Genomic DNA, 107,554 nt, shown 5'->3' with positions numbered 1-107,554 from the left:
AGGACCTTGGGTTTAATGTCTCATCTAAAGGATATTATAATGTGTTGGCCTCATTATTCACAGCAGAAAAGGCCTTTGTCATGGTCAGATGGCTTTAATGTGTTTCGTATGCTACATAAATTCAAACTTGATGGCTCATTTATTTGTTGGATTGCAGCGTTATTCAACCTAAATGAAGCCTTGGTATTTACTAATAATTTGGGCTCTGGCTGTTGTTTACTTAAGCAAGGGGTGTCCACTGTCTCCTCTGTTGTCTGTATTAAGTTTAGACTCAACTAATTCAAGGAATATTATGGATGGGGCCAAAAAATTGCAGAGAAAATAGCTTTTCATTTGTGGACAATTATTTATCCAAGCCTTGAAATATTAGTATTCCCATATTGCAATTTCTGACATCAATTTTCTCAGGGTCAAAAACAACTTCTCAGACTTAATCTAAGCCTCAAAGTACCCCCATGAGGAAGTGAGTCATTGTTATCAACGTTTTGAAGAAGGGCAAACTGGAGGTAGGAGGAGGTTAGACGGCTTATTCCACGTCAAGAGAAAGACACTAACTGAAATGCATCTGGAATCCAAATCTGCCTTTAATCTAAGGACCATATTTCCTGTTGTGATGTGACAATATTCTTCGATGAAGCTACATGCAGCAATTATCCAACTATGTAGTCACACCACACCGGAAGTGTTCAGGACACAAAGATTGTCTTTTATTGTCTGAAAAATAAGACTAAATGGCTAGAATAAGGAACACATAACTATGTGATTACATGTAGGGTGCATTCTCTATTCTACCTTATAGAGAGACTTACCATCTGATGTGATGCTTTTAAAATCTGAATTTCATAGTGGATTTCTAGCTGAACTCCCCCAAAGCTGATTTTAAAATCCTCACCCCATTGGATATTGTGAGAGCAATCTTAAAATTCAAAATTATCTATTAAACCAAAAACAAAACTAAGAATCCTACTGTGCCATCTTGGATCTAGTCAGAAACATGAGTAAATATCCATAACAAAGGCAAAAGATACTCATCCTTCCTGCAGAAACATACAACTGGATTTTAATAAACTTTAATAATAAATAATAAATTTTAATAACCACAAGAACTCAAACTGATGAATAGATTCAGAGTGGAGCAGTATCTGTATGACTAATTCACAGCTAGGAAATACATAAATATAGTATAAATACCAAATGTTCATTTATGCCACTAATTACACTTTAAAATTATATACCTGGACCCCAGTTTTTCCTTTTCCTTATGGATACAAGTGGGGAATAGCTTCAGAACTTGGAAAAAACCATGGTTCTGGCACTGAACATGGGCGTTCTTGGGCCAGTTCTCCCATTCAGGTTTCTAGTATGGAACAGCTGCTGCTTGGTAGATCTCCAGCAAATTAATAATTTGCCACTCTACCAAATAACTTATAAAGTGATTTATTAAGTGATTAGGAATCTGCTCAGACAAATCAAGTGGACTTTATTATCACAACAGTGGTAATTCAGCCCTGCAGCAGAAGGAAAAGTCTGCCTGGAAGTACGAAACGAAGTCCTTATTCAATACCTTTCACTTTCGTCTTGGAATCGCAAACCACATCAGCCGGGACTTACAAATCTGTTTTCTCTTTTCCCTTCCAGTACAGGGCTATGCCAGCACCCAGCCTTGCAGGCGTACCGGTTCTGGCTGGGATGGAGCTAATTTTCTTTATAGTAGCTCGTATGGTGCTCTGGTTTGGATCTGTGACCAAAACAGTGTTGATAATACAGGGAGGTTTTAGCTATTGCTGAGCAGCGCTTACACAGCATCGAGGCCTTCTCTGCTTCCCACACCGCCCCACCAGCGAGTAGCCTGGGGGTGAGCAAGAGGCTGGGAGGGGACACAGCTGGAACAGCTGACCCCAGCTGACCAAAGGGGTATTCCACACCATATGATGTCATGCTCATCAACCCATATGACATCATGCTCAGCAATAAACGCAGGGGCCAAAGCTTTTCCGAAGTTGCCATTACTCAGGAACTGATGGGCACCAGTCTGCTGGTGGGAAGTGATTGCTGCTTCATCACATGTTGTCTTTGCTGCCCCTCCCACCTTAAACTGTCTTTATCTCAACCCACGAGTTTTCTCACTTTTGCCCTTCCAATTCTCTCTCCCATCCTGTTGCGGGGGAGCGAGCGGCTGGGTGGGTCTGAGCTGCCCAGCAGGGCTAACCCACCACAGCAGGGTACAAGTCATTATGAAACATGCTAGAAGCTTCTGAAAATTTCTTGATTTACTCTCCTCTTAAATGAAGAGCCTGTAGAAATTACCTCCTCAGTAGCTCTTGGGTGGCCTTAGTTAGACAAGTTCATCACTGTGAGGAAATGGTGGCACTATGGTCAGATTCTTTTTGTTTGTTTGTTTTAGTGTTGATGCTGTCATCTGATTTCTTGCTTTAGGCTCACTAGCTTGAGTTAGCCTCTCACTCACAAACACACCAATGTATTGACATTAAGAGAGTTAGTTATATGTTGTCATAATCTCATTCTCATGCCTTCGGAGCAACAAGTTTGCTTAAGGGCCTAGTGTCACATACTAGGGATATGCAAGTTATCAAAAGCTACAAAAGGTGTTAGATATTTTCACTATTTTTAAAACTAACACTGAAGCACATCCCTCATACGCTGATTTTATTTTGTTGCCTATAATGTGTGCCAGCAGTGGAAAAGGATTCTGGAATGAACAAGACATTGGGATATTTGGCATTTTATGGTAGGTGAGAGACTTTCTGCCATGACCACTACACTTTTTCCAGTGAAACCATTATACATTGGTTGCAATGATCCAGCTTTACACATTACAAACATGTCCTATCCTCGGTGTGGTTAGAGAACTGGACCTTGCTAAGGTGCAGCTCTGTAGCTGCTTTGGGATCAGATGTTTCATAACAAGCACAGCAGAGATTCCAGTGGAATTACTCAGGCACACTCCTGTTAACAAAATTTGGTAATCCTCTAATAAAAACATCCAATCTGTATCTGGCTTCTACCACGTACTACATAACCTTATAATCCTCAATTTTAATAACTTCTGCAGGTTTGGGGAATGAAGTCTTGCAAGTGACAAAACAGATGACAACTCATGGGAGGGAAACCTGGATGATGAAGATGGAAGGAAGGTTTGTAACAAAATAAAGGGACAAAGAAAATGGATTTTTCTCTTTGTTTTTTCCTGCGTCTATTAGAACAATTTCTGATGCATTCAAAGGATTGTTTTCCATTCAAGAAGGCCACAGTGAAATAGTTCTGCATTTTTATTCTTTTTTTTGCAGGCATCCTAATGCTGAGAGTAGGAACAACAACCAATCCAAGGATTTCTCCACGTGCCCTGGAAAACAGCTGGTTATCCTATTTAACTGGAACTGAAAGACTCCACATTCATAAAACACCCCAGCAGGAGCCTTATTTTGTACAAACGTGTACTAACTTCATGGGGGAAATCTGCACCAGCATACCTCATTATATCTAATGGAATACTATTAAGAACTCCATGCCCTGCGAGTTGAAAACCTTTCTGTAAGCAGGTGGCATTCTCAGTCTTGCTTATTAATGCATACATCAGAGCTGGTAAAAATGTAGTCTCTTCATGTGTTTTGCCTCCTATCTAGCCTCTGTTTTTCTAGAGCCAAACACCCGGCTTCAGAGATGCTCAAATCCTTTGTGCTGCTGGGCTGGAACTAATGGGATTCACCTGGTCTGAAATCAGAACCCACAGACCCACACTGCATCTCTGCAGAGATCCTAAAACCTGCACTGTTTGGGGAAACGTTGTTCTGCTGCACAGTTAAAAGAGGAGGGGGGAAGCAAGCAAACACAAATATAAACAATACTAAGAGCATCTTCAGATAGAAGCGACCATCCCTACTTGCACTCCCTCAGGATGGCCCCTGACTTTAGGTATTTACTTAGTTGGGAATTAATCTTCCCAGGGGAGGAATTCAGCTGAAAATATTTACCTCAGACAGAAACTTCAGAGTGTGCAAAATATTTATGTTAAAATTCCTGAAGGTGAGTCATTTAGAGATTGAAATGTTTTTATTTAATTTTCCTAAAAATGGTTCACCCATACTGTGGCCCATTTGACAATTCAAGAAAACAATCTTAATGACTTACACTGAAATGTCAAAATGATTTTAAATGAGGTAAAAAACTCTTGTGTTCCTAATCCCTGAACATCTGATCTCCAAAACCATTCTCCACAGGGGAACTTAAATATGTGCACAGGCTTACAAAAGCTGCATGAAACTAAGAGATGTTATGGTCAGATGAGGGGCTGGAACCTCTGAGATTTCAGATTGTAAATAGGATTTAGGATCCCATGTTTTCACAGAGACAACAAAAGTGGATATAATTAACACACATTGTTAAACTTCATTAGTCTCCCAGGGTTTCAGTTATACTTACAAAAATCAACCCACTAGAAAAAATATGGCTAAAAAGGTGGGGAGCCACTTTACCATGAAAACAATTTTTACTCTACAAAAAAAATGCTTTTTTTTTTTTTCCCTTTTCCTGCTGTTCTGAAAGATACAAATACAACATTTTTTACCACAAACCGCTTTGAAAAGTGCTCAGAGGTTCAGGCCCTGAAGTACCCCACACAGTTTTCAAAGGAGATGCGTACCCAACAGTAAGCCATACTTTTTTTTAATAGCACCATACCACAACACCTGTGGTGAAATACCTGCTTTGAGAAAGTCCCCAGGACCTCAACCTGCTCTCCTGCACCCTGCAGCGTTCCGGGATGAGGAACCTCCTGAGGAGCCTCCCAGATGCTGCTGAGCATTGACTTCAGCAAAAGCCCGGGGCTGTTGCCCTTCACAGCAGCTGGTCAGTGGTACCTGCCCCCACATGCAACGTGTGCAGCTGGGCTTTTAGCAGAGCAGGAACTGCTCTCCGCTATCAAAGCCAGGTGGGCTTTTGTCTTCATAAAACATGACTGCCCTCACCTTCCGCTGAGCTCTAGCTTGCTCTCGCGCAAAGCGGAGCCATGGGTGTCGGCAGGTATCAGCGAGAATTTATGCGCTAATGGGAGGCTTCTTGGCTGTGGCATGGGAGTACCAAGATCCTCCGGAGTTTGTAAATAAATCCTCATAATTTTTTCACTTTAGTAACTTGACACGCACATATGACTCTACATTCAAAGGCAAACTTAGGAATGGGCATAGCTTTCCTGGTTCTGGTAAGGTGTGCCTTACAGTGTTGGCAATTGTAATGAAGATGGTGGGGAGCATGGACAAGCTGGGAGACTTTTACAAACAGATGCTGCTTGCAAGAAGTAAGAGGGTCAGAAATGTGAACCTTTGCAAACTCATTTAGTCTAGTTAGCATGAATTAACCTCATCTTTTCTTCCATAGCTGACGTAACATTAAAATACAATGGGTCCCATCGACTCTTTTGGCAGAAGGGAGATATAGCAATGCAGGGATGTGCACATACAAGCTGGCTTTTCATTCATTTTTGGATGCCTAAGGTTTCAGACACCACTTAGTGTCAGGCAGCACTTCAAAAACACTTCGCCTCTCCCAGGGGGATAATGGTAATGCAGATACATTGAGCTAGTAGGGCCAGTAAATGATTTTGGTTCCTATGAAGTGTGAGGATTCAGGGAGGATAGGTGAGGCTCAGTCCAGGAGTCACAGCCACAGAAAAACCACTGAAAGCAGCAAACTTTTTGCATTCACCTGAAAGCCAGAAAGAGAAATAAATAAAAGACACCAGGAACTTTTTATTTTCTTTCTGTGACAGAATGTCTTGCACATAGAGAAGAAGTAGACGTTTATCTTAACTTTATTTACTTTACTACATATCCTAACTACTATTTCACATGACATTCTTACGCACAAGCTGGGGGAAAAAAGGGGTCCTGATCACACTCCTATAAAGCAGGTACAGAAACTGTGGGAAATCTGCACCCAGCCTGGAAACCAGTCAGTTCCCAATGGGGAGGACAGCCTGCCTCTGGTGCAGAAGTTCGTCTGTGATTTGGTTTTATTCAGCCCTTCTGTTAATGACTTGGATGACAGAACAAAAAGTAAACTGATTAAATTCACAGCTGACACCAAGCTGGAAGGGCTGTAAATACACTGTGGGGAAGGATTAGAATTCAAAATGTTTGTGACAAGCTGGAGAAACAATAAGGGGTGGGGGAAATATAAAAAAGGAGGTAACTCAATTAAGACAAAGGTAAAATCCCATACTTGGCAGGAATAGCCAGCTAAAGAAATAGAAAATGGAAACAATTGCATAGACAGCAGTTCTGCAGGAACAGATCAGGCAAAGATCACATTATGAGATAGAGAGTAATACAGCCTGCAAGCCAAGTGCACTAATAGTCCATGCTGGTCGGCTAACACGCTGAGATGTTTGTGCACTTCTCTTCCAGAAAGAGGTGCACAGTGCATAGGAAAAGGCGATCTACTCAACATAGGAGCCTACAGAATTTAGGAGGAAAGCTTAAAAGAATTGGGACCGTTGATCTGAAAGAGGCAAGGGCCATTGGTACAGAGTTAAATTCTCAAGTTTGCACGAGGCTGTTGCAAAGAAGAGAATAACCTGTCCCCCATGTCTGTAGTGGATACAACCAACAGAGTGGGTCTAATCTGCAGCCAGAACCAGGCTAGAGAGCAGAAAGACCTGTAAGAGAAAGGATAGTCGAGCCACAGGTGACAGTAGATCCTTCATCAATGATGAGTTTTAAGAACAGGATAGACAAGCTTAAGTCATGATTTGCATTGGTATGGTTGGGTACGGTGTCTCTAAATCCCTTTCAGACCTTAGCACAGACACAAAACAAGGGGTCATGAGTGGACACACCACCACTTCCCTGGCATTCTTTAAAACATCTTGTATTTCTTTGCACAGTTTCTTTTCCTCCTACTCTTTAATTGCACAGGGTATCCACGGTAGTCATAGAATCACAGAAACATAGAATCATTTAGGTTGGAAAAGACCTTTAAGATCATCCAGTCCAACCATTAACCTATACTACCAAGTCTACTCTAAGCCAATCAAGGATAGACTAGACTAAGTCCATAGGCTTTCAAATAAATTTTGGAGGTTATTTAAAGAGAACGCCGGGTTGTGTTTTGTTGAAATAAAGCAAAGTGTATCTGTATTGCAATATGTAAATCAAAAGAGTTTAAACTCTCTTATTTGAAATACTGTCTGCTGCTTAAGTGAAACTGGACCAATCCTTTACATACAAATGTAACAGAACTGAAATGTGTGAAGAATTATCAGGCCAGTTTTGGGACTCTCAAACTTTTTGCCTGTAGAAGTATCTGTAATTCCTCCTTTCTTGTTTGCTTCCATCCCTGCTTCTTGCAGTGGCTCCTACCTGCCCTCTCTCACCTTGCTGACATGCTCCTGAGGACAGGGATGAGCCTGGGCCAGGACCGGGCTTGTTCCTCTAGGAAGGGACCCAGCTTCCCCTTTTTGGTCCTGGAAAGTCCTGCTGCCTCCCACTCGAGCAGAAGGCCTCAAGTCTACGGCTCCCAAGAAGCACCTGGCAGCTCTTGGCACCCACAAATCCACCTCCCGCCCCAGCGCTGACGACAGAAGCATCGCAGCATACCCAAGCAGAAGGCAGGGATTAACCTGTTATCAATGGTTGTGTCTCCTTAGTATGCCAGAAGGATAGAGATAGCTGAAAATCATGCTCAGTTCACCCGTGATGATCATTAGACTTGTGAGACACCCGCTACTAAGTGTCATAAAAAGAGAGATCGTTTTGTATTTAGTTATTTGTATGTAACCGCTGCTCTATGCAGCAGAAAGGATAAACATTTAATAAAGGATCAGGGAATTAATGCAAACACAAATAATAACATAAATTATCTAATAGCTGGGTTCCATCCCTACTTTTTACATTACATATTTATATTTTATATCCACATGTGAAGATGAAATTCTGTTAAATTAGGTTGACAGGCCTAGAATGAGTTTCTGAATGCAGCTTTTTCAAAAAGCTTACTTACAGTTCATCTCTCCCTCACTCTCATAAAATGATTTCTTCTCAAGCTATTAAAGGGGAAGAATTTCAAGAATTTTTCAAATTGGCTGATGTAGAGTAGTTTGACAGTTGCATGATCTTCTATTTTCAAGAGAAATTATTCCCCAGAGGGAACAGTGTTGTTTCCCTTTTGTATATTTATTTAATTTGGTTTTTTTTACGGGTAATGCCCTGAAATGTTGGAAATGCATATAGCTCTTTTGCAAGAATATTATAAATGGATGCTTATCTCAGGCACTAAATATCTTTATTTCTTTAAATAGAAACACCAAGTCAAGGAACAGGAATAAATAGGAAGAGTAAGCCTAGACCAGTGACAGATTTTCCATTTGCTACAGCAAGATTTTTCATTTTCTTTCCTTTTTTTTCTCCTTATAGCAATTGCAGACGAGTTCCTCCACCGTGATTTCTGCGGGACGAGGTGCCGCTTGCAGTCCAGCACCAGCCCTGTGCTTACCAGGCAGGCTCAAACCGCTCAGTCCAGGATGAAGCCCCTCTCTCATCAGCACCAGAGCTCCACTAGACATTAACAGGCTGTGCTGGACAACACGACAGGCAGTAAATAGCCAAAGTCATTGCACCTCTGTGGACACCCTGACAACATTTCTGCTTTCTAAATCCTGCCTGACTCGGCAGCACTGCTCATAGCTCGAGAGATGAAAATCAACACTGCAGGGCTTTACCCACAGACCCCCAGGCAGGTACTGGGACACGCCAGACGTCACGCGAGGCTGGTGCTGCGCTCGCAGGCGACTGCTGCGTGGAGCAGGTACAACACCGTGCCAAACTCAACATGTGGAAGTTTTGGTGCCCTGCAGTCTCTGTGCAGCAAGCAGGTAACTCCCACACACCAGCAAATGCCAGATGCCCCTGCTGCTGCCTGCTGCCCCACCAGCATAACTGGCTCCCAGGCTGCGGCCGTGACTCAGAAACGGCAATAAAGTGCCCTCAACTGAAGGAACACATTAGGTTCCCAAAGATCTTGACTCTGCTTCTCTCAGGCTACAAACATCCCCCCTTCTTTTAGCGGCTCCAGCCTCAGCCATACGTGGAGAAAAGCAGTTAGCTCCACCACCCGCTGCAGAAGACGTAAAACCTGCCTTCTCTGGGTGTCATTTTTATGGAGAATCATTCTACCATAAAATCACCGAGAGCAGATCCAACTGCTGGAGACACAAAGCAAGGCTACTGCTTGCTACAAAACGATGCTGTCCTATGCAGCGTTTCTTCATCACGTTTAACTCTACGCTGGACAAATGAAATGATGTTAAATGGAACAGCAGGGTGATGCAATGGGACGTTACCGCCATAAAACAAACCCACCAACCAACCCACCCTGAAAGTCATAGCATGGATTGAGAACTTGTGAGCAGAGCCGCATGTAAAGTCCATTGTAGAGCCCACGAGTAAAGCTAAGTCTGGGTTTAATATGTGGTCTAGAGAGCCTTGCAGAAGTTGTTTTGACAACTCTGTGTTGTATAGCCTGGGAGGCTCTAGGACATTGCATGAAATTCAGGATACGATAGATCCTGTACAACTGGGACAAAAGCAGAGGTCTATTTTTTAAACAGGGATTGTAATGCAAGAACAAGTGCATGGTCAGGTCATTGTGGGCTTTCCTCCCATTAACTGCTGTCTGCTTTAAAGGCTGTTAGCCCATTATTCAGCACCTCTTTTTAAACAGAAAACTAAAACATAGGCAGTGGGTAACAATAGACTTTAATGATACACCTGGTTAGTACTTAGCGACTTCCATCTTTCAGACCCAGACTGAATGCCAAATCACCCTGGCAATTGCATTTCTTGTAGTTATCAGCCCTTCTCCTTTTTAAAATACATCTTTCTGACAGCAGCCCACAGCTAGTATTTCCTTTTCATTCTCTGAAGAGCAGAGCACTACAAATACATCATTTAGCTTTGCTGCAGTCCTTTCTGTCCCTTTGATCATCTCCTTTACACCCTTCTGCATTTCTGCTTCGTTCCCGCCTGTGCAGTACATCAAAAAAGAGCTTTGCAGCAAGTACCTTGGGCTTTTCAGGGTGGGTTTTTTTCAGGGACAGAATCCCAGCTGGTGTAAAACAGCACAAATGCCACTGAAGTCAGCAGCATTATTGTATCTAAACCAGCTAAAATTCTGACCCTAGTTCCTATTTCAAAATGCCTTATAATTCAACTAAAGCTTTAAAATTCCTTTCTTGGAACACTGACTGCTGGCTTGGAAATTTCCTTGCAGAAGTGTTAAATTCAATTGCAGTCCACTACTTTGTGACTCAAGGAGTAAATCATGAACGATGCTCCTTTCTTCCTTCCATTTATCATGTCCCTTTAAAAAAATGGTTTATGATGCTAAGAGAGAGTTTTTCTAATAGTACCTAGACTGGACAATTGCTTCTTGCATTTTACAAACTTAAACCCTCCCCCTTTGCATTTGGCTAGCTGTTAGCTGAACATTTTTTGCATATATTTATACAACCTGGTTATAAAACATTCTACTTCTTTCAAATGCTTTAAACCCGAGCCATTTCATAGTATTACCATGTCGCAAGTATGGATTTCCCCAGTTCAGAGACCCCCAGGGCATGAACTTGGGAAAAGGCTGCAAAGGAGGTAGCGTTAGGCTTGGGGTGACGGGCAATCCTGGCTCTCGGTCTTAAGAGTTTAGCTTCCACTGAACACGGCATGGTTCCTAGGAGCACAGTAATCTGAACAACTCATAAACACCCTGAAGAAAAGAAATACTAGTTGTCCTAATTCATAGATTAGGAACTGAAGCCCAGGGCTAAAGTAACATGTTCAATATCCCAAGCACAAGTTAACTCTGTATTTCCAGTCCCTGGCTAATGACCCGGGTAGTGGACACCCCTTTAGCTCTACTTTCCCTCATACAGAAAGAAAAAAATCAGCTCTCAGATAACTGAGTATCTCGGATCTGATGTAGAATATGATAGCAGTAAGATTAACACACGCACTTTTACCATTCCAGAAGCTGACAGTCACATTCCTTACCCAGCTGGCAGTAGACGTGAACTGGGAAAAAGGATTTTCTTTGCAATTTTCTTGCGTTGAGAATTGTTCCTGAGTAGTAAGAGCTACTCTTCTCTCTCTACAGAAATCTCAGCCTGTTAAATTGCTCTTGTGATGGCTGAATCCACATTTCAGCTACAACAGCGGGAAGCGCTGCAGGCAGGGCAATGCCCCCAAGAGGAGAGCATTTCACAGTTCATGGGATGATGAAACACATGTGAACTCTCTGTGCTCCAGTCGGCTTCTGGGAAACAATTTTGCTGCGCCTCAGTCTGATGTTGCACTGCCTCAGTACTGCTTACTTCTCTCTTTGGAAAGAAATCACTGCTGCCTCCAAAAAAGAAGAAAAAAACGGCTTCAGCGGAGCAGATAACTTGGTGAGTAAAGTGGCAGACAATAACTAGCCCTAAAACTTCACAGAGAAGCAGCACTGAAATGCACCTCAACATCTACAGTCTGAATTCAGGTTTTAAAACCACAGCAGCTTTGGCATATGTCCATGTGGAACAGTTTCTGTTGCTCAAGCACCACTTTCAATTTTGACTAATGAAGAAATAAAGATGCAAACCAGCTCCACGACAACCAGCACATAAGTGAGCGAACTGCCCAACTGTGCCTTAATAAAGCTCCTTCCTCTCCCCTCACTGCATGTTGAAGGTCACTTGTTTTAGATAAGCACATGAAGTCATCAAAAGGAAGATTAATTTAAAAGCTTGATAACTTTTTTCCTTTTTTTTTGGAACATCGGTGAGAACCGAGAGCCAGACTAACAAACTAACCAAGAAAGGACAAAGTGTTCACCCTGCCCAAAACAAAAATGCCTAAAACTTTTTCCCCCTCCCTCCTTCCCTCCCCTCCCACAGTTCTCCCGGTGACGCCTCCCCTGAGCCAGCATTACCTAACTTTTACACAAACGCGCAGTTCCCATAAGCATCAACTTCAAACAGCTCTGGCTTTCTGCCTGATCACATCTCGTTTCAGGGGAGCAGAGGCAAAGAGCTACTACTGAGGGGTTCTGCAGCAGCTCTGCAAGGTAATCAACTTGTTGGATTTTTACTTTTTGTTTGTAATGCCTAACTAGCGGTTAAGCAGATGGAACAAAAAAAAAAGCCTCCTGGCAAACTCTCTTGCTGGAATTTGTAGGAGAAAAGTCTTAATACAAACTCAAAAATAGATTTAACAGCACTTTGGCTTACTTGCTTCCTGCAAGGAAACAGAGACAGTTTTTAAGATCAAGATCTAGTGTAAAATAGAGGATCACTAGCATTTCTTTTTAGTCATGGGTGTCAGTTGTATGTGTTTAAACGTGTATGCATTCTGATTTAGTTTCTGTTCGTCCCATTAGACAGCTTTAGAAAGCAGCAGTCCACCGGGGCCATGCTCCTGCTGTTTTGGTCAGCCCCGCCACAGGCTGCGTGCCTTTCTGTCCAGCCATGCTGCTGCAAAACGTCCCTAATTCTTCGTAGTTTCTCGTACCTTTTGCAGGCTCTGAACTGCCAAGATGCTTCTGCTTCTTTCCCTGGTCACTGGGCTTGCCCTGTCTGCCTCTGGTGTCACGACAGACAAAGAAACTCATCCAAGCCAAGAGTTATTTCATGACATACAGAAAAAAGTGAACGACCTCTGGCAGAGTATGCTCTATCCGGTAATGCCTGGTAATGAGACTGATGGGGTGATTTACGCCACTTGTGAAATGAAGCCCAGCTCCAAAATAGACGCTGACAAGCCACAAGTGACTGGACAAGTCTTATTCAGACAGTATTACTCATATGGAAGATTAGAAGCCATTTTTTACTTGGATGGGTTTCCGTTGGATAATAATCAGTCTGGTAGAGCTATACACATCCACGAGCTTGGGGATCTCAGCAACGGCTGTGATTCTACAGGAGGACACTATAACCCTTTCAGTGTGAATCACCCCCGTCACCCCGGGGATTTCGGCAACTTTTCTCCTAAAGATGGCAAAATCAGAAAATACAAAACAAATCTCCTTGCCACTATGTTTGGTCCGTATTCCGTCATGGGCAGATCCGTTGTGATCCACGAGCAGGAAGACGACATGGGCAAGGGCAACAATAAGGCCAGTTTGGAAAATGGAAATGCTGGGAAACGTCTGGCTTGCTGCGTGATTGGGATATGCAACAAGAACTTGTGGGAAGAGAAACTGTCTGAGGTTACAGAGAAGAAGAAGAGAGGGCTCCACAAACGCACGTAGAACCAGGCTCAAGCGAAGACCAACGAGCCAGCTACGGCCTGGGCAGCACAAAGTACCTTAGGCTGCGCCACTGGCCACTGAGATACACGGCTAAAGGATTCCCATTGCCATTCGCTTGCTCCTCTGAGAAATGCGTGTCACTTTGTAGAGCCTCCTTTCTGTAAGCCCATCAATAAAACCAGCATCAACTCAACACTGTGATGTATTTTCTTGAAGAGATTCCCTTTTATGCAGTTTGGGAGTTGAATGCATTTAAGTATGAGTGCTAACAGATACTGTCAGTAGTCTGTAAAGAGTCTGTGCACTGTAAGGGGCTCCTAAGGGATCGTAAGTTAGATACCAAAGGGAAAAAAAGTTATTAAGAAATTGCCTCTCATTAGCCACTATCCTCTATTTAGCTTCAAATCTGAAAGGCAAAAAGACCTCTATGCTTTCAACAGTGTTGGGTGTTGTGTTGCAAGACCTGGATAATGGGCTTCCCCTAAAAATACAGGAAAGTACAGACATTTCTGTTTTAAACTTAGACCCATTACGTTATTCTACTTGCATTTTCAGGTTTTATTGTCAAACGTATATAGGCTTCTTAACTATTTTAAATTGTCCACATGGCTATAGCTAAGTCACACTATTTACATCTGAAAGCAGGCTTAAAAGAAATACTCCAGTTTACCATCACTCCCAGCAAAAATTCCCTGAAGCCTCTAGTTTGTGCCTGTTAGTAACTAAGTTGTATACAGAAGTTTTAATGCTGCTTAGACAATTATGATAAAGTTACCAGATCAGAGATAAATATTATTTTCAAAGCAAAAACCCCTGAGTGTGTGTCTTCATACAAAAATGTAGGAAGTAAATCAGTCAATTTAGACTGGGAGAAGTGACAGTGAAAAGATTTAAGTCAGATAATTTTCAGACTTAAAACTCTCACTCAGTAAAGCTTTACTTTTTAAATTTAACACAACTCACTGAAAATACTAAAACAGTACCTCATGACTATCATTCATCTGATACTGAGAAGAGAAAAGGAAACAGGCAGGTACAGCAAGCGTATCAGGAAGTGTTTTTATTAAAGATGACAAAATGTATTAATATAGTTGAACCATATTGTGCAGTTAATCCAGGCAGCAACAAAAGAGAGGTCTGCAAATAAATTAAACTGCATAATTTAGCAAGTCAAACTACAAAACAGAAGCTGGTAAACAAAATCCTATCTTTTAGAAATGTAGCAGACTTTCAACTTAATCTCAGTTAAGATTTTGAAATACATTCCTGAGCTCATATGGATTAAAGAAATTCCACTGTCTTTATTATACAAATTCCCATATGCTTAAAAATAGTCTCACTTAGAAAAAGAAGCAGCATTCTAAAAGATGCTTCTTAGCCTGTCATTTTCCACACTTATTTTACCAATTCAGTGAACATTGTTTTTCAAATAACCACATCGTACTTTCAAATGAAATCCTTCTCACAGATCATGCATGAATTCACTTTTAGGTGAGACAACCTCCTTAAAATCAGTTTGCGAAATGCATCTTCTCCATACCCCTACCACAACATTCCCTTCCCAGTTTGCTTCCCCAGAGCCCAATACCAAAAAGGCTTACATATCTGGATGCAATTTCTGCATTTCTGAAGTCCTAGAAAAAGGGAACACAAGTCTGGGGAAAAAAAAGCCATCAAACCCCCCACCCCCACCCCCTCACCCTGAAAAACCTAAAGTAGTGTTGATTCCACAACAAAACACTAATTAATTTACTGGGGAAAAAAATCATCATTCTAATAGCACAACAATATCAATTAAAGCAATATCCAAGGAAGATACTGACAAGAATATTCAATTAGTTATCACATAACGCAGCAAAGATGCCTTACTTTTACAAGTCTCCTGGTTTTGAAGTCTTGTGTTCCTGGGAGAACGCTAAAAATGTAGGTAGAATACACATTCACTAGGGCAGAAAGGAGAGGGACAGTATTGCAGCAGTGATATAGCACTAAAAATGAGGTTTCCAGATATCTAGATATCTCACTGGAATGTAATGATTTCAAAGATACAAAAATGGCATCTAAAAGGGAGAATGGTGTGAGGATAATTACCAAGATGCCCTAATTGTTGGGTTGTGCATCACTATGTTCTCACAGAAAAACCATACTAAAAAGAATCAACGAATGAGGCACTAAAAAGCTGTTGGTCCAGCACTGCTTCTACCTGCTCGAATTTTTGCACCAAGCTCTTCATTAATTAATAGCATTAACTGGCTGTTAAGGGACCAGGAGCAAAATGCTAACTCACACAACTGTGGGTCAGGAAAGGCACAGGACAGGGAAACAATATAACACCCTCAACATTTCTGAGCTCAGCTACCTGAAATCTTGACCTTATTCACTTGCTTCAGTTCTGACTGCACTGATATTTAGCTCTGCGCAGGATTAGTCTGTGAAAGATGGAAAAGAATACATCTTGAATAAAATGCTACTTCATGTGACATTCAAGCATTACAGGAAAAAATCCTGCCACAGTCTCCTGGAGATTTCAGTTTCTGCCGCTATTTCTCTTCTGACTTGTCAGTACTGTCATATAAACGAGTCAATAATGTAGTCAGTTACAATTAATGGGAACAGCATAACAATCTTTCAAATACTTAAACTCTTCTTGGTTTTTCAGGTGATAAGGAAGTTAAATGATGATCAAGATAATGAAAGAAAAACTTTTTACTGCTTCATGTCCCCAATACGCTTAAATATACAGGTGATTTTTGTTCCTAGGGGCTGCTGCTTAATATCAGTGAGATGCTGCAATGTCAAATTACCTTTAAAGAGAAAGGAAACATATTTGAGGAGCACTGTGAGTATGGGTTTATTGCCTGCAGACAGACACCGAAAGGGTTACATGAACACACCTGCTAGGGAAAACACATGAGAACAGATACAAGCCACAGTTTTCACCTTCCCACCATCGTTCCTTATATTTATATGTAATAATTTACATACAGCCTTTCTTCTGCTGAATACAAACTGTTCATGGACTCTGACACCTTGATTATGGCAGCACCTGCTAGCTCATCTTCCGTATACAGAAGAGTTTGTCAGTATTGCTAATATAAACTCTGTTTATTCAGTAGCTGACAAGTGGGCTGTAAAAATTTGCAGCTGGCAGTTATTTGTCAAAGGAGGACTCAATCTGGGAGGGATTTTCCTTTTTATTAGTAGTATTTTATTAAATTTGGTTTAATTCTCTCTGATTGGTTTCAAGTTCTAGGAGTGAGAAATGAACATTTACAGACAATTAGGTCCCAAGCCAGCAGAAAAATTGCCTTGACGGCTGCTGGCCCATAGAAGCTCCACAGCTGCAGAGACTATTCCTTATGCTACAAACAGGAGAGGAAGGACGTGCCTCCCCTTCTCCAACAGCTGCTAACTTCAACGTTAAGTATTCCCTTGTTGCTGCCTTCCTAGGAGCAGAGTGGCACAGCTCCAGCATCAGGAGCGAGCTAGGGAATGACACAGCAGCCTCCCTTTTCCCCAGTTATTATAGGAATGTTTTCCTATGACTAAACATCAATAAGGGAAGAAGTTTAAGAAAGCGGCAACAATGCAAATAAACCTTCTACCACACCACAGACTGGTGAAATGAGGAGGAAACGAAGAGTTATCCTTAATTCCAAAACATAAGAAAATAAAAAGACACAGATGCCTTTTTTTAAAGGAGGGCACAGATGGAGTAGGCTGAAATCTACCACCTGTTACTCAGCCTGAGGGCTGTTCCAGCTCCTGTAAGCTGAGGAATGCAATTCCAGTATCTGAGAGAGCCACGTAGGTGGACAGGGCATCACCGGTTCTCCTCTTGCTGTTCTCCTTGCTTTGGAACAGCATTGCCGTTTCTCACAGAAGGAATTCTGGCTTCTCTGATGATGTTTCCTTCAGAGCTTCATTAAACTGGGCTCTCCGTATCTGCTGAAATAACTCCCTGCATTTTCATGAGATGAGCTGAGAGAGGGAAGGAAAAATTTTGTACAGTTAAGAAGATATAAAGGTTTGTAATGAGAGAACTATATACACGCAGGGATGGTTTTCAGAAACTTCCTATAAGGGAGCAGTGATTTTATTCTAAGGATGTACTTGCAGTCACTGTATGTAAAGAGAAATAGAACATAGTCTGAGAAACAAGCAAAAGCTTGCAGCCTTAAGATGCTTCTCAATTTACCACTCCAAATTTTTCATCCTTGGAAGACACTTCTAACCATTAAAATACAGTCCGGCACTAGGACCATACACATTACAGAAGCCTTGTGATAACATGATAAATCGTTATCACTGGTCTCTTTGCTACACTAAAGTAAATGACATCAATCTATGTAGAAACTTCAAATCATTACAAAAACCCAGCATGATTAAACCTCATCACTAATTCTTTCCCTTAGGTAATTTACATTTTTGGTACACTGTAGCCAAAACTAACAGAAAAACACCTTTATTAGACAAGTAGTAACAGTTCAATGTAAAAATCAATCCTACAGCACACTGTTTCACTGATCATATTTGCAGCAGCACAGACACTGCAAAAGGATTACAGCGAGATGCTCGAGGGCCTGGATTTCGTACCTCAAGCCAAACTGTTATCCAAATATTCACAGTTTTCAGCAGGATCAGATGGTTTCTTGTTTTCAGATTCAGAGAACTCCTCAAAGCTGTTATTTGTGTGCGCAGTTGTAACGCTGAGCCCTCCATGCCTTCCAGGGTCCTCAGTACGCACCACATCCACGGTGCTGCTATTTTGATCCCCTCTTTCATTTGGGATTTCACAATCGCTCTCTGAGGTTTCGTCATTGTCCTTCAAGGCCTCAGTTTCAGCTGTTTGTTCGTTCTCTGAGTTTGAGGGATCTGTGGGGTCAGATGGGTCAGGGCTGGGAAGTGGGAACTCTCCCTCAGATGAACCATTAAGCTCTGCTCCAACCACCGTGTTCTGCTCTCCTGTGGAAGCACCTGCTCTTTTCCCTTCCAGTTCTGCAACTGCCTGCTCTGTCAGTTTAATTATCTGACTTCCGAGCTTGTTTATTTCTTCTTCCTCGGAAGGTAGCTGGGGTAATGAAGGATAAAAATGTTTATTTTGGTTTCTGTTATTTAAGTTTGTTCCCTCCGGAGCCAGGGACTCACTTGCAACAGCACAAGTTTCATCACGTTCTGCCTTCTGTTTTGCTGAAAGAGAAATGGAACAGCGAGATGCTCTAGTCAGTCACAGGTATTTATTATGTATCTGACCTGAAGACCGTCACCACCAGTGCCAGGCCCCAGAGATGTTTACCTCAGCACGGAATTTCAAGGAGTGGTTCCCTATCCCATCCCAGGCCCATTTCTTAGATGATAAGCAATCAACACTAAGTTTCTTGCTGGATGTGGCCCTGTTTCGGAGCCTGTCCTTCCCTAACACCAACAAGTCTAAAAGAGCCATAGTTGATACCGTACTGTAGAACAGCAGGGTCAGGCAAATTTTTCAAAGGAGTGTCAACTCTGAGCACGGCACTCAGCTACAGAAATTTGTGGCACAGCTTAACATTAATCCCCACATCACTACCACTTTCGGGGGTTAACACAAGCTCCATTTATTTGGAGCTTTTCACAGGCTTTCATCCAATAATGAAGTTTTATTATTGGTCCTGCAACATTTCTCCTAACATAAAAGATTATTCTAATTCAGGTAACAGCATAAAACAAAGCAGCAGTGGAAGAATTTTAAATATACCATTATACCAAAAGGCAAACACTGAACAAAGTGTCAGAATAAAGAAAACATCAATGTGTAAACAAACAGCTTTGAGAAAGAGAGAGAATTTGTCCTCATCTCAGTTAAGGACAAAAAGGCTCACTGAAAATAAGCTTGTGAAGTCAGGTAAGAAGAATTAGGAAATGCCAGAAGTATGGCTGCATTGACAGCTTAAAATGACTCTTGTCATGCATACGCATTACCTTTTCGTACATGAGCATTTACTCTATTTCTCCCGCAGGAATTCTGCCTCACGCACTGCACAGGGCAGCCTGGCTGCAGGGAGGGATCAGAGCCACACAATACAGGAGCCTACCGTCTCTATCAGACCCGCCTCATTTATAATTTGGGAGCTGCTGAGTGACTGAGACAGGGGTTGGCATGAAGGCAACAGACACTCTTACTACCATTAAGGAAGCTAGGAATGCTACTCTGAAGAGCTGGAATTTAAGTCTGTGGAAAAGGCAGGGATAAATTAGCTTTCAAAAGGTGATCACCCACTGGATCTAATCCTCATTATCTGAGCACTCAGCTGGAAACCTAGGAGTTTGATTTGCAGCACTGCACATCTGAACACACATACTCAAAAAAGAGCCAAAACTTATGTACCTCAAATTGGCACTCAAAATTACCAGGGACTCTACCTTATTCTTTGCATGCCTCAGTTTCTTCCCTCTCCAGTGGGATAACACGATCCCATCCCATCACCTTGCTGCAATTTTCTGAAGACAAATTATTTCAAAGCACTAGAACACCAGAGAAAAGTTCATAGAAAAACGGTACTTCCGTCTTCAGGGAATGCTTGAAATAGCACAGAGGCAATACAGCAGGAACAATGCACTCAACAATGAAGAGGAAAAGAACCTGAATAGCTGTTCCTTAGCAGCTGTGATGCTCAAGTACAATCTATCCCACGACACTATCCATCCTGGGCATTGGATTAAGTGAGATTTGGTGGCACACGAGAGTCTTTAATTCATGATTGTACTATGTCATTACGCATTTTCACACAGGAACTGCACAGTATATCCTACAGATTTCTACCATCCAGCTTAACTGAAACAATGATAACAAGTACAGACTAAAACAGGCCTTGATGAGATCAGGGTAAGCAGACAGATTAGATAAAAAAGCCCTCTGATTATCTGTAGATGTAGTTAGAGCACATTTGATGTATTATAGAAAGTTCTGATAAAGAATGCATGTTAGTGCAAAAGCTAAAAATATTTCCTGGGCAAAAGAGGCACCAAATATCAATGGTACTATTTAAAGGACCATAGCTGACCGACATGATATCAGGCCTAGGCTTTAAAGGTATTTAAAAGATATGTAAGAATTTCATTGCTATTCTGCGTATCAACTGTTTTCACTCAATTGAACATTCAACTAATAGGAAAACAAAAGTGGTTTTGGTTTTAGTTCTGGAACACTTTTAAACCAAGGGCATACTTGCTTGGTAAATGAAGGCAGATGAACACATTCCTATCTTTTTCCCAGCTGCCAAGCTCCCCCAGATTTTGGAGGTACACTGTATAGATGAAAAATTGCAATATGCACCAAGTTCCTAAAACTTAACAACAGACAGTCATTCTCTATGCAAAGTGGCACAAAAGGTGACTCGGTGTGTCACTCCCATATAGCTGCTGACTGCAGAGGAGCTGTGTGACTTCAAGCACAGGGACATGCTCTACAGCTGGAAACACACTGCTTCCTTTCCAGGGCTCAAAGGGAAGATGGCAGCCCCAAACATGCTCCAGAAAAAGGATCTGGAGCAACAGAAGAAGTTATTATTGCTCCACCTACTGCTAGAAGCTGTGGCATCCCCTGCACAGCTGGTAGTATGTGTGTGCTCATCTGTGTCACTGAAAAGTCGGCCCAGTTTATTTAAACTATCACAGAGGTGAGTTTTGTCTGAGTTCTCACTGCAGGTTATCAGGTATACTGAGCCACAAGCAAAAAACCCCAAGCTGTTTGTGCAGGCAGAACAGTAATTTCTTACCCTACTCCAGTTTAATGACAGGATTTCTGTGATTGATCTTGGCCCTCTTACAGTTATAGGATGGGGAGGGGGAAAGAGGGTGACGACCTACTGGGAGCAGATTCTCCTCATGACTACCACAGGCCTAATCCTTGTCTGCCTTTTCCTTTCCAAGGTTGTTTCATTCTACTCTTCTCTTACCCTGCCTAGCTCTCTGCTCCCACCCTGTATCCTTTTGTTTATCCAGTCCCTACACTCACTCTGCCCATTTTCCATCCACCTTTCAATCTTTTTTATCACACCTTGCTTTCACTGTCAGCATTTTGATCCCTCGCTCCTGTGCTCTGACCTCTGCTCAGCCAGATGCAAGTCCCCCCTCACTCAGACTTCCTTCGACTCTGTCAATCCCCATCTACTCTAGTCCTCCCACCACTTGAGAGTCCTGATCTCAGCCTTCCTGTCCTCTCTGCTCCAGGTTTTCTCCCCTCTAGGTTTACATTGTCTTGAAGGAATGGTACATGCAGAGTTTTACCAGCTTTGGTGGCATGAAGCAAGCTCAACAGAATCGTTGGTTTGGTTTTTGTTGGTTTTAGCAGATGAGATCTGAAAGTGAATGGTTTAGAATGGGGTGGAAACTCCAGCCTGTTTTCTCAGGGCAGAAACCTTTTCCCCAGATTTCAAACTCCTTTCAATTATACATATAGCAAATGCTTGGATTTTTTTTTTTTAAATAAACCAAAACAAACAAAAAACCCCAAAACCAAAAAACACATGCGGTCATCAGAATTTAACACAAAAAAGTGATTTGGCTGACATTAAAAAAAATCAGCTGAAGTAGAAAACACAACATGGAAAGCTTCAGCCCAGAGAGCTAAAGTTTGGCAGTATTACAAAGCAACAGAAACAGGGTCTGATGAGATTTGACAGGCAGCTTTAATCAAAACTGTAATACCAACCTCACCTAGGACAAATACGTAAAGGAAAGAGCGTAATGCCACCAAGTAAATACTTTCAGTAACTGCAGATTTAATTAAAAATCAATGATTAAGCACGCAAAAAATGAATATTTATGAGTTATTATTACTCACCAGAGAACTATTCACTATAGTTTCACTTCTTATTTTTAGCAAAAATATCAGCTGATCAAGATTATAAAAAACGATCAGTCTGGCTGTCAAGTTTTATCAGATGATGACATGGATAATAAAGTCAAAATTAAGCCACAATCTATTTAGTTTCAGGACTAACAAATAAATTGTTTATGATGCTTCATGGTTAGCTGAGTAAGATCTGGGCATACCAAAATGTTATGCCCATTAAAGAGCTTATCCAAATGCCGATAGGCAAGCATAATAATCCATCTCCCATCCATTATGAAAAACTAAGGGGAAAAAAAAAAATCAAGGTTATCGGCAAAACACTATCTTCCGCTACTGTCAAATAAAGTTAAGCTTGACTTTGGAGAGATGTTAAAGCTTGCTATTGGGGAAGGATTTTTAACAAAACACATGCAAGACTATAAAAAAAAAAGCAGTCAATTTCTCTGGGAAAACGAGTCGGGTATTTCAATTTACCGGGCGCAATCAGGAAGCCTTTCATCTAGATATCAGCTATAATGCAGGAAAGTGCTAAGCGAGTTCCACAGACTGCTTTCCTACTGTGCATTTTAACTGAGCAAAAAAGAGCAGGAGGCAGTTAACTGTAACATAGATGGCATGAATAACTTCTCACAGTATCAAGTTATCTGGCAGGAAAATTCTTTGAGGTATAAGACCTGATCCCTAGCCCTGTACAATCTATTCAACAGTCATTTCTCAGTTGTTTCTTTGCTATTTGTACTGGGACCATCTATCCGTTTTACTTGTGGATGATTTATTCAATCTCTGTGACCACTGAAACTTTGCCTCCTGCTATCCCATCATGAAAATTTATTACTTTTTATTTGGAAAGAAATGAGTGCTCAGCTCTCATCACGTTCCTTACGTTCCAGAAGCTCACCTTGTACTTCAGTTTTCTGTGGCTTGTCAGTAAACGCTAACAACGGTGACCTGGACCGCTGTATAACAGGCAAGGTTGGGTCACTGAACGTTATGGTATCCTTTCCACCTGAAACAATCAAAGTGGTAGAACTATTAATTCACCAATTACATCCATTGTGCACTAATGATATTCAAACATATCCTACAATTTTTTCTGCAATGTTACTGAAAAGTACAGAACAGCAAAAGCATCTCAAATGATCCTTCTACAGCATGGAAAAAAATACTCTGTACTGGAGCTGGAATATGCAAGTCAAATACAGAAAAGGCCTATGTTTTTACCTGCAGTACTGAGTAAAGGACAGATTTTGAAAGAAGACCAGGCACCGTATGCAGCAAATTATATTAGCAATTAGCATTCAATTCAGAATATTAATAATCAGATCATACCAAAAGTTTTACAAAGAGTAATGGATCATTTGCATGCTATTACCAGTAAGTGTTCAGCACTGACTCTTTACTCTCTATTACTCTGCCTCGATGATGAACCTGGTCATATCGCATATGTAGTTTTACACTACAGACTCACACACATATTATCCTAAAAAAAATATTAAAAGCTTAGCATAACGAAGAACTGAAGGAGCAAACAAGCATACACTGCTGGGGAGCAGGAGGGATTTTAATCTGAAAATTCCAAAAACATTTCTGAGCATTTTTGTCTTAAGCCAAATGGAAAAGGGCAATTTTCCAGCTCTTTTGCCGACAAAATAGTGCAAGAAACTCTTCAGCTGAGGACTCTGCTGTAGATGCCTAGTCTTTACATATTTCAGCAATACAGAAAGCAACACCTGCAGATCCTTTAGGAAGTCCTCCACTATTCAGGATGCTCATGTTTTTAGTGACTGACACTACCTTAAACTTAGAGGGGAAATGGCAGGAAATGTGCAAGATCAGCTAAGCGTGGTGTTTGTGTGGCCTCCAGAACAACTGCCAACCGAAAAGTAATGGCTGGGGAGGCGGCAAGCTACTGCTCTATTTATCTCCATAAGAACGGACATTTATGTAACAACCACTTCTCCCCTCTAAATCTGTTTGTACGTTTCACCTTAAGGCAACATCCTAAATCTAATCGCCCATCCAAGACAAAGACTTTCAAAAGAGCACCAGGTCAGGAGATACCCAGAATAAATCCAGCTCTGAGAAAGTTCTGGTACCTACTAAGAAATAATGAAAGTCAAGCTGTTCCCATGGAGTCTAACTGGACTACCCCAATCCCTGACTACTTTTGAAAGCACTGGCTGTAAACAGCTTGATCCTGAAGGTATTAATGGCGTTTTTATATCCTTAACATGCTGGGGTATATGCTGCAGCAATACAAATGCAATTAAGGCTTTTGAAACATGGATCTTGTCAAGCTTTGATGCCCCTATCAACTATGTATCAGAATTCTGCCTTCCCAAAACAAGTAATAAAAAATAATATTAACTAGCGGCAAAATGGAGAATGCCCCCAGTGTAAGACAAAATTAAGTAAAATGAAAAAAAAAAAAAAGCAAAACAAATCCAATGGCTATTTCAAGAAGCAAAAGCCCCTAGACAAATGCACTTTCCTGTAACAGTGAAGAAATTCTGTGTTGGAAGAAGAACTAAACCATACAAGGAACTAGTGGTATGAAAACATCCAATAGATATTCATACACAGTCAAAAGTAGCCATATATCCAAAAAGATACAAAAGAATTCAACAGAGGAAGTAAAATTCAAGAAGGTGATGAATAAAAAAATTGGGGGGGGGCTTTAACAGGAAAGTAGAAAGCAGAGTCTTTTTCCTTTTTTTTTTAAGAAAGACTGAGCTAAAGTCCCTGAAGATTGCAAGACCAGCTTCAGAAAAGAAACTTCTTGACTTCCAGCCAACATTTACACAGTAAACACATTTACTTTCACATTTTTCTCTGAAAACCAACTTGGTTACAGAAAATAAAGCTAAGCTCTGTATCCACACATCTAAGCAACAGATGTAGCCCAAAGAGTCCGATGCATATTTATTTATTAACAGCGACTCATATCCACTCATGAAGGAGGGACATAGGGGTACTGCTGCACTATATTCTGTGAATCATGAGCTGAAGTTGGATTACACACAGGGAATTTCAATTAGCTGCTGTGTATGCTCAATTTCATAACTTGCATAGCTTTGTGTTCCTCTATTTAATGAATTTTTCAAGGACTTTAATGAAAAGTATACACATCTCAAAATAAGCAGACAAATAAGTTTTCAGGAGTAGTAAATTCTTCATTTTCTTCTCCAGGGTTGGGTATCTTCTTATAACCTCTGCTGCACCCTACACCGCTGTAACTAGCTATACCCACAGCAGCTGCTGAGCCCATTAATTCTACCTTGCCTCTGCTCCATGCTGATTACTGCAGAGCAAAGGGCAGTGCCAAAACTTTCTTACCATCCCAGACAGAAAAAGGCTGAGTCATGGTCGGCTCTTTTCTTGGGCTTTTTTTCAGTGGAAATCAGGAATTTTCAGGAAATGATAGATTTAAAAAAAATACATAATTACTTATCTGAGCATCTAGTGACATCAAATTGTGAGAGGAGTAAGGTGGTGTTCACTATGTGCTATTACTGAATACACTTAACTTCTTATGCATGCATATTTGAACCACAATGTACCTAAGACAGAGCAAAGAATTAAATGCTTCTGCAAACATCACATTCTCAGCTTCCTTCTCAAGGCAAGTAGGCTCATAAAAAGAAAATCAGAGCCAAATCTCTGCCCAAGCTTGCTTTCTATTCAGCAATGAACCTCACAAGAGATTTGTTTAATTAAAGCCCATTTTCCAAACAGAGGAAGCTAAAGTTTGTGGTAGGCAGAATTTCTACAGAAAATGAACTACACTACCAGTTTCACCATTTCAAAAATTAAATATGCACTTCCTCTTGATTCGGCTTCCCTATAGTTCATTCATGCATTGCTCAAAAAGCAGATGACAAATATGTCACCTAACAAAAAATTAGAAGCGGTCAAGCTCTTTCTTCAATAGGATAAAGTTTACTAACATCATTTATTAACACCATTTGGAAGATATCAATACCATGGTAACAGCGGATGTTATAAATGTTATATGGACAATGATGCCTAAGTAGGAACATTAACTTCAGATTAAAAACCTGCAATTTATAATGTGTGTTTCTTTCAGTGCTAGACTGAACATCAGCTTTCATCTGCATATTTTTTCCAATGACAAAAAGTTCAACTCGCAACCAAAGAATAATTTTTTCTCTCTGGATTTAAGACTGACTAGATGAGATACTCTCCATGTTCTGCCCCTCACCCAAGCCGACAATCAGCTGCAGAGTCCACTGTGGTAGTTCCCACACTATTTGTCACATGCTGCTGTTTTATGGAGCGGAAGCTTTCCACGCTCTGAAAAGAAAATTGGTGACCCACCAGGTGTTGCAAGGCTCTTTCTGATCACCTTGGGACTAGAGCGCACTTTGGAAAAAAAAGGGCACTCTTGATTTAAAAGGCAAGCAGCAAATCAACAAACCTTGGGACTCAACAGAACTTGCAACCCAGTGTAAAATTCCTTTACAACAATTTAAGATCATCCTTTCTTTCTATTTTCCTCAGTTTAAAGGAATTGTGTTGTAGAGCAGTCTCTGTTTCTCTTGTGGTCATCTAACTCACTTGACTGAACATCTTAATCTGCTGGATATAAAAATGTTCAGATAACATTTCCATTTATTTACATGCAGTGACAATATTACTGCTAAAATCAGTTACTAAAAATATTCGTCAAGCAGAACCTACTCCCAAATCCCACTGAGACATTGTAGCTCAGGCCTTCAGGCAGCAAGAGAAAGGAAGGAAAGAGACAGTTGTTATTGCATAAACATTAATTTGATGTCTTACCTACATAGACCAACAATGGTGCAAGAAGTTCCCACTCTTCTATGTTTTAAAATACATTTTGTGAAGATTAGAAACGCTGCATTTGTTAGTGTATGAATTCCACAGAACACTTCTTGAAAAAAACCTACAGTACCTTAAACTGGTGAGTTTACGATACACATTTGTACTAATGTAAAAAAAAACCACATTAGGAGGGTCTTAGATGAATATTTCACCTGCATCTTTTGGAAAATGTGGGGAGGGACAAATGCATTAAGTATACTATGTATGTTAGGTGACTAACTGAAGAGTAATCCATGAAAACAAATTTAGGACCTTCAGTTCTGGAAAGCATCAATAAGAGAGCCAGTTCCAGAAAGGTGATTGAGAATGCCTACAACGGGCAAGCTAAAGTGGAAATACACCACATCAGGCCAAACGGTTCAACAGCATAGGTTTCTCAAAAGGTCTCTTCAGCTTTGTCAAATGTTTTCTTCTAGATGGAAGGTTAGGTGGAAAAAAAACAGAGCCAAAAAAATAGAAGCCTAAACCCACAGTACCTCCCACCCCCTCATAGCACTGATAGGAAGCTGTAAACAACAAAGCCTAATGATGCAAACACCAACAATGGAGTAGCATAATTTACAGTGGTTAAAGAAGACACAATTAGGTGTAATGGGAAGAAAAGAAGCAAAAAGTAAATTAAATATTGCACATTTTCCTAACAGCGAGGTGTATTAGGAAGCAGATTAATCTCACATTACTTGAGTAATTCAAAACCAAATACAATACTTAGGATGCTACAGGGAATAAGCCTGTTCTGGAGAGATGGACTAGAAAATTTAAGATCATTTACATTTCCAATTTCTCCAAGTTTATGGTTCTACAGAAAAACATTAAAAATACAGCAATAAAATCCATGGAAGTTACAAGAAGTACAAAATTAATAAATAAAAGCTGTTGAAAAACATAATGGCCAATATCCTGTGTATCATTTTATACAACTGTTTAAAAAAAATAGTACAATTTTTTTTTGACTGCAGACTATGGAGACAATTTTATTATTTCCTGTATTTAAGACCTTTTTTTTGTCGGTATATGTATTTGACTTAGAGTTTAAAGAGTAGTGATTTTTGGTTTGAACTTAACATTTACTAGAGGTTTCTAATTTTGCAAATGTGCTGAACAGCACATTCGCAAAATAACTGTCATTAAAAAAAAAATTATAGCCAACCTTTTCTTAAATGCAAATATACCCTCGAAAACTAAATAATGCAAGCTGTTCTCCTGAATTTTTACTAACCTGGAAGACTCCACAAGCCAGCAATTTCCAAAGTTCTTAATTTCTTTTCTAGTTCTGCCACTCGATTACCTAGAATTCTTCGGAAAAAGAAAACAAAAACAAAAGCCAGGGACAGTCAGCTGAGATGAGATTCCTTGTTATACTAAGGTAACCAAAGCCTGATTGCTTACATGACTACAGTTGAACTTGTAACTTGCTGCTTAACTAGCACAGTAAACCTGTATACAGTCATCTCTCTTCACTAATGGCAACCAACAAGCTCCCCCAGAGTTAGAAGAAAATGAAATATAGTTGTCTAATCTAGCCCATGGTTTTTAAAAAAAAAAAACCCAACAACCCAGAAACAAAAAAAACCAACTAGGATGTACTGGACATTCAACCTTTGCCCTTCAGTAAAGACAAAGAATAGCAACTCACAATATTTCTATTTCCTTGCCTGCAAATATCTCTTCCCGGTTACTTTTCTTTCTCTACAGCTAAAACCAGAAGGTAAAACCTATGCAGACAAAATATGGAAAACTCAAGACAACATCTAGATTGATTTTGAAGTTCTAAGACACAATTTTGGCCTAGTCCTTTATTCACAGAGGTTTCTCTATCACTGAGATTACTCAAAATGGCAAGGAGTATCTTTTCCACTACATCTTTTCTTTTAGTGCTGAACTCTGTTTTCTACTTTACTAAAAAGCTTCAAGCTCTTTAGTGCCTTTATCACCCACTCTTAGTTTTCACTGCATTTCTTGGGTCACCTCTTCTTTTGTATCTGATTCCTACACAAATACTATTTGCAGTTAGCTCTCCTGCAGGATTTAACTTTCAGTCTTAATTCTCTCCCAAGATCAAATGAGAGATTTCTATCTTGCAGAGAGCTCTTTTTTCCAATGAATTTTTGAAAGTGTTTCTCTCACAGGCACAGCAAGTCTCCTGGAGTTAGAAGGCTTTAAATAAATCCCAAACAATAATCAATAGAGTGAGAAACCTAGACAAGGCAGCAATTCTAAACATGACAGCACAGATAATGGACAGCAAGTTTTACTCATCAAATTACAGCAAGAGGATAAGTCAGTTAAATTTGAACTGAATGCTGAGAAGCAGCGTATCACAACACGCTAAGGCAACAGTATCTTCCCATGCTCACCAGAACTGTGTAATACTGCACTGCATGCTCTCCACAGAGGGTTTTATGCTGCAGACATTTGAGCATACTGGGAATGTCATTACTGACAAGATGGCAGAATCTGGGAAGGACATGAAGAATAGCAAACCCAGCAAATATCAAAGGGGCTAGAAAAATTGATTAACAAGGACTAGGCATTTTTGGAATCTCTACTGTAAGAGCTCTGCAACGACATAATAAAAGCCTGTAAGTATTTTAACGATTACAAAAATATCAAGATGAGAGAGAGAATGTAAAAGAGAAAGAGAAAGCCTATAATAAATACCAAAGAAAGCACTGAGAGTACAGGGATGTATATCAACTAAAAAGCAAACAGTCCATCATGTTTACAAGGAGAGGAGAGAAGACATTTGGGAGCAGTTATGTTTATTTCCCCATTGAAACTGAGTAATCAAATAGGTTACCAAGGTTATGATGGATCTATTACTGTCTTCTCCAATTACAATCAAAATTGTTCAAGTCTAGATCTTGCTTTCAGAATGCTTCCGTGTGGTATGAGAGACTCAGCCTTAATAACTCTGTTTTCATGTCCCAGTGTACGGCCCAACATCCAGCAACTGCGCTCTGCGGTACAAAGCAACAGGTGACGGAGAAAGGCACAGAGCAACTTACAAGCAGCTCTACCTTGTGCACAGGGAGCCCACTCCCATCTCCCTGTCCAAGGCCCCACCAAAAGTCAGCCAAAGGATGTGGAGTTCCTCTTGCTTAGAGGGGCAGGGAACAGACAGAGATGATGCAAGACTTCTTCCACGTCATGTTAGCTCAGCCCCCTGAGCCGACAAAACAAAGTTGATGTCGCTAACGATTGTCACCACAAATGGGTCACAAGTTTAGCGCACTTCTGCCAGGAAAAGAAAATAATCCTTATTATTTTCATAAGTAGTTCACTAGTAGTCCCAGGGCAGAAGAGGGGGGAAATGCCCTCCCTGTCAGCTAGCGGTATCACAGAAGGAAAACTCAACCCTCTGCATCAAGTTCAGTTATTGCTACTGCTCTTTTTATTCAGACAATAGCAAAGTCACTTTTCTCTTGCTTCTCTTAAATTTTATAATTCATTTATCAGCTGTACCACATAATGTCTAAAGGTTTTCGAGCAAATATATCCTGATAATTCCTACTGGATCCTCAGAAGAGGCACTGAGGTATTTTTTAATGTTTGTTGCAGTTTCCCACATAGGATCATTCTGCAGCTCTGAACAATGGTTGGCAAAAAGAGAGGACAATACTTAACCCTGCTCCTTTCATTCAGGAAGAGAGCAAAATACATTCAGTGACGAGTACGATTCTAGTTTGCTCAAAACCACATTATCTGAAGACAGGTATGGGAGAAATGAACCCTACAAAAAGCTGCGAGTTCTTATAAAAACATTTTTTGAAAAATAAATGTGTAAGCAATCCTGAACGCAGCATGGTTTATCCCGTTCCTTCCTTTCCCCTATGACCTCCAGGTAATTTGCCCCCTCTATATGTGCTGTGAGAAGACTGAGCTGTGGTAGCCTGGAACAGCAGGTATTTTTAAAGGGGCTGCATGGGTTGGTAGCATCGAATTCCCTAATCTATATTCCTATCTCTAGCCATAGTGGACCACATCCTTCGACTAAAAGAGAAAGATCATGTCATGGACAAAGGTGCCGATAGCTCTTCCTGTTGTCCTCTGGTCATGTGTCTAATGCAACAACAGAATTAGTCTAAACCTCCCTCCAGGATAAGGTTTTACAGAACTCTGTTCACAGCAGCAATGCTCCCACCTTAATTTAGAAGCTCCCTTCCAGCTCTCCCATGCTTCCCAACATACATGGCCATAATCTGAAGGGAGCTGTGCTGATTTACAGCACCTGAGCTCCATTCACCTCACTTTCAATTTAGATCTTGCTACAGAAGGCATATACCCTCATACAGATACAATCACCCAAACGTCAGTTAATAGGGTCTGTCACGGTCACATATCTAGTTCTATACATCACATGGAAACATTTACTCAGTTACAGACTGACACAATCCTTTTTGTAATTTTGGTCATGACCGAGCTTGCCCAAGTTAGAAATGTTAAGATTAGTGCAACACATCTACGCAGCAGAGCAGCTTCTACACTGATCTGGCTTGCACGGGTGCTGGCAATTTCAGGAACAAATTGCACTAAAAAGAACATCTAATAAACAGTTTATTGCTCGTAGAAAAGATTTTTATCCACTTGCTAGGCAGGGTTAGGACTGTTTATTTTTGTGTTTATGTAACTATTTAATCTTGCAACACATTACTGCATACAGAATTCATTTACAACTAGCTTTTCAAATTAAGCTAATGTGCTTGTGAGGAAAAACACAAGACGTTACTTAAACTTAGCAGTAGTAGCTACCAATCACCTGGGGAAAGTGACCTGTTTTCTTCCCAAACAACTTCTTTTTTTCTTAAAAGTGGGACTAAAAAAATTAAAGGCTGGATTTAGTCCATTTGTTCCTAGGCGCACACTCCCACAGCTCATTTTATCATGCCACATATTTTGAAAAGCGGCAATAATAACAGTGTGTCTGTTCCAAGACGAAGTGGCAACGGATGTTTTTAACAACAGTATAACTGCAGAAAGTCAACTTCAACAGCACATCCAAATTCTGATCTACGTAAAAAAATCCACTGTCTCGTTTTTGCTTCAGTTAATCAGAAAGCAAATCTACCATTCTGCTATTGTAAACTTATATAGCTATATATCAATCTGCAAGCAACAAAAGAGGTTTTGACTTTAGAGTAAGTTAACTGTTTGGAGGAAAGTAAGTTCATCCGGTCTGAAAAGTCTAATTTATAGATAGCAGAATCACTAATAAGTCAATCATCTATCAAATATCAAAAGCAGAACTTCTTCCCTGAATGAAACAACCACCCCAAAATCTCAGGTTCTTTACCCAACAGAATCTCACCTTCTTCACACAACAATCTGAAAGAGTAACTGTGTCCTCCAAACATGCTCTTTGCTCAGGGAAAGCCAGGCAAACAGGACAGAGGGGTGAGAGAGAAGACTTCTACCTTCTGCTTTATGTAAAACCTTTTGTCATTACAAGTCTCTCTAGCCCCACATCCTTCTCAACTTCCTACTTTGAATGGAGAAGTGTTTTCAACAAAAGAATGCATCTAGTCTACCCTTGATTGGCTTAGAGTAGACTTGGTAGTGTGGGTTAATGGTTGGACTGGATGATCTTAAAGGTCTTTTCCAACCTAAACGATTCTATGGTTCTATGATTTTACCAGTACCAGTTTGTGGACCTGCCCGTTTTACTTGTGCACTGACCTCACTCTCACTCTAACCTTCTCTGACAGGTGGGCAGTTTGTTCCCCATTTTCAGAAGTCGGCAGTCTTTACTTGTAACTTTTTACATGGCAAACAAGTGCCCCCAACAACCAGCTAATGCACCTCAAATAAAGGATGTTTTTCCCTGATGTCCTACCTGCATTTCCCTTTTACACTTTAACCCTTTCATGTCTTCGGTGTTTCTACTTGAAGTAGTTCCCATTCCTCCTAGCTCCTTAAAAAGCTTCTTTAATCCAACTAAAGCCAAAGGTGACAAAAAGAATGAGCATACCACACAGGAGTGTTGCTGAGGCTCTTCACTCAACTTGCCCAGGATTTGTCTTTCTTTTTTTTCCCCTGAAGCATCCTGAACTGAACACAACATTACAGCTCTCAGCAGACTTCTGACCTGGGAGAGATGTAGACTGACACCTCCCTCTAAGATCTAATCTTCTCTTGGGCATAGAACATTAGTTTGTGCACACATCCAATCTCTACTCCTGTCGCTACGTAAGACCAGTTGGGCATGCAGATAAAAGAATCGATCTCCTTGTGAAGGCTTATCTCAAGAAAACCCATACTCAATAGTTGAAAGCAGAGACTGGTATCAGAAAGTAAAGCCGTCACACCACAATGATACATTTGAGAGATGCAAGAGACTGCATGTGATCAAAGAGAGATACAAAATTAAGAAAGAAGTTTGCTATGGTTATAGGCAAGAGTATGCAAACTAGAACATCAGGTAATGATACAGTATCAGGTTGTAAAAGGCAAAGATTGGTTATACTTGGAGTAACAGAAGTTATTCTCTGGATGTTTTCCTTCTGACGTTACATTAGCAGTAAGAAGGGAGTAAACAGGTGTTAGCCCTTCATTAGTGCTGCTCAGTGCCGGAACTCCTCTTGCATTACATGACACACTTACAGACACGAATTGACTGAGCTGCCATCAGTTAGATCTGGACTACATTTTCACCTCTTTAGTCTCCCTTTAGCTGATTAGGCATTTGCTCTCTCAAGAGTATTAAGAGTGGCTCTGAACTGCTCTTCCACTTCTGTTGCCACATCACTAAGAATTATGCAATGGAGTCTGCCTAGTATCAGAGTTATCAATTTTCAAAATGAATCATCTATTCTAGTGCAATACAGTTTACTTCAGTACTACTACTTCCTTTCATGAAAGATGTCTGCCTGTTTCTGGCATCTGGTCCTGATGTGCTTTTGAGAAGCCTGAATAAACCTCTGATTACCAGTAGTGACTCAGTGTTAAAAAAAAAAGAAAAAAAACCTGAGCACAGAATCAAGGAACACTTCCTAGCTCTGATTTTCATACACTGTATAAGGACAATAATATCAGAATGTCAGAAAATGTGTCAGAAATTATTATATTCTGCCATGATAGGAGCTGTGCGAGACACAAAGAATTCTACTGATGAGTAGAACAGCTAAGAGTAAACAAACTCTCCTTGAAAGTTCAGTTCAGAATTTTAAAAAAATCGTATAGTAGCAATCCAACTATGTTTATCTCCTACAACTTTTGGCACAGTAACTATAGGAGCAACAGCTATCATCTGTATGACAAATAGGCTGCTAGCCTGTGACAAATGCTACACTGTATCTTTTCAGACCCTTTCCTAGGTGCACCATTTACTATTCCCACCAATGTTCATTAGCAAATTCCTACATTAACAACCAATTATCACATATATTCTCCTCCAGTTCAAGGGTGTCCTTCCTCCCCACAGCTTTTCTTTAGCCCTCCCTACAGACTACCTGCTAGAAGTCCCCCGTGTCATTCTGCTTTGTCTTAAACGTGAGCAGCAAACCAATCCTTGCCTAGCAGAGGCGGACACGTCTCTGTCAACCCCAGACTTTACTGTGAAAATGTAATTTTTCTCTAAACACGTACCTGATCTTAAAAACTAAAGAACATACCAGTTAACAATGACAATTAATTTTCTGTGAAAATGGACCTTCCTTCCCTTTTCCCTGAAACTCCCCCAAAACTATGACTTTTCCATAGCTTGGCAAGTTCTATTTTACTTAGAAGTCATGTTACCTACTTGTTGGTTTGCCTTTGGTGTTGTATGACCATGTTTTTTTCATGGATAGTTTCCAGCAATGCAGTGGCCAGTGATTTGAGATCTGAAATGGACTGTGGTGTGGCTGGTAGGCTACATCCATGATCCTCCGACAACAACTCTTGGACTATAATGTTAAAAACACAAATGAGTTTTGGCTTCTCATGCACAGAGATGTGATACAAACATTTACTTAGCATTAAAGAACTCTCATTACTTAAATGAATATGTATTTTTTTCCTTCAATTAACAAACAAAGCCAAAAGACCAGAAATATAATCTCTAGCTGGTATAAAGATGGTGGCTTTCTAAGCTGATCATTATTCTATAGCAATTGCCAGAACAAGTATAGGCAGACACATCTTATGTTAACTTAATTCTGCTTTTGGAAAATTATTTTTTTCAGAAGGAAACAAACTCATTCTTCTACAGGCCTACAGATTGGTAAAAATGGGTCATTTCTCTCCCATTTACACTAAAACATAAGCCCACAAGGAAGCTTTTATATTACTTTTTAGAATTATTATATCCTTCAGGTTATTTAAGACTGATGTGAAAATACAGTCACCCATGAACTCCTCGTCTGCAGCTTAGAGCTGTACCTCTCAACCACATCAGGAAGTTCACTAGTATCATTAGCTTCTGGAACTAGAATCTGGCTCTGCCTCTTTATACATATATATATATGTATATATTTGTGTGTGTGTGTATATGTATATGGATATATATACACACATGCAAGTACATGGAGAAGAGGACAGAAAAGAAGTCAAAAACAGAAAGGCAAGTTTCGACCTACCACGACAAATACTACTGATCTTGTGTGTGTGTATGCATATACAAGCACCTGAACAGTAGGGTGCCAGGTATACTGCTTGGCTCAAAGAATTTTCTCTTCTCCTTTCTTTCCTAATCTTGATATTTTCTTTGAAGGGGGGAAAAAGAGATTACTCCATTTTGCAATCCCACGAAGAAACATGGGACAAAAGGATTTCTTGCAAAACATCTGAATGTAAAAGCTTCCAAGAACATGAGCAGAAAACCTGACTTAGGGCCCCTCCTCTACCACCCACTCTGTTTTTCATTGGAATATGAATTGTGATTGCCATTGTTAGCAGAGCAAAGAGATGAATAAAGAAGTGATTTGTCAGGGTCAAAGTTGCAGAGGGGTTTAGAGATTAAAAAAAAAAAAGATAAAACTGATGGGGGAGAGCATGGCAAAAAAGTAACAAAAGGAGAAGCAGTACTCAAGAGGCAAATTTTATGCTGTCAACTGGGAAAAGGAGAAAAATTAGCACATGGTAATAAACAGGAAAGAGAAGAAAGATTTTGGTTTGGTTGGTGAGGAAAGGGTTACTGAAATTAAGAGGTAAGATGGAAGGAATTCAATGAGTTATGCAACACCATGCTGCATTTATGTAATACCTTGCTTTGCAGACAGGACTCCAGTCAGAGCACTGCTACTGGATCTACTATGAGTCTTTGAATTTTTTCGTCTCTCTAGTGCATTCTAAGGAAACAACAAGTATCTTATTTAGAAAAACAGCAGCCAAGAAATCTTTTCATTAGGAGTAAAGAATCTGGAACTTTGGATTTTGGTCTCAGAACAACTCTGCAGGGCCTGGAGCTTACACCCATTGTAACCTATGGGAGTGTGACTCTCCTGGAGTATTATTCTCCAGTGAAAACAGTCTTTGCAATGTTACAAAGACTCATTCTGTCTCGTTGCAATCACTTTACTTTAGTGTCTCCCACTCCCAATGCATTTTTAAGACTTGCCTTTTTTTTAATAATCTGCTGAGTGCCAGTGAAGATACTGCAGTGTCCTGTAGAGAGTATCAGTTGGGAAAAAAATCTGACTTTCCCCAGCATTTCTTTGGATAGGCTTCAAAGGGAAAGCTCAAACTCCTCTATCAGAGTCTCTACAAGCCCTTTTAGTAGCAAATACTGACTTTCAGGAATTAGCAGGAGAATGATCCTGCTACAGAAGTCCAGCTCTTCCAAAACAATTACAGTTCTGTGAAACCCACCAGACCGCCAAGATGCTCAGTTCTCACCAATAAACTAACTCACACTACAAGAGACCCACGTCGTAAGTGTGAACAGACACTGAAACGAACTCGGTACTTTGTGGAGCTTTGCTCATGCACAAAAAGCAACTAGTGCTGTGACTGCTTCATAGTGACCTAGATGGTTAAGAAGTCCTATTGACAGTGCTAAGACAACCCTTCTCAAGCCCTGACAAGCAGCCCCCACCTTCCACACCCCAAAATCGCTTGCAGAAGAAAACAGAGTGCTTGACTTCAGGGAAGAGCAAGAATATTTTGCCCTCGGGATTCAGTCCTGAAGGTTTCATGCAAAACAGCATATATCTTAAGCCAGGAATGGAAGAACAATGAAGACTTAGCAATCATTAAGACACATGAAGAAATAGTGCAGCTGTTAGGGAACAGGGAGACAAAACCTGCTTGTGACGGCAACGCGGGTGCAGTCATTCACCATACACTGTGTAACCTGTTACTTTTCACCTACCAGCAGGCTGTACAGCTGATCACCCTCCCCAGCAGGAGGAGGGTTCCCCCCCCCAAACTTAAAAAAAGGTATTTAATTCATTTTCCAAAATACTCTTAACGGGTATCTCTTTGTAGTACATCAGCTAAGAAGCCTACAAGGAAGACTGAACGTGTAATATGTATACATACTAATACTGTCAGAATGTTAATGGTGGAATTTTCTTTGAAGACACAATTTTGTTCTTTAAATGCATGAGAACATGAGAATGAACAATAACCTCCATGAACAACAAAGCACAGTTTAGGTGATACACTGAGAGGATCTTACCTTGTATTTATTAATATTAGACTTAAGGAGGTTGACTTCTTCTTGAAGTTGTTTTAATCTCTCTTGAAGATACCTGAAAAAGAAATGTAATCCTTTACTTCATGTTACCTTCAATACTGCCTCAAGCATCCTCTTTACTATTTGGCATGTCCTCTCTTTGACCTACTGAGAGTTCTTTTCCCTCTGCAGTTTTGTGAGGGCTAAAATAACAAAGTCTTACTGCTCTTGACCCCATAAAACTTTAAGTAGGGAAAACAAATTGCATCAGAAAAGGAGGCTGCCCTTCTGTTAGATTTGTCAAGCATGCTGCACAACCATTTTACATCGGTCCTCAGGTTTTTGGGAAGGGAAGCAAAAAGGATATATTTATGTCTAGAGGAAATAGTCAGGAAGCATTTACTCGTGTGCTCTGTACTTGAAGGTTTGTGAGATGGACACATGAAGATTTGTATATATGTCAACACAAGACTCAACTATGCAGAACTTTTGCATTGCAATATCCATCACTTACATGGCACTTCTCATTAGCAATCACAAAGTAGAAAATTTAACAGTATAGTTGAAAAATGGTATACAGTTAACTGAAACAGTACAGTTCTTTCCTAATAGAGTTTATGCACTTGGATTAGATGACTATTTCCACATTGAAAAATATCTTTCTCATGTATAAAGGGTTTATAAAATATCCTCTTTCATGTAGTGCAACTGCAGCTGTATTAGGGTTTGTGACAATTTAACTACTTTAGAGAAGAAAATCGTATCACTGTCAGGGGAGCAGGGGGCTTGAATTGATACAGAACTGCATAGGCCACACAAAACTGAAAAAAACCCTGGAGTTGCTGGGAGGAAGTAATGCCTTTGGTATTACACTTTCCTACCTGAAACGTAAGTCTCTGTAAACAGAAAGTGTCTTACAAGATCTATTTCACTTTAAGGTAATTGTTGACACTAAGGGAGGTACCCGCTATGGCTCTGTCAGTGACTCCTCTCTGTCAGCAGAGACCATAAAACACATTCTCTTCCCAAGAAGTGGCAAGAATATCTACATGGGTGATTTCAACAGCAACTTTTGTTGGCAAATCACTCCATGTTGACAACCTCTCCCTGTGGTGAGAATTATGTCCGAAACTGTTAACTCAGGGTACTCAAAGTCCCTGTTTCCAATCCAAGATTAGCCCATTACAGCTCACTATGAGTTTCTAAAGACACTGATTTTTAATGTTCTTGCTTTTGGTGCCATATAGGAATGGGAGTAAAAAGGTCTGCACTTCTCTTCCTTTCCCCTGTTTAGCTCTATTTGGGAATATCACTGACATCTCTATAGCCAACTAAAACATTGGTAATTTCCTGCAGCCTAACTATCTCAGTGTTATTTGATGGTTAGCTACAGTACAAACAAACCAGACAAAACAAATTACCAAAATCTCTTAGCTTTTATTCTTGGATATATTTTCTTTAAAGTTTTGTTGTGACTGACTTCCTAATGCTCCTGTTAAAGCAATACATTGCTTGTTCTAGGGAAACACTAAGGTTTGCAATGCACTCACCTATTCTCCATACACAGAGCATCTACATCGATGATACGATTTTCATGCCCTCCTAAGACATGATTAAGTTCTTGGTTTAGTCTGTCAGACTTATCTTGGTAAAAAGAGCGTTCCTCTTTCACATCCTGTAACTCATCCAGTGCAGCTTGAAGATCGTATCTCAGAGTCTCGATCTGAGAAGAAAGGAGAGCTGTATGACTATTTTGAAGTTTAAACAAAAGATTACATAGCGCCCAAACTGAAAACAGCAACAAGCACTGCGTGTCTGAACAGGATTTATTTTGGACAGTCAAAAGTCTTTCCAAAGCTCATAACCCCGGGTCCTTTTACTCTAGTTTGGTATTATTTCATTAATTTGAAGTTAAGCAACTTTAGCAGTTAGACTTGTTTTACAAAATTTCTAGAGAACAACTAAAATGTAACAGCAAAAGAAACCTTAATCCATACTATAATTCTGTTACAAACATACTAAGCTGGTTTTAGCATATAATTTCTAGGACTCCAGGAATGTACTCAACTGAATAAGAAATTGGCAAATTTGGAGGGTGAAGAAAAAGTCTGTACAGGGGCATTTACACTTATTACAGGACTTTCAGCAATGAAGTTTCACAGAATAGGAAGAAGAACTGAGAAAAGTACAAAATAAGCCAGCATGGAGTTGACAGGGTGAGCTTTGCTATTAAGCAAAAGGGTGAAGGAGCCCAGTATGAAACATACTCAAGGACAAAGAGCTTCAAACTTCCAAGGAGAGGAAACAGAGAGTGTGAGAAAAGTCTGCAATGAATCAAGAAGTCTCCACTGGCACCTCAGAAAACACTGATAAGCCAGGAAGGACAACAGAAGAAAGACCATGCAAAAAGAGGCCAGGTGATGAACAGAGAGAACGCGAGCTTGGGAACAGAGATAACAGAGACAATCACATTGGAAGAAGACCAAGTGCAGTCAACAGTCCTCTGGTAAGCTAAAGTAGCGCTGCACTTGAGTGAAGACTGAAAAACAAGAAATATGCACCTCTTACTGGATCACAGGGTGGAATTGACATTGTTAGGAATTACTGTGGGAACAACAGAGAACACAAACCCCCAAAATTGTCCAGAAAGCTACGTATTGGTAGTAGGGAAAGAGTCTGATGAATTGGATGCTGCATGGTACATAGTATTAAAACAGGCTTGAGGTAGGGAAAAGAGGCCTGATGCAAGAATTTTTCAAAAGCAGGGAAGAAATAGCTAGGATGCAAGAGGAAGAGGAGACTAACAACATTTCTACAGAAAATTTTATTCAGAGAATATCTTTAGGAGATGCATCAGCCACCACATATTGTGTTAAATACTTCTAACAGCTTTCACTAAGGAGTCCCTTTCATTGACACTCATTGACAATATTCAATTGTCACAAGTTGTTGCTGCACATTATAAAAAGAGGAGAATCGATAATCTAGAGAAGGAATTCCTGAGATTAGGAAACTCACTCTAACTGTGCATGCATGTTTAAGTTAGTGCTCAGTAAGAACTATTACAGTAAAAATCCCAACGCCTTCACCACTATTTGCCATGCTAATTCGCTACCAGCCCTCCAAACACAACAGATGCAGTCATTTACTTGCTATTGCACTATCTCTGTAAAACGTGACGGTATATGCCCATTTGGGTATTACTTGTTCTCGAGCCTTCTCCAACTGTTGAACAAGGTCCTCCCGTTCATGTGCTGCAAAGTGGCGAGCCCCAACTTCATCATCTCCAAGTCTTTGCTTTGCTATTGTCATTCGAAGGAGCTGCGATTACAAAAGCAGATTTGGTAAGCAAGAGAACACGGGCTGTAGCATCAGAGTACATCTGCATTAGAAAGAGCAAAGCTGTCACAGATTTCATCTCTTCCAGGCCAAACAGCTGGTATTATTTAAACCAGAGGGAATTTTATGAGCTGAGGGCTCAATCCTGTTCTCAGTGAAAAATTCCAGTCAAACACTCAAAGCATCAACAGGAGCTGAATTAGACTCTGCAACAATAGTCACCAGAGTGTACAAATAATGAAAGACCAAGTAAACACAGACACACGGTCAATGTTTTTCAGGAGTGACAGGAACTAATTCCAGTCAGACTAAAACTAGAGAACTCTCAGAAAGTGATTTTTGTATGTAAATCTTAAAACTCTCTGAAGCAGAGAACTCCTCCCAGTTAAGACTAAAAAGGCAAGAGGTAGCTTGCCCAGCTTCATTTTACTGATACCACTTAAAATCCTAGAATTTGCACTAACAACTGCTAATACATTTGCTTGTGCATTATTTTTTTCACCTACTCACAAAAGTTAATTCATGTTAAAAACAAAAAACCAGGCCAACAACAAAAAGACTTGGCCAAAATGCTCAAACAGCTAATAAACTTGTGAGCTTTGTGACTGCTGAAAACAGTCTGACTTGCATTAATACAGTTATATTCAATATCCAAAGCAAAAAGCAACTACCTTTCAAGAATCATGGAGTATTAAAGTAATAGTCTATAAGGCATTCAGCTTTTACAGTTGTTTATAATGAGTACAACTAGACAAAAGTGTTGCCTCCCCATGGCCTCATTTGTAGGAGCTCCACAGAGACTAGAGAAACCCACCACAATAACCAGCCTGACTTTCCCCGTATCTTTGACTGCACCAAGGAATTAATGTACATCATTATATTGCAGAGTTAGGAAAAAAATCAATCTTCTGAAGTAGAAGATTGTACATTAAAATCTATCTTTGGTATTTATGGGATGCCAGTCACCATAGCTGCAATGTGCCAATTAAAATCCTGCTGATGCAAGAGAGACTATCGAAATCATCCTCCCCACTTATTTCAGCTCCAGTTCAGTGCAAGTCACTGAAGCTAGTACAACTTGTTCTGATAAGCAGTTCACTTGTTCAGGGGAAGCTGCGCCCCCAGAAGTAACTGGTTTTGGCAAACCACATTTCCCTAGCCCCACAGGGAAAGTACAAACCACTGCACAGTTAGTAAGGCTGAATGGATCCTAGGAGATATAATTCCTATTAATTTCTTTATCAAAACAAGTAAGTCAAAAAGGCAACTAGCAAATCCTGGACTGGCTTCATAGCTATGGGACTATTTTTTTTTAAATGCTAAAAGGCTGATGAACAAAAGGTATGGTAACGTGATTTAATTCGGTTAGATTAATTTAATTTCTAGAATCTCTTGCTAGTGAGAAAGGCAGTAAGAAACAAAATGTAATAACATTTTGATGACTCAATCTTATTCAGAAAAACTGGAAATGGGAAGGGAAATCACACTTTACCGATGCCTCCAATGCCTGCAGCAGAGCAAAATTTCTGCCTAACACTCAGCACCAGGCTGGGAACTGGATCAGAGCTGTGACTCATGCACTATGACCAACTCTCCTCCAGGCCAGGAGGGGGTGAGGCATAAGATGTAATTATAACGGCAAGCAATTATTACTTGCAAGGTCAGAGAGTATGCCAGTAAAAGAAGAACTCTTTATTTACTAGTAATTTTGAGGCAAAAAAAAAAATGTATGAAGTCTTACAAAAAGAATGCTTCAGAAATCCAACTTCAGTCAGTAAAAGCAGCATTATAAACACATAAAATCAAGTAAAATACCAATCCATAAAACGACAGAGTGCTTCTTCCAGACAGTTGGCCAATCAGAGAGTTGACAGGGCAGAACAGGCCAAGTCCTTTAATTCTGCATTGCAAATGTCTCATGAGGCAGCACCACCTGCTATAAAATTCTTCCCTGAAAATGCTGTGACCCAAAGAGACACTAAGTGTTATGCCAGAGGGTTAAGGGTTTATTTCGTATATTAGTGCTTTGTTATAAACTTTATACACCTGCCCTCTGGCTGCTGTATTTTTATTTCTGTCATTCAGAAATCACTGAGTAAAGGACTGCTCAACTTCATTTTGCAGGTAGAGAATAGGTTAACACTACCCCTCAGGATTCTGTGAACAGCATCCACAGCAGAGTAGATTTAAATTAATGGCACCTTAACAGAGATAGCTCCTGTCAAGAACTCACAGATTGTTAACCAAAACAATCCAGTGCTGCAAGCCACTAGCCTTTATTATTTTAATATCACAGCTTTTTCTTAATCGGTGTCAGCTAAAATAATTATTTATCAAGTAGCAACTCTGTAGCAGCCCCACAATGCCCCAAACAGGCTTCACTGCAATAGATGCTGTGCAGGCTAGGAGTCCACAGACAATGCCTGCGCCAAAGTTGTACGTTATCGATAAAACATGCAGAAGGAAAAGGGAAACATGCACAACGAGTAAATTCTTCATGGAAGGCAGAAACCATCATGCTTAGCCGCAGTCACTGACAGCAATTGTCTTCATCACGTTGCCTACAAAAATCTCAAAAAGTGGTCTAGAACTATGCAAATTTGCTACCTTAAGTCCCAGTTCTGCCAAAACATATGCACCAAATTTCACATTTCACATTGTTGCTGCATGAATGATTGTCTGCTTTATAATAATGAACTGTCAGTAATACCGCAGCAATTGTTTTCCATGCATCTTCCTCTCACTCAGCACTGTCCTCGACAGCTTACAAAACCATTTCTTTGCGTGGGTAGGAATTCAAGTGAAGGCAACTGAGTCATCTAGTCTTCCAGAAGCCTCCAGCTTCTCTTACGCTTTCCATTTTCACCCTTTTACAAGAGAGAATTGCATTTCCTAACTATCCTCCTCTGAGTTTTAATAATTGTTCTCCAAGCATTGCTGCCAGAACTTTAGGAAGGAAAAAGACTTACAAATAAATATCATAAACACAGAATAGTTTTCATGTGTCAGAGCTGATAAGAGATTGTGATCAATCATAAAAATAAATAGTCTTAGATATCTATTGCTGGAGCGCTGCAGTCTAACTGTTGCTGTATTTCTGAAACTGCAGCAACAAATCCTTCCAGAGACTGCCTGAAGATGTTTTATTATTTGTGCCAACAGAATTCTAGCTGAAATTAAAGGAAAAAATTAGTCCAGTTAAACCAAATGCAAGTAATTTGTTATTGCCTAACTGATGACGTACTTAACATGATTTCGACAACAAGTAAAATGTCACCAGTTTAAGGTCTTGCTAATCCAAGTGACTGTGTCCTGCTAGTAGCAGACATTAAAGCGGTGAAAAACAAGTCAAGCTATCATAACAATTCTTTATCAATAGAGCTAATGTGTGATATTTAAAGAGTTTTTTCTTTTTTAGTCCTACAAAGCTCTTGCCACTCAGTGACAAAGCCTGTGTGAGTCACCCCTGCTCAGACACAGGCAGAATTGTTCATCCATAAGCAGCTTCACTTGCTGCAAAAGCAGCTGTTTGTTCATCTCTTGCCAGAAGTAAAGCTGACGTAGACCAGCTGGGCAGGATGCCCTCCCTCACTTTGGAAAAGCAGAGAGAAGAATGCAGGGGAAAAATGTAAGAACAAGCAAATTATTATAGTTCTTTGTTTTTGTATATACCATGCATTATCTGGACTCCAGTGCCTGAAGTAACCCAGCTGCCAGTACAGGAGAACTGATGAGCAGAACAGAATGGCTTCGGGAACAAGCCTAGAATTTTATCACCAAAGCTAGAAGGGAGCACAATCTGACACAGGAGGACAGTGTTAAATCCCTCAGAGAGATGGCAATGCTTTTTTAGGCACTTCAAAAAACAGCAACCTGACTCTATAATAAGCTCTATTTCTCATTTACTAGGAAAGTGAAGAATGTGTTCCAAAACCAAAAATCCTAGTCTAAATTAATCCCTGTCTGATGCAGTTCTTTCCTCCCCCTCTTTATTTAGTGATGCACTGTTTTGCACCTTTTGGAGAGGGGCACACTGGGCAGAATAACTCTTTTTGTGTTTTTCTATTCCTTATGAGGGTCATGAATTCAAATTCATGCCGAGAATACAGATGTCACAAAGATGACCAGCTAATACCAAGTTAACCCGCAAAGGCAAATCTAAACAAAGACAGTTCAAGCACAAAGTAGGCAGCTCTGTATTACCAAGATCATATTGTTATAAGGAATTAGAATAGGTACATAACCTTGATATTTGAGTATGTTGTATTTGTACTACCTTTGTGCTCTGTTTGTACTAACAAACCCTTGTTATCTGTTCAGAACTGGCTTGGGAAAGGTTGTATGGCATAATATTGATACTGGAGAACTGCAGAGCACTGTCTTCCACACTGTAGTATAGTTCAAACAATAACATGCAAATGACAAGAAACACTGGGAAAGCTGGTCTTTGAAGACTTGAGCAAGTCATACTGAATGCTATGCATACTACAAATTCAGGTCTCACTTGACCCCTTCCCAGCTCCCTGCAAACCTTCAAGGAAGTCCTTTGTGATAAACAATGACTAGAACTGCGTTATCACAATATACTTATGTTTAAAATAAAATAAAATGAACTTAAATGGAAAGAAAAAAGACACCTGAATGATCAAAAGCCGCATCATTTTTGCACACATTTTTAAATCATGTAACTTTAAAACTGTAGTTGAGGTAGGGAAGTTATCATTCATTATTTGTTTCATTTTTTACTTCGTTAACCACCTCGACTCTCAAATTCAACCTCTCACTAGCTTGATCTCTGAATGTACTTTTGCATACAGCTCCAGCTGTGAATGTTACACACATTTGGCTTGAGTTTAAATATTTCAATTAACAGAGACAACAGGAGTTTGATTAATACCAAATGGCAGATTTTGAGCAATGTTCCATATAACTTGCTAAATTTAGCAATAAAATGAAGTAGTTCTGTAAGGGTAATAGGATAAGGGTTTAATACAAAGCTTGCTATATATATTTGTGATCACCCACTCCGTATTTTTGAAGGGAAAAATTATGCCTCTCCCGGTTTTATCATCTACTAAAATTGTGCATTTTCATTGCAAAAAAATTGAAAATTATCACATGATGAAGAAGAAATGGAAGGGAGGAAGGGAGGAAGGGAGGAAGAAGATCTGAGATCATTACAGCAAGGCTAGGTGCAAAATACATAGTTAATGACAACAGAGCAAAAGCAGCATAAAAAAAATATAATAAGCTGCACTTACTGGTATCCTATACAAGCTTCTTTCATTCTACTGTTTTAAGCATTTATAGTAATCCAAGTATTCGAGAAGTTCTGCAACCCATTGTTTATTTGTTTTCCTAAGAAGTAAATGCAAAACTCCAGCCCAGTTCACACATTCCATGCCATTTACTAATAACAAAAGTTGACAATACCTTATTGTCCCCTTGTACTTCTCCCAGTCTCTGTTGAAGCTCTCTAATCTCTTCTCCAAGATGTTTATTTCGATCCTGAGCCTCACTCAGTAGTTGAGCAAGATTTGCCTAGAAAAGGAGCAAACAGCAGTCAAAAGTTAGTGTCTATGGAGAGAAGTATTAAGTGGTGATTGAAAAGAAACCCTAGACTTACTCCTTATCTGCCAACAATATTTACTTTTATTGTTGTTGGTACCCAGACTTCATGCTTCATTAGAGAGATAACAACAAAAGTCACCAGGGTTCCTTTATCTTTAATAGTAGGAAATACATACAGCATGTGTGCATACACGCTCCCAGAACAGCACACAAACCCCAGACAAAACAAAGTGAAAACATCTATGCTGGTTCTGATATCTTGGCTGCTGGGAAGAGCAAAACGCAGAGTACTTTGACAGTATTCATACAAAGTTGCCAAAATAATAGTTTTAAACTTGTATATAATTAGACAAAAGGCACAGCTGAGAAATAATTATGATATAATTATATTCCCTAATAGCGTTTAGAGCAGATTCCTAGCCAGTAAAGAGGATGCCAGCCAGAGTCACTGTCCCTATACAGAGCTGTACCATGGATATCTAGTAGCACAAAACTTCAAACATGACCTGACTTGTGTTGTTAGCTAGTACGTAGACTTCTAGAAAAATAGAGGTAGAAGCTGGAGATAATCCAGATAATCCAGGTCAAAAGTTACCATTTACATTAACCTACTAAGTTAGCAGGGCGAGCAGTCTGGTCTATAATTTTATAATTAAATTCCATCAGCTTGATCACTAATCAAAAAATGACCCTCCTTTCCTACTTACGATATCTCAAAATGAGCAAAATACTGCAAATAAATGTATTGTATTTTTTCCCCTAACAATATCTCACAAATACACAAACATTGACCCAGCACAGGAGAAGCCTACCAATGACATCTCTTCTAGAAGAGTTATAATCACAGTGGCTAATGCGCAGCCTTTCAAGACATTGCCTATGGACAGCTAGGTGTGTCATCCATTGCCATAAATCTGAAGGGTATAAAAAGATACAGAAAAAGAAATTTCAGATCTTCTAAGCATGACTTGGTAAAGCCCCATGAGTCAATATTTCTAAGCTACCCTTACACGTACTCCCTGGGTTTGAGGCCAACACATCAACTGACTGTTCCTAGTTCTCTCTTGGTATTTTGGGTTTCGTCTTAGTTTCCCTACTTGCTGTGCTTCTCTTTCAACTCCCCCATTTCTCTATTTTGATCTCTCTCTTTTTCAGTCCTGATCTCTTACCCAGTCATTCTCAATACCAGTTGACATCTCATAGGATGTTTTTGTGAGTTTTATCTCTAAAACTCATATGCTATCAAACCAACAAAGCGCCTGATAGCCATTCCTGTGATCTTTCCCCTTGTTTACTAACAACTGCTATTTCCACACATCCTGTTTTATATTTAAGAGAACTATTAACATGAATATAGGTATGCATGCACCTGACCATTTGCAGGATTAACCTATTAAACTATAATCAATTGGAACTTTTGTACGCTGCTATATGAAGAAGCTGTCTCCAAACTCCAATTGGTCTAAAATAGCAATAGCTTCAAAATTTTAAACAGGAAAAGTAACTCAAGAAACTGATATATCCTACTTGATGAACAACAAGCCTGATTCACTGCTACAGCTTCTGCACTTCTGGTGCTCTGAGACCAAAGGTTCAGAAGAAAGTAATGTAAGTTTCCTACAGTTTTGGAAGAAAATAAAACATTTTTTAAACTACTGATATAACTGAAGACTGAAAATATATAATTTGGGAAAAAAGTGTAATAGCAAAAAACCCATAAATAGCCAATTGTAGGGCCAGAATTAAGCTATCTCTAATTTTATTTTGAAGACAGCAACCATTCAAGCAATGCAAAAGGTTCCTCACGTATGCTTTGGTAGAATGATTTTTTTTTTTCTACACATCAAACAAATGTATAATAGTAATTCATATATTGAATGAATCAAGGAGCTTCAGAACACATTTAGTCAATGGTTCTGAGGTTGTTTAGAAGAAAGAAAACATGCAGGAAATTGTATTTAAAGTGAAGTATCTATGGCTACTGCTCAGATGTAGTTTTTTTTTTTTAAAAAGAAAGCTGACTTTCAATAAAGGCCATCCAACCACCAGACTGAGTTAGTTAAAAGGAACATGATTTGCACAAACCTCTCTGAAACACTTATATTTATAAAGTCCTTTTTTATGATGGATTTGAACAACTCCTAACACTGCAATAGCACATGTAATTTCAACACCGGGGAAGAACTCTGTCTCACTAATCAGTGTTTACAGCCACAACACCAGGATTCTAGCAGTCTGTAGTCAAAACCCGGCTCCCAGTAACTGCAGGAAAGGCATTACGATGCCTATACTAAATCTTCCTGCTCAGATTTATTTCCTTCAAAACCATTTCTCTGGGATTGCAATTCTATGCTGAATTTTATTTGTCAATCATACAAATGACTTAACGTGACAAAAGCCTTTATACTCGAGACAGTGATTTTGGAAGAAATTTTAAACAAAGAATTTTAGACACCAAAATAAAACAGACTCATTTAAGCATGCTAAGAGCATTACAATGAGCTAAGCATAGACTTGCTTCTTAGTGCAAAGCTTCTATTATACTTCTGTTAAACTAGAACAACCAAGCTATGTCACAGAAGTAGTCTCTAGCAATTATTCATTTCCCTGGCTTAGAGGTTGCATACAACTATAATTTAAATTCTTCCCAGTTTTAAAGGTTTTGGCAAGACCTCATTAAAGCTCTCGGTTAAATGTGGATAGAAGGAGAAATATTTGATTTTCAAAAGTGCTCTACTGGTCTTAAAGAGAGCCAGCCAAGAGGATACGTTGAATGACACCTGGACTTGGTACCACTTCTTTGGCATACATAAGACAACATACCATATGGTTGAAGTATGATAAAACTAACAATGGAGGACTGGCTTCGTGAACCTGTAAGCATGTATTTTTTGAAGAAAGGGGAGAAATCTATGCAAGGAGAAAGGCAATTCATTTTTCCACCTGACTTCTTTTCAATATTCATAGAACAAACACAGAATTCACTTAAAAATTTAAGACAAGTTACTTCAGCAGACAATAAAGCTCGTATCATTTACCTGTGCAACAGAGAACAACTCTGAAAATTAGGCAAATTCAGCTTCTCTAGACTCAATTTCTCTCAATTTCTTTGACAATTTCTTTTGATTCTAGGTGAAGCCTTAAAAAGGCTTCTGTAACTGCCAGAGACTTTACTTCCTTCACTCACACTATTCAAAACTGACTCCAAAGTACTGATGAAGAGAGATTTCTGAGCCGTGGGTAACAGGAGGGAAAGACACAGAGGTCTTTACCTTTCTGCTGCCTCATCTTGTCTTGCCTCTGCAACAACCTGCAACAGTGGAAACTGTTTTTCCCACCCTCTCCTCAATGCAACTATTTGTAATACTAAATAACAGACAGTGCTTCATTCAAGTCTCTAATTGACTGCCCAATATCAGACAATCTTTCTGGAGCTCTGTCCACCTCTGGTGACGTTCAGTTTCCAGCAGGCATTCTTGAGCTTCTGCAGCACTACAGCCTATTTGTTTTATGTCCATCTGTCACAGGGAAGCATGCACGTACGATTTGAGTGCAGTCCAAACCCCCATACACATTAATAAATGTCCCCACATTCCATTTTCCTCTGACCAAAAGGAAGTGTGACTATTGACAATGATCCCACCAGAAGGTAGGATGAAAGGTGAGAAAGATTGATGTGAGAGTGCCGAGTGGGAAGTGCCTACCTTTATTACATAGGGGCGAAAAAAGCACCATAAATCAGAACAGACCAGAGAGTGAAAGATTCAACGGGATGGAATCACAGGCCTCACCCTTTTCCACTTAGACTTTGTTAAAATTTGTAAGAATGTTTTTGGGATAGAAGGTGGAAGAGAGCCTTACTTTTAGCTACAGACGAGCATCTGAAACTACTGGCGAAAATACCTATAAATATTTATTAACATAAGCTAGTGAATACCTGTCAGACAGCAACAGATCTTTGCTCACTACTGACCGATGACCCAAGAAGAAGAAGGGGGCGGAGGGGGGAAGTAACTCCAAATAGTCATCCCTGGCATCATGCACTACATTTGAATTTGGCTCCTTTAACAATTTTACAAATCTAGACACACATACACCCAGTGTTATTTTTCTTCACACCACTTTAAAAATGATGGATAGTAACACAGCCTTTAATATAGCTCTCAATTCTCTTGCACATAAATCTTATCCGACACTTAAAAAAAAAGAATTTAAAAAAAAGGACTTTGCCTTTAGATACTGCCTGAAAAAGTAATTTGGCAAGGGGGAAGAGGGATAAACTTCCAACATACCTTTACAGTTTAAAAATATTTTTAAATACAAATAAGCATTTCTATACTGCAGTTTACAGTCTTTTATGTTTCTTTCAGCCACACCTTCAAACAAAGAAGAACACTGAATTATAGGGCTGACAGAAAAAAAGTTTGATGAAACATTAAGCACACTTGATGGATGTGACTGATAGCAAATTTAATTGCAGTTTCTCCTTCAATGCATTCATATGATTGCAATGGCTGAATTAATACAGAAAAACCTGCTTTGCTTACCAACTACCGCTGTTCACTCCAAGGCAGAAGAACTGATGACCTCCCCTAGCACTATCTTCCTTATGATAAAAAGCAAAAATTATTTTATTTTTCTCTTTAAGTTGAAAAAACATGTAGAGAAGACTTCTGAAATTACAGGTCCTGGGCATACTAAACAAAATACGCTTAATATGGGTCGTATTTCCCTACAGAAAAACAACAGCAAAAATCAAAGCCTTGCCAAGCAGTCAATTGACATAAAACAAGAGAAGAAGAAAATCCTCTCCTCCTCTGAGTATATGCCACTCTGAGAACCAGGCAGGAATCACACCACAGAAGCACACCGATCAAAACTTGACATGGCTCTGCAAAACAAGAAAGGCTCACGCTCACATACCTTCAAGACACTCAGCAATCGGAATTTTTATAGAGCTGATTAATAGAACCAAAAAGCCATTTTAGCAGTAGACATATAACATTAATGCTTTTTTCACTCCTTTTCAACCAGTCTTCTGTGTATTAACTTAGCATAGTATTGTATAGGACCAAACCCCACCCAGCCAGACCTAGAGCATTTGCCAAAAGCTGACAAACAAAATAAGGTTAGCATCAACTACAGACTCCTTTAGGCAGCCAGTTTTTGCAAAGCAACTTGTTATTATGTATCATAAGCAGCAACTGAGGGTGTCAGTATGAACTACCAGTATCATGAGAAGTTATTTGGCTGAAATTCCTTCACTGTGAAGGTTCAATAAGGTACTTCAGTCCCCCCATACTTCATACAGGCATCAAGTTTTTGTTGACAGCAGATGAACGTAGTCAAAGAGAAATGGTTAATTTGTACTTATACAAAGACTACTATACTAGAATAGAAGAAAAGATTGTTTCATTGGCTTGCTTTATCAGAAATATTTTAGCTGCTTTGAGATCTTAAGGACAACTTAAAATTTGAGATAATGCACAAAAAGAATCAACACCCCTTAAACATTTTGAGTGTTGTGACTAATTAACAGAATATTTATCGAGAGTATTCAGGTGCAGGGGTGTGGAAAAGAGTCTCTCTATTCCATCAAGGTAACACACAGGAACCAGAGGAGAGGATGTTGTATGCACGGAACAGTGCTCCAAATTTTAAAGAGGGACTATCACATCTATTAGAATCAGCATTTCATCTCTCCTAGCGCCATGTTTACTGCAGAACCCATGTGCTGAAATAACAGTGTCACTTCACAAAGCATGACTCCTGGTGTGCCTAAGAAGTTCCAGCTTTTGCATACTGTCACCTGCTCCTATCAATGGAACAGCAAATTTCAGTGTGCAGAAACCAAAATCTCTCCACTGGCTATGTTCTCACACAGGCACATTTTGAAATCCATGGGAATATTGCTCTCTGATGTGTTGCCAGGGCAAACGATCGCACTGTTTTCCATCTGTTACCTTACACTATGAGAGTCAAACACATGCACCTACAAAACAGAGCAAAGCGCACAGGTCTCAGTTTGGCACATGCGTAATGTTTTTAATCTTCGCACCCTCTGAAGAGAGGAGGAAATCACATTAATCTTCACAGCACCCTTGTGAGATAAATACAAAATGATTGCTTACCCTGTAGTGTACTTTATCTGAAGATTTTATCTCACAGGACTGAATGCAGCTTTTGCGCCTTAGCACAAGAATTCAGGAAGTTTTGCTAGTCATTAATTAACACGAAATAGTCACGCTATAGTCACACTTGTCATTCTTTCTGATGATGTCAAAAACAGTCATAAGGTAATCCCTGAAGTTTGTTTCGAAAGTGAATTGTGATAGCTGAGTACACTAAGCTAGAAGCTGGAAGATGAAGTGAAAGAGATCAAAATGGGTCCATTTGTGGTATCTTGCAACATACTCCTGTCCGTTCCTTCTGATGCTCTGCTTGCCCCAAAATGACACGTTCATGAACTTATTCATTAGCAGAAGTCAAGCTGACTGACCAGTGTCTTGGTGAGTGGGTAGCATGCTGCTGTCAATGATTGCTGAAGCAGTCAGAGTCTTGGCTTGACTGAATCACCTTGGGACACCTACAGATTAACTATAACAGAGTTAAGGACCACAACCATCAGGAAAGATGCACACAGGTTCTGTTTTTGCCTGGCAAAAAGAGTAACTGTCAAGGTGGGCTCTATTCTAGGACTATGTCATCATTATGTTACGAGGATCGTTATTAGGAGCCTCAAAGAGGGTTCTATGACCATGGGACTCCAAGGCTCAACAGCTGCTTGGAAGACACAGGATGCACTTGACCACATGAAGAAAAAGTATCTTTGCCAACAGGCTGGCCAACTGCATAAGAAGAGCTTTAAACTAGAAATGATGGAGGAGGGAACAAGGAGATTTGGGATAGGATAGGATAGGCAAGCCAAGAGCCAGGGTTGACTGGAAGAGAAGGAACATAGCAACTCACAAAACAACTGAGCTGAAGTGCCATCCCTTTGAGCATAGGCATGTAAAGAAGGAGGTGCCTGCAGAACAGCCTTGTGGGGAAAGCTCTGAAGCCTGTACTGCAGAACTGGCACACCTGGATGCCCCTGAGAGGCCTCAATTCTAATGCATGCAGCATGGGGAAGAGTTCGAAATCTGCGTGCAGTTACAGGGCTACAATCTCATTGGGATCATGCAGAAACGGTGGGATAGCTCACATGACTGGAATGCTTCAATGGAGGGATACAGGCTCTTTAGGAAAGACAGCTAGGAAGGTGAGGAGGGGGTGTTGCCCTTTACATGAATGCATGGAGCCCTGCCTTGGCACAGGTCAGGAGTCATTTGAGAGCTTTTGGGTCAAGATTAGCGGGCAGACCAACATGGATGCTCTTGTATTGGCTATCTCTATAGATCTCCTGATCAGGAAGAAGTAGTAGATGAGGCCTTCTTCACACAACTGGAAGAAGCTTCATATTCACAGGCCACCATCTTCATGAGGGACTTTAGTCACCCCAATACCTGCAAGTCTCTGAACACAAAAAAACCCCTCAACACCTTTTTACTGTGAGTGGTCAAACACTGCCACAGGTTGCCCAGAGAGACTGTGGAGTCTTCATCCTCGCAGGTTTTCAAAATCTGACTGGACGCGGTCCTGGGTAACCTGCTCTAGGTGGCCCTGCTTGAGCAGGGGAATTGGACTAGTTGATCTCAAGACATGCCTTCCCACCTCAACCATTCTGTGATCCTGTGATGTTTAGCTCCACTTAATTTGATTCCTCATACATTTAAAATACAAACACAAGCCCTTGCCAGTGAACATATGCATTGCGGCTTTATTCTTGACACACAGCCCCACTGCAAACCCATTATCTTCAACTGAGTGGTCTCACTGAGATCAAATTAAGCAAAGCATATTTAGGACTGTGGCCCGGCACAGTCATTTTCCTAACCATGCATTTTACTTCACCTTAGTTTATTCAAAGGATCTAATTTGTATTAAAAGAACTTCTATTTCATACAGAAAGTCAAAGGATGCACTGATCTGTTATTTCAATGACAAACCTTCCCCCAAACTGAAGATATACTGAAAATTTAAGGAATGTAGATGAAAGTAATAGTCTGTATGAATCAAGCTAGAAATCCCATCAACGTTTTTTTCTTTATGTTTCCCAGCATGGCAACACTGTCCAACAGATACCCAGTATTTGTTTGCCAGTGTCATAAAAATGTTCTGTATCAGAGCAAATGCATATAAATGTATACCACTGCAGAATGGTAAAATTTCTGTTTATATAGGATGCACAACAGAGGCTCTGTAGAAGGAGCAACATTTTAACATGCCTTTCAAAATGGGGAGTGTCTATTGTTTACCATCTGTGGTGAATTTTAACATCAAAATCAACTTTTCATTGTTCCTATCCTCCTGAAACATCTCACCCCTCCATTACTTATCCAAATATTACCCTACACCTGACACCACATGACATTATAAAACTACTTTCAACCGCAGCATTTAATTGTGAATGTTTGATAAGAGGGACCAGGAAAGCACTGACAGCTCACAGGCTGTGATAACACTACTAATGTTAAAACACCTACTGCGGGAAAAGAGAGCACAGTTTCTCATTTCCTGCTTTTGTTGGCTGTCAGAAGGCAACAAACATGTGTCCTGGTTTCAGCTGGGATAGAGTTAATTTTCTTCCTAGTAGCAGGCATAGTGCTGTGTTTTGGATTTTGTATGAGAAGAATGCTGATAACACACTGATGTTTTAGTTGTTGCTAAGTACTGCTTATGCTAGTCAAGCACTTTTCAGTTTCCCATGCTCTTCCAGGTGCACAAAAAAACTGGGAGAGGGCACAGCCAGAATAGTTGATCCAAACTGACCAGAGGGCTATTCCATACCATATGACGTCATGCTCAGTATAGAAACTGGGGGGGAAGTTAGCCAGGTGGCAGCGATCGCTGCTCGGGAGCTGGCTGGGTGTCAGTCAGTGGGTGGTGAGCAATTGCATTGTGCATCACTTGCTTTGTCTATTATTATTACTATTATTATTATATTGTTATTATTACTACTACTACTACTACTATTTTACTTTATTTCAATTATTAAACTGTTCTTATCTCAACCCAGGAGTTTTTCTCACTCCTAATCTTCCGATTCTCTCCCTCATCCCACCGGGGCAGGGGGAGTGAGCAAGCAGCTGCATGGTGCTTAGTTGCTGGCTGGGGTTAAACCACAACAACATAGAACAATCTTTGGATTATGTCAGAGATGTGTACCACTGCACACACATCTTTAGGAGAGGAAACACTGCAGAGCACCGCACATTACGGTACCTTTAAGTAACACCAATTTTACAAAAACACATTCTGAGTTAACTGCTTGCTGATAGAAATTGCCTGGTTACATGATATTTCCACAAAAAACATGAAAATTCTGTGTTGCAAAACAGGGAGAGAAGACATGGTGTGGAAAACAAGATATTTGAAGAAGTCACAAAGCATAATTGATGATAAAGGTGAAAAATGAAGAGATGAAGGAGAAGTAGGAATTCCAACCCACCTATTACATTTAAGGTTCTAGATTGCAATTTCAACAATAATTTCTCAGTTGCAGTAAAGAAACATAACAGATAGCAAATGGTTCAGCATATCCTGTTTTCATCTCATTTCTGACCATGAGAACAGCATGCACTTTTGCATAATACAAAATTCATTATAGGATCAGGGTCTCTGTTTTTATGAAGTGACTGAGGTCACAAACTTCTCCCAGCAGGCAACTAGGCTTCTGGGCAAAAAGGGGATGTAAAAAGTCCAAAAGAGTAGAGAACGTCTTTCTTTCTTAGATGAGAAAATGCTAAGAAATGTATGTACAGTAATAATGGAAAAATATTCATAACTTTATTATTGTTTGATGTGTTTCTCAAAGCAAAACCATACTCTTCTTCAGCAAGGTTGCCCTAACTACTCCAGATTATCCACCTTGTATGCTACAGACACACTTCTCAGGAGAATGAAAACTGAAGAAGTGCACTGACAGCCTATTACTGTACAACCTAAGGAATATATTGCCTTTGGGGGAGACCTATAAATGACCCCATCTGAGAACAAGATTTTCTTTCTCTCGCTGTTACCTAGCATGAATACATAACTTCCTCAGCAAAAAAAAAAAACCAAACAAAGGCTCCTAGCTAGATTATCAAATGGCTTTCCAGGCACTTATCATGGTAAGATTTGCGAAAACTTAATATATTAATTGCAGCTTCTGAATTTAGACTAAATTTTGCTAGTATTTTAGAAACAAGTGTCAGATTTATTTGTTTTGAAAGATGGAAGAGGAATTAGAACAACATCCATGGGATGACAAATCTCCCTTTCTACTTATCTCTGTAATGACCCATATACTGCATTGGTTTTTTTCCTTTTAATTGTATATTCTTCAGCTCCAATTTTAGTAGTCAGAATGCGCAAGCCTGTATCTGGTCATAAACTTTTATTAGAACTCTGCTGAAATAACAGAATTTCAAATAAATTATGCTAAATAATGAGGAAGTTAAATGATTCTACACTGAGCCACTGACTTCTTGGCAGCTATTTGTTTAAGTGCCTGAAGGAGTAATTATATTGCCTCTGAAAGTTTAGTTTAAAACAGCCAAAACCCTAAGCCCCTAAAATTTTAAGAGAATAGCAAGAACTACATGCAAACTCCCAGGGAAAGGATGATGAATAAAACTTCTGACCCATTAAGAGAATACAATAACCATGTTTTAAACATGGTTAAAAGACTTTCAGGTCTAGCAATTACCGTTACAATTTTTGTTATTTTGGGTTCTCGTCTCCCTGCTCACACCGTGTTTTGGGTGCCATTTTTCTCTAAAAATTAAGATAATTTCAAGATGTGACAACCAACACTCTGTAACAGGGACATACTACCTGGATCTCTGGGGGAAAAAAAAGAAAGTGAGCAGGCAAAAAGTTTTTCAGGGGAACCATAAAATGCAATTACCATTGTTCTTACCATTTATAACTCATAGAGCCCAAGTGACCTGGGAGAGTACCTAACGGGAAAAACTACTCACAACAATAAATTAACAACTATGGGATGCAGACAATGTATTCCCAAATTGCTTTTAAGTATGAGCAGTCCTGTCACAAACCCATTTTAGGACTCAATACAAGAAGGATAAACAACAAGGAGAACAATCTCAAGTCTCTGTACACTGACCAATTTCAGTGTCAGGTGAATATAAAAGCAATAGCCATATATTCTAATTAATGATAGTTCAGGTATTTCAGAGCAAAACATGTTTAGACAAAAGGACAAGAAGCCACAGTTTAAAGACTGAGCTCTTCAATGGACAGAAATGTTTGCTTTTTACCAGATTTCTTAGTTTATATTTTCATACTTTTGCGAAGTACTTTTGTAGCAGATAAATAACGTCAACTGAAAAATAAATCCTACCTGTTTCCTCTTTTCAGGCGGAAGGGATGGATCTCCATCCTACAAATAAATGTACGTATTTTATTGGCAACTTATTTCTGAAGCCAGCAACTATATTAACTTTGTGGATCAAATTTTAAAACACGTATTTTAACTAAAATGTTATCAACATTGTTTCTAAAATACTGCATCTTGATTAATATCAGTAATATTAATTTCATCTCAAAAAACTGTCAAAGGCTGAAGATTTGTTTACATTTCTAGAACAGCAGGTCATTACAAATTTATGTTGCATTATTTTTCATAACGGTACATTAAGTTGCTGTGGAATAATAATACTGCAGTCAGTTTTTAAATGGAATTATGACTGAAACTAATTTCCGCAGAGCACGCACTGTCTTTCTGTGTCTTATATAACAGGCACTACCTCGTCAATGCGGAACAAATGAGTAATAATATGATCAGGGCTGTACTACTGCAGGACTACTGTAAACAAGTACCTAAACATTTTTACAGCACTCATGCACTCCTTTTGATTTTTTTTTTTTGAGGTTTGTGTCCCCCAGTTATATAGTATTCATAAAGAACAACCTACAATGAGCTCCCGATATTTCTTTTTCAGAGACTGGTGTCGTTCCCGCAACTGGTTAGCCATAAGCTTGTACTGGTCTCTTTCTTGTTGACAGGTGTCCAGCTCTTTGGAAAGGATTAGCAATGCCTCCTTTTTACTTTCAAGCTTCCTTTTACACACCAGATACTGCAGAAGAGAAAAAAAAATGTAATTGTAACAAGCCATTTCTACCCCAGCCCCTATTGGATTAAAGCGGCTCAAGTTTTTCTCTGAAAAGATGGAGGAAGACTCTGCATGAGATCAAAGTCTGCCACAAGTCATCTTAGCTTATTAATAACAATCACGGGAAATAAAGCTGTTGTATCAGAAGCCTGAAATGCATTTGTAAGGCCACATGCTCACCTGACCATTGTGAATTAGAAAATTCAGCAATTCAAGTTTCTCCTCTTTTTCCTCATATACCATAGTTGCAAGGATTTGACCCGCAGCCCTGGGAAGGCTGCTGGAAGGAAGAAGCCTTTGCAAACTCCCTTTTCTACTTGTGTCCACAATACCCAGCTCTCAGCAACCAGCATCTCCCAACTTATTTCCCCTCCCCTCCTCCCTGCTACCAGCAATGTCCCCTGGGCTCAGCCTCCCACCTGCACAGGGAAAGACAGCCATGTTACAGCAGAAAGGGTAGCATAAGTGGCATCCAAAATTTACCTTGAGTCTGAAACAATTACAGTGTAATACCCTATCGGCACAGGTAAAAGAAACTAATTTAGCTGCAATACTATATGCACTTGCTTGTTGAGTCAAAAGAATTGGAAATAATAAAGGAATATTGCAAGCACCTGAATGGGGAGGGAAGACAGAGGTGAGCCTTCCCCTCCAGCCACTGCCTCTTACGCATAGGGCTCATGCACAAAGCAAAACAGAACTTGCAAATCTTAGCTGTTCTGCATTAGTCTGATCTGCTTCATTGCCTTTCCCCACAGAGAGGGAGAGAGAGTAACGCGTATGTCATCCTTTCCTGCAGTGGCTAAATGTCACCTATCAGAAGTTTCAAGCAACTTTTTTCACTTAATGTGATGTTCAATCAGCAGATTCTTCTTACCCATCACTTGACACTGCTCATACTAAAGCATATATTTCTCTTTCTGATGTTACTCACATAAGACATGGCACTAAATACTTTCTGAATGTGCTCTGCAAGAGACCAAATATCACAGCAGTCATGAAAACAATTTATAGTTTCATTATATACTCTGACAAGAATATTTTGTCATTATGGGCTCTTGCACAAAGCAAGAGCATCAGCACTTCCATACTGTTCAAGTCAGTGCTGTTCTTTGGGACAAAAATCATTCCTTGTATGTACTACTTGCTTGGAATTGACTTTGTTAACCTCAATTTCAAGTCAATGAGAAGGGGAAAAGCGAGTTTGGTATATTAGTACAGCCAACATTTTCCAAAAGTGGTAAATGTTTAGTTGCAAAAAAGTGGGACAGGAATGAGAAAAGCAATTCCAAGAAGGATTTGAACTCACAAAAAGGACACTTCCACCTTGGATTAATTTTATTTCTGGCAACACTGAAGTTGAAATCCTGCCATAAATTTTCTGGATTATGATGCCTTGGCATCAACTTACAAAGGCAACTGTACCTATGTACTTATGTCCTTACTGATACCTTACACAAATGTCAAGTCCCCTGATAAAGCACTGAAAGGTATCAGAAGCTAAACTTTAATATTGTCAGCAAGTGATTACAGTGACATGGTAAACCTGCTTCAAACTTGATAAAATAATTCCTTCCCTTACACTGAAATACTTACCTCTGACATTCTCTCTTTTTTCCAGTTTCATCTCACGTCTTAGTCAATTCTAAAATATGCCGTCACTAAATTGTTTTTGAATACTAACAATCTGATACTGTAATTGCAAATAAAAACGAGTAAAGGCAAACCTCACAATCACTTTAAAAACCTAACAGCCTAAACCCCTGAACCAAGTAGCCTGTCATTGTCCTTTAACCACCAGGAAGAACGAAGCTGGCCCCTCCAGCCAACACCTAGGTGGAGCAGAGCAGCCTATAGAATGTACACAGTGGGAGCGGAGCAGAGCTAAACATCTCACCTTAGGACACCCACACCACCACCTCTGAGCCTTGCCACAAGTCGGAAGCTAACTGGAGTACGTGGATAAGACTATAAAAAAATAATACTTATCAGGCAGGAAAGGCAGACCTAGTGCTAAACAAATCTTGCTTCTGCCGTGAGTCACAGCTCTCCACGAAGGACACACTCAAAGCATAAAAGAAGGCTTCACCTTTCACAGCAACACTGGTGGGGGCAAGGGAATTTGCCATTAGGTTGAGGATAATGAACCATAAACAGATTGTGGGGACAGTTGTGTTCAGGGTCTAAATGAAAAGGAATAATGATCTCCTCCTTGTTTAAACTATATTTTAACTTGATAATTACATACTGATGATGTGCGATACGGATGGAAGGGGCTTGGCATCTCTCATCAATGTACTGTTTGGATTTTACTATAAAAATGACCACCTAGAAGACTTTTTGAAGCCATTTTTGCCTTTTGCATATATTGACTTTCTCAAATAAATGGGATAAAAATAGTAATAATGTATAGTAATTTGTTTCCATGGGCTTATGGTACAAGAAACAATAAAGCCACAGCATTTCTGTGGAATTTGATTATTCGACATGGCTATATTTCCAATTCCCATTACCATTTTTAAAGGAAAAACAAATTATACAAAGACAGACCTCAGAGAGTTTACTCAATATATATGCTTCTGGATGTTAAAAAAAAAGTACTAATAATGGCCATAAACTGACCTAACAACTATACACCAGAAATGGATTCTACTCAGGGAAACAACAGACTCCCACCAACAATTTCCCCCATATGGACAAGTAAGTGCAGGAAAAGTGGTATGCTGCCAAAAGGAACATGGAGTTTAACAGTCTTTTCGGAGCGATGCAAGCAATAAGCAGCATTTTCTGATATAGTCTGAGAAAAAGCATTCAACAGATGCTTCTGGCATTCATATAGAGATTTCTTCCTCTGCAACTGAAGGAAAGCCTACATCTCACATACGGTCTATCAGCGAGACAAACAAGTGAATTCTGTTATGCACTACAGTTACTACAAAATATTCTTATTGTCTTTTGTTTCTTTTTAATTGATGTTCCAAAATAATCTTTGAGTTTAAAAAACAAAGTTAACAAGAACCAGCTGCTATACTTTCAATCTAAAAGCTACAACGTACAACTTTTCATATCTGTCTAGTGACTTTTATCTACCAATTCGCTGTTATCAGCAATAAAGCAAATTATAATTGCTACAAGGAAGATCATAATAATTAAAGGAATATATATGACACCCTACATTACTGCCTGAACTGCTTTACAGCCAGATAACTACTTTAGTGAAATTGAGTAAAAAGAGACTGACATTATGGGAGAGTGTAACTGCTCCAAGGTGACCCTCTACATCGAACACTTACTATTTGTCCATTGCTATTTTTAGTGACAAATCTGGATAGATCTCATTAACGACGCCATAGACATGGTCTAATAATCTGATGAAGCTGGGACACTGTCAAGGTTTTAGACTTTCTTTTTTTAAACCAACAAACACACCGAATTCCTAACACAAAATAATTTCTTTTACATTTGTACAAATTACTGGCCTATACTTGGGCATTTAATGGCAATTAGTCCCAAGAAGGAAAATATCTAATTTTCTGAGGGTAAATGTAGAGATACTGTCTCCAAACTGTGCTTTGGAATCACTGTGGATCATATTCTGTGTTCTCTCAACACTCCAGGACCTAGCATCCTCCCAGTGCCGATGGGCCACCACGTTGTATGTGGGCCTGGAAACCTATTGTCCACTATGCTCTCGGAGAAACCATGAACTCTGTTCATCATCTTTTGGACAACAGCACATTTCAACTGCTATTGAAATGCCTGAAGTTTTATCAAATTTCTCCTCACTTCGAGGCAATTTTGTTGTGGAAATGACAAACTGAAGAGTCCCCAAAATGCACTGCAACATCACTATTTGGGGTGTTTGTTGACTGTGTTTCAGCAATGTTCCTCCCCTTGACTTCAGATTAAACTGTTCAACTTATCTGAAAGAGTCAAGCACTCAAACCCAGAGAAATACACAATTACTGGCTGTTTGCCTGCCATCTCATCTCATGCCCTCATCTCTGATAAAACCTGAGACAATGCAGTGTCCTTGGTTTTATCCCACAATATCAACTCTGCTTTTCCTGCTGCCCAGCGCTTGCTTCACTAGCTGCCTGACTGCTGAAACACAAAGCAGGCTGGTATCATTCACTGATGATATAAGTGATACAAGCAGCTCCCCAGAACACCACGTCTTGTCTTGATGACAATATTACACCACATCATCTTCACTGGTCATTTAGGAATTACCATAATTTGATTAGTCAAAATAACACTATTTTGCAATGTGGCCCAGCCCTTAAAAGTTTTGTACGCTGTGCATTGGTTTACATTATTAATTTCTCCATGTTTGTTCCTCAACATCCCTGTGGGTACCTTAGTCCAACCTGGAACATGGGAACATGAAGAGCAAACACTTGTTTTGTTGCCTGAAAGCCCAGCATGCTGGTCTCTGTAGCACCTCTCCCATAGCTCCCAAGAACTTTAGAGAGCAGTAAGTCACAGTGCTAGCTCTTTTAGCATTTCCACTTCCTTTTCCAAATGACAAAGCCATTACGATGCCAACCCAATCACTTAGGGACCTCAGAGCATGCGCTCCACTTTGTTCTTCCCTACAGCCACTGGCATTTGCCTGCATTTAGAAAAGCTCTGAAATCTGTGTCCTGTCGGGTCCCCTCATACAGGTTTGGTGAATTACATTTCACGCTCTGTTTGAAAAGGCAACGTGACAGAAAGTTGGAGAGATATTATAAACAGGAAAATCTCACTAATTTTCCTTCCTCTTCTCTCTTGTCCACATAAAAATAAATTGTGCAACCAATGGGAAAGGTACACTCTGCCAATTACAAGAAGGTTAGGTTTCTCACTCTTATTCAAAATTCATGTCTGAACATTTAGCTATTTCAACTAGAACTACTGCTCAATAGTTGTGCATTTGATAAATAATTCCCCAAGACTCTTTCTCATTTTAAGTTGGCAATTACTAGGCAAGGGAGCTCAAGAGCACAAGCGTATCGCTTCCCTCTGTGGTGCTGAAGACCATACACAGTTAATAATCAAGACATAGCCTCTTGAGAATGACAAATTAAATGGGGACTAAATTTCTTCAAACTAATTTTAGGAGGCACAGTCACATATGAGTAGCTGTAAATAGCATACAGTAAATGCTCTAATGTGTGGGAGGTGACAAGGAAAAGAGGAGCATTTTGACATTGGGTTTAATTCTAGAAGTTGGCAAATCCGAGGGAGAAGCTAGCAGAAAGGACAGAGGACAACCACTCTAGTCTTATGGGTTTCCTAGGAAACCTTTCTTGCTTCCAGTGGAAAACACCGCCAAAAGTTCTCCAAGCAGTATTAAATTAGGACTAGTGCCAACTCTCAATGAAGTGAATGGAAGCACACTCACTGACTTCAGCAGAAAGGAGGCCAAAGAAGTCAGCTCTCTAAAGCAAGGACAGAGGTGGTCTTGCAGATTATGTAAAAGTGCTTCTTCCCTACCACACATCTCCCAGTACTGTTCAACTCATCCCACCACCCCAAGATCATGCTACCACCTACTCCTTTCTCCATCACTGATTCTGTCATCATCCTTAGATTAAATGATTCTAAGACAGATTACATGGAATTCAGGCAAAAACTGGAATCACACCCTTCTCCACAACAGAACATACAGAGTTGGAAGCTTCTACAACCTTTCAAGAATCAGCCCCTAACTACTCTCGAACAAAGTTCATATATTGTGGGTTTTATTCATATTCATGTGATTTAGCTATGTTTCATCTCCCTTATAGAGACAGAGAAACTGAGCCACTAAGGAGTTGACTCACATGAGTTTGTGTAAGTCAACAGCTTAGCATATCTATAAACATGGCTGTCGACTGAGAAGTAAGTATGGACATTTAAAAACACTTAAAAGCAAACAAACAAAACTCTGCAACCAAGATTTTGGTGACCAAAATTATCTTCCAAGAATTCTATTCTCTTCAGTGACGAGTACAGTATAACCACCTTTGTGTGACTGCTTTCTAGCAGTGCACTCAGCAAAGCAACTAATAACTGTCACACTTTCCTCTTTTCATCCTCTTCCAGGTAGGAGATGTATTTTGTTTGCACCAAGGATTTTTCTTATTTCAAAATAAGAGACATTCAAAGGCATGTTCAAAGGAATGGGCCGTACTCTTGGGATAGTATGTTGAGATTTATGAAGACCACTTGTTTCTGGAGGTCTTAGGCCACCATCTCAGTCCAGCCAACAAGAAAGTTCTTGCTACTGCTCAGTTTCATTTGTGTCAAACAAGCAGTTATTGACCAGGTCTTTATCCTACAGCTTTACACAGGCTTTTAAATATCCTAAATATCAGTCATTCAGTGAGGTAAACGTTAAGACAAAAACTCAGACTCCAAGCAAAAATTATGTGGTAACCCAACAGAGTATTTTACCTTTTATATATATTCATCCAGCATCAACACTTGAACCCAGCTAAAGAACAAGCAAAATTTATGTGGATTCTTACTCCTGAAGCTTGTTCTTTTGCATTCAGTTTGTGAGATTATCAATGGAAATAATGACCCTTTCTGCTCCTTCAGTGTTTGCTAAGTTGGCTTTGTCCCAGTATTCTTTCCTACGTCATCCTATTCAGAGTTAGTTTAAAGAATGTTCAAGGTACACGTAGTGCAAAGATTGTTCAGAGTACCAGGTGCACACTAGGCCTGAAATGCATGTGGCTGAGAATAAGTGGAAAAATACACAAACATGGAGGCAAAAGAACAAGAAGCTAGTGATGAGCACAATAAAAGCAGAGGAAGATATATGAAAGGGTACATAGCAAAAGGCACTGAAATGGAACAAAAGTCAAAAGGGAAAAAAAGAGTAAATCCAGAAAAAGACTGGAACACACCAAAAAAAACAAGCATTCTTTTTATCTCATGAAGAATGAAAAGCCAAACTACAAAAATATACAGCTGGGTTTGTGTATGTATATATAAGGACCAAAACCACATCCTACCACTTTTCTTAACAGCGGCAATACCAGACTTTTAAAAATATTACAATTGCTTCGACGAGTATCTCAACTACTACTAGCTTTCAAATTTGGGAGGACTGAGCTTGTGGAAATGAAAAAGAATGTGACCGTGGATCTGAACCCACCAGCTGCTGGTCTTTTACACCAAGATTTTGAACCCCATTCTACGTTTTAACTGTCCAGCATCAGCAATGTGAGAGTGTTCGTTTAGAGCTACCATATCTTTTTCTGCTGTGTTATATTTGGAAAGCACTTCAAAATGTTCATGAAATGCTTAGGGAAGAAAACTTAAACTATCTAGCACTGAAGCTAAGAGGCCTGTAGAAGTTCTGTACCACTGAGGGATACAGTAAACTGGAAAAACTTATTACAAGTTACTTGAGAAGTTAGAGCCACTTTCTCACAGACCCATCAGATGTTGGAGTTAATGGGTAAATTGCACAAAGTTAATCACAACAGCCAAAGGAAGAGGAAGGCAAAAGAGGGAAGCCTATACCCTGACAGCATGTGCTATAGACTTCATGCAGAAAAACAGGCTGTAAGCCTGCTGTGGGAACAGAAAGAAAGGAAGGAAAAATGGAGTATAAATCACTAGGCCTCTAATTGTTCCTGAAAAAAAGAAATTATATGTATGCTTCAGTATATGCAAGAATGTAGCTTAGCACAGTCATTAAACTTCACTACAATCAAGAAGCCTGTAAACCAGAAGTAAGTATTCCATTTCAGGATTGAGTTTTTAGGTTAAATCATATCAAAAGTAAAAGAGTTCCAAAGTAATTCTAAATGACTTTTTACAGCCAAGAATAAGGACATTTCATTTGAACATACCTTGTGAATTGTCTCTCTTACCCTTCCCTGCCATGTGACAAGACCCCTGCCCCCAAATAAAACTGCGTGTGGGAAACGAGATGTCAGACGCAACACTGCACGATTAGGATACTACTAAAAGTACACTTTTCACTTTCTTCTGGATTATTTTGTGTGTTTCCAACCACTGTGCGCATGGATAGACTCCAATTTGGGATGTACTGCAGTAGCACAGATCTGGGCCCGCACAAACTCCCGCTGAAATCACTGGGAGAAGTGACAGGTTCAGGACCCTGAACTCATGCATCTTTTTGACAGGTCAGGGCCTTAAGCCATGCTCACATAATGTAACAGAGGCATAGCCCTCCTGAAATCAGAGGAATTCACCTGTGTGCATCGTACTCTAGGACAGCAGACACGGTCAGGTTGATCTAGGCCCATGCCATTTGTGCAGAAGTTTTGTTTGCTAGCCACAAAGATATACTTTTTTTATAGTTATGCAAAATTAATGCAATGCAAAATGCAATGCAAAAAATCAGAATGCCAACCTACTTCAAACTTCATGGTTCTGCCTATTAAACAGACTTGACTTTGATGATATTACTTTAAATTATACTGACCTGAAGTTGTTTTGAGTTTGGGAACTTATCCTACATGAAAATGCGTACCTGTAAACACTGTGGATCTTTTAATGTGGACATAGTAGATAATAACGTTTTCTACTCTTGTATTCTGAAAATCCTCCACCTGTTGAAGCTCATGGCCACTGTGGTATTACAGATTTTTTCTCCCGTTCTATAAATGACAGCACGGGTCTCAAAACCCGTTCCTTTGTGATTCCAGCGAAGAACACAAAGCACATGCCAGAGGAGCGAACTCCCAGCAGCAGGCCCCTCACGCAGGCTGGCTGCTGCCGGACCTCCGGCCGCGCTGGCGGCAGTGCCAGGCCCGAGGCCGCAGCCCCACGGGCGATCCCTGCCGGGTGCAAGCCAAGCGCAGGCTCAGCGCCTGAGCCCCGGGGTACCCGCCAGAGCTTGGCAGGCACTCGTCCCCGGTGTTCAGCAGCCGTGCGGGGCGGTTCGTGGCAGGTCAGCGCCCCACGGCCGGCGCGGCCGTACAGCCCCGCCTTGCCAGGCTACACTCCAGGGCCCCCCGCCCCCGGCGCCTCCACCTGCTGCCGCCCCAGCCGCGGGGTCAGGGTCCCTCTCGGCCCCGGGCCGGGGTCCCCGCCCGCCGGCTGTGCCCCGAGCCCCGAGGAGCGGGGCCGCAGCCGGGCGCGGCGGCGGCGGGGCCGGCCTGCCCGCCCCTCTCCCGCGGCGGGCGCAGAAGGGCCGGTGCCGGCGCCCAGGCCGCGCCGCGGGGGGCAGGGCGCCCCGGCCCGCGGCTGCCCCCGCCCCGCCGCCTCACCTCGCTCACCAGCCCCTGCCAGTCGCTCTCGCTGCGGTGGGAGCTCATGGCTCCGGCGGGCCGGCGGCGAGCGGCTCCGCCCGCCCCAGCCTTCCGCCGAGGAGCCTGCGGGGAGAGGCGGGGCCTGCGGCCGCCTTCTCCCGGCCGGCCGGGGCCGCCCAGCGGCGTCCCGGGCAGGGGCCTGCCGGGGCCGGGCCCGCGGCGGAGCCTCAGCGCCCGCGGCCTAGCGCCGCCGGGCCCAGGCCGCCAAGTAGCCCGACAGAGCCGGGCAGGGCCGCGGGGCCCGGGCGGGAGGGCCGGGCCGCAGGGGAGAGCCTGGGTCACGCCACAGGCACCCGCCTAGGGCCGTGCGGGCCTGCCTGAGGGGCGCTGCCCGGGGAAGGGCCCTCCTCTCCTTAGGTCCTTCTCCTAAATCACAGTAGGGCTCTGCTGCCATCCCAGGCACCAAACAGCCAGACATAACCCACAGAGCGGTCGATGAAGGGACGGGCGTCAGAATACAGTACTGCAGCGGAGGCTTTAATAGACAATCCCAGCATGGTTTAGGTTAGAAGGGACCTTTAAAGGTCATCTGGTTCCAACCCCCCAGCGCTGGGCAGGGACGCCTTCCACTAGGCCGGGTTGCTCAAAGCCCTGTCCAACCTGGCCTTGAACAATTCCGATGATGGGGTATTCACAACTTCTCTAGGCAACCTGTTCGAGTGTCTCACCACTCTCATCTTAAAAAATGTCTTCTAAGTCCAATCTAAACCTACCCCCTTGCAGTTTAAAACTGTTACCCCTTGTCCTGTCACTGCAGGCCTCAGTAAAAAGCCTCTCTCAATCTTTATAAAGCCCCCTTTATATATTGAAAGGCCACAGTAAGGTCTCCCTGGAGCCTTCTCTTCTGAACAACCCCAACTCTCTCAGCCTTTCTTCATAGGAGACACGCTCCAGCCTCCCCATCATTTTCATGGCCCTCCTCTTGAGCAAGTCCATGTCTTTCTTATGGCGGGGCCCAGAGCTAAATGCAGTGCTCCTGGTGGGGTCTCATGAGAGCAGAGCAGAGGGGCAGAATCACCTCCCTCGACCTGCTGGCCACGCTGCTTTTGATGCAGCCCAGGATATGGTTGGCTTTCTGGGCTGCAAGTGCACATTGTCGGCTCATGCCCAATTTTTCGTCCACCACAGGTATTATTTGTACCTAACAAAACCCCCGCAAATTAGGTACACACTTGCATTGTAGGTGTAAAGTAAGACACAGCAGGAGGACAAAGAGGTAGAAACCGTCTTCTCAAAACATGATACTGGAACACTGCCCACGTTGGGCACAGATCTCTCGTGTCACTCAGTTCAGTTCACGGAGGTGTAAATAATGTAATGACCCAGGACTTGGTCTGGCTTCTTTTCTCCCTGCTAGTGCAGACTCTTCTCCATCAGCACTGAAACCCAAGCACGCTACCTACACAGCGCTCCATGCCCTTCCAGATGCCTCTGCTTCCATAGCCCTGCGGCCAGAGCCACTGCATGGTATGTCCCCACGGAGCAGGTCTACCTTGAGGCACATCATGTGCAATGTTTGTTATTATACCCCTAACAGCGAATGCTCCCAGGACTTACGTTTTCCAGGCAGAGTCCCAGTGTAATTGCATGGAGTATTTGAGCAGTTTAACACACAATTACTCTTTGTTTTAAATAACACAACAAACAGTGCAAGATAACACAATAAAATATCCGTGCCTCATTCCTTACCACAATTTCCCCACTGTTAAGATTTGTTTGTGGTTTGGCATCTAGGCACAGTGTCCTTCTGTTCCCTAAAATGGCTGAGAGATCCTCCTTTGACAAATTCACATCCCTTCAAGCAGGTGATGCCTCGGCCTTGCCACTGTTCCAGGTGCTTAATTAGCGGCTTATACAGGAAGAAACATAGGCCACATCTAAACCCAGCAGGAGCTCTCTTTGAATGTAAGATTATCAAGTTTAATAAATACCTGTGGTTATCACCATACAAACAAAAGTCCAGGAGAGCAGCTAGCTTTAGCATGGAACTTTAGTTTGATAAATACAGAGTTCATACATTTTACCTGCAAATTATAAATCAAACTTAGACATTTTCTCCAAATTATAGCACATTTTCTCCTAAGTTCCTCATCTCTAGGCGTTCTGTAACTTTAGTGCTCTAGAGGGTACATTTCTCTTTCCTCTTTGTTCTTATTTTTCTGTGGTTTACGTTGTCATTTGTGTGATCTGTCACAACCCTGCATGTCCTCACAGGCTTCTCGTCAAACCATTGCTGTAAACAGCAACTTGTTTGTACAGGCAAATAGCAAATAATGAAAATAAAATTAACAAGAACTATAATTTAAACCCACTGATTAAATGAATCGTTAATGATATTAGAAACTCCATCATTTTCATAGTATTGTTAATAAAGCTATACAACTGCTAGTGTAGATGAACCAAACAGAATCTTTTTCCCAGTTCTGCTTCTCATTTGCAGAATTTCTCTCCTCCATTTTGTTGGTCTTGTAGTACTCCAGGCTCAGAATGCTCTTGCAGAAAGAGCTCCACTTGTAAGAAAGATAACCCTCTAATAGCCCTCATTTTTGAGGGATGTCACTCATTTTAATCCCAAAGCTGCTCGCAGCCCCCACAAACATAAGGTTTTAATTTTTATTGGTGATAATTATTCAAATGAGAAGTAAATATTCATGAAAGAGAGTTTATTAAAACAAAAGGAACTCTCAATGTTTCCAGCTCTTATGATTTTATCAGAAGTCTGATGAGAGCTGGTGTTTTTCAGAAAGCCCAAGCTCTTGGATGAGAATAACCACTTTCTTTTGAAGTAAAAGAAAGATTCAAGGGAATAAATAAAAAATAAGCTGAAATGTGCCTTGACTACGCTTGATAGGATCGGAAAGGAAATGAAAGAACCCAAATATCTATTTTTAAGTAATCACTTTTAGTGCCTATATCAAGCCTTTTGGCAGCTGCTTCAGCTTTCCTGGTCCTCTCTGTTTTGCTTACCGGTGGTTACTGTGACACTCCTGTGTAATGGTCCCCATTGGGACCAGGTTACTCCACTCGCCTCTAAGCAGACATGTATTGAGATATGGCTCCTGCCTCAACTCAGAGAAACAGGTCAAGAAGAAGATGATAGAAAAGAAGAACTATCACCCTCAGTTTATAAATAGGAAACTGAAGAGAGAAGTAATTGCCTTGCCCAAGAAAACCGAAGTTTCAAACATAACCAGGAAGCGAAATTGCAGGTTTCAGGAGTACCAATCTGCTGTTCTAATTGCAAAACTAACAAGGTGTCTTGATTCTTCTCCTACCTGCTGCAGTAACTGCTTTTGCACTATCACCTTGCCAACATCAGAAGAATACAGTATGTCATTGAATGTCTGAGAAAAAAAAATCATCTCTCAACCTTCCTCTTCAGCTACCTTGCCATTGTCTTTGTCTCTAGATCCGTTATCTTCTTTGCTTTCTTCCTCTATACATTCACTAGATAAACTTATCTGCTTCTAGTGTTTCATCTCCCTTCTCTGCAATTCTGCTTTGTGATCAATCTTTCCCTCAGTATCTTGAGTTCATCTGTCTTTTCACCAGATTACCCTCCACTTCTCTAAGCATTTTCTACATTCCATTAAGAAGGCTCCAGACTTTCAAAAAAACCCTCTTTTTGCCTGGACAACTTACACATTCAGAATCAGATCTGAGCTACTGTGGCTCTTTGATGCAACTACTTAGGTAAACATATGTAGGATATTTAACCAACAGTTTTCACTTGTAGGAGATTTAACCAACAGTACTAAAACACAGGTTTCAGAAATCAGTGTCTTTGTCAGACATTAAGAAAGAAAACAAGACATTTTTTTATCCATAGGTAAGCCAATGAATGGATCGCTTCAAATTTTGCTGCTTATTTTTGTCAACATTTGTCTACTGCACTAACATCATCATTACATCCATGTCCAACTCTAAAGAAATATATGATTAAAAAAACAGTGTAAATCCTTAAGATCTGGACAGGCTACATAATTGAAATGTAATGAAAACATGTAGTGCTTGTCCCCTGAAGGATGATTCAATTTGACTTTCCACAGATGTTTCAGGGTTCCATTTAATCAGGGTTTAAATACCTCTGAATGAGGATATAACCTATCATAGATAAAACATCCATTTTAGTACTTTTGGTAATTTATATTGGCGTTATTCTATTTCATGTTCTTGCTAATCTCATGATCGATAAATGCATGCTCAAACCTTCATGCACACATTCTGGAGGAAGCATCCTATGTTTGTGGGGGGTACTATTACTTTTAGCGTTTATCTGTTCCCCTATTTGTTTTCTTTCCTTTGCTTTTGCTTTTCCTTTTTAGAGACTGCTTTTTGTCCATTTATATTCCAGCTGCACCTTCTCAATTTTCTCAGGTTCATTGCTGGTTTCACTATCCTGTATCAGCTCTTCTGCTTCACATGCATGATCTGTCAGCAGGACAATATGATCTGCAGATCAGAAGCAGTTTAGCAGTTATTCATTTATGTTGAATCCTTTTGTGCCCAGTCAAGTCTGTGAAGGACACATCTTAGGCAAACAACAAAGATCTTTAAAGTGATGGTGTTTCTTTTTTCCTCTTCAACAGTTTTGGACCTTCAATGTATTGTATTCCTTTGTGTATTAGATGCTGCATGTAACATTAAAATTGGAGACAGTCTTTATTTTCTTTTTATTTTTAAGCTATTGCATGACTGTTAGCTGGTGCGACTGGGTCCATGGAGTTCAGAGTAGAGTAGCTCTCTTCTCTTGAGAGAGAGTGGAAAAAAGAGAATTCGGGGGAATAGACAGGAACAGACTGTGATCTGCACAAACCAGCTTTGGGAAGGAGCTAGGGGTGAGGTCTGGCTGAAGGAGGGAAGGGAAAAATGATGCAAAGCAGCAGCCAAGAGGGAGGAGTGCAGGTAGTGGATGGGATGCTCATGGAAAGAATTGAGGGGAAAGCTGTAAGGTGGTGGGCCAGAGGAGAGAAAACAAACTGATTTTGAAAATGAACAAAGACATATAAGCAAGAGAACTATCCTAACTGAGGTTTTCTGAGTGATTGAAAATCCAAAGTGAAGAGTGTTCTGCTGTATAGATTTTCCAGGAGTAAATATATTATGTACAACTTAATATGCAAGTGTTTTGAACAATTTTGTTTTAAAGGCTGGTTTCTCCAAGGCCCTGTGGTGTTGCAGCATCTAACTCTTAGGTACACTTCTGTCTAGGGAAATCTTCAGCCTCAGTCAATACCGAAGGTTTCATTGGAAAACAGCTGGTTGGTGCTTCCTAGCTTGCTATGGCTGGAATGCTCAAAAAATGGGTAGGATGGTGGGCACAGGTGTTTGAGCAGGTCGCCAGCCCTTAGATATTGCTAGTAAACACCCATTATGCAGAACTGTTCAGTTCAAACACTCGCTTTTGTGGACATGCTTAGCCTGCCGCCAAGCATGGACTTCAGTGAAGTCACCCAGCAACACCAGGCTGTGGATGAGGTTCTGGAAGACGCTGGGGGCAGTGCAAATCCAACTTGGACAAGAAGGCTCTAAGTTCTTTAAAAGCATCTGTAAAATTAATTGGTTTGATCTAGGATGTATTGGACAAGTTTGGCACTGTTGCCTCTGCTAGCAAGAGTAGATAACCGTGTAGGGGTGATGAGTAAGTTATTTTATGTTTACTAGCAGAATTCATGGCTCTTCTTCCCCCACCCTAAGAATAAGGACAACTCAGTAGGAACTAGAAGATAGCAGTAAAGAAAAAAAGTACAACATCTCAGAGCCTGTTTAAGGCGTTGTCATTACAATTGAATATAGAGTTAGTGTAAATGAATTCTGTTTTCCCAGAGGCATCAAACTCCTCCTGTCAAGACAGTCTCTCAAGAGAGACTGGAAAGTCTCTCACTGCCCTCCTTCTGCATTATTATTATTTCCCTTAAAATTTCTTGCTTTTGATGTAACTAAAAATGTGATATAAGATCAGAGAAAATATTTTGTCAAGTGACTCAGACAGGCACAACTGATGGGTACTAAGGAAACGTGTACTGCATTTTATGTTCCTCTGAGTGTGCTAGAAAAATATAAGAAATAGTTCATTTTACTGAGAAATCCAGGTGGGGAATTCAGACTACTTTCTGCTATTATGAAGTTGAAGAGTGACCTCATACTGTCATCAGATCTGACATATGAGTGGCTTTTCAGACGTGTAAGTTCATTTTTCAACTGGCGGGGTATATCAAATCCCTGAAAGCTGTCTGACCATTGCGGAGACATTTATTGCTGTGACCATGCCAGACTCCAGCATGAAGACCATCACTTTACATATGTGGTCAATACTTGGCAGACTGTAAGCAAAAAACGAGGTGGGGAACATAAGGGACAGCCAGTCTGATCCTGTGCTTTCTAGTTAATTTAGAGGGAATAATGAAAGAAAGCCCACTGATGAAGAGCACAAAAATTTAATTGAAACAGAACTTGTTGAGACTATCACAGCAAAATAATTTTCCATTTGAAAATGTCCGTCTGGAAAAAACAAAAGATATCATCTTTGGTGTGCAATTTTTCTGGGTTCATGAGGAAATTTCTCATCAGACCCCATCTGCATGCCTTAGAATGGGCAATGGCACCATACAGAGACACTGAGATGAAGTTTGCCTGCTTTATGTTCAAATTATGCAGACTTTTGGGGCTTCAACCACAGTCTTTTCTAAGTGAAATTTGGTGAGCATTCTTTTATCTCCCTAGAAGCTTCTCCAGTTAGTAAAAGCAGTTGGATCAAGGAGCTGAAGCTTGGGTTTCTACATCCCAGGTAAGACCATAACTGGAAGGATATAACCTCCCTCTCTTCAGATAAATACTTAGTTATAAAAGTGCAACAGGTTTAACAGAAGAAATTAAGAGATCTGTTTCTATGCTCCAGGTTTGAATCAGCTGGAAAGAAATTGAACCCTGTAATTATCTCAGGAGCTGTTGGAGTAGATGCTGCTCTAGAGTGACTGTGTCTTTTCTTTGCCCCTGCCGCTTTCTTGTATTGGTGACAGTGCCTGCTTCGTTTCCTGTGTGACTTCTAATTGCTCAATGTTATATAACTTGATCTCATAGCTAGTACAACCAGGGGCCTTAGGAGCTCTATTCAAGTATATGCCTCCCCTTAAACTACTCTGGACAAGATGTAGATATTATGGAAAAGTTGAAAAGTTATTCTAGAATTTCACCTAGCTTATACATTTAACTGATGAGATTATGATCCTATTAAATTATTATTCCAGTGAAAGTAGATCTATACCTTTAATTTATTTATTGCTGCTTGTTTTACCTTTGACTTTCATACCTTGTTCTTTTTATTCTTGGTTCCTAACTGTTTATTTTTAACATAAACTCTTTCTTTTCACCAAGAAAGGTTTTTTTTTTTTTTCTTTATGCTTGTTGGTCACTGAATCAATTTAAAATATAATCTCTTGGTCCTAGTGAGAGGCCATATGTCAGTGGTATGTTTATTTATTCACTCTGACAAATGGTGGAGGCACCAAACAGTCAGTACCAAGCAGAACCCCATAAAACTAGATAAGATAAGGGCTGAGGGCTCTGACTTGTATTCAGCAGTGGGCAGAAATCACAGGCTGAAGTGGGTACTCTCCCTGGCGCTTGCCTTGTCCTCCAGAGGCAGCTTCTAGGGACAAATAAAAATTATGAAACAGCTTCTGAATCACAATTTTAAGCCAAGCATACTGAAATGAATGAAAATGGATTTCAATTAATTTGTAGATGCCGTGCGTATCTATGGTACTTTCTTTAGCCATCTGTTTTACATCTGCCTTCTCTTGCAAGTGAGATTCCTGAAACCTGCCAACAGAGTACAAGGGGTAGTTTTGAGGGTGTGTGCTAGCAATTTGGTGTGGTTAGCTGTATCCAGAGATAAGGAACCAAAGACGCTCAGATGAATAGGTCAGACTCTACATGTTTTTGCCAGAAATATTTCCTCCATGAAGGGTTTTCTCCATCATGGACTTAAAAGTTTTATACCAAGAGTCTTGTGAAGTAGAAGCATCTTTGCTTTACAGAAATATGTACATTTAAAGGCTGGAATAAATAAAATTAACTGGTGCTTTCACTAATGGAAGTGGGGGGGTCCAAGAGGATCATGCTGTTTAAGCAACTTTAGGGCTAGAAGATGTGGAGAGACCCATGGTGGAACTTTAAATGCTATCAGGAGCCTAATCCCCATCCAAACTTTTAAGATGTCTGCCCTTTCTGCTTTAAAAATAGCAATAACACTATTGTCTAACAGAGTGTACTGAATAATGTGGCCCCTTGTTGTTTCCATGTTTGAGTAGGATGGCGGCCAATCTGTGTACATGAAGAATGAGACTCTGGTGGAACATTGCTAGTTTTTAGGACCTTCCTATTAGCTTGCTGTGCTTGGTCATAGTTGTGCTCAGTTCTAGACTGTTTCTTAGTCTATTCCTAAAATAAAGAGAAAAAATCCACACAGTAAGAACAAAGAAGTCAAAGCCTGGCTAAGGCACTTCCTTGGATGTTTTGCTGATGGAGAGTGCACTCTGTGCTCTCCAGCCCTCCAATTCTGCACTGTTCATGGGTTTCACTAACAGCACAATGTCATTTTTCTCAACTTTAGTGGTTGGGCAGATTCTGACACACCAGGAAAATGTATCTGTTTCAATTTGATATTTAACAAGGTGCACAGATGGTGTTAAAAAGCAGGTAGAAGTGGTTAATCACCTGTGAATTTTAGGCGTTTTTCTGCTGTCCATAGAGGACTTTAGAAGTGCATTTACTGCATGGGTTTCTCCACAATGATTTGCATTTTCATGGTTGTTTCCAATCAATCACCCCAGAGAGGTTTGCAAATCTTTTCATTCCAAAGCTGTGAAGACCTCCCCATGTCCACATTGCTAGCGCAACAAATGATATGGGACCTGAATCATGTGGAATTCAGTATTCGCATTCAGGCATATCCATACCTCATCGCACCCTGAATTGTTTCATTTTACTGACACCATCTGTTTCTTGTGCCTAAACCAATTTGTATTCCATTTCAAGAGTTGTCCCCTATGCTCAGGTTTCTGACCTTGTAAATCGATCTCCTGTACAGTCTGTAACAAATACTTTCCTGAAATCTGGATGAATTATGTCAACGATTTCATCTTTATCAATTCAGCAATGCATTGAAATGACCCTAATACATTTGTCATACATGATCTTCTTTTAACAGAACCATGCAGCTTTCCCTTTACTAAATCATATCTCTAACTGATTGTAGTCTTCTCCCTTATAAATGTTTCCATTATGTTGCTCACTACTACAGTCAGTCTTACAAGCCTGTATTTCGTTGGGCCTTCCCAGTGTCTCTTTTTGACAGCTACTGAAGCCACTCAATGGTGAAGTGCATTTCAGGTAAATATCATTGATGTGCTCCTTAAAAGAAGAAGAAGAAAAATTAAAACCTAGTAAAATATACTCCTGGTGTTCAATAGTAGTTTTAGAAATTCACTGAAATGAATGGAGAATAAAGGAGGATTTCTTTATTGCTGGCAGTTAGTGGCACTGATGGATCATGGCATAGCCATTCTCAGTATGGCCAAACAATTTCACTGTGTAGAATTTTATATAGCTACAGCTAAAATTCAATGAACTGATTCAGAAGGTTCAGGATAAACTATAACAATAAGTTAAGCCCTTAAATCGATTTGGTATTTTAAAAGGATAGGGAGCAGCAAGATGTCATCTTCCTTCACAGATGTAACTTTAACTGGAACTGTAAATCCAAAGCAGAGTATTGGGGGATAAGGGTATATAATGTGTGATTTAAGACCCATCCTGGAAATCAGTGAGGATTTGAGTACACCAACTCTAAAACATAATCGGAGCGTTATAAGAGTCCATCCAGAAAGTTAGGAGGATTTTTTTTTAGAAGAATAAAGATAAATTTCATATCTTAAAGAGGCTATTTTTGAAGAGTGCCGGGCAAGATGAGAAAAGAAAATGACTGCGAAAGAAGCAGCAGAGCAGCAGAGGCATAGATAACCACTCATCCTACTATCCTCTCAAGATACGAGCTGGGGATGATTTCTATCAACGACTTCCAAATATAACATTATTCAGCTTTCATTATGTTGTCAATCTAATTTGAATGTAAGTTATTCAGAGCACATGGCTGTTTTGCCTTTGTGTTTGCCTGTAAAGCACTGTGCACACCAAGACAGGAAAAAAGAGAGAATTCTCGGATTAAAGGAGATAACGTCCTCATTGAAAGTCCTGTGTGCAAATGCTTGTTTTCTAATCACCTTTGTGAAGCCTGCCCCTGCTACACCACACAAAGCAATTCTTCTTCCAAGTAAGAAGAATTGCAGCTTATTTTATACTAACCCTGGGACAGCCTCTCCACTTATGAGGAATGCAAGAAACTCCTGCCAACTTACATTAGTTTCTATGGAAAAAGCAGCTGAGCTCCCAAGATTTGGCTTTGGTGATGACCTGAAGTTCACAGAGCTCTCAGTATTGAACAAAATCCATGTTTGAGATGAAATCCTGAATTCACACTGAAGTGAAATAGGGTTTTTTCATTGACGTTAGAAAGGCCAAGGTTTCAATCCTTCCTTTTGAGACAGGAGTTATAAAAGTTTTTGCATGCTGTGGCATGGTTATATCAGAATTGAGTGATGTAGAGATAGTCCACAAGTAATACAGAAAATATTATCCCTAGGGCTGCAAGATCTAAGATAGTCACTGTGACCTAAAATAGTAGCTCATTATGTGCCGACAAGTCCCTCTTCCTTCTCTTAACTCTAAATAAAAGCATAAAAGTTTAACTGAAGGACAATTAGAACGTGAGAATATGCATCTACCTGCCCTTTATTAGCCTACTGGGTAATTTTCTAGCTTTCAGCTTCTCTTTCCCTTTCCCCCCCTCTTTACAATAAATTACTCTGTATTTCCCTATTTTTGTTGCATTGGCTCTTTTTCCTCCTCTTTGTATTTTATTTTTTATCTCTTTCTGCCCTTTGGCTCTAGATGGCCCCTTTTTCTCTCTGACTTTATTTTGTGCATCTGTCTTCGAGCAGCGTTCCGTGCTCTCCACCCCAGGGCCTGACTGAAGGACTAGTTCACAATTATGAAAGTCCAGATCAGAGAGGCTTTCCTCTCCTGAATCCCCAGATCTGTCACTGGCCCTTCCATGGCTCCCATCTCATTCTCAAACGAGGCCAGAGTGAAGACTGCTGTCTCTGCTGTGACTCTGGCAGTTACTTTTGGGCATGATGTGCATTTGCATTTTGATCAGAAGCCATTGCAGAGCATCATGAAGAAAGCATTTGCGAGGCACTTCAGCACATCCTACCTGAGCCTCCAGAAATGTGAGGCAAGGCTAAAGTCAGTCCATGAGAGTAACGACCAGCAGGTGTAAGCAGAAGCTGTGTGTGACAAGCACGGGTCCGTCAGTGTGCTGTTGGACCATCACCTTTCCCAGGTGGACTCCCAGCAACACACGAGCTGGGTCCAGTAGATCAGTCTGCGGCTCTCACAGAGACTTGACTACACTCCCTGTGAAGGTGGGCTGGGTGTGTGAGGCAGGACTTTGAAAAATGCCAGCTAATGATGGAAAGCACAAGAATTGACCAAACAAGATGAATACCTATCATATAAAGCTAGGGATGTAAAAGGTATAGGCTTGAGCTAAGCCAAGTGCATTGAATATCCAGCTGAGAGTGTAATGGGAACAGTTTAACATATGAAGACAATACTGTTTCTATCTCAACAGCCAAAAAAAAAGAAAATTAAAAATAAAAAAAAAAAAAAAGGAGGCTATTACTTGGGAAAAAGCCAGATTCTTGCCTTCATACAACAGGATGTACATACTGGTGTGTTATATTCCGTCTCTAGGAGCTGGGCTACCCTCTGTTCACAGAAGCAAGAGGTGTGTCTGGGGACATGATGCAAAGCATGGCATGTCCAAGTGCATGGAGGAGGTTGGTTAGTGGTGATGGTGTGCAGCTGCAGAATGCAGAACGGCTCAGTGGGGAACGCCTCCTCACCAACCAGCACAAGGGATGAAGGACAGGCACAGAACAGAAGAAGAGGGCTAGTGATGGTGGATTGTCACTGTCGTCCTTTCAAAGACTAAAAGGCAGCCAAGTGGAGGCTGACAGGTAGAAGGACCAGCACCTGAACAACTTACAAAGGGTGCAGGAGCAACTTGGACAACACCAAGCTGGGCTGAAGGTGTGTTCCCACAGCAGAGTCAAAGCACTAGGCCGTTGCCTGCCAGCACGCAAGTCTGGGTGCAGGCACTAAATACCACCCCAAGCAACAGGAGAAAGCGGTGCAGGAGAGCTGAGGAGGGGCAGATTCTCAGAAGAGTGATGGAGACCAAGCTGTTCAGCTCCCAGCCCAAGCAGAGGGGTCCTGGCATGGAAGAGCAAGCTGCACACTGTGCAAACTACCCAGAAAATCACTGATGTTATGTGATCCTATGAGCAAGTAAAAAATGGCAGGATTTTGTGACTTTTCAGGGGTCTGACTCACAATTTTTGGGCTTCAGGTGAGCAGCAGTAATATAGGCAGTTCTGTAAAATGTTCTCCACTCAAGGATCCATTCCACATATACCATACTTTTACTGAATCTTACAATAACTAAGCATATTAGCAAATTATACTGGAAAAATTGATTTATGGTAAAAAGAGGGAAAAACTTCATGAATTTGAGCAGTCCACAGGACAGCATTTACCCTATGGTTTATCTACATAAGAGGCAAAGAGCTGTCCCATACAGGCTGCACCAGAGATGTTTCCCCACACCCATTGTGTTGCCTATAGGGCTGTGTGGCTGCTTCTGTGACCTGGACCATGTGTAGTGTGCTGGGAAGAGGCGATGTGGGAGTGAACCCCCCCCGTTGCATTGCCTGTTGGGTTCATGCCTGCCACTACAGCTGCCATTTTTCTTTTTTGTTAAGGGAAGGATTTAAATTAGCTCCCAAGTTTTACACTGGTATAATGTTAGGATGAAAGCAGTTAGTAACCAGTGGGGAAAAAAACACTGCCACAAAAAATAAATAGAAATGAGGTATTCTGTTACAGTATTGGGGCATTTCAATCCTCAGGGGTTATTCATGTAAATGAATCTTGTGCTTATTCTGTCAGGGAACACAAATTAATAGCACATGAAGAAATAAGAACCAACAGTCTTAAAACCCCAGATGAAATCAAACCACACAAATCAGATCCCATTATAGATTTCAGGACCATGGTCTCAATCAGAGACAATTTTGCTTCTGTAAATAAAGTTGTTAAAGGTGACCCCATATTAGGGTGAGAGTTTCAAACTTAGCTCCCAAAACGTCTGAGGTGTTTGGAACACAGTTTTTCTTTTGGATTGTGCCCATCACCGCATAAAAATGAAAGGTCTGCGAATACAGTCTATTTGGAGAACATGTAAGGTTTGATTGATCCCAGAGCTCTGTTGGCATAGAGACTTACCAAAGCGTGCTTTCAGAAAACATAGCTGACTGTTCAATGCTACCACCATGAGAGCTAGCATCATTCCCCACAAAAACTAATAACACTTCTTCCACTTATCTATGACCCTAAGCAACATGTAAAGTTGAACTATGAGACTGAATACTCCCCATAATTCCATTCCTGAATATGTGTGAATCTCCAAATACTGAAAAAGTACAAAAATTTAGACTAGTGCAGAAGTAAAAAAAAAAAAAAACAAAGTTTCAATTATATAAAAAGTGATCACAATAAAGAGAAATCACTCTTGATATCAACACCATTGGCAGTACAAATATCTGGAATTTACCTGCTGCCTTGTCATCTGCTCATCAGAGTCACAACATTGGGTGTTTTTTTGTCTCCTTGTCTCTGAACACTGAGTTTCCACTAGCTCACACTTTCAAACTGTTTAGAAGTGATATGAAAGCAAGGTCATGAAAAGAAGGAAGATTTTTGCTTGGTCACTTGAACCTTGGGTTTGGAGATCTAAATTACCTGGGACTAATCTAAATTACCTAACTCACTTCTAATGAGAGTGAGTTACAATGTTTAGTCTGAATCAGAATGGCTTTCAGTCTATGAAAGGCGTGCTTTGCATCTCACAGGGGATGCACAGTTCCGTAGCAGAGGAATTCAAATTCAGCATGTATCTGCACTAGCCATATTGGTACCTGGGTACCTTACCTTGCTTATCTGTCTTTAGAGGTCTTTGCTCAGCAAAGGAGCGTCACTTCAGTCTTTCTGCAGCTTGTTATGTTGTTTATGATCCTACTCAGGCTGCTGTCAAAAATGCTTTTTTCCTCTTCCCAGTGTGAAGGTACAACACGCTGTTACTGTTAACAGCAAATAGGCTAGCATGACTGCGCAAGCTAAGGAGGAACATACATGCACTGGTATATTTGCTGTTGTATTTTCACAGAAACTTGTATATATACAATTTTTAAATAGTTTTGGTGTCAAAATGGGTCATTTTGTAAAGGAAAAGAAAAAAAGCTCAAAATGAATTTGTGGAAAATATCGTGAAAGAAATAACTTGAAAATATGACCTGCTGTTAATAACTTCTTAAGAACTGGCCTAATTTTAGTGATCCCTAAAGGAACATAATACTACCTAGTCTGTTCAAAGGTAGCATATTCTCTCTAGGAAAAAAAAAAGCTCCAGATTAGTGCAAGTAGAAAGCCTGAAAATGGCATTCTGGACAAATTATTTCCCCTTTCACTTGTGCGTGTACAACTCCATCTGTGAGCCACTTTACAAATATGCGGTTTGACCTTTAAGGAGCAACCAGACTTGCAGACTTCAAAATTCATCACTGAGACTCGGAGCAGGAGGCTGCTCTCTGCAGTTGTGAAATTACATGTAGATATGTATGTTCCAGCATATGTGTGTATATATGTGCGTGAATTAAAACATGTTGCCCCCTCTTGGTAATATAAAAAAAAATTGTCAATTAATGTGTCAAAAGGACTTTGGTATCTATCATAAAATCATAGAATAATTGAGGCTAAAGGGACCTCTGGAGGTCATTTGGTCCAACACCTTGCTCAAAGCAGGGCAAACATCAAAGTTAAGCCAGGTTACTGAGGCTCTGTGCAGTCAAGTTCTGAGTGTCTCCAGGGATGGAGATCTCACAGCTTCCCTGGGCAACATGGTGCAATGTTTTGACCATAGTCATTGAGAAGAATTTATTTTCTTATATCTAACCAGAATGTCCCTTACAGGAACTTGTATCTGTTGCCTCTTGTCCTTTTGCTGCACAATACTTAAACTTAGAAGAAAAATTATTCTCTGTTCCATCTAACTCTACACAGACCTACCCAAATTACAAGGCAGAGAGAATGAAGGTATTTTCTGGCTATTACAGTTTCTTTTTGCAGGCTGTCCTAAATTAAATTATACAGTCAATTCTCCATTATTAGAAGGTAATGGCTGAATTAAATGTTTTTTTTATTGATGCATCACATTGGTGTTCAGATATGGGATGTCCAATGCCTCAAGGCTGCCTTTATGAGGATTAACAAGTCTTCATTTCTATGGTAGAAGTAGATTTTTCATGATTATGAGAAATATGAGGAACTAGTGTTAGTCACTCACTCTTCTACATTGTCCTTAAAACATATGTGGCAAACCTGTAACCACTGAAGTTGCTAGTTAATAGTTAGAATTGTATCTATATTAGTGAACATATAGGTAGACTATGTGGGAGGGATATTACTGTACATCCTTACTCTAGACTGGTTTGCTTAATTTTTGTTTAATTGAGTTAAAAAGAGAGTCCTACTTATAATCTTTGATTTAAAAATTAAGAATTCTATTAATTGTAATGATTTTTATACCCATAGGTAAATAATAAATTGGGTGGCTACCTCTGTAATACATCTGGAAGATTAGGAAATACGATTATCAAAGGTTAAAGTTAGGAACTGAGGTAGAGTGAGACTAATGCCAAAATCCACACTTAGTGTGTGCGTTGGACCTTGGGCTTGGACACCTGTGTTCTGCCTAAGGCTGCAATCCCCCATGCCCTAGCTGACACTGTAAGTTTTGCAGGCAAAGTTTGCAGGGCACCTGCATTTATGCTTGTGCATGTGGTCAGAACCACCTTTCCATTTGGACTGAACAACTCCATATCTGTCTCATGATTAAGTCTGTTTGAAAACTTCCAGATGGCTTTCCTCTATTGAAGCCCCTAGACTTGATCCACTGTGTCTCAGAGCACAACTGACATGTCTACAGTGATCACAACCACTTTACTTTAAAAGTAGTACTGGAGGAGAAGCTACTAAGAAGAAGGATGACCTCTGCTCCACCTAGAAGCCCCCAAATGCTGATGAGCAACCACACACATTTCTCATGGGCTGATGCAGGGTGCAGCTCTACAGCAAGTCATTTTACCTTTGATAGGTCCCCAGATGCATACAGTTCCTCTCTTTCATGGCGGTGCAAGCTACGCTGCGTAATTCTGCATTCATTGCAGGGTATGAGCAAGCACCCATAGGGTTCATCACCAATCCAGCTCCAGGAGAGGCTCGGGCTGCGAAACCCTACCTCCTGATAATAGGAATCTGCATATTGCAGGGAGGCCAGGGTTAAACACTTAAATCCTGAGAGGGGAAAACCTCACAGAGTGGTTTATGGATGGCCACCACAATTCCTAATCTCTTCTGAGGTGCCTGCCTCTACCTACGAGCTGTGCAAGAGCTCGGGGGCAGCCCCCAGGCTGTTTGGCTGGATGCCCAAGGGACACATTGGCATCCGTCCTGACATTACCATCAGTCTAGCCCTAAGTGACTTGATTGTGGATGTATGGACTGGGGACAGAGTCGAAAATGCAACTTAGCATCTTCAGCATCCTGTGCTGAGGCCTAATCTAATAGATACGATGTCCTAACTACCTTATCACCTACAGTTTCATATGCTAAAATTGGTGAGCTCCAGGTAACCTTCAGAGCTTCAGGGAAGAAGAATTTGTCCTGTACTCGCTAGAGGGAGCCCAGGTGGTCCTAGCAGTGCTAAAGAAGAAAGAAACTGATTTAAAGGCAGAGACCAGCAGCATTGCTCTTTTCCGAACTTGGTTTAAGTCACTAGTAATCTTAGTCCCTTTTTCTCTTTTCTAGATCTGGGATTTTTACACAAACTGCAGTTGGGGAAGGGAGACTTTCGGAGCACTGTCTGAAGATGATCTTGCATTTTATAAAGACAAGACTATATATGAAATACTAACATGGCCAGTTGAGCTCTGGTCCAAACATTGTTGACTGAGGTCAAATAGCATAAAAATGCCAGCTGTCTAGACGTTCCCTTAAACATCACCCTGTTTGGGAGCACACTGCCATGCTAACATGTTCAGACACACTTCTGCACCTTGAGACTGAGGGCCCAAATCCTCTTTACAGAGTGGTGCAATGAGGAGATGACCTCTTCCCCAGGCTCCTATGTCACAGTGGCTAGAGGGGAAGAGTTCAGCCCACTGGTGGAGATATGGATTCACCATGCAAAGCAATTAGGATAGACTTCAATCCGTGGTACCACTGGTACACTGCATATTTTACAAGATTACACAAGATTACAAGATTACAAGATTACACAAGATGGACGTGGCCTAGTTTTTCTTCTCTTCTTTGTTCCACTGTGCGCTGCTGCTGTAACTTCTTCTGGTGGCTAGCGAAGCAAACCCAGAGCTGCTGCAATGTAGGGAGATGGGCAAGAGTTGACCCATGGAGTGAGGCATCCTGTCAACTAGAAGGAGGGGCAGGGTATAGGTACCCTACCATGGAGCACAGCAGAGGTGGCTTGAGCATCATGGATGGGATCCTGGAGGGCAGGGTGTACCCCTACCACATGGGTCAAACATGCAAGATCATGACAAATCGGAGGTTCCTTGAGGGCTCAGGCTTGCCAACACCGCGTAAGTCTACCATTAGTCCCATTAGCCCTACATTTCATTCATTTGCTCTGGCTCTTGCTGTGCATCCCTTTCCTGTTTGAAGAGGCTTGTTTAATTTTGCTAACGACTCTGAATGAAGATAAGGCCCGTGTGTGTAATAACAGACTAAAATTAAACTTCAAACAAATTATCTGTTAGGATTTAGGAAAATCATATCTGGGGAGGAATTAATCCTTGCTGCTTGTTTTGGGGCTTTAGGAGGCCACTGGGGACTTGAAAGAGAACACTTTTTCAGTCTGGCGCATACACAGCAACTGGAGCAATGTGCATAATTCTGTGGATATGCTAAAAAATAAACCAAGACAAAACAAAAAACCAAAAAGACACCTAAACATCTGAAGTGTAGCCTGAACTGATTGCAAACCAAATGCAGGTGCTGTACATCATCAGCTGTCACTGTCAAAGCCCTGGTTTCCTTATGACTAATGTCCCTGCTTCCTTTGTCACTGCTTATCAGGACAATTCTTAAGCCATCTCTTAAGCCCTAGTGCTCCACGCTGTGTGGTTTGGAAACTAGCCATTGCACCCTCCTGGTGACGTGAGGTTGCTCTGAGAAGAAGATGCTGCTCAATCCAGCCTATTAATCAAATTAACAGAGAGGGGGTGAGAAATGCCTGTGGGGGTTACTTTGCTGAAAAATGTTCATGTGGCTCAGAGTGGTGTTGAGAATGGGACTAGAGGTGGGGCTGGCAGAGGCTGGACAAGGTCAGCCCCATTTGAAATGCTACCACCCCATGATGGTTTGAGGGATTTAGCAATTTCAGACTCACACTTTAGTTCTGCTTCACTCACCTGCAAGTAATTCCCATGACAGACAACAAAGACAGGAAGACCTCTGGAAACACCTTCTTACCCTCTTACCACAGAGATACCTCAAATTTCCATCAGCGAGAATTTCCTGGTGGAGGTCTTTCATCTTTTCTCTTCTGTCCATTCTTTCTTTCTTTCAGCTTGGCTGCCCACACCAGCTGTAGGGTGAAAGAGCAGTAGGAGGAGGAAATAAAGGAGAAAAGGAGCTCTAACAGCCAGGAGGAGATAAATGGGTGCTCTTTGGAAGCATAAACTAGACCAATAGTCAGGAAAATCACATGGGAAAATCTCCAATGTTTACTAAGGTCTGTGTTTTTTGTTAAACATATTTTGCTTGCAATTCTGGGGGCATAGATCATGCAGGGTTCAGAGTAAAAAGCCCTCTCAGGACTGCACAACAGTACAAGAAGAGAAACTGCCTGAAGATATTGTCTCAAATTTCCATTATTCTCAACCACACAATGGGGTAAGATGCAAGTCTTAGGTGGAAATATTAGGTGTCTGAACTCTGCAGAGGTTTCCTGTGAATCCATTGTGTGTTCCACTACTGTCTTGGGAATATTTGACTACATTGCCATGCTATCAGATGGTTACGGTTCAGGGTACTTAGAACAACATAATGAGTAATAGAATGGGCTAAACCTGCATCCTGAAACCCCAGAAGACTGAATGCACCCACTGTGGGTGTCCAGAACATCTGACTGCATTCCCTGAAGCTGTGTACAAAGAGGGATGTCTTGCCTGAGGGAAGTGAACGCAGTCAGAAGCTCAGAACCCAGCAAGAAACATGTACAAATAAAGAGCAAAACATCCTTTCCCCCTCTTTGACAGTTGGTTTAGGTTCCTTCCCAGCCAAGTAGGTAATAGCTCTTTGGCCACTCTGCCTCCCCATCCACTCTTCCCTCCTTGCAATTTGCAGCAGTAGTCCTTTAGTATTTGCAGGTCTGTTTCCCATTTCAAGGGCTCCAAGTCACTGCTTGGCCTAGCATAATGATGCAATTTATTGGGAATCTAAACAGATGAGCACTCACTGAAGTCCAGCTCTGCTCCCCTCCCCAGCCAGCGCCATCTCTTACTGCAGAGGTACAGGTCTGCGTCATTGCTCCATCCTGTCTCTGACCATGGATTGCATCAAGGAGAGGAGCTGAGAGGGCTCAGTTCAATGTGTGGTCTTCCTTGTCGGAAATCACCTCTCTCTCGAGAACGGGGCTCTTTCCATGCCCTGAGCTGCTCATGACTCCATGTTGCTTATCATAAATCTCAGGTGTCAACAGAGGAATTGAGGATAGGTGGACTATGCAAGGAAAGATCATTGAAATAGCCTTTTCCGTTTCATCACAAAGGGAGTCAGAAGGAAAAAGGAGGACCCCTTCTTTACCTCTGAAGCTTCTGGCAAGGACACCAAATTTACAGCCACGGAAGCACAGTGGCACACCTCCAGCAGTGCACAGTGAAATGATGCCCAGCCCAATAAACCCATGCACAGTGCGGGACTTGAGGATCTACCAGCCCAGAAGTGCTGTGTTGGTGCAGTACTTTGCCTCAGCCATCCACCCCTGCTGGATGGACAAACCTCCCTGCCTGCCTGTTCCTCCTGGTCCCCAGTGGTGCCACAATCACACAGATCAAACACAGTGCTCTTGGTGTTTCTCTTATCTAGCTAGCCATCTGCTGAGAAGTAAACCAAACACAACTTGCACCACCTGAAGTTGTTCTTTCATGCTGTTTCTTGAAAGGCATCTAACAACCTGCTGGTAATCACTACCTGCACGATCTTTCTCAGTATGCAGCCAAGCAGGACAAGGCCGAAATCCTTAGAGACACGTGGTCTTTTTTCAGTCCAGCCTTTAAGTGGGCAGAGGTCACTACTCAGCAATCTCTAGTCCATGCAAAAGGAGTATGTTATCTTGGCAACACTTCAAATGTCTGCTGACCTGAAGAGCGTTAAGTAGTTTGGTGTGCTGAGCACGTGGTATAATAGCTCTTTTTGACCTTTCTTGAATTTCCATCTGTATCTCCTGTACAGCTCTTGACAATAAATGTCATATGTTTTATTGTAATAGATATTACTAGCAAAAGGCAAATACATTTCCAAAGGAATGAATTTGTTGCCATGGGAGGCAATGCAAATAATTTGGGGTTAAATACAAAAAGGCAAAAGAAAGCTTTCTTGTTAAAGTAAACACAATCCCATTGCTTTGCATTCAGTTTTAGAAGGTTCATGAATATCCTTGTTTTCCATAACCTTGCACGTCATTGAAAAAGATCTTTCATTTGCTCCTACTCTTTGCCATTTCCTTAGATATTCTATTTCCTTGCATCTGCAGAAACTGAGCTGGTTTTGTGTGCTTGACAAACCATCAACATCTGTCTGTGAAAGATTTCAGAGAGAGAAGAAATAGTAAAAAAAAAAAAAGAAGATAGAAACCTTTCCTAATAATTTTTACTTTGATTTTCATACACTTGTGTAATAGGATCTACCCAACAGTGGATTTTTCTGAAAATATATTTAAACTGAGCAAATTCAGATGTTATTTGTTGAAACTAGAGAACAAACTCAGCGAAAGAGGTGGTCTGTCTTGCTCAGAAGCTGCCTTAGACTGAACCTGTGTGCTCTCACAGGAGTATATTTGTATCTTCGTAGAGGAACCAGTTGGAAGACAGGTCTTGATTTGAGAACATGAAACAAAAATACAGAATTATGCAGGTGTTATACCTACTGGAGGTGGCGCCCGTAACTGGAGGGTCAGCAGCCAGCACACTGAGGTGGCACATTCAGGTAGCTACTCAAAGTACAAAAAGTACCTACTCATGCTGCAAGAAGAAGGGAGTGCTGAAAGCTGGTGTGACCATCCAGGCATCCTTTCTGCTCTCCCACACAAACCAGTTTGTAACTCTGTGCTGTGCCTTGGTTTCTTTGTGACAACAATTATCAGTTTTTACCAAATAAAGGAAGGGAAGGCCCAACCGCATGCTTATGAATTGGAGCAAACTTCCTCCCAGTTTCTCTTGCTGAATTGTTCATGTAAATCAGGTGCTTCTGACTGAAACTCGCTTTGTACAAAATAAGCTTCAGGAGCAGTTGCCACACACTGTGCCCTCTCCAGGTGGGAGGAGCTGCTCCCCGAGGAGCTCCCATCCCCATTTTCTGTTTCTCAGAGGACTTCAAAGCCACTGCTTATAACACTGTCTTGTGCCCAAAGACCCGCACACCCTCAGATACTGCCTGTGCCCAACAACCACACATCATTTCCAGGGAACAAAGCAGGTTGCTTATCTATTCTTATTTCCAAGTGTAGGCTGTGGGGAGCCCCAGGACTGGGCTACCAGACCCTGTCTCCCCTCAGGATAGGGGAGGGTTGAGCTTTCCTACCACCCAAGCTCTTACAAATAAGAGAGGACTCAATAAGCATTCTCCTTAGCCCACCCACGGGAAGAGCCTGGGAGCAACTCATGACCTATTTCAGATCAGAGGGTTTGCAGTAGACCATTTTGTCATCGTTGTTATGACTCTAGATAATTTTTACAGTGTTTACCTCAATGTCACAGTATTCATGGATAGTTGGACTTCTTGGGTGGAAAGAGAAGATCCTGTCAGTGTAGACAAGTGAAGGTGAAGTACAGCAGGGAAGAAATCCGTGGACGAGCCTGAGGTGTTTTTAGTGAAGACAAACTTAATGCCTTGGGCTGCAGTTGGGAGCAGTAGGAGTGACTCACTCTCTTCCCTAAATTATACCACTGCGTGGGGCATGCATCAGACATTAGCAAACTCCCAGTTATTCCAGAAGTTTGTATGCTGTGCCAACTCATTACTTTCTAAATAGCTTCAGTGTCAGTGCTAAGTGGTGACTTAACTGACTGCTGACATTCACTACAAGGTCACTAAGCTAAGTCTATACTTAGGAACACTTTGGTGCTGCAAATGACATGGAAGTGATTTCATCTATACACATTTTGATGAGGATAAGAGGAACAGAGAATTAAATATTCTTAGAATGGCTGGATTTTCTATGCAAATGATTATAAGCAGTATATTTCTTCTTTGCTCTCCTTCCATAGGGAGGACTTGAACATAAGGAAAAAAGTGAACAAAAAGAAAAACTTTTTCGCTATGAGGGTGACTGAGCACTGGCACAGGTTGCCCAGAGAGGTTGCGGAGCCTCCATCCTCGGAGATACTCAAAAGTGGTCTGGACATGGTCCTGAGCAACTGGCTCTAGGTTACCCTCCTTGAGCAGGGGGTTGGACCAGATGACCTCCAGAGGCCCCTTCCCACCTCAGCCATTCTGTGATTCTGTGACTTTTTCTGTTTTGGCTCACGTCATGATCTGACAGCCTTTCCGATACCTGAATGCCTTGTCTCTGCTGATCCTTCCTATCAGAGGCCTGATCAACATTAACAGAATAGAAAAGAAGGTAGAAATCACAATTAATATTCAGCTCACTAAATAAAACCTGGAGAAGGAGTCTCAGAAAAGCAAACACTAAAGACAACACCAATAAGGAACTGAATAACAGCTCAGAAAGTGAACATTCCTGCATTTTTTCCTAAGGAATCTAGCATGCCTCAACTGATGACTGCAGCATACGTGCAGCATTTCTCACTGCAGAGAGCTCTTCTTTGCTTGCACACCCCTCTTTAGGGTCCACATATTGCAAGCGGATTCTTCCCTCCTAGTGCTTACTGAACAGGACCTTCCCAAAAGGCCCAGTGCCTACTGTCAGATGACAAAGACATGTACAGCTCCACCTGGCAGCCTGGAGCTTTCAGCATCTTCGTGAGCTCCCAAATTCAAAGGGTAATTCTCATCCCCTACCCCTACAGGTGTTAGCACATCAGCAAGTAACCTATTCCCAGCTGCGTTCCGCTCCTGCCCCTTGCTACTAAATCTCTCCCTATCTTAAAGTTCCAGTCCTTTTAGAAATTATTTCCTCAACCCCTGTACAAAGCAACATCATAGAGGCTACCAGTAACATGTTGAAAGTCCTGGTCACATTTGCCAAAATATTCCAGAGTAGAACAGGACACTGAAGCCACTAGCTTTTTAAAAGAGGTTTTTTAAGTCATTACTTTCATGGATAGATAGTTTAGCATTTCCCTCTGCATCTTCCATGGGGAAGAACAAAGGGGCCCAGAGCTGCCTGATGCCAAGTTACAAGAACCTCTTTGTTCTCCTCTGCCCACCACACCAAAGGGCCACAATTTTCACCAGTTGGTCCTCACTGATAGTCCATCAAAAATATCAAAAGGCAAATTATCCTCATCTGACCTGCAGATGTTGATATGAGTCTTCCTACAACAATAAAGATAAATATCTCAGCTGTCATTTAAGGAGAAATGGCATACGGTTCTTCACATCTGATGATTCAGACATCATAATCTCCCAGCGATTAGGAAGACAGAGGCAAATAAATTGGGGGCAAAGGGGAAAGAAAGAAAATTGAAAGGAGATAAACTCTCTATTACCTTCTATTTTACCCCCAAATCTGTCTTGATCCATACCTGAGAAAAGTAAAGGAACAAATCACTATTTGTTACTAGCGGGCCAGCACAGGACTGGGAAGTGCGTCTGCACACGTGTGCTCCATTTCAAGCCAAGGGTGGCAAGAGGGCATTAAAGTGCCAGTGAGTTTCGTATTTCACTTTATTCTCTTGGCTTAGGTCAGGTGCATCCTTAATGCACATTGGGGTAAACGATGTGGGGGCCGTGGAGCTCCCGCAGAGCTGGAACGGGCTGGCTCAGGCACATCGGCTGCCTGCACATCTGTACCTGCACTGCTGCATGGAGTGGGACTGGGGTTCAGCATGGATGTGAGTGCAGTCCTCTCCACACAGTTGTCACCCAGGATTTCCTTATCATTTTCCAGCCCAAAAAGCAGAGAATGTTTTTTTTTTCTCCTACCTGCACCCATTTTCAGCCAGCAGTGTGCTCCTAGCTCATCCAGCCTGCGTTGTGACAGGGAAGGAGAGTTACCCAGGCTCTCAGTGTCCCCATCGTGTGGGATTTTATAGGACAAACTCCAAATATGAAGTTTCACTTTTTAAAAATTGTAAAAATCAGGTGGTAGCTATTCCTATGATAGAGGCAGATGCAATAAGTTGGTGGGGAGTAACTGCAGGACTCTGTAGTTACTCACTTCATTAAGTCTTACCTGGAATGATTTCAAGGTGCAACCCTAGCACTGTAATCAGATCCCGAGGTGACAGAAGCCTTCCTCCGAAATGAAAGGCCTGCAGTTTTCTCCCCAGACGCTAATGGTACAATGCAGAGTCAGAAAATGCTGTCAGCAGGAACCAGGAGAAGCGCTGGGGATCCAAGGAGACACCTGGGCTACCAAGTTTACAGACAAATAGTAGGCAGATGCCATTAACCAGAGTTGCTGATTTAACTTCTATTTCCCCTTTCTATTTCTAGCTTGCTCTCAGAAGCATCCCAAGTGAATCCGCACCATCCTGGCCTCATTGGTAGGTTGCTTTCTGTAAAACTCTGGCAAAACCATTTACCATACTGGCAAGACCAGAAGAGAAAGAAATGGAAGAGAAAAGTAATCAACATGCAGAGAGCAGTGCTGCTCCCTCCTTCCGTGTGCCAGCCCAGGCTCCATCCACACTGACCCCACCAGCGGTGGGTGGTGAGTACTTTCTTGACCCACTGGCCTTCCATTCATGGGACTAAAATGGAGAATCGTCAGGGCACACCTGCAGCTGGAGGATGAGTCAGCCCCAAGGGGCTGCTGAGTCAGAAGAACTGAAAGAGCCATTGAAGTTGGAAAATGAGCATTCTTGTACAAGCCAGTGCTAATGTCCAAGCAGGAAATAGAAATGAACTTTGGAATAAAAGTCAACAATTGCAAATGAATAAAAATGGGAGCAACACTACCAGAAGCCCTTCATTCTGATGATGTCATGGTTCCCAAATGCCCTTCAGAAATGCAAATTGCCTACAATGTAATAAAAAGGGCATTTTCTAGAGTGTGCAGAGCTTGCATAGTTTAATTAAGCATAAACTAGGGTGACTCTGGAAAGGAAAATGATGTGGATTGCATTCTCTGAGTGACCTTGGAAAGGCACTTAGATACTTTCTCTACACAGCAATTAAGTAAACTCACACTTCATATGCTGTCACTCCTATTCCTTCCCTTTATTTAGAAACATATTTTTTGTTCTCGCTGATTCCTTGATCTCGCATTGATTTATCTCTGTGCTTAGAAAATGTGATTTGTTTCCCTCAAGGTAACTAAACATTTGTCTACAGCTTCACCATCCCTAGTTTTCTAATCTCTACTTCAATATTACTTACATTAAACTTCTGCCACCTGCCTTCCTTGCTTTCCACCAAACTCCATTTAGGCTACTTTACTGACATGGCAAAACTGGAGTAAAGAGATGCCTATAGAAATTGCTCATCCAGTCTTCCCAAGACCCATATCATCTCTCTCAACCCATCCCAGAGATTGTAAAAAATAAATCTCCCTTGCCTGCTTGTCAAAGTGCACCACACCCCTCTGTGAATCATTCCAGGGTGGCACTGTGCAACTTCAGCTGCTTTCCTTCAACATTTTCTTCACCCGGAACCATGACGTTAGGTTCAGATTGCCTTTGATTTTGCTGTGCGTGGCTTTGTAAGGAATCGCATCCAACTTGCAACGTATGCAGCTACCCACCATGTGTATGGATGGCTCCAAACCACCCACTCAGACCTAAAGGTAACAGAATTACCCTAGTGCTTCATGACATGGACCTCATCTTACAGTAACTTTCCTCCCATTCCAGATTTTGCAAAACACCTCTGCAAATCGTCACGCAACTCTGTGTCAGAAACGGCAATGGCTTATGGGCAAAGTGGTACTGGGGGATGGATTAAGTTTATGTAGCTACCATTTGAAATGCTTTACAGTCTGTCTTTTATTTTGTGGAGGCTCTAACACCAAGTGGCCAGCTGTTTTTTTCAGATTTTGGAGGTCAGTTTTGAAGCCCATTAAATCGCCTAGCCTGCAGCTTCTCAAAAAGGGGGCTGGACTGTATGGGGAATGCAAGAGGGGTTAAGGGGCTGGTTTCCAGATACTAGGAAAAAAACCCAACAAACCAGCGTTAACAGCTCAGCTCCATTTCTTCTGGGTTAGGGTGTGAAAAAAAAGCCTGGCTGTGAGCATTGCTGGCAAGAGGGAGCGGTGGTAGCAGCTCAGGTCTGTAGGATGGGAGGGAGTGGGACTTAGAGGGGGTGACTGGGACTCTTGCAGCTGTTTCTTACACATCTGCCTTCAGCTTGAACTTTCAAAAAGAGCCTACTCTGTCTTCCCCTTGAAATCTGCAGAGGAGTGGCCATCCCCACATTGCTCTTTGGGAATGCTTTTCTCCTGGTACCTTGCTGTGACTTTCAAGATGGAAGAATAGAAGGTTTCCGAGGAAGATTTGAAAAAGGTGGTAAAGGGTGGAAAAAAAATGTTCACCTGCCAAAGGCAAAGAAATCAGGGGAGGGCAGGTGGGGAAATGGTGCTGATTTGAAGCTGATGTTTGAGCTATGATGGAGTTTCAGTGAACCACACCACAAGGGCTGCTGACTCATAAAAAAGTGGAATACCCAAAAGGAAAGCAATGATCCCGGAGCAATTGCATCCATTATGGTATGTCAGACATGTCTTTGATTGCACAAGCCTATAATTAGTTACAGAGAATTGCGCTGTCTCTGAAGAAAGAAGAGAAAACAAAAAGAATTATTCCCTGTGTTAGTGACTAGCTGGATCAGTGGATAATGCTTAAGGCTTGCTTTAAATCAAATGTATTCAGTGTTGCTAGATTTATATTTATTTTTGCAATTTCAGAGTAAATGCTAATGATTCAGTAAAATTTAACAAATCTTAAAGAGGCCCCGCAGTGAAGATCTGAAAATCTAGGGATTAATTTTTAGGGCTTGGTTTCTATCCACTCTGCATGTAAGAAACCTGCTTAAGTATCTTACATTTTGAAAATTATTTTGAAAATTAAGATCTCTTGGGTTTGCGGTAGGAAAGAAAGAAAGGAAACAACTGAGTTTAGTTATGAATCGAAAATCGTAGTAATAGCTGCATTACATACTTGCTAACACTAGATGGGGTGTAAGGAAAGAGTGAAGGGGAAAGCCAGGGAACAGCAAAACCTTGGAGGTCCGAGCTACTCAGGCACAGAAACTGAATTTAACTAAGCTGAGCATGGCTTCCTCCACATTTTCAAAAGCCAAAACCACTCATGAATGGACAAGGACCCGTTTGCCCACCCTGTCCATCCCTCTGGCAGTGTGGATCTTCACAGCGTGGATATTTTAACACGCACGACGCACCACTATTAGTCTCATTAACTACATTTTATTCGTATATTGAAAGAGTACATACATGTGTCAGTACCATAGACTGCATGAGCTCCTCTCTACTAAAAAAAGCTCAATGTATATACAGCCTTAAAATGCTCCCACTGTAGCTAGCACATTGTATTAAATCTATGCTTATATAAACTACTGTTCTTTACATAGTTGTACGTATTTTAGAATACATTAAAAATTACCAGGTGGCATGTTCTGTTATCCTTTCTCACTGGCCTGATGGTCTAACAGTTGCAATAAATCACGACTATGCATAGTTTATTTACTATTCAAAACAATTTCTATTACAGAATATAGGCCATAGAGACAAAACTGTTGTTGCACTTGGAAAGGCAGAAAGTATTTTCAATGCTTAGCAATTTCTGTTGTTATGGCTGCATCCTGCAGCTTTTCCTTGGGAGCAGGAAGAGCAGAACAGGGCTGTTTTTGAGACCCTGCCTTTGTTTAGTACTGCGAAATGTACCGTAACCCCTTTTCTTCATCAACTGGTGCTTTTTGCCCTCCCTCTTAGCTGCTTTGACCTCCTGTGCACTAACTCAGCGGAACAGGTGGGCCAGCGTCTGACTCCAGGCTCCTCCTGAAGCTGGGAGGGATGCTGAGCTGGGCTTTCTGACCAACTAACACAGCTACTCAGCAGAAGCGGCAGCCTGCCTGCAGAATTCATTTCCCTCACTTTCTTCTTCTGGTCCCATGTGATTGAGCTAGACTCCTGCGGATCGCTTTATCCTCTTTATTAAGCCTGTCTCTGCAGAGACCATTTTAACTTAATTCAACTTGATAGCCAAGTCTCAAAATCCCCTTGGTTCTCAAAACAGTACAATCTCCTGGTATTGGGTACACAAGCCCTTTCCCTCCATCTTCTTCCTTCCCTTCAAGTAAAAAACATCAAGATCCAATTTCTCTAAACTAGCTTTTAGCTCTTTGACTGATGCCCCTTGCTGAGTGAATGGTACTAGCTGTGAGCCCTAAAAGAAAGTGCTGGTGCACTGAGAAATGCCCCTCCTTGGCAGAATGTCTGACTCTATTTAAACATGTGGACTGGACAGAAAAGCAATAAAAAAATGCCTTCCCACAACACAGTTTAAAGAAACATGGCTTGCCAGCCATACCCGCTTTAAAAAGTAAACTGGGAACATGGTAACTAATTGCATTCCCTGGCAGACATGTGAATCATCTCCTCGTTTTGTCATGTGTTAGCTTAATCCTGGGAGAGGTATTGCTAAAACCTGCTGCAGAGGGTTGGTTTGCATCTACTGGTCTGAGTGAACCAACGGGACTGACACCACATTGGGATTTGGAAGGCAGAGAGCAATACTTTGGATAGCTGGATGGGCTAAGTTGTCAGTGTAATGAAAAATAAAACCAGGATGAGCACCTCTATAGGAAAAAAATTAACATGTCATTTAAAAACAAAATAAAATTAGTTATGTCTCTGACAGTAATAATTTCATTTCATGGCAGCAAGGCAAACGTTGGGGAAGGCTGTGATATTCCAGGTCACTGGTAGGTTATGACTCCTCACAGGAGTCCTTCTGCATAATCCTTTTCTGCAGCACTCTTCACATCTTGGATGTTGGAAAGCCTGTGAGAACATCTCTATTTGTGACAACAGACCAAGTTTCACATGTCCAAGGCAAAAACCTGAAGCTCGCCGAGCACAGAGATGGTGAGATAGCCCCGAGTATGAAGGAATAAAGGACAGTTTCCTTTGCTCCGCCTGCTTTATGCAAAGCCTCTCTATTATCCAAGGCAGCAGTGCAGCAGCAAGATATGATAAACAACCTAATATGCTAAGTGGTGTGAAAACTTAAAGAAACATATTGTGTAAGTGAACAAACAAGGGCTCTGATACACAGCTTTGTTGGGTAAGGATGGTGGAGAGCCTTTCCAGGAAAACAGTCCCTTGCTGTTGTCCTGACAGAGGCTCTGTGTGCTAGGACCGCCCTATTTAGGATGACTGAATGCCTTAGTCTGTAGCCACCCAAAATATGAATGTGGTACGGTCTGTTCACATCCTCCTGTTTAACCTTCAGTGGTTTGGCAACCCAGTGAAAGCCTGGAGCCACCAAGAGGAAACCCTTCTTCTTGGAGCCAGGGTTAGCTCTAGCCTGAAACAGCTCCAGCTGCCTTGGTTTCAAAAGACTTGGTGATACAGAAGTCATATTTAGACCTCAGCCAGAAGGAGGATTCCCCAAATACAGCTTGTGATAACCAAAACCTGAATTTATTGCTTGTGAGCTGTGCTGGGGGGAGAACGCTGGAGAATAAATCATCTCATTGCATACAGACAAGCTACAGCACGGAGTACATGAATGTAGCTGTGTGTTTCAGGCTATGCTTGAGCTGTGCCTTCTAGAAGGAGAGATCACAACAGATTTACTTTTAAAACATCCCAGAATCTACTGGGATCATCAAGAAGAGTATGAATTAGAGCAAAATGGGGTGAATTTCTGGAATACCTATTAAAACAGAAAGTGGACAGAATTTGTAGTTGATTCAATCATGGCACCAAGGACACCTTTGTTATTTTCTGTCTATGTTAACTTGTTAAGACCTTACTGTCTAGAACTGACATACCCTTCTTTTCCTGGCTACCCAGTTACTTTGGGCTCGGCTATTTGTTATGCACAATTTGTTGCTGAAATAGTGAATAATGGAAGAAAAATGGCAATAGAATTTGACTTTCCCTTTAATCTACAACAAATTAAAATGATGCCTCGGACTTTCACAAAGACAGATTTTGAAGACAGACTTCAAGAAACCAAAATAAAGTGTGTTCTGGAACGTTACTGTTCGCTTTTACAATTTATCAGCAACCGTGAAGAACTGGCTCTAATCTTAAATTCATTACTAACATGTTAGTTTAAGAGTCAAGATCGTTTCTATGCTTTGTATGGCTTACTCTTCACTTTCTTTATGAGATGTTCAATTCAAGGTAGTTTTCTGGATAAAATTTACATCATTTTCTTAGATGTCAACATTAATCCTAACGTACTGCACTCACCTCTGAATGACTGCAGATTACAAAGTGTCTTTGAAAAAGGATAAAACGGACATGCCATGCAGTAACCAAGTAAATGCAATCCCTGATTAATATGCAAGTTTGAAAAGTTCAGAAAATGTCATCACACTCCATAGGTGCACCCTGGTTTTGGAAAGGTCTGTCTTTGTTTTGCTCGTGTATAAATGTCATTCCACATGAATTTCACTCCAGCAGCTTTTCATAAACTCAAGTCAATGATGATGTGTTCAAATATTTGAGTGTTTCCTTTAAAACTAGAGGCAAAGAAAAAATCTCTTCGATCTGTTGACACAGCCGTGAAAGACCGTGGTGCTTGCACGTAGATTTCTTTAAATAACATGAAGAGCTTCTTTTCACCATCCCACTGGTATATCTGGGAGAAAGTATAGTCACTTCCCAAGGCTAGGTAGTAATTGTTCTTGAAGGAGAAAGGCTGCAGCGTCATGGCTCCTCGGGATGGAAGAGCCTGTATCTCCACAAACTGTTTGCTATTCCATTTCATAACTCTGGAGTCACCAATGAATCTTGTGAGCGTGATGTACAGGTTATCTTGCATCCTGAAACTCTTCACAGCCAAGACATCTTCCATGTTGGGGATTTCACTGTGTGGGACAAACTTTTTGGAAACTTTGTTCCACTGGAGTATAATGGGAACCTGGGAGCGGCTAGAAAGGATTAAATGTGATTTCCCATCTATATCAAGAAACTCAGCATCGGTGTCCCTGAACCACTCATGAAGGGACTGGTATGAGTAAAATCCTTTGTTATTCCACTTGTACACTGTTGACAAACCTGCTTTAGAGCTATCTGCTATGACAAAAAACATTTCACTGTCTATCTCAAAAAGCTCTATATCATTTGGCTTGGAAATGCGAGATACTTCAATATCCTGGAATTTGACAAACTTTGTCCAGCTTTCGTCATACTTGTAAATGTGTGAGCCACCAAAGAGCTGTGCAACCACCACAAAGACTTGGTCACCAACAAGAATGGCTTTACATCCCACTATGGACTGACCTATTGGCCAAAAAAAAAACCCAAAAGCACATATATTAGTACAGTACAAAGCACCTTTTAAACCACAGAGATATTACCAAATCAGCCCACCCCTTTTTTTAAATCTTCACCATAGCATAATTTTGTCTTTTACCACATGCTGTCAGAGCTTCTTTTCATACTTTTTTTCTCCCCAGTAACTGGAAAGATGATTTCAAATGTTGGAAAAGTCACACATAGGGTGCAAGCATAATGCACCCTAAAATGCTCATTCCTTTTTTATCCAGAACACTTTTTCTTTCTCTGTTTGTTCAAACATGTGCCCCCTAATAGCCTAAACAATTATTTAAGACAAATTTTATTATTCCAAAATAACAAGATTTGTTATCTCATGACTCAGCAGGAATCTGAAATTCTCTTATTCTTGGAATGTCTATCTTTCCAGTTCAACTAGAAGAATGAAATACAGTCTATTTTTCTTGCTCCAAGAGGGCCAGAGTCAGCTTTTTGGTACTGTAAATTGATGTGTCTTGTGGATATATCACCTGACAGCAGGATGAAAAAGATAAATTTAACTCTGTTGTTTCTGTTAAGTCTTCCTGAGATTATGTTAAACTATAAGTATTTAGGCATACTGCAGTTGCCAGATTAGATCAGATTGAGCTGTGGTCTGTTTTGAGAATGTCAAGGCACTGTACAAGATCCACATCCAAAAAGTAACAACCAGACTTTTTATGAAAGTTTCTGTTGGAAGAAGAGAGGAATTCCTCTCAGAAGTGCACAGTTTAAGTAGAACGGTATCTGCACATGCTCCTCTACGCATGCACGGTCACAGTCACTACAGGAGACTCGCCCTGGCATCTCTCCTGGCCCCCTACGCACAAGTGTTTCACAGCCAGCCTCCGATGATCTACCACCCTTCCAGTGTAGGAGGGGTGGGAGTCATCTCAAGTATCATAAGGTATCTGCAGTGTAGACACAAATGCTTGAGCTGATCATCCAGGCTTTTTCTGGTCTAACTTAGTCAAAAAGCACTCTAGAAAAAGTTTCACCTGGCCTGTAGGTGTCTCCTTCTGCAGAGGATAGCAACACCTATTCTCTGTATGTTGACTCTACGGGCAACCATGACAACTAGTCAGGTCAATAAGCCCATGTTGTAAAGGGCTAACGCCAAGCATATAGTTAGTAAGGAGACTCCCCATGGAGCACATAGCTGGCTCCTGAGCTCTATAAAACACTTTTTAGGCTCTGCAAAAGGCTCTTTACCTGCCTGTGTCCCTTGGCAAAAGTCCCTTGTTCATTTACATTTTAGAGTCCAGAGCTTAAGCTGGGGCCTTCTAGGAACACAGGACAGTCCTTCGAGCAATGAGTCTCAGTGTGCACGCTGGGTGTGGAGCTAGGACACAAGTCCCCAACAGAAATGTTTCCTAATCGTGTCATTCACAGGAAGATGAAATACATGCAGTCTTTGCAAATGACCTAAACTCTCAACTTCACTTCAAGAGCTCTCCTAGAGCTCTGCTAACTCTCTTCGGGCCATTGACTTCTCAGTTTACATCCACTGGTACGTATTTCCCCCTAAGCTACCAAAACACAATGAAACCTGAAAAAGCAAAATTTTGCATTTCCAAAATTTCCTGACAGAGGGGTAGCATCCTGTAAACTTTTGTTAGTGACACAGACAGTTGATCTGAGGGGGTAGGTGCTTGCTGCCTTTGTAGACTTCCCACTCCACCAGATGAGGATGCAGCATACTCTTTGTTTCCCAAAAAGCAAGGTAAAAAATCATCTATCACACATAACAAGGAACAGGAGGGAAGGGTGCTCAATGGATAGATTTAGCTCCTGAGGCCTCAGAACCAGTAGATTGAAGGAGTTGGTAAACTGGGCAGTGTATAACAGCTCTAAAGATTCTGTCTCTGCTGTCATGGTGTGACTGAGCTCTGTATAGCAGCATGAGTGTCGGTTAGCGACAGAATGGTTGTTAGCATTAGAAAATCACCTGGCATCCACATGGGCTTTTTGCTTGATGAGTAATCTGGCCAGGATGCTAACTTAGCATGTTTATAAATGGAAAGTAAACAGGAAAGCTTTACAGCACATCTCTTTAGGTAATGACCACGGTTTAGATATTCCTATGTCATCTTCAGCTGTGAAACACGCTTTCCTGGCCAGCCTACCCTAGATGCATACTTCAGACTAATTTCCTTCTACATGCAGTAGAGTATTTTTACATTCTATTTTGCAGGCACTTTGGCAAGAGTGAGGGCTCCTTTAGCCTATACTTTAACTTGCAGTGTGATTCAGGCAGTGAGTGTCTACACTGGGCCACGGTGTGACATTCACAGCAAGTATTTGTTCCTTCAGAACAATTTACAAGCTCAGACAAAAAAAAAGCCTACTTTGTGTGCTACAGTGAGGTTAAATGTGTGTGCATTAACAAGATGCACTACTCCATGAAGGCACTCATGTCCAAACATTACACACTTTTATCTGCCGATGTCAACAGAGATTCAGGACAAAAACCATCGGCTGGCCCCATCTACGAATCTCATCCTTGTGAAATGCCAACAGTTCATCAACAACTGGAATCCCAGTGTTCATATACCTGTGATATTGTCATAACTCCTGAAATTCATTTCAATGTGATCCCACTCCAGCACCATGCAGTTCTCCATGCTGGGCTGTGCAATGGCTACGAACACATCATTCTTTGAGTTGAACGTATCCACTGAAACTGACTGATAGGGCAAAATCTGGTGAACAACAAAATCTAGAAACATACATTTACAACAATTAGGATACATTCTTCCTGGAAACACAGAGTAAGTGGTTGCTGATTATAACAATTAACACTGAAAAATGAGTTAAATACTCTGGGTTTTGTATAACACTAGCGTGGAAGTGTCAGTGCTCACGTTAGGCATGCAGCAACAGGGGAAAGCTTTTCCTGCTTTAGTCTTCATAAACTGTCCTCTGGAAATATAGTTGCCAAGGAGATCAAATAGGGAAATAGTGGCGGAAATCAGATTTTCCAGCTAGGCTGGCTGGTATCAATGAAATCAGGGTATCGAGAGAGAAGTCTCTTTCCCCACAGCTGGAAGTTGCTTTCCCGTCAAGTGAAATGGCCTTGCTAGAATCACTTTCAAGCTGAGAGACAGCAACTTCCAGCTGAAGTCAAATAACTCCTTAAGTCATGCAAATTTAATCACTAGCAATTTGTGTTATGCTAAACCAGGCAGAAAGTGAAATGATAATCTGAAGTTTGCCTGGGGATAGCCCCGTTTCGGCTAGACCATAGACAAAATGGTGTAATCAAAAACTTGGTTAACATAACGTTTTATGGGGCACTGTAAAGTAGTTTAGGCATAAAATACAACCAACCTGCAAATTACTGTCCAGTGGAAAACTTATTCTAGATACTAAGACCGAGGAGTTGGAGCAACCTGTAAAGACTAAGAGTGTAACTGCAAAATCCAAGATTTCTTCTCAAAATCCAAGTGCCTTTGTAGATTTAACTCTCAAATTCACCCCGGGCCAAGACAGCAGTCAGCATAGAGCCAACCTGGGGCAAAGCGAGGAGACTTGGGTCTGAATTTGATCTTTGGCCTGACAGCTGGGCAAGGTCATTATTACCAGAAAAAGAAACCAGTAGAGCAGAGCTGACAAAGAAAAGCCAGCACTTGGGCCTAGAATGTGGCAGAAGGCCTGTGCTGAAGTGATGTATGGATATAGATCTATGGAAAAGGAAATGCATCTTCCACTACAATGGAGTTTCTCTGCAGAACCACACACCGCTCTGTTTCAAGCTCCATTTGCTAGATGCTTTCACCACGCACTCCTACGTTGGAAGGGCCTGAGCATTCAGGGATTTTGGTGAAATGGTAATTAAGTCCTCACTCGAATCCCTCATTTTGGTGCATTATGAAATAATTGGTTTTGAATGAAGAACTCTCTGTCTCTGCATGCTTGAAAGCCTTGCCCTTGAGGAGTTACACTTCTGGAGAATAAAGATAGATGACTACCATTAAACAAACAGAGCAGATTCTACAGCTGCAAAAGAAATGACAGTCCCCATTCTTTGAGGGACTATTATAAATAGAGTTTGGGCTTGATTCATAAATGCTGGTAGGAAAACAAGAAAGTTATCTTCATTCTCACTGGGAAAATAAAAGGACTGGAGAAAACTGACACTGACATATGCAGAAAGTAAAAGTAAGTGATAAATCATCAAAGGTAGCTAAGGATGGAACAATAGCAGATACAGTCACAGAAAATCAAAACATTTTTTAAATCTTCAGAAAAAAAAAAACCCAAAAACTAATGCTGAAAAAAGACACCTGTTGAAATCTGAACAGTTGTGAAACACTTTGAGGGAATCTGTGAATTAAAACAAACCAGTCTGTGTGTTAGAACCCACTGCTCATTCAGAAATGATTCAGTGTTAACGCAGCTATTTTTACTTGTACCTGTCATTGGGCTCTTTATGTCACTCGATGAGTAAAAATGGGTAACAAAATCAGTCGTAATCAATAAAAAGCAATAAACGTTTTTAGCACCAGTTGGAAATATCAGACTCTAACATGGAACAGGGTTACACAGTAAAGAGATGCTGCCACATCAGGCTTGCTAAAAATGTAGGTCTTAGGGGCTTGATTTAGTTTTACAGGCAGGTCCACATGCCTTGCTTTAATGCTAGAAAGAGACCATACAGTAAATACAGAGTTGGAGGGGGATGTTTCCCAACATTTTTCTCTTTTAAGCTGGATCAGCCTGCATGGGAGAGGGAAGAGGATGGCGGCCCTCGCTTCCCCCCCGTGCTGCTGGCTGCACGGGCTGTCGCTGTCTCCCTCTCACCCCCGTGCCCCCCGATACTCTCTCTGGCTCAAGACACATGGTTTTGACACTGCGTTCTGCCGGCTGAGGGCTGGGGTGGTTCCCCCCATTCCCCAGCCACCTGCTCTGCCTCCATTCCTTTGGCTGTTGAATAGCACACGCCGTCACGGATGAGGGGCCCAACGCTCTTGTTGTTGGGCCGATTTCCCTCCTGGCAGCCTCTGCGCTGGCTGATCCCAGCACGCAGGAGCGCTGATGCTGGCAGAGCAGAGAGGAATCGCGCAGAGAACGCTGGAGGACGCTGAAGAGAAAGGGGAGCGATGACCTGTTCGGGCAGCAGCTCCTAAACTGTATCCCGCGACTCGGCCACCAGTTGTTCCCCTCTCCTCACGGCCCTTCTTCTCCATGGTGGAGACTTCTGCTCTAGGTGAGGCTACTCAGGACCTGGGGTGCTCTCAGGGAGTGTCAGCCATCCCTTCCTGTGTCCCACCATGGTGGCATGGGTGACCTCCAGCACAGGAGCGAGTACAGAGCAGGTAACTCTTAATTTGCAAACCACTTTCCTTCCAACCAGCGGGGAAAGAGAAGGACACCTCCAGAAGACAGTCCCAGCTAGGCAAAGAAAGGGGAAACCGAGCTTTCAAAGCTCAGCGAGATGATCCCTGCCAGCAGGTCTGGGCAAAGCCTGTCCCAGGCACGCGCACAGCCCGTTTCCAGTGACTGTGGGAGTGCGAGGCCCATTTTCCAGTCTCCTGAAAGTAAGTACATGTTCCCCTGCCGTGCTTACAGCCACAGCACAGCCCCCTCACATACTGTTGCGGGAGAAAGACAAGAAACGAAGTGAAATGGCTTAACCTGCTTCTATGATGCAAGCCATGAGAAATGGAAAAAAGAGATGCTATCACGAAAAGAATTAAAAGTGCAGATCACTGACACTGTGGACCACTTTCTCTGTGAATAAGTGATAGAAGCATTTTGTTCTTTGGCTTTTTATTCAATATGGCAGCACCTCTTTACATCTCTCCTCCCATTACCATTGTAGCAGGTCAGAGGACACAATGAACTGGTGGAACCACTGAGATGCATGTTTTACCAAGCAAACTGCTTTGTTACCACATCCTGCGTCCAGTCATGCTCGACACAGAGTACCAGAAAGTGGAAGTGATGCAGACTCTGATCACACCTGGCAAAGGAGGGAAAGACAATACTAAAGACTAACATGAATGGAAGAGGTTTGCAGAGCGTTGCCCGTCACTGAGTGGGAAAGGAGAATACACCTACAGGGTATGGTGCTTTACTTCAAAATGTGGTACAAGCCTGAGCCTGTGACTAACTACTCCTCAAGGAATGAATACGGGCATGTTTATGCTCCCTTTGGATCTGGGGGAGGCAATGGCAGAGAAGGAAAAAGCAGCTGTGGCCTGACACCGCAGACCACCAAGGCCACCGGAGGGTTACAGCTCGAGCAATGTAACTTCCACTTCAGTGCAGGGGACATGATGCTGTCTCAGAGGTGACACATTCCTGAAGATTTGCATTTCTATTCTACTTATCTCTGTTTTGTCTCTTACGGGTCATTTCTGCATGCAGTCTGTCCCTCTCGGACACTCTGTAAGGATGCCAGGGCTCCACGTCTTCTGCACCCTCCACCTTCCCTACGCGCTGGAGCTCCGAGAAGCCTGCTGCTGCCTACCCCCAGGCCCGCCGGGTTAGGCACAGAGCCTTCCCTCACAGCAGCCAGAGGATGGCTGGTTTGAAAACGTCCTTTACCACCTGAAGAGGGTATTACAGCTATGTGCTGTGCTGCGAGAGCACTTCTCTGATGGCATTTGAACAAATATTCAGCTGGGCAATCCTTGCACCTCATAATGCCTCAGCTCCCCCGCAAACTCTGCGGCATGTGAAATTAGATGCTTGGTGTAATTTCGCTTACAGCAGACAAAGGGACTAACATTAAGGGTGAATTTTGCCTGTAGGAACTTTATAGTTGGGTTTCTAGGTACAACGAGATGACAGAGGGCAGGTTGGTCAGTATAGGTCTGAGGACCAGGTAGGTAAGACTTGTTCTTGCACACTGTTAGTGCTGTGCAATTGCTCAAACCAGATTGAAATGAAATAAAGCCTGCTTTCACTTTGTACTTTTGCATCTCAGCGATTTGGCAGACACAGGAACGTAACTTTGGTACCGTTCTAAGCTACATTGCTCTCCTGGTTTTGACATCCTTTTATGTAGCAGATAATCATGCTTTACCTCTGCTGCTCTTCTGACATATTCTTGAATTCTGAGTTCCTTCTCTTTTCCTTTACATACTGCCCTTGGATTACCTTTCATACCTTGTGCTGAAACTTTATTTTACATTACTAGTAATCAACTTTTCTATTGTCTCTTAATGGTGATGACTGCCTTGATGACAGGTGAGAGCTCGAATGCCTCTGATATTGCTGTACAGAAAAAAGGCAGAGTGCTGACATCGTATACATGAAAGATGAAAAACAATACTCGCAGCTGATATTCTCAGTTATATGATGTGACTACATTTAAAGATAGGTAACTGCAGCTGTTCGGTCATAAAATATAAGCATAACCACATGCAAGTTTCTCTTCACTTCCTTCAGCAT

General features: G+C 41.2%; 3 protein-coding genes across 3 annotated transcripts in view; 1 reads left to right on the top strand and 2 right to left on the bottom strand.

Moving 5' to 3' along the window:
• Positions 1–12,576: 12,576 nt before the first annotated feature.
• Positions 12,577–13,290, top strand: SOD3 (superoxide dismutase 3). Its single transcript, XM_009480641.2, has one exon. It carries the CDS (start codon positions 12,577–12,579, stop codon positions 13,288–13,290), a length of 714 nt encoding a protein of 237 aa, XP_009478916.1.
• A 1,728-nt stretch (positions 13,291–15,018) lies between these two features.
• Positions 15,019–67,997, bottom strand: CCDC149 (coiled-coil domain containing 149). The gene is made up of 13 exons (XM_075709007.1): positions 67,936–67,997; positions 58,517–58,678; positions 57,943–57,981; positions 46,356–46,463; positions 40,788–40,904; positions 39,134–39,306; positions 37,587–37,659; positions 36,171–36,255; positions 34,728–34,872; positions 28,209–28,285; positions 23,022–23,129; positions 17,887–18,480; positions 15,019–17,271 (listed from the first exon to the last, which is right to left on the bottom strand). The coding sequence occupies exons 1-12, from the start codon at positions 67,981–67,983 to the stop codon at positions 17,888–17,890; spliced, it is 1,728 nt and encodes a 575-aa protein (XP_075565122.1). The 5' UTR covers positions 67,984–67,997; the 3' UTR covers positions 15,019–17,271; position 17,887.
• A 31,305-nt stretch (positions 67,998–99,302) lies between these two features.
• The window catches only part of LGI2 (leucine rich repeat LGI family member 2), a 17,098-nt gene continuing 8,846 nt past the window's right edge, over positions 99,303–107,554 (bottom strand). The window contains exons 7-8 of the mRNA XM_075709511.1: positions 102,708–102,872; positions 99,303–100,120 (exon numbers count right to left, since the gene is read on the bottom strand). Coding sequence (XP_075565626.1) covers positions 99,303–100,120; positions 102,708–102,872 — 983 coding nt within the window. The remainder of the gene's footprint in view (positions 100,121–102,707; positions 102,873–107,554) is intronic.

This window comes from Pelecanus crispus, chromosome 4 (assembly GCF_030463565.1).
Source record: "Pelecanus crispus isolate bPelCri1 chromosome 4, bPelCri1.pri, whole genome shotgun sequence".
Taxonomy (NCBI): domain Eukaryota; kingdom Metazoa; phylum Chordata; class Aves; order Pelecaniformes; family Pelecanidae; genus Pelecanus; species Pelecanus crispus.
Note: the sequence above shows the minus strand (reverse complement) of the source record. Positions and strands in the feature narration are given on the sequence as shown.

Excerpts from the sequence above, each read along its gene's own strand:
- SOD3 (XM_009480641.2), top strand. The coding sequence starts at position 12,577 with ATGCTTCTGCTTCTTTCCCTGGTCACTGGGCTTGCCCTGTCTGCCTCT.
- CCDC149 (XM_075709007.1), bottom strand. The coding sequence starts at position 67,983 with ATGAGCTCCCACCGCAGCGAGAGCGACTGGCAGGGGCTGGTGAGCGAG. Across the intron at positions 36,256-37,586 it reads CTAATATTAATAAATACAAG|AATGCACTAGAGAGACGAAA; the intron begins GTAAGATCCTCT and ends TTGTTTCCTTAG. Across the intron at positions 18,481-23,021 it reads ACAGAAAACTGAAGTACAAG|CAAAACAGAAGGCAGAACGT; the intron begins GTGAGCTTCTGG and ends TTTCTCTTTCAG.